We start from the raw sequence: 130,114 nt of genomic DNA on the forward strand, positions 1-130,114 counted from the left end.
TTTAATGTCACCTGCCTGGCTTGACCCATTTCAAACTGTAAATTATTTTCATATAGTCCACTTCCCACCCTTGAAATGTTCACTGCACACATAGTACTACTTGTCTTGTATGTTAATAAAATGTTAAAATGTATATCAGTTAGGGATGTAATGATAACAGCAATATTGTGATATTAAATCTACCACAATATATCGTCGTGTCCATGTCACGATATTAAAAACGGCACATCTGTTAAAAAAAAAAAAAAAAAGTCAGGCTGATTTCAATTTGTGCAGTTGTATCACCCTCTGGTGGCTAGTTTTTCAGTGCAGTTTTTCAGTCAATTTTTACAAGGCATGTTTTGGCCCTTCTATGTTTAAAATCCGCGGTAATGGTCAGATGAAGGGGCACGTAGTGTGCTCGTGAACCGAGTTAATATGAAGAGGAACTCAATGAGTACGTGCATTAGCAAGTAAGTGCCTCAATATTAAGTGTTATTAGAGATTGTAGATATTGTCTTTTTTTTTTTTTTTAGTACGAGCCCCCCACTTTTTTTTTTTTTTTTTTACAATATTGTGACCTTTTTTATATCGACAACCTCCCACAATATCGGGATAATTATCGGATCGTGACCTTCATATCGTGATAATATTGCATCGTGATGTTTGGATATCGTTACACCCCTAATATCAATATAGAGGTGTATTTTTCAATTCTTACACATTTTTCCAAGCTAAATTAATTAATTACTACAAATCAAGCCATACATGTAAAATCAAGGAAGCCTGCCTTCAAAGGGATACTTCACTTATTTAGCCCATTATAGCAATAAAAAGTTAATATTTTGTCTATAATTAATTTGATACGTTCATTAATCACAGCTCACCTGTTTTCCGCCTGTTTTCTAGGTTTGGTCATGTGACACTCACAAGCTGAGCTGTGATTGGATACCTGAGCCCTTGTGCTGTCATTTTCAGTCGACAGCAAGTTGCAAAATGTGTTTTTAAAGGTACTAATTGTATATGAAAAATAATGAAAATACCAAATTTATTAACGTTTGACTGCCAAAAATGGCTACATAAGTAAAGTATCCCTTTAACAATTGATATTGCAAAATGTCAAATAAGTAAAGCATTGCAGTTAGCCAATTAGGTATTAATTTTACCATCGGGTGTATATTCTTGTTTGTCTCTTCTCAGTTATAGCTTAACATGCCATACTTTTATACATTCAAGAAAATATCACTATCATATCAATCATTAGGGAAGTTCTTCTCAAACAGGGTGTGACATTTTTTTTTTTTTAATATAATGGCACATCCACTACAGTAGGTGGCAGTGTTGCTCTCATTGTCAGAGGGTGTGCAAGCAGTATTTGCTCCTCTGCAAAGGTGTAATTACAACAATTTTATTACACAAATGGTGCTATTTATATTCATGGCGAAGAGTTGAGGGGGCGCACAATATTTTGTTCCTCCTAGTGTAACAAAACATAATTGAGAAGTTCTGCAGTAGGAGAAGACGGAGAGACACTGGGATTGACAGAATTTGAATACTTTTTGTTTTCCCGCCTCTTTGGTGTAAATGTAAATGTCAATAACCTATGATTAGATGCCATTTCTGTCTAGGCAACATTCAACAACAACATTCACACAAGAAGAATGTCATTATTTAAAGATTAGACCAGAATCATTGAAACAATTAATTCTGCTGACATGAGCTCATTTTGGGACAGAAGAAGAAGAAGATGTAATATAAACAAGTCTGTAGAAATGTAATGACTATGAGTCACAAACTGCGCATATTTTGTAATATATGTGTGTTAGTGCAAAGGCAAGGCTTACCAAGCCGCTCATCTCAATATGTTGTCTTTCGCACCAGTTTGACTTTGGCACAGTACAAGAGGAGGCAAACCGACGTGTCCTTTTTTCATATTAACATACCAGCAGAGTGGCACGGATAATCAAACTGTGTTTACTTGTAAGATGAACTTGTGTAATTACTTCTCAAGTCAAGAGTCAGTTGATTCGTGAGGTAATTGATGATATTTGATCTTCTACAACATTGAGTAAATAACATTAAGCAAATGTAAAACTAAATATGAATAGGGGTGGGACTCACAAAATAATGTCATATCATCATCATCATAATGTGATATCACATTGCGGTATTTTACAGATAAAAATTATTGCATGAGCAATGATTGAAAGTGTCAGTTTTCTTTCATGTGCGAGTAAAACACTCAAGGAGTCGACATGAATTCAAACCAATATGTGAATTTATGATGAATAGAAATGAGGTGTCATATATGAGAACGGGGGTGCTAGCAGTATGCTTCATGGATTGGCTGCTTCTGACATCTAATGGTCACTTTAGAAATTGCAATGACTGTTGTTTTGTACAGAACACTATGAAAATATTTTTAGAAAAAAAAATCTTTTAGAAGATTATTAGAAAGGAAAAATATAAGTTACCATTTGCTAGGCCATGCAACAATTAACCAACATGTTTTCACTGATTTATGTTACCAAAATATTAGAAAACACCTCCCTCAGAATAAAAAAAACAAAACAGTAGAACAATAATTAATCATACTGTTAACTGAATATTATGTGAACAACAAATATAATCATTCCATTTTTAAATGACAAATCGATCTCTTGTATTGATCGCAGAAGATTGACATGGTGTTCACATCCGTTGTGATCAGTGCGCTAATAATTAGGGACAAAATGTCATTGCCATAACGCTTTCATATAAATGGATTCTGTTTTGCATATCCTGTTATGCTTGTGAGCTCTGCCCATTAAATCACATCATTGTCACGCCTGCTAAGGCAGCAGCACAATTAAAGATCAATGGTCCAAATCATAAAATTGTCAGTGAACTTTATGTCTGCATCTCCACTGAATAGCTTCACTGATAATGAACTCTCCATATGACTAAATAACAAGCAGCAACAATAAAATAGCCTGGTGGGCGCTATTATTTTTTTTATGTGGCTCATAAATGCAATGAATTCAGAAACTCTTCTGACCAGATGAGGGCGCTAGTTGCACATGTTTCCACTGGACAGTTTCACAGTTTAAGCAACATTATGACAGTTGATTTCATTTTTTTTTAACGTTCCATTAAACAATACGTCACGTTACTCAGAACTTGTAGTGGAACAATATTTTTATCATCCATCTTGTAAACTTTCCAGGCCTTAAGAGCCCACTTGACAGAAGTAACATGTCTTTTCATCCATGTTTATATCGCTCTTCCTCATTATATCCAATCCAGTCGATCTTCTAAAATTTCCAGGTCTTTTTCCATCATTTATTTCAGTCATTTATAAAAGAAAAAAAAAGACAATGTTCTTCATTACTGAATGAAAACGAGCAGAAAGAAAATTTAAAAGACCCTTCAGTAAAAGTAACATAAATCTTGAAAAATAAAGAGTCTTATAGTGCACAAGAAAATTAATAGAAATAAATGTGAGTATTTTTAGCACCAAATAAGTAACTAAAATGTAAGCTGATAGGACACTTTATTAGCTATGGCTAAAAAAAAAATAAAAAAAAAATAAAAAAAAGCATTACATTGCCATTAATCTCACTAGACCTCTCCAATTAGTGTAATCTAATTAGTATATCCTGGTTAAAGGAGGCCAGTGGCTCAACCTTTGATAAGTGATGTGGGCATTGACATTCAGTGGATCCCCTGTACAGTAGTTTTAAGTTTCATATCATGTTGATATTTCACATCACATTCTCACAGTTGCAGGGTTTGTGCAGGCCTCAAATCTTGCCACACAAGACCAAACATCAGCATTTCACTGTTGCATATTCACTCACTTAAATGTGCTGGTGGTGAATTCTATAGATTGTTTTGAGGTTTTCAAGCAAAATCACTTGAAATTAAGATTATTTTTAGTTTTCAAGTGTCTCAGCATGGCAGGTTCCATGAATTGAATATACATTTTGGGAATACTGTATCAGAACCATTTTGAGCAATATAGAGATTTTTGCATATCAATACTACACACTGCTAAAAATACTGTTGAGCCAACTGTGTAATGCTGTGTACTGTACTGTGTTTACTGTGGCGATAATAACAGCCCATTTTAATTTCAGAAGTTTGAGCTACAATGTATACAAAAAGTCGACACACCCCTATTTGGGATTTAGTCATAAATAAATAAAATAAATAAATAAATACATAAATAAAAATAAGAATAATAATTATTATGATTATTATTATGAGCCGCTGAACTAGTATTTTAAAAAATGTTTTTTTTTTAAATAGTTTTTTTTTTTTTTTAAATGTATTTTATTTGAAAATGCTAAAAGACTGTGTTGATGTAGATGAGAAAGTTAAATGTGAATTTTGCATTGAGCGTGCCAACTTTGCATGTGACGTTGCGTAGTTAGCAAGCTAACGCTAATATTCCTCGCTGTGGTGGTTGATCGTCATCCCTCTCAGTGTGGACAAACTCCTCCTGGGTGCCTTTCCTTACTGGGTTCTTCTGTGCCCCGCCATGTTGTGGTTTGAGTGTGTTTGTGGGTACGATCATGGGGATGTGGGGGGGAGAGGTGTTGTTTTCTTTTTATTTTATTATGGAGATTCAGCACTTTGAGTTGCATTTGAATGTATGAAAGGTGCTATAAAAATAACGTTTGATTGAGTGATTGATTGAATATTTACGCAACAATAAAGCCTCAAAAGCAACATTACAACCCAAGTTTTTCAGTTCTGCAACAATGTTGGACCATAATTTGTAATACTGGTCTGAATTCAACTTTATTTGCTTTGTAGTCAGAATCTGTTGTACTAAAATTGTAACTATGCTGTGGCCAGTATGTGTTTTAATAATATATTACAAATGTGTATTTGAATGTCCCACAATGTGTTGCAAATCAAACATTACCGTTCACCTCTTTGTGTACTGGACGAGTGGGATATTAGACCAGGTGACTCTTGAGGATACATGGAATGGAAGATATACTATATATTATTTTAATAACTGCCTTTTAATATACATTGGATATAATGTGTCCACATTACTTCCTTTATCTTTCAATTCTGTGGGGGTCCGTTGGCGGATAATTATGCCTTAGGTGATGGACAATGTGATTGGGCATAGGGAGTGCAAAGTGGATGAAAGAAATGGAATTGGAAAGAGGCAGAATTCAGCCCTTTGGGTATGAGGATATTAATAATGACAGCGGCCACTGTGCGCTAGATACAACACTTACTATGTTAAAGTCTACCTGGACACGAATGCACTAATCAGACCTCAGCTACATCTGTACTCTTGATAGAGTTGACCCAGAAATGAATAAAATACATCTAGCCTGGTATGAATAGATGACGGACAGTTTTCTTGAGCAAAAGTCAAGTTTAACGTTCACATTTATGGTGGATTAAGTCTGCTAAGTCCACACTCAAGGCCGAGTTACCAAATTCCACGAGACAAAAGGGTAAACCAGTTTCTAGTGTTTTCAACTGTGTATCTTCATGCTGATTTATGGTGGCATCATTATTTAAACACTTGAAAACACGCTCAATAATCGAACATATTAAGCAATTTGCAAACACAAACAGCTTTATTGACAACTGTCTTATTGACAAAGAACAAGCAACGCTCCACAAATCTTTCTCCTTGAATAAGCATCTGCTAGAGTGAACAGAACCGTTTAATGAACACGGATCGGTGTCCAGAAGCAATTAACATTTTCCCACAGAGACACAGAAGGCCTTCAAAAGGAAAGGAAAGGGAAAGCTCAAAGGCAATCGGCAAGCCCCACATGAGGACGACTCACCTGGGACCGAACACAATGTGCTGTGGAGGAAATTCACAGTTTGCGCTCGCCTCAGATGGCTGGAAATGTGGGAACAAGGCTGGAAGAGAGGAGAGGAGATGAAATAAAAAGCGGGTGGTGAAAAGGGGGAACACGAGAATGAAACAAAGGGAAGAGAAAACGTGCACAGATGGCGGGGCATACGGTGAAATGTGTCGCCGGCGATGATACCAAATTTGGATGGGGGGCGACTAAAGGGGCAATGTATTTGTGTGTATGTGCATGCTTTTGTAATCCTCATGATTTGGGGACAAATTTGTTTCCTCCGACATTCTTGGGGCCCTCTTGCGAGCTGGGGACTGTAAATCAGATCCCATTAGGGAAACAATTTTAAACTAATCCAGCAATTATGGAACTGTCCATGTAATGTGGGGTGTGTGCACTGATCAGAAGAGAGAGAGAGAGAGAGAGAGAGAGAGAGAGAGAGAGAGAGAGAGAGAGAGAGAGAGAGAGAGAGAGAGAAACAAACAAACAAGGACTACGTTATCTCCACCTCCTTCATTGGCAGACAGGCAAGCCAGGTGTGCGAAGTGTGAACTATCAAGCTAAGCTAGCAAGGTTAGCTTGATAGTTTAGCTAACCGATATAAACTAAACTTCGTATCGGTTCTGAATTTACGTGAGAAGATAATTAGACATTGTGGAGACTGGAGACTGTTATGTCTTGAATCGCTACATTTAAAAAAAAAAAAAAATGTCGTTTATTAGAAATGTATACAAACTCCACTTTGTTTCACTTTTATACGTCCACGTCTCCGCCATATTTGATGTGGCAGGGCCCTATAAACTACGAAACTACTTTTGGCGCAACATGAGACTTGTTCTTGGTGTTTTGTGGTGTGTATGAGTTTGATGTTTAGTGTACTTATTTATGTATTTATTTATCTCTTTATTCACTACTTCTTATTTTTTCACTGATGTATAATGTATATACATAAAAAAAAAAAAAAACCTGTATTTACACTTCAAAATGTTTGCTTTGTTCTTGTTTACTGCAAAACTGATGTTTATGTACAGCACTTTGTATACAGCAACGCCTGTTCTTAAAGCGCTTTATAAATAAAGTTGAGTATAATGCACATGAACTGGACTAAACTTCAACCTACAAAGTGCATTAAGTTAATGCCTCTCATTCACCTATTTACACACACAAAATAGGGAAACAGATTGACACTAAACACAATAAAATAATGTGGCTTACTACCCAACTTCAATTTGTTACAAAAAATACAGCCTTTGCCTTTTGGAATAGCTCTCGGTATGATGTAGTGCAATTCCACACCGCTGGAAGCTACAATCACAATAAAAGATCTGTACTGTATTTGTGGACAACTGTATCTTGCTCTTTTTTGTGCAATTTAGTCTGCAAGGAAAGAGGTGAATTACCTCTTAAATTGTGTTGCAAACAGTGTCTTGGCAGCCAAGCATCAACCATCTGAGACAAACAATACTGTACGAACAAAACCTCAAATTGATTTCACCATGGGCCGAGCTTCAGTTTTATCAATAATAGATCATGTTATTTCAGTTTTTCTGTTCTTAGCTACTCTTCTTTGTGCACTCAAAAACAATTCAGTCTGAGTTAAGAATGGCATGCACTTACATCACCCGATCGATATGCACTTTAGTGTCTCATAGGATGACTTGTTCCCTTTGTAGCACAGTCTTGAAGTAACGTGAACTTTATTTAACGAAAAATTACTCTTTTATTAATTACCGTATTTTCCGCACTATAAGGCGCACCAGCCTTCAATTTTTTCAAAAGCTGACCATGAGCCTTATAATCCAGTGCGCCTTATATATGGATCAATACTGAGCCGCAACAGATCCCTGCAAGATCGGTGACGCGCATGCGCAGAAGATCCCGCCATCTTGGATCGCTAGCTAATACTAATACTTTACCTCAGAGAAAATAACAAAACAGCTGTTTATTCATTTTGGGAGTGAACGGAGTTGTCAGAAAGCTGGTTTGTAATCTATTAATAAAGTTTGACTGACCTATCTGACTGTTTTGTTGACATTCCCTTTAGCGCAGCACCATCTAATGGATGCATAACGTAACCCCAGCCTCTACTGTAACGACTTTATATGGAAAAAGTTTTAAAATATGCCATTCATTGAAGGTGTGCCTTATAGTGCAGAACATATGGTATGCTTAGTCTTACCACTCTATTGGTAGTACTCAAATAGTGGGACGGGCAACAATGTTCATAAATTTATTCTTTGTAGTGATCTATATTATTATTATTTTTTCATTTTCTTATGTATAAATGGATGTGTATTGTACATTTTTATTGTTGCGGCTACTTCAATGATGTTTTGAGTTCTTTTTTTCTTCTTTTTTTTTTAAATACTGTTCCTTTCAACTCTTAAATGCCTGCCTTATCTTGCGCTCAAACAAACTCGTCTTGTCTCACATGTCATGTCGCCCTTTTAAAGTCTGTCTCGGTTGTCACGCTGGCTAATAAAGCCGTGACAAGCTGTGCTCCAATCTATTGCGTGCGTTGGGTTATCCTTGATTTTGTCGCCGTCGTATTGACTTGCGAGAGTCTGCTCATTAAGTTGACAAGGACACGTGCAACCCACGCAGGCGTACTCTCAAACCACATGTGCACTTTATATCATGCAAAGTCATTCCCTGGCATGTTGTGTCTTGCTGATTATAGCTTTGAGTGCATTCATGCGGGCAAGGGAGATGAAGATGACTATGTCGGCAAACATTAAGGCGATGATGGACCTTTCGAATCTGAAGTCAGAAAGAGAATGGTATAATAATTTTAAAAAGAAGAAGTAAATATTTAATAAAGATAAAGGGCTGGTCGAAGGTGGTGAAGGAATATGGATGAGGGTTATGAAAAATAATGCATGCGGGATAATTTATTCATCCAGTATGCAAATAGTGCGACATATAATGCTATTATCTGTAATTATATTAGGCAGCTATTTCAGGAGGAGAATCTGCCCCCAGCTGCTATCACAGATGTTGAAGCAGAGATTGGAGAGGGAGGTGGGGGTGAAACTTGTTTATTTTGTTCATGCTCAGGCAAAAGAGTACATGTTTGCATGCTTGTTTGACCTCCCCGTTGGGTAAGAGCATGTTTGTTTGATTGGGATATGTTTATATGCAAAAGTACATCAACCTATAAGAGTGTGGATGCATTATGCAAGCACGTGCGTACTCTCACCCAAACACTCCCCACCACCATCTTCTCTTCCTGTGTCGAGGTATCCTTGTTCCAGTATTGTGATGTTTTCATCTATGTGTGATTGCTACAGTTCCCCTCAGCCAAAACACACAGCTCTGAAGGCGCACGGCCGTGCCAGCTTTAGCCACCCGCCGAGGAGTGTGCGTCAATAAAATATGAGCGCATGCATACACCCAACCAAACAGACACCGGCTGTGAGTCGCACATCAATACACGCACCGAGGCCTGCCCCGGCCTGCGCGTTTACACTGCTGTGAACACCGACACTAAGTGGAAGTTTGCACGCAAACATGGCGGCCACGAGAGTTACCTCAGGCCAGCTGTCATCCAGAAAGTCAAGTATCACCTTTTCTTTCACGCCCATCATTATTGGGGATTTAATTAATGAATCTTTTATAGTCTGTCTTGAACTTTAAGACCTCTTTATCTCTCCTATATCCCCAGAAAAGAATGAATGCGAGAGTGAACGTGTGAGTTCCCATGTGAGGATATGTACAGTAAGTGTTGAGTGGGTGTCAGGGTTACCTGTTTGACATCTATTAAACACGACACAAAGGAGAGAAGACACTCAGTTCAGGGCTCGCAAGGAGAGAGGGGAGGAACTGACTGATACAATTCACTCCTGCACTCTCTGAAGATTCCTCTCCTCACCCTCTCTATTTATTTGGTTTTCAACGCCCCGAGTTACATGGGTGTTCCAACCTTAAAAATACAAATGCAAGGCATAGTTGGAACACAGTGTACTTGTTTGTCTATGTGTTGTGCATGTGAGTGGAAGATTGGTGAGTCCATGTGTGGTCAAGTTTGCAATCATTTCTTAACAGAAAACAGGCAACCTCAGCAGACTGGCTCGAACCATTCTGCTGCGCTAGATGTTGTCGTCCTTCACCTTTTTGAGTCATCTTCAAATTAGCCAGGCTATGTGAATGTGAGTGGGAACAGAGCAAAGCATTCTTCATTGCAAGCAGATGGTCGTTCATGGCAGCAAATGTATGATAAGGTAACATATATGGCTAGGCTATGTGAATGTGAGTGCAAAGTAAAGCATTCTTCATTGCAAGCAGAATAAATAAGCTTGAGTTGAGTTGAGTTCTTTATTGCCGCAAATGTATGCTAACTTATTATTTACAATTATTCCTACTGTTGGTCCAGTAAGCTTATTTGTCGGTGCGTCACACGACAGTGACGGACCTCAACCTCAACGCTGCAGTTATAAATTCTGAATTTGAATTTAATACCTCTATATAGTAATTTATAATATATATCTATATATTTTTTTACAAATAATAACTCAAAGTAGGATGTATGAAAATATTCACCCCCTTTTCTCTCAGTGCAGTCAATGGCTCACACTATTTATTTTTTACAGTACAGTACATCTTTTTAACTTCAAATGACTTTATGAATTACGATGAAATTACTGTATCAATGGGCTAAAAGTTATTTGAACCTAAAAACAATATTAAGAGTATGAAAAACTTTATTTTATCGTACATTTAGACGAGATATATAATGTGGACTGACACCCATTATATATATATATATATATATATATATATATATATATATATATATATATATATATATACAAAATATTTTTAATTCAAGTTTGAAGCTCTTTAGAAGCTCTGCTCCCTGTAACAGTAGTGTCGAACTTTGCTAATTAGTAGTGACAATGAGAATTGGACTTCTATTAATGCATGTGTTATCGCTTCAGATCCAGACTACTGAGGTATTTCATGGTCTGGCTGAGGGGACATCAAGCGTGGATTGACGTTTGCAGTCTTTTATGTAAGCCCCGTGCTCAGACAAAAATGGAGCCAGAGCTGATGAACTTAGCAACAGTTTCATAACTTAATCATATAATATAGTTTGACACTGACAATTGCACCTAGTTTAAATGTTTTGTTGTCACAAATACGTTACAAGTAAAATAATAATGATTCATGGCATGAATACATCATGTTTACGTTTCTGAACCCACACAACCAAGGTTGTGTGTTGCCAATCCCACTGAGTTTTGGGGAGCGAAAACAGATTGCTTGCCAAACCACTGGGCTCCCATTAGATGGTAAAAATACAATTCAAATTCGCCTACAGGGCACTTGTGTGGGAGGAAGCCAGAATACTTGGGAAAAACCCTCCAGGTTTGAACCCAGATTCACCTTTGCTGTGAGCAACATTGCCAAAAAAGGCATCTCTGTGCTATACCTGTTCTCTTGTGAATTGAATTGGAAATTCTAAGCACTACATTACACATCTAGATGTCTTCAGTAACTGGGCCTGAGTGAGCTCAGTGTGAATTTCAAGAACCCCTACAGATCAATTTGCACTATACCATTGCGCAAAAATGCTCCACGATCAATTCATCGTTCAATCATGCCCGTGGCAAGTCCTGCCAATCGCCCAGTCCCAATCAAACGTTACTCTGTGTTACCACAAAATGATATACTTGGCCAAAAATCAAAGCGGTTTCGCTCACGGGTCAAAGAAGGGTTTACGGATGTTATTTTTACAGTTTTGTTCGACTAGAAACATGTTTTAAACCACCAACATTTACCAATGTCACGATACGATATTATCACGATATGAAGCTCACGATACGATAATTATCACAATATTGTTGGGAGGTTGGCGATATTTAAGCTCATATTTAAAAAAAAAAAAAAAAGCACTATTGTACTTTTGTACTTATCAGCAATGTTATGATATTATTATTATTATTATTATTATTATTATTATGTTATGTTGTTAATGGACGCACACATTGAGTTTCTCCACATACTGACTTTATCCCTTCATCTGACAATTAGTGTAGATTTTCAGCATTGAAGGGCCAAAACATCCCTAATTAAAATTAAATTGCACTAAAAAATTAGCCACCAGAGGTTGCTAGAACTGCACAAAAGGAAATCAACCTGACTTTTTTTTTTAACAGATGCGTTGCATTTAAATATTGTGAACATGACGAGGACGATATTGTGGCAGTTTTAATATCACAATATCACGATATCACACTTATCGTTACATCCCTAATATATATGTATGGCACAGTCTGAACTAGGCTATTATCTTGAAAATATGCAAAAACAACATGCCCTATGCCATTCAATCTGACTTTGTAAAAAAAAAAAAAAAAAAAAAAACAGCAGCAGCGCTGAGGTTTCCCATTGTTGTTTTTATTAGTTAAATCATCTCAAAGACAACCATTTACATAATTTACATGAAAAGAGTGTTGCTCTGAAAAGGGTCAAAGCGCTTAATTCCTAAATCCTATCACGACCTATTTTGCAACTTGTCTTTCTTTCTTTTTTCGACTGCAGTATGTCAAAAGTTATGGCAGCGCTCATTAAAGCCTTTCTTTATCATTTAATGAAGTCATTGGATTAGAGGTGATGCTTTGACCAGTCAAACACGGAGAAGTGTTGGTACGGAGGGGTTTCATAGCCCAAGCGAGAACTTTGGTTTTGTGCAAGAGCTATTATTCATTTATTTTCATTAGTGAGACTAAAGTTACAAACAACAACAACAGTAATTATGTGTTTATTGTCATCTCCAAACAAAAGTGTCAGAGACATTCCTATTCCTAAAAGATGTTAGGTCATGTTCAGGTACTGTTTTAATCTTGTGCACGGATTTGAGTCATTGTTGAACTTGGACATTATTATCATTATCATGAAAGAAACTAACTGCATTATACGTGTGCATATGCATAACATTTGACAGCAAGACCAAATGCATTAAACAAACGGCAGGGGTCACAAGTTAGTTAAGGGAAATGAGTCTAATGCAGAGCATGAAGTCATGCTCAACGAAGTGAGACGTGTCAACAATCTGTCTTGCTCAGCCAAGCGTTCCTCTTTGAGTAGACGCAGAGCACCTGCTTGTGGACAAACTGCACAAAGGTTCCAAGCACCATAACAATGTTTACTTAATTATATGCTGGTGAGGGATGGTCCTGGATGAAATCTATTTATAACCTGTTGCAACAGAAGAAGTCCAGACTGATCACACCTCAAAACAAAGTTAGGCGAGAGAGAATAATAATGCTCAGAATGTGTGCAAAGAAAATTTTGTAGAGTAAATTTTACTCTGAAAAACACTATAGGCCTATTCGGTCCCAGTCTAAAGAGAGTAAACTTTACTGTTGGAGAGAGTAAAATACTAAAAAAAAAAAATAAAAAAAAAAATAAGAAAAACCTTTAGCATGGGAGAATCTACCACGTGAGCTATGCCAGTCTTACATAGCTGAAGGTTCTGTGATTGTTCCTCAACTTAAAAAAAAAAAAAAGAAAAAGAAAAAAATGAATATTTGAATATTTTGTTTTTTTTTCCGATTATGACGTTTACTCTGTTGAGACTAGGACCGAATATATATATATATATATATATATATATATATATATATATATATATATATATATATATATATATATATATATATATATATATATATATATTAGGGGTGTTAAAAAAAATCGATTCGGCGATATATCGCGATACTACATCGCGCGATTCTCGAATCGATTCAATAATCGGCAGAATCGATTTTTTTTTTTTTTTTTTTTTTTTTTTTTTTTTTTAGGATTCACACCTTGAGCATGGAAGAATGTTATATGAACGGCACATTAAGCCTTAATATTTTTATTTTAATGCTGTTCAAACATGAAACAGATTACAACCTCTATAAGACTGAAATTTCAGATAAATAAATAATACATTTTCATATAAATCTTACACTCTACAAGCTTACTGATTAGTATTTTCTAAATATGAATGGAAAAAAATCGCAACAATCGACTTATAAATTCGTATCGGGATTAATCGGTATCGAATCGTGACCATTCGTATCAGGATTAATCGGTATCGAATCGAATCGTGACCTGTGAATCGTGATACGAATCGAATCGTCAGGTACTAGGCAATTCACACCCCTAATATATATATATATATATATATATATATATATATATATATATATATATATATATATATATATATATATATATATATATATATATTTATTTATTTTATTTTTTTTTAAGTAGGCGACATCTTCCATTGGCAATGTAAAATAAGTCATACAACAAGAAGATGGTGCAAATTATATTATAAACTGTAATTTTAATGGTGTGTAAGTCAGAATTTTTGCTCCAGCTCTATGGTTCATATTTTTAAATGAGAAGTGGGTTTTTTCCAGAGGTCAGTGCTAACAATTTGCAATATGATTGCTATAAAGAGCTTCTAATAATAATATTGTAAACATTTAATTATTGAACTACAGTATTACTGTAGGGGATTGTTGTTTACTTCTTGTAAAAAAAATAAAATAAAATAAAAAAAATCAGAATTCTCTTCAGATTGGAATGATGGTTGACATTTAATTCATAAGTCACAAATATCAAAGTAACAACATAAACGCCAAAAGTACAAGACAACACCCGTTGAAAACTGTCTTTGCTTCCCCAATCAGTAACACCTGTTGGCTAGTGGAACCCCAATTAAGTACTACCTGCCTATGGCTCAGGTAAGCAAACAAAAACACATTGCCCCCTAGTGTTTGGAGGTTAAAAAAAAAAAAAAATACAAACGTGGGGCTCCTACAATTACTTTGATGTTGAAAATGCCATAACCACGAAAGGACTGACAACTAAATTCTGTCATGTTGATGTTGCAAGAGTCCTCAGTGTTGCTGTAAAATAGTCGAGTTTATAAATACACTCAACTTTTTTTTGTATTACAGAATTTGTGAGAGCATAATTGGATTAAAACAATATATTATCAAGTGACCAATATTTACATCCCAACTCTTTTTTTTTGCATTTCCATTTTTCTTCTTTCTCTTTTATTCCAGACCCCCTTGTGCTTTCTTTTCTCCTTTCAGACACTTTTCAAACTTACATCCTTTCCCCTCCCACTGTCTCACTTCACACTACCCTTGAGTCCTTCCATCCTCTCTCTGTCCTCCCCTCCTCTATTCACTCATCCTGTAGGGATAGAGGCGCAGTAGAATTACCGTCCTCTTGATCTATAATTACCACACAATTCGCTACCGCTGGCTCTTTCTCCTTCCTTGCTTGCCAAGACAATGTGGACGCGGCTGTGCATGACATTTTTTTTCCCCCCTCTCCTTTCCATGTCGCTGTTACGGCTTGACTACTTTGTTGAATAATTTGGTAACGTATTCACAACTATTACAAGCTCTTACAAGCCGAGTTGTTCAATATTGCTGTCACCAAGTGAAAAATGTGTAGTAGGCCTACTCTTCACACAGAATACTAAAATAAACACCTAATTTCATCTTGTATCCACAGCTACTATTTTTTGATAATACTGAATGATCCACTTGCATTAGTACTGCATATTAATTTTGCTGTTTTACATAAGATACATTGCCAACTGCAGTCAGACTTGCCAGTACATGTGTATCTCAACTAGGGGTGTTAAATAAAATCGATTCGGCAATATATCGCGATATTACAGCATGCAATTATCGAATCGATTCAGTACATGGCCGAATCGATTTTTGAACATTTTTGATGGAAAAATATTCAACAAAACGTCTTATTTATGGTTAGCGTTCATACATTAAGCAAGGAAAAATGTTATATTAATGGAACATTAAGCCTTAATATTTTATTTCAATGCTGTTCAAACATGAAACAGATTACAACCTGTCTGTTAAACACAGTGGCTCACAGTTATAAGGCTGAAGTTTCAGATCAATAATACATTTTCATACAAATTTTACAGTGTGCAAGTTTACTGCTTAGTATTTTCTAAATTTGCGTAGAAAAAAATCGCAACAATCGACTTATAAATTCATATCGGGATTAATCGGTATCGAATCGAATCGTGACCTATGAATCGTGATACAAATCGAATCGTCAGGTACGAGGCAATTCACACCCCTAATCTCAACCATTAAGATTGACTTTATTAAACAATCTCATCATTTAGCTGCTGTGCTGTTAAATTATAACCAGATAGGATATCTATGTTGAAATAAAAGATTGAAATGAATGAGATTCAAATTCATATGAATGTGAGTATAAACGCAGTATTGTTGCACAATCAGTGTAGGAAGATGCCATGACGACAGGGAGCCAAAATTTGTTTGTTTGTTTGAAATTTTTATTTCGAATATCAACTAGTGTTGTTCCGATACCGTTTTTTTGGATCCCGATACCGATACCGATACACAGCTTTGCAGTATCGGCCGATACCATACCGATACTTTAATTTTTTTTTTTTCCTCAACATGAAAAAGCTGTCCTGCCACTGGTTCAGAGCAGTCAAGGGCCAATAGGATATCTTAGATCAGCATGCAGTGATCATGTCACATATCAGTGAATGTCGTGCACGAGCAAGACATAAGATGCTGCATCCAAAATCCTATATTGGCTTTGGAATTAATGGTATCGGCATGTTACTCGTGAGTAGTCACCGATACCGATACCACTGTTTTTATGCAGTATCGGCACCTCTGCCGATACCAGTATCGGTATCGGAACAACACTAATATCAACATTATCTTAATACATAAGTAAAATGACAATAATCAAGAAAAATAGAAAGTCAAAGAAACAATGACATACAATAGAAAAGAAAATTTAGCACTTATCTTGATTGTGTTTCTATGTGTTAAAAGGGGAAAAAAATATATGAGCAGAAAGAGGAAAATGTGATCATGTTCATCACCTGAGAAAAAGGCCCAACTTAAGATGTAAGGTCACAGTGCACACAGAAAATGTTCACATTATATTGTATATTATTTATTTTGTTATGTTAAAGTCTTACTTTTTTTTTTTTTATCCTTCACACAATGGGCTCTTTGCACAGCTCGACTACTTCCTGAACTGAATACCACATTTTTGTTTCCTGTCTTTCATGAGTGGACAAACTGATTAATCCAGGTGTGTCTGGCCAATGTTGTTGTAGTTACTGAGATCAGGCACACCTGGATTAATCAGATTATCCACTCATGAAAGACAGGAAACAAAAACGTGGTATTCAGTTCAGGAAGTAGTGGTTTTGTGCAACGAGCCCATTCCGCACGCAACATGTTCTGAATAAATTGAGACATCATTGGGTACATAAGTATTCACAGCCTTCACTTAATATTTTGCTGATGCACCTTCAGTCGCAATTCTTTTTGAATATGTTCAATCAGATTCAAGTCTGCGCTCTGGCTGGGCCACTCAAGGACATTCACAGAGCTTTCCTGAAGTCGCTCTTTTAATATTTCGGCTGTGTGTTTGGGATTGTTGTCCTGCTGAAAAGATTAATTGTCAGCCCATACAAGCGCGCTCCGTGGTTCCAAGAAGTTTGTGTAGTTTTTTCCCTCAATTGTGACACATATGTCAGTTCCTGTTGGTGACAATATTGTTAATTAATATTACCGTATTTGAATTATTGTGTAAAAGTTTGGGGTAATTCATACAAAACCACATTACAATCATTATGGACACTGCAAAATAAAGTCATAAGAATAATAAATTATGTCGGATACTTGAACACACCAATAAACTCTTATTAAAATTATGCACATTCAAGTTTAGGCATCTGGTAGATTTTAACACTGTACAAATAATGTAAGGGGCAAATAATAAAATGCTTCCAGGCAACTTACAAAAAATAATTACAGAGAAAGAAGGGGGTTATTATTTGAGAGGGGAATTAAAATTTTAACATTATGCTCGCGTGAAACTTAAAAGTATGTGCATTTCGATCTGTGGAGTGGTTTTGTGCAAAATATTAAAAGAAGTAGATGTATTTATCAATTTAAGAAATTGTAGGAAAACAAAAATTAAAAAAAGAGCAATGATAATATGTTGAATCGGTAAGACTGCTGAATGATCAATTCAGAGCTATCTTAAAAAATAAAAATAAATAAAATTTCATTTTTGCTGAATACACGAAGGAGGAATAATAACAAAAAAAATAGTGGTTGAAAGTACAATGTTTGTTAAGGCATTCACAAACAATGAGTTAGAGTAATAAGTGAGGTAAAATCGAGATAGGACGAGATACGCAGTATTCAATTTCGAACAGTAATTCTTTTATTTTGTAAATCGATTTCTTTGGTAGTCATTATTATTATTGATGGAGAACAAAAAGTTATATCACATACTTGTTTTGTGGAACAACTTGCTTCAAATGTCTGTTATTTGTTTTTTGACACAATTGTCAAATTATGCTCTTTTGTTTTATTGTCATTTTAAATGTTTGAAATAAAAGTAACAACAACAACAACAACAACAAAAACATGGTGCCTGGTTTCCTCCAAACAACTTCTGGCATTTACACCAACAATCTTTGTCTCGTCAGACCACAATTCGTGTCTCCCAAACTGAAAGTGCAACAAATGCTTTTAGGCAAACTTTTTTTTTTTTTTTTTTTTTTTTTTTAAATACCAAGGAATGGCTTCCAAAAGTCCACATTCCCATACACCTGATTAATGCATAACTGCAAATTGCAGCAATCCATTAATCAGGTCAATCACGTCAATTGCAGGCTGCAATGATGGTCGAAAGTTCTCCACTTTCTACAGAGGAACATTAGAGGTCTGACATGGGTTCTTCACCACCACCTCCCCTGATTACTCAATTTAGACCATCAACCAGTTCTGCGAAGAGTCCTTCTGGTTCTCAACTCCCATTCACGGTCAGCATTTTGTGCAATCAGGTCAATGAACGACGGAGCAATTGCGCATAAACATTCTCCCTATTGCTGATTCAGTCGTGCTTTTGACAAAATGACTCAGTCAGATGTTTTCCGTAAAATTGATAAGACAGTCGATAAGGCAGTGAGGGTAAACACAGTTTGTAACCTACACTTCTATTCACCTCAGCATCTATTATTCATCGGCCGAGATGATTCTTTCATGAAGCAAGCTAGTTGCACATAATTCATAACGCGGGCTGTGGAAAGTAGGACAGAGTAAAAACGCAGGCGGGCGGGGGTGGGGGTAGGATGGGGAGGAAAGATGAGAGGGCTGAGGGAGAACGAGGGTGACGAAAAGGATGTAGACTGAGAGAGAGCGAGAGAGGTGATGGAATTACAGTTGCAACGAGGGAAGCGAGTCTGTTTACCGCAGAGAAAAAAAAAATAGGGGAAAATTAGGAGATTAAAGGCATGAGAAAGACAGATTGACAAGAGGGGATGGATAAGCGCAGAAGACCCGGAGTCGCTCCTAACAAGGGGGAACGGGAGATGGAAGGATGAGGAGGGGGGCGTCTAGCCCAGACATCTCTATCAAGCGGTGGGGGGGGGTGGAGTCTGCGGCAACATGAGCACTTTCTGATTGGTTATTTGTTTTACCAGCGCAATTTGCTCAAGCTTAACCGCACCGCAGGATGTGGAGACAAATGCCATCTCGAAACGGAGGATCTTCAACTCGAAGCGAGGAGGCTTCACCTTGCAAACATGATAGAAAATCACCTCTTAGCTTCTTGTCACATTTCAGTCGTCTCGCTTTTATGCTGTTCAGGGCCACTGATGTGTTGGAATGTAGCCCAGCAGATTTTTTTTTGAGGAGAGGCAGAGTGCACGCAGTCAGTCCGTTCGCAATTTGTGACTGATGCTACCACTACTACCACTACAAAGTATGTTTAACCTCAAACTACTAAACACTGCTTAGACTCCCGATAGGCTGCATTTCTGCTATTTTTCTTCATTTTGTGACACACATCAAGATACATTTCCAGCTAGTGCTAAAGGTCAGTTTAGCTGATAAAAAAAAAATACAAAAAAATAAATAAAATAAATTAAAAAAAATAATTATATAATAATATATAATAATAATACTATATATATATGATAAAAATAATAATGAAAAAAAAATATATATAACAAATAATTAAATAAATAAATAAATAAAAATAGTCTCATTGGATCCAATGCAAGACCAGATCAAAAATTGTAACATAAAAAATATGATAATGCATTACTCTATTAGATTAGATTAGCCTTTATTGTCATTATACAAGTACAATGAAATGAAAGCTCTGCCATATGTGCACACAAAATAGACAGATAAAAATATATGCAATGAAATAAATAGGGTAAAAAAATAAAATAAAACCAATTGTTAAGTTTATAAGTCTGACATTGTGAACCAAGAAGGACATTATAAATGAAGTTCACATATTGTATCCCTTGTAAGTGACCGTTTCTTAGCAACACAGGTGTACAGAGGATCCATTTCCGTAATCGTGAACTGTGGGCTAAATGCCACTTTGTGTTAGTTAATTTAACTTTATGGTGTTAAAAGGCTAATTGATCATTAGTAAGCCTCTGAGCAACCTTGCCAATACTGGTGACAGTTGTTAAATCTACACCTGAGACCCTCCAATGGCGCTCTTCTTTTACTCAACTGCGTATTGGGCATTATTGGATTTAAATCGACAACATTCTTGATTCAAGGCTGCGTTCATGTTTTTGACACTTAAATTTGTATTAAAAGTTGCTTTTCTAGACCACACATTTGTCGTAAGAGTCAAAATTAAGTAACAAGGGGCGAAGTGTGGCCTCACGGCAAGTAGAATTGTAACACAAAATCTGTCATGATAGCTCAGATATTTACAGCCAATGAAAATGCTGCGTTATGACTTATCTTTCCAGATATCATGGCAAATCTCTCTCTACCACGCACTTCTTGATTAGCAATTAATTTAGCCTAATTGCAAAATGTAAATTGGACCCAAATGTTTGTCATGTCAATGCATTATCACTGATACAAAAGTTTAAAAGATCTCTTATCTTGCAGCGTTAACCACAGTAACCTTTATTCGAAACTACACCATTTACTGTTTATGTAAAAGATAATAAAATAAGTCAAATGCTAGCAAAAATGCTCAAACTGTTTGAGAAAACATACGAGTTCCGTAACATCCTCATCATCCCATTTAATGTCTGCGATAATCTCATCACTCCCACTTTCTGCCCGCAGCTATTTCGTGACATCTGAAAGGATAGATTTTTTTTTATTTTTTATTTTTTTTATAACTCTCGTCGCTATCGTCTCTGTTTCTCTTTCTTTATCTACCCTCGCACCCCCGTCCCCTTTCCTCTTGATCCTTGTGCAGAAGTCTGCTGACACCCCGTCAGTGGAACCTTCATGTCGCATTTCAAGTCATCACAAACACTTGCGTCTGCTGCGTTGACACAAATAGCGTTATGCATATATATACTGTATAGAAAGCTTGCATTTGGGTTCACGTCTGTCCTAGTCAGTTGTATCAAACTGTAATGTGAAAATAGGAGCTTTGCCAAGTTGCCTCAGGGTGTGTGTGTGTGTCTGGTTGCTCTTTGTTTATATTTGGGTCAACCGACATCACACATCCGGTGCACCATTAGTTCCTGTTTGATGTGTGTGTTTGCATTGCCTTCCCATTTTCACAACTTGGCGATTGCACAGGCAAAACCCTCATAAAGCTGTTGATAATATTGTTTGTCCATAACTCCTCTTCCATATTTCTCAAAGAATTCTCCAATTCTGCTCATTTTTTTTTTATTGTCTGCTTGACTGTCATGGTCTGGTTCATTTCCTCTTTTTTTCCACCCCTCCACCTTTTTTAATCTCTTTGACCCCCGCAGCTATTTTCCCGTGTCCCAATCCCACTTCTGTCATTTCCCCCCCACAATTATTTCCCTGAATGGGCATTTTCCTGGTCAGTCAACTTTATTTTGTTGAAACCAGCAACATCACCTTCTTGGTTTTCACAGGCATTGGATTGACCCAATCGCTTACTGTAAGCTCCAACTCCAGACTCGGTTCAAACAGAACGTCTCAAAATTGGGGGGGCAAAGCTACTTCAAAATACTCCATCCAAAATCATCTGGGGTCAAGAAGCGGAAAAGAAAAAGTAGTGAGTCAACCACAGATTCTATACAATAAAAACTGAAATATACTGATACTGTACCTCCGTTATCTTAATTCAACCTTTGCAGAGTATGAAACGCAGTAAAGAAATGGATGGATGGAAGAAATAATGAAAAAAGAAAAGGTCTCTCACAACGGGAGTTCAAATGCCAGATTTTTGTGTGACTTTACTTTCATGAGACTCCAAAATAACTGCTTTACAGTAGAGGTTCCACTGAAGTGTGAGTGCGAATCCCGTACACCCACGGATTGTGAATTCATGTAACGAGAGTCGCCCATTCACAAATATGAAGATGCGCCCGTTTTTAAGTGCTGTCGACATTCCGTGAGCAAAACATCAAGTGCATTAGGTGCAACACGGACACCAGTCTACAAAAATAGGGTCCCTTGTCATAAGCCAAATTATGATGAGAGTATATTGGCCAATCCAGTGAGTAACTTTATGGTACCAGATCAATGAATTATAGAATGTCTCAACTTTATTACAGTGTTTGAATGATCTTCATCACTGATTCTGGCAGAAAAGCAAATCACAGTGGCCTTTACATGTACTTCACCAGGTGTTTAGTATGTTTTAACTCATTCACTGCCAGCCCAGTAAAAATGGATATGACGGCTATAGCCGTCAATGGCAGCGAATGAGTTTTAAAGGTTGTGCCAGTTTGGATATTGAAAGTATGGTGTGCCAAATGGACTGCATCAGCCAAAAAATGTCCATAAAACCAAGTCCAAGGCTCCTTCCCTTTGTCCCACTTTGTTTCTTTTCACTTCCTAATTTCCCTCGCACACTTTGTCTCATCCATCTCATGCTTCCTGCTCCTGTGCTGCACTCAACTCTGCAGTTCCTTTTTCGCCGCAGCCTCCAATCCTCTTTAGCTCTCTTCCTTCTCTCGCTCTCTCCTTTTGGCGTTTTCACTTCCTCTCCTCTCCTTTGGAATGGCGGGATTATGAAGATGTGGCTGCCATTGTTAAGGACAGGAAGTGATTTGGTGACGTTTCTCAATACCCCTGGCATGAGACAGTGGCATCACCGGGATAAAAACGAGCATACCTCAGAATAAGCTACCATAAATCGAGATACATAAACATAAACACGATCAGACTTGGGAATGCAAAATATATGAACACACATTTGAAAACGCCAACGCAGTTTTAATTTAACAAAGCTGTCAAAGTGGTGGAACGAACTCGATCTGGCAACCGCCGGGGGTATCACAATGCAGAAGGGGGTTTTCTTCTTTGTTTACGTAGCTCTTCCTGAATTTACCCTTTTGAAGTTTTCATTTCCCGCTGATCGTGCTTGCTGGTATTAGGGAGTCGGACGGGGGGGGGGGACTTTGGAGGAAATTTGATCCATTTGTTACAGTTACAGTCAGGCACTCAAATAATTTCATCAAATACAGGTTGTGTCCGGCTATATATTATATCTGCTTGGATTATTATTAGTGTTGTACTGAGCATGAGTTCATTTCCTTTGTAATTAGCTGATGCTGTAGGCAATGAAACGTGGTGTGATTATGTAGTTGATTTTATATATTGCAACGTACGGGATAAATGATGGTAGCAAGTAGGGGTGTGAATTGCCTAGTACCAGACGATTCGATTCGTATCACGATTCACAGGTCACGATTCGATTCGATACCGATTAATCCCGATACGAATTTATAAGTCGATTGTTGCGATTTTTTTTCATTCAAATTTAGAAAATACTAATCAGTAAGCTTGTAGAGTGTAAGATTTATATGAAAATGTATTATTTATTTATCTGAAATTTCAGTCTTATAGAGGTTGTAATCTGTTTCATGTTTGAACAGCATTAAAATAAAATATTAAGGCTTAATGTTCCGTTCATATAACATTCTTCCATGCTCAAGGTGTGAATCCTAACCCGAAGTCAGACGTTTTGTTGAATATTTTTCCATTAAAAATGGACGTTTAAAAATCGATTCATACACAAAAAAAAAAAAAAAAAAAGCAATGATGATAAGACGTCAAATCGGTAAGACTACCGAATGAACAATTCTGAGCTCTTAAAAAAAAAAAACAAAAAAAAAAAAAAAAGTTTTTTTTTAATTGAATCGATTCGAGAATCGCGCGATGTAGTATCGCGATATATCGCCGAATCGATTTTTTTTTTAACACCCCTAGTAGCAAGTAGATGCAAATAAACGATCTGTCACAGTCTGGATTTTTGATTTACTTTGGCTCTATTCTATCTGGCTTTCTTGATTTGTTTCCTGTCTCACACTTGGAATTAGTTCCATTAACCGATTTCAGTTGATACTATTCAATTTTGTAAAATAGTCATTCATCCAAGTCTTTCAAGTCTATAAAAAAAATGGAGCAGCAGTCTCTTGTTCCATTTCTGTATTAACTCAAGATTCTGTGAAAGCACATGAGGTATGGCAATCGCCAGTCGTCTGTCCAACTTCCTCTTCCCAGTTTCTGTGCAAGCCCCTGATCACTCTGTCCAGTTTCCAGTCCAGTATTCTCTTTTCTCCAAATTCATTCTGCCTTTTCTCATCGTCAGTCCAACCTCGTCTTTTTCAGGTTTCCTATTATGTCTGTTCAGTCTAACCATTTTCTTGTCTAGTTTTGCTAAATAGTCTTACAATGGTGATACAATCCGGGCTGGACTGGCCATCTGGCATTCAGGGCAGATGCCCGGTGGGCCGGCCTCTTTCAGAGCCGATGCAATGATTGTTATGGTTTGGGGTTTGGTTTTTGCTACTTTTGTTGGGTTTTTGAGTTTGTCATGTTTTTTTCGGCTTTCTGGTCTGTTTCCCCTAGTCTCGTTATTGTTGAACTTGTCCACCTGCGTGTGTCTTCCATTCCGAGTGTATCCACCAATCAGCTTCCCTTGCCACTTGTGTCTTGCCCAGGTGTGTCTAGTCATTGTCAATTAGTCTGTGTGTATTTAGTCACCTGTTTTCCGTTCAGTTCGCGTTGGTTCATTGTTGCTGTTGTTTTCGTCACACCTTGCTGCCACTTTGTTTGCCATGTTTCCCTCATGTTTTGGTTATGCTTTGGAGTTAGTTTTGGTTTAATTAAATGACTTCTTTTTTGAGCACCTCTGCTTCGTTGGCCTCCTGCACCTGGGTCCACCACCACACCTAACCTGACAGTGATTTTTAATTATTATTTTCTTACATTTTACCCAAACAGACTGGTCCACAATTTAGAGGGACAATTTCATTAACCCAGTTAGACTATAGATAGCAAACTGAAACATCATCAATAATAAAAGTCTAGAAATGGATACAATAAGTTGAGCTACCTAAATTTCCCATCTGTCCTTTCCAGTACAATGAGTCCAGCCTGTGTGTTTCCTTTCTAGTCCGCTGAACAGTTTCCGGTCCAGTCTCTACTCCAACTCCATTTCCATCTGTGCAGATTTCCTCTTGTGGATTTCAGTCCAATGGTCCAGTCACCTGTCCAGCTAAGTCTATTTTCCACCCCTGTTTACAGTAGGTTAAGACATTAGAACCATATTTATTTTGATGAACTCACACCTAATCAATTGGAAACGGTCAAGCATTTGGGGAGCAGTTTAGGGATGAATTTGTTTTGAATAATGACAATCAGGGAGGATCAAACCCGCCGATTAAAAACCACACACATTCTTAAAACCACTCAACTGTGGTCCTGTTTATTAACTCAACCCAGTTGTAGCTTTGTCAAACCACCAGAAACCAAAATATTTGGATGCATTGTGTGTCACATTCTGAATTTCATGGTGGACTGGACTACTGTCTTAAAAAAAATGGAAGATTGTTTTTTGCGTGTTTTTTTTCCCAGTGCAAAACAGAAGCTGCGATGTGAATTGTCGGTGAGGTATTTAATCCCTTTTCGCTTCCAGTGACATTGTGACAAGTTAATACCAAATTATTTTCCACATTGTTTTACAAATAAGGCTTGATAATGGAATGCAGCACTGCCTTTGTCATCTGCAACAATATATGCGGGGATGCACTCCCCAAACCGCCATAAAGCAAGATTAAAATAAGCTGGTCCATTTTCTCTTTACACACACGCAAATACACGCACACACACACAACAGTAAATACGCAAACATAAATCACCTTGTTAAAGCCCCGCTTGTATCTGTGAACGTGTTTAGTTTTTATTTATAAAGGGAAAGCTCAATGTTAAATTGGAATGTAACCTCTTTTACACAATAATTATTCAGATCTGACAACAAATCCCTGCAGCGGGTCGATTTGAATTCTCGTTTGACTTTTCTTCGTCATGTTACTTTTTCGCCACTTGCATATGCTCCGTTTTAAAACCTGAGAGATTAAATAAAGGTCTAAATCCGAGACGTAAATCAGTAGTTTGAGCATGTTGGGCCACACCGTCTCCCTGCAGATGAGAGAAACCTCGAGCCAGAAGGTCTTTTATGTCTCTTTTCATTGCTGTCCTGTATGTCTGACTGCAAGCTGTTCTTGCAGCACAACTGCAGCGTCACCAGCTGTGCCGCCGCTCCCCTGGAAGGAAAATGATGAGAACTGATGAGACGAGCCAGCGTTGTAGCACATCGACTTTTTAAGTCAAAAAATGGCTCAGCATCTCAAGTGGCTGCATTTAACCTTAAGTAGGGAAAGATCATGAATGTCAACAGATAGAAAGAAATGATTACCAAGTTGACCTTCAGGCAACCTACCATAAATGATTTGATGATTTCTGAGGTGGAAAACACCAATTCCAGGTAAAATACATGTAAACAAATGTAACACAAGTAAAGCCTACTTCCTGGTTAATGGACGATGAAGCACAGAGAGGAGGTGCCCATATGATTCTGGAGATTGGGCTTTTCTTATGGTGCAATATTGAAGCATATGGTGGACAAAAATGCACCCTGAATCCAGATTTTCACCAAAATGGATCAAAATTTAATTGGTCATTGGTTTGTTTCTCTCTACACAGTTTTGTGGGCCTGCTGTGTCCTATTTTGTAATGTTTTATAAGTCATAGACTGCTGTGAAAAAGCGTCATTATAAAAACAAACTACTGGTGAACTAAAACTTAGGCACAGTAGTGTGGATGTTAATGTTTGTCCACCAGTATGGTTACTTTCATTATTACAAACAAATGAACAAAACTCTTCCAACATTTGTTGTCTTGGGCAGGTGGAATGGTTTCATTCTGCTTGTAAAGATAAAATAGAGAAAATTTTTATGAATGTTGGTTGGGCAGTTTTTCCAAAACCAAGAAACACTCCTTAACTCACTTTTACTTTCCAACTTTTAAACAGAGAGTGAACATATTTGCAAAGGAAAAACTAACAATGTGAGAGTCAAAGAAAAAAAAATTAAAAAATAATGTATTTTAATTTGACATAACCATTTTCCACAGAAATTAGTACACTGGAAATATAATGTAATGTGCTATTATATATAGTGTTGTTCCGATACCGTTTTTTGGCTACCGATACCGATACCCAGCTTTGCAGTATCGGCCGATACCGATACCATACCGATACTTAAGGTTTTTTTTTCCTCAACATGAAAAAGCTGTGCTGCTATTGGTTCAGAGCATTCAAGGGCCAATAGGATATCTTAGATCGGCATGCAGTGAGCATGTCACATACCAGTGAATGTCGTTCACCAGCAAGACACAAGATGCTGCATCCAAAATCCTATATTAGCGTTGGAATTAATGGTATCGGCATGTTACTTGTGAGTAGTCACCGATACCGATACCACTCTTTTAATGCAGTATCGGTATCGGAACAACACTAATTATATTATTATGAACTGGACAATTTGCATTGTGGGCTGACAAACTTCCATTATTCCAAATAAACTCTGCTAACTCTATTTTAATTCAAATTCATTGTCAAATTTAAGTTTTTCTCGCTTGGCACAAAAAAACACTCTTTCATAAAGTGTCAGTAAAATTAGTTGTGAGGTTTTTGCGTCATCCTGCTGGCAAACGTAACGACAAAAACTGCAATCAAAAAAAGTGTGGGAAAACAACAAATTAAACAAAAAAACAAAATTGAAAAGTCAAAATTCTGCATTGCGTTAGCGCACAAACTTCTGCCAAGGCTAAACTATTAGCATTCCCTCTTCTTTAAATGCATTGGTATTTTTTTTTTTAAATAAATATATCCCAACCAATAAATCAGTGCAAATCCATGAATGTTTACATATTGGGCAAGTTTTGTTTAAAGGCTTTATATAAAGATCTTGATAGTATTTGAATCTTGTATACTAACAGGAGCATCATTTACCAACAAAATAGTAGCATGACTAATGATTTACTGAGCACAAGAGATTTATTTATGTATGTATGTATGTATGTATGTATTTATTTATTGATTTATTTATTGATTTATTTATTGATTTATTTGTGATTCAACTGGGAGCATCGGGTGGTTCCATATTGAAGGTGTTATTAGAGGTCCTCTGCAGCGTCCAGCAGCTGTGCCAGCTCTCTCCTGGCAGCCACACAACAGTCATGAAACCATCTGTGTGTGCAGGCAAGCACAAGTATATATAAATGTCCTCCTTAGAACTGGAAGCCTACCTCAGTACCACCTACACAGCTATGAGCAAATGCTACAGCATTAAGTCCAATTCAGGCTTGCGTGCATCTACGTTTACCTTTTGCTATTTTAGCTCAAGACCAGATTAAATGCCTTCAAGCTTCTTTGCTAAGGTGTTTGAGCCGAGTCGCGGTTATTCTACATGACAGCAATTTAAGATGCTGAAATAGTACAACTGCAAGGTCAACTATTATGCCACATATAAAAGATTAAAGGGAGCAACTCAAAAGCAAATGAAGAGAGGTGGCAAGGATGAAAGTTATATGATGGCAAAATTACTGTATGATTATATTGCTATAGTGGCTATAGTAGCTATGCAATGGCATGCGGAATCAATTTTGCTCGCTATGGGATAATGCAGGTCCCATGTCAAAAAGCCAGACTGAAAAAGATCACAGTAAATCTCCGACTGTGGCAAATTGGAGTGTTTGGGACTCAGGGGGCTCTTGACATGACCTTAGCCAACATATTTGCCTTTAAAGAGTTGATATTATGTGCTTCAGTAGGTCTGTGCATGATAATGCCTATTGCTCTCTTTCCTGTCCAGACATTTTCCTTGCCAACCAAGTCCAATTTATCCAACCCCATTATCACACCTTCCATGCCTACGCAGATTGAAAATGTTCCACCAGCTTTCTTTGTCTTCCCCTAGTTCAAATTATACTGAAATCATTATGAAAATTGGCTGCCATATGCACTCGGCATTAAAAAAAAAAGAAAAAGAAGAAGAAGAAGAAGAAGAAAAGTCAGCAATACAAGTGAATGCAAGTGGTAGATTTTCCCATGTGAGGACAAATTTATTTTTATGACTTGGGTTCTTAACACCACATTATAGTTTAGATTACATAAATTTGCATTTAAGGTTACAAAAAAAATTGTGATTAGAATATCAAAAGTTAAAACCATCATCACGCCTGACGTCAGGCCAGAAGATGTCAGGAAATCATGTCAGACTTTAGCGCAGTTAGCTTCTGAATGATTATCTCCATGTGTATTTTCTCATCTTATTGAGGTTCTTTTTTTTCAGCGAAATATCACAAATATGATTAAAGTCACCGCAAACAAAGTGGGGGGAAAAAGTTGCTTTAAAAAGAAGAAGAAGCCAAATTTGAATGACTTTTTTAAAAAAAGTGCTAATGCTCAGTTTATACGCCTAGCATCTTTGTTATGCCTACACATCCCTATCCGGTTAGCAGTGAAAATGTAACCAATTAAAACCTCCAGTTGCTGTAAAATATGCTATAGGCTACATACAATTTATTAGCTGTAGTAGTATTATATACCACCAAATCATTAGCTAGGTTTTTCAGCGTTGTGATGAATAGCGTAGCCCCCAGCTAGCTCGCAGGCTAACAGGCTTACTGATGCCACAGAATGGACACGATAGCCCGAATAACTCAGAAAACACTTGATTTTTTTGGATTGGGGGTGGTAGGTAGTTAGCTACCTGCAATCTGTGGTGGAAAGTAGCTACATTTATAACTGACCCGCAGTTGCGTCAGATAGCCACTGATACGAACAAAGGCACTCAGTCACGATATAGTGGAAACACCGTTTAATGTTATACAGTCAAACCTCGGTTTTCGAACATAATCCGTTCCAGAAGGCTGTTCTAAAAGCGATTTGTTCGAAATCCGAAACAATTTTTCCCATTATAATTAATGTAAATAATTTTAATCTGTTTCAAGTCTAAAAAAAAAAAAACTTTTCCAAGTTTTTTTTTATTTTTTTACTATTTTACACCATAAACTGCACTGTATACTGTTTACCATAAATAGAAAAGGGTAGAAATAGACGCTGTTTTATTTAGATATCCTATCTAAAATGAAAAAACAAAAAAACAAAAAAATGGAAACATTTCTTTTTTAAATTGAATAGTTCTGCGCACTACTTTCTTCTTTTCTTCACCAGCTTTACCACTTGCACTTGCTTTCTTTGGACCCATGATTAGGGGCTAATACACGATGCAAAACATAAAAAAAAGATTTGCGTAAATAACAATGAACAGATCTGCTCCAAACGAACTTTGAACACGAATGTGCTACGGAGGAAGCATCCTGGGCATTCGAGTGAGCTCGGCTCCCGAGTGAGTCGCGTTCAGGTACGCTCGGCTTTTTTTCAGTTTTGTTGAGAGCCGAATTTTTGGACGAGTTCTGAGACATAAAATTCTCGAATTTTCTGGTTGAAAACCGATTTGGTTGAGAACAGAAGCGTTCGAAAACCGAGGTTTGACTGTACTCCGCAATTGGATACGACACAGATCTCATCTCAGTCTTTATTAATGTTTTCAGTAATTATGTTCAAACATGTACCAAAATTCACTTAGCATGGTCTTTGAATATCAGTTACATCTTTAAAAACATAATATTTAACGTAAATAGCATATATCAGAGTGCATAATGGCTAGCAATGACACCATTTATAGTTAATAAGGCATTTTTTTTCTCCATCTTACAACCAACCATTCCATTGGATACCTTTACAAGATATAATGTCTTTTTTCTGTTGCATACTTCTTGTTGAGGCTACATGCTAATTATAATTTTCATGTAAGCATTAGCATAACCACATATTACATATATACAAGCAGTATGCAAATGGACTGCATTCAATGGATACATTGTGAAAAAATGTAATTAAAGTTGTACATTCAGTCTGTGTGTTCAGAAACTCCCCTCACCTCAAAACATTTTATTTTTCTCACACATAAAAGCACATGTGTACTTTTGTGCATGATTACTTCCCTTGGGTGGGATTCAAAGGCAAATATGGTCTGTGCTACCTCCCCAGGGAACTTCTAATGGTCCTTTTCCTTGCATGCATCAACACACACCTTCCAGTTCTTTATGGGCTCTTCTCATCTTCACACACAACATTCAAATCAACCCTGAGGGGCAGGAAATGCAGCTCATATAGAGATTAAATAAGAGTGCCGTGATGATGCGAATCCCCATCACGGTTGAGTTCTTTAATAAAATTGAAAAAAGTACTGTACACTAACATTAGATACCCTTGCACACGCTACGGATATTCAATACAAATCTTTGTTTACAAAGATAATAATGACAAATTTTGATTGGCATTATCTGATTGTTGACTTAATGCGATATTGGCTGTAAATAGCAGGAACAAAACAAAGTAAAAAAGCTGTTTTAAAAATGTGAAGAATAAAAAAGATGAAATCTGAACCGTCAACCTCAGAACTATGAGGAAGGTGTCCCAATTTAAATATGTGGATTCAATTGACTCCCACTCCCGCAACCCTGCTGGTAAATCTTGTAAGCAAACAACGTAAACACAATGTATTTATTTAGTGTCTTTTTTTTTCTTTTTTTTTATTGGAACTGACTTTTTTTTCTTGCTAAGTGCAAATCAAATGGGATGATGTTTATGACAGAGAAATGCCAGCTTTTCATTAGCATCTCCCAGCTGGACAAACAATTGATTGGATTGCTCTGGACCCACTCTGTACGCATGTGTGTGATGAGAACAATGTGGGAATTTTAGGTTAATGTAGGAGAAAATCTATGGGTTGTGTGTATGCAGTTTATGTGTTAGTTACAGTATGCTCTGAAAGCAGCAAGTAAAATAATACAAGGTTACCCACGTTGTGATAAATGGCTAAACACTTTTACTAAGCCATTAACAGATTGACTTACATAACGCACATTTATTTGCTCAGCTAAAAGAGTGCTGGGTGTACGTTGTTCATTACTTTAATTGTACTAATGCATTTCCAATTTAACCACTGATTAAAATATACAGTACACAGTATTGTGCAAATGTCTTAGAACACTATAAGAGTTGCTGTCTTAATAAGGATATAATCACTTTTTACAACAAAAATGTCTCTGTAAAGAGCACACTGTATTGCATTCTATGAATTGATTTTGACGATGATTCAGAGGGTTTGATGTCTGCTAATATCATACTTATGAATGAAATGTGTCTGACATTTCAATATGTCTGCCTGTGCCCCAATTAAATTCACCAAAATCATGTTAGACTACCTGCGCCAGTATTTAGATGTGGTCCAAGCAAGCATATATGCATATATTTAGTGTAGATCTCTGCCAGCAAATTGTCATTCTGCAGAGTGGTCTGACAAATTGGCAAATAGACAAAGCAAGCCTTACGTCGGCACCAAAATCAATTTTCTGCATGTGCATTCTACGACAACAAAGTCCATAATGTTGTTTTTGTCTTTTTCCATCAGTTCGATATTTTGTGGCTATGCTACTTTCTGGTTCATAGAAGGGAAAATTAGGCAGGTCGTGCCAATTTATCTAGGTTCCACTGATGTCATAGTGGGAAAAAATGTCAACAAATGTATCTAGAGTTTCACCAATGTTCATGATAAAAGTTTCTGTGCTCTGATTTATTAGGCTACAATATGAAAGGGATGCTGTGAGAATGGTATATAGTAAAACACAAATTAATCATAAACCACGGGTGGCTTACAGGGTAGATCTTGTCACTTTCTTTCAACTTTCTGGACATATTATATGTTATTGTGTTTGTCCTGCGAGGAATAAACACAACTCCTGACTTTCTCTCCTGCAGCAAGGGATAAGCTCTTCTTCTTCTTAGCGGACATCACATTGTTCTTTTGTTTCTTCCAATCCCGAATTCTTTTCAGGTCAATGTTAAAATGTTGAGGTTAGTTCTAAACTTCAGTTTTCCAGATGTTGTCTCTGCTGTGCAAGTAGTAACACATTTACCGCTACACCTAGTTCAAGTATATATATTTTATTATTTTTATCGTTTTAGTATTTTTCGGAACTTAGTAACTTACTTTCTGAATTAGATTATGCTTTCACCTTTTTACCGCTTTCAGTTTTTTTCCACTTAGTTTCAACATTATTGCAAATCAAACTGAAATTGGACTCTGTAGAGCGCAATCTAATTTTGATCCTCACCAAATTGTCCACCTTCAAATAGCCCTTACTTCTGCATATGCCTGATTATTTTATTTTTCTCTTGTCTGAGAGAAGAAAAAAGGTGAACAATCTAATTTAGCAAAAATGGAAATGTTATGGATGTGGACCTCTAACCGAATCTATCATACAAAAAATGTAATTGGTTCTTCCTTGGTCCCTTCCAAAGTTTAGTGGAATCTGAGTTTAGTAGTTTTCACGCGGTTGTGCTAACTTTTGTTTTAAACAAACTCAAAACCACACTTCAGTACAAGATCAAACCACAAAAAAATAAAAAAATAAAAAATAAATAAAAAGAGAGCGCAATGATGATAAGACATTGAATCGGTAAGACCAACGGATGAACAATTCTGAGCTCACGGAGAAAAAATAATAATAATAAAAAAAATAAAAAAATAAACTCAAAACCACACTTCAGTACAAGATCACACCACAACCAATTAATAATAATTTTCTAAGTGCTTAGAAGTTTGTCGAGAGCATACCAGACTTATGTATTTTTACTTTGGGGGGCTTCAAAGTAGTTGGAGAGAGAAAATAAGTGACAAAAACTTGCAGTAAATGGATGAGGATGGAACTGATAAGTGACGAGCAGAGAGGGCCTACTGGCAAAGACAAAAAAAAAAAAACTAAACTAGATAAAAAGGATGGCGGAGAAGTTAATGCCTTTAGGAAATGGATGTGATCAATAAAAAAAAAAACAAAAAAAAAAACAAAAAAAAAAAAAACAAGCTGGCGGGGAGAGATGAGATTGTGGGTTATATAACTGCAACATGGCTGCCCTGACGTTTGGATTCGTCAGAAAAGTGTCGCTGTCCTCTGCTGACTGTTTAATCGCACCTCAAACGCTGCCTTCTGCAAATAGCGGTGGCACGAACACGAGGCGGCGTGCCAGTTTTGGCATTCCATAATATTCCAAGAGCGTAAGGCATCAATGAGACTGCACTGTAGATATCAAGCGGCGAGAGGGGCAGAAGCATCTCGAATAGGATCGACTTGAGCCTAGTTGACTATTAGCTATGTAGCTGGATTTATTTTAATTTTATTTTTTTATTGTTTGAATGCTTTTAGTTCAGTTGAGATTTACCTCACTAGAACCTTGTTTGCTCTGTAAATCTTTTATTTTTGTTGAACAAAACATAAACTGTGAAATGCTTAATAGTCAAACAATGCATTAATTGTAAATTTGTACAATAATCTCTTAATATAATTATCATTTAATTGATTGAAGTTATGTTTCTGTTTCAATTGAACTTTTTTTTTAAATCCCTGACTTCATTATAGAACCAAAATCATGTAAATGTTAGCATTGCAGAGCAAAATTATAGTATGGGTAAGTGCCCCACTAGATGTTAATGTGGAAGTCAACCTTAAAAATTTCTTGTCAATAATATGTTATATGTGACATCACGAGTCTATACATAACGTTCTGATTAATATTACATTTGTGAAATATGAGTTATGAAGCAAAATCCATCCGTTTTTATCCATTTTAGGGGGCGGCCATTTTGCTACTTGCTGTCAACTGAAGATAACTCAGCTCACATTTCTGAAGCTGCGCTGTGATTGGTTTCTACCTGAGACCTGAGCAACATTGATGTCATCTTCAGTCAACAGCAAGTGGCAAAATGGCCACCCCCTGAGATGAATAAAAATGGCTGGATTTTCCTGTTTAAGTGATATTCCACTAGCGCAATATTAATCAGAATGCCTTATTTGGACTAGTGGGGCTGCATAGAACGTGTTGTCAAAAACATTGACTTCCCTTTTAAAGACATCACTGTTTCCAATATGTATTTTACTAATACAGGAATCTGATATGGTGCAGGGTTCGCTTCTGAAATTGACAAGCAGAAACCTTTTTTGTCATTGTCATTACATTGACTTCATCGGGCGGAAACTTCTTATCTCCAAATATGGTCAATTTCATATTTTTCCTCACAAATCGATACAAATGGTCAGTTCCCATGTGGGCCATATTCTTATGCCCAGTGCAAGTCTTTCTGTTCTTCCTTTTGGTATATTGTTTGACTAGAGCAAATAAAAGAGGGTGTTTTTTTTGTTTTTGTTTTTTTTGTGCGCCGTTGTGGGAGGTACCACAGCAGACTCCCGGCCAATCGAAGCAACCTTCCTCATTCACCTTTTCGATTCAGTGCAGAGAGCTGTTAATTTAGCATTTTAAAACGTTTAATACATTACTTTGCAATGAGAAATTGGATTGAAAAGAAAACCTCGTTAACAGAAGCCATACGTCATTTTGTGTTGGACTACATTTCAAATAGAACAGCGCATTTCACTGACTAATAAAATTATCATAAGCTCCACTTCGAGCCTAAATGAGAGCACTTTGTCTTTGAGGGTTTCTGCAGAAGCTTGTCATGCGTTCCCAGGCTTCTTTCATTCTCTCTTGCTGAGGATTGCATTTAGAATAAGTTATCCCTGTGGCCCTATACATGCAGCCCTTCTCACATGAAGTATATATTCTGTAAGTCCTGAGTTGGGAGATAAAATGTGTGAAAGAAGAGCAGCAGGATTTGGAGCAGCATGCAGAGGGGGAGCAGCCAAAATAGAGCGAGAATATCAGCAGCGCTGCCTGCCAGACTCACTGAGCTGCTAAGCAGGGCTTAACGATGCCCAAGGGTGTGTGTGCGTGCGCAGGGGTGTGTATGTGCGTGTGTATTTTGGGGCGCTTTCCTTCTTTATAAGCCCAAAACAGGAGTTCCGTGTTTCGGGTTCAACTGGAGGCCAAAGAGTCTGAATAGCAGAACTTTGTTTGAAGGTTGATAACGTGCCAATTAGTTAGTTAGTTAAGTGTGAGTATGACGAGATGTTCCCCTAATTACACGGGTGGAGGGCAGTGAGGTGGTGATTCGTCATCTTTTTGTACATGCTAAAATGTTAAACAATGCAGTAGTTGTGGCAGTGTAATTCAAAGTAACACATTCTTGCCGTTCATCGTAGTTAAAGCACCTGCTGCTTCACTTGACTACAGCACAGTCATATTTCAAGCCTATTTATTTATGATTATTTATTATTATTTATTTATTTATTGTAATTTTTCTTTCTTTGTTTTTCATACATTCTTGGCATTTTTTTGGACATATGTTAATTTTCTGCTTCTCTTCTTCCCTTTTTGGACATTTTATGGCTATTTTTGGACATTTCTTTCTGCCTTTTTGCTATCAATTTTCTGAGATTTTTTACCTTTTTTTTTTTTTTTTTTTTTTTTTTTTTTTACAATGTACATGGTAACTAAAATTATGTAAAAAAAAAAAAAAAAAAAAAAAGGAAATGGGAATTTGTCATGTAAAAAAATCACATAGCCTAAATGTTAAAGGGATACTCTAATTATTTAGCCATTTTTGGCAGTCAAACATTAATATTTTGTCTATAATAAACTTGATATCTTCATTTTTTTCCCTGTACAATTAGTACCTTTAAAAACACATTTTGCAACTTGCTTTCGACTGGCAATGACATCACAAGGGCTCAGGTAACCAATCCAAGCTCACCTGTTTTCTAGGTTTGGTCATGTGACATTCACAAGCTGAGTCGACAGCAAGTTGCAAAATGTGTTTTGAAAGGTACTAATTGTACATGAAAAATAATGAACATATCAAATTTATTATCGGCAAAATATTAATGTTTGACTGCCAAAAATGGCTAAATAAGTAAAGTACCCCTTTAACATTTAGGCTATGTGATTTTTTTTACATGACAAATTCCCATTTACTTTTTTTTTTTTTTTTTTTTTTAATAATTTTAATTACCATATACATTGTAAAAAAAATTGTCAAAAATCTCAGAAAATTGATAGCAAACAAAGGCAGAACAAATAGCCATAAAATGTCCAAAAAGGGAAGAAGAGAAGCAGAAAATTACCATATGTCCAAAAAATTGCCAAAAATGTATGAAAAGCAAAGTAAGAAAAATTACAAAATAAATAAAATCCAAAAAGAGAAGAGAATAGGTAGAAAAAAAAGAATGTATTGGATTCATTTGATACATTAAACTAATATAATTTCCTTCATCACAATCTTCAAATGTTGTGCGGCTCCAGACACGTCTTTGATTATTTATTTGGCCTAAAACGGTTCTTTTGACAGAAAAGGTTGCCGATCCCTGATTTAGTCAAAGTAGGCCATGCCCTTCAACATGTGAACCATTTTTCACAGTTTTTGAAAGGTGTGTAGCAACTGGCTCGACTCCAGGATGCAGCAGCGTTTTACTTCCAAGCGCACTGATTGGGTGCAATGAGAAGTGATGGTACCTTGTGGGCTCAACGGTCAACTGTTGTTTTGTGCCAGCTCGCTCATGTGCGACGCCGAGGGGAGCGAATGAGGAAGGAAGGTCAACTGTCACACGATCTAAACTGACAAGTGGCCACAACATTATGGCTACTTGTAAAATATAACGAGACCCAATGGAAAAGGAGTATCAAACTGTCTGCTTTTACAATGATAACAATCTTTAATTTTCATGAACTTTTCATGTGAGACATTTAATTTGACAATATGGGACTTGCTGTACAGTTGGCAATGGTGCAAAACAGCACTGAATTATAATCGGAGATGTTCGTCATATTTTTTCATGTGTGAGTCAAAATGTCAGTGATACATAGTTTGGGGCATTTGACTGAAAATGAATCACACTACATTTTTTGAATCATGCTATATTTTTCATGTTTTACACCAGAGGTAGCCAAATTATGACCCGTGAGCCATTTGTCATTTCCTGTGTTTAAGTCAATGCTCAAAACTCATTTATACTCACTCATTTATTATTCCGGCTTGAGAGTTGACTTTGTTACTCTGACAGTTCTTAATGTTTAACATTTTATGCCTTTTACCGTTTTACTATTTTGTTTTTACTAACTTTAGCTTTTAGTCGATATGATCTTGGTTGTATTGAGAAAGAAGCAATAAACAGATACTATACCTCCAACAAGGCCTCCCACATGTTCTGTGAAATGTGCACGCAAACACACTATAGTTTTTATAATCAGCTTTAAGGGCTTGACCCCCTGGCCTCTCGTGCAGAAAAAGTGATTACATAATGCTCCTAAAAAAATAAAAATAATTGTGCAAAAAAAAAAATTTTAAAAAACAACAACATTAATTTCTACTAATTTTCCAGGGCTTTTTCAGGGCAGTCGGGGCTTTCTTTTGCAGCAACAAAAGACGCATCTTGTCAAGATAGGGGCTACACAGCGACAAAATCTCGATTTTTACTTCCTGGTAGGCTGCTCCGTCAACATTTCCAACTATTGGCACACTGACAAACAATAATTTCACGTTGCGGAGTAACTTTCACACTAAGTGCAGTGTGAAAAAGGCTTTAATCTGACTGTTCACTGACATCTTTGAAGTCAGGCTTCTGTGCGGTCGAGTTGAGCTTCCCCCTCAGTGCACTGCATGGGAGGTTCATCTCTGCTCTAGACAGTTTCCGTCTCCAGAGTTCCCAACACCTCTCAACCGAGCTGAACAATCCGTCCTCCAACAGTGAGCCCACCTCTTGGGCCTCAGTGAGCACCAGTTGCTCTGCAGCTACTAGTCTTTTTAAAAGGGTGGTTTTTGAGCTGCACAGCTCCCCCATCAGTCCTGGAATAGAGTTGCAGCTCACGTGAAGTCTGCTGAACTACTGAACGAGTGAGGAGAGTTCCGTGCTGTTTCCAGCACCGCCACCTGGCGGTCGGGAGGGACGAAATAGAACTAAAGGCTCCATTTGCAACCAGTGTCATTAGATCAGAGCAAAGGACTTAACTCATTCACTGCCTTTTGACGGAAAAAGACGTCAAATGATGCAATGCATTTTTGCTGGGCTGGCAGTGAATGTGTTAACAACCTTGATAACCCACTTTAAACATTTTAAATCAATTAATGAATTGAACAAAAAAAAAACTTCTATGACACACTCTAAAAAGAGTTGGGTCAAAAATATCACAATTATGAGTCATTTTGTCCCAATTTTTATTTTAATTTTTGTGCACAAAACAATCCACATTTATTTATTTATTTTATATGTTGTCTTAAAAATATATATATAATTAAGACACACAATTGGGTTATTGGGGTTGTTTTGTACTGTTTTATTATTATTTTTTTTAACAGCAGTCAGCTCCTTTTTGACACTTTTTTTTGCATGAAACAATCTATTTTTGGTGTTAATTAAAAACAAAACTAAACTAAACAAAGCAAAATATAACAAAGTTGAATGAAATTGACCCAAAGCAGTTGGACCTTTTTTTGACACAAAATTGGCTTACTCTTCTGTGTGTACATGTGTGCGTGGTTGCGTGTGCGTGTGTGCGTGCATGCGTGCAAAACTGTCCAAATTTTTTTTTAGATTTTTTTTAGAAAAAAAAGAGAGAAAGTAACAAATGGCTTTTTTAGAGCCATAATTGGGTTATTTCTGTCCCAACTGTTTTTTGAGTGTACAGAATTGATCAACCGTGCAAGAACACAATCAAATCGTGATCATCTAAGAATGTGTTTCTGAGTCTTGAAGTTGTTTTTTGTTCTTTCTTCTGGCATTATTCTCCACAAAGATTGCGGAGAATTAAGCAGCAACACCTTCAGAAAAGCACACTTTTCTGGCATCCCACAACCACCTCCACACCCGCTGTCACATGCAATACACACACAAACACGAAGTGAACACCCTGGTAATACACCTACGATGCTCATCTTTCACATGAAGAAGATGCAAGCGATGTTGAAAGATTCTATTTCTGCCTTAGAGGTGAGAATGTTTAGAATGCACATAGGAGGTGATGGCGGGTGGAATTTAGCATCCCACATTCTTCTCAGGAGGTTTACACAAAGTGCATGGGGGGTGTACAGTACGATTGTTGATAATAACAGGAATAAAATGTCGAAAAATAACAGTTGGATGACTTAAATCGTGATTAAAAAAAAGTTTCAAAGAATCAGGAGATTATGTCTCAACAAAGAATATTTATTTTGATTTTGTTGTATGGTGCAAGATTATCTCCAGTGAAAGCTATAATGTGAAGGTCAAACTAGGGAATCAGTATAGAAAATAAACATCCTATTTACTTTTTTGTCTCAATTGTCATGACCATTGATGGGCGAGTACCGATACCAGGTATCGGTATCGGAACGATACCAGCCTTTTTTCAAGTACTCGAGTACTCGTGACACAGACGAGTACAAGCGACCGATGGCAGAAAGGGAAGACGTTAACTCTTTGATTGCCAAAAACGTTTAATGACGTATTCTAAAATCCGAACGAATGCCGCCAAAAACGTTAATTTACGTTAATATTACGTTTTTGTTTTTTTTCTCTCAATGGGCAGCACAACGTCTTGTACAGCGCTGCCATCTCACTAAACAAAAAAATATTAGTGTCAAAGTCACTGTTGTGCAAAAAATGTATCTTTTCACAAAAAAAGCTTGTTTTTCTCTTAATATTTTTGTATTTTCGCTTATGTCACTCCAATGACCTAATTTCAAATGGTGATTACTAAAGAACTGAATAAGGTAGAAACATACTTTTTTTTTTCTCATGAAAGAATGGAATCCAATCTTTCATATGGGATCCACCATATTTATGTCGTCATACTGCACAATATTCTGTTTGCTTTGAAATATGAGTGAAAATGCTCCAAATCGGCTGGCACCGTTGTTTTATTTTTTTTGGAAAACGTTGGCAGTCAAAGAGTTAAGTGAGTCCTCCTTGCCTGTAACTGGCGCTAGCTTGCAGCAGTTTTTCACCAAAACTTCACCGGTTTGGAAATACTTCAAAATTGTGAATCTTAAACTAAAAGAGCATTTTTGTGTTTTATTTTGAGCGTTAAGACTATTGACGAGTGACTGTGCTGTTTTTTTTTTGGGTTTTTTTTGTCAAAATTAAAGGAAATATACTTGTTTAAAAATATCTTTTAGTGATTTTTTTTTTATTTGTCAAAATGTACTACTGGTATCGGCAGTTGGTATCGGTATCGGTGAGTACTGAGGGTCTGAGTATCGGTATCGGTCTGAAAAAAAAAAGTGGTATCGAACATCCCTAGTCATGATTCATGATGAATATTGTGCCTTTGCTAATGCAACGTACTAATTATTTGGCTCAACAACCAATAACAAACATTATGCTCGATCTTATCGTATAATAGTGGAATCAGCTGTTTAAATCACCTGTATGCGACAATATGAATGAAAAACAAAACATATCAAGAAAACAAATAGGCCTACTGTGTGGTTAACAACAGACATCAGAGGAGGAGTGAAGTAACACTTATGGGTGAGTCACGATTCCGAAAGTTTACACCACAGATTCACACCTCGATTAGCTGTCGCCTGAGGGTGTCTGAAAAACCCACAACGATACAATGGAGAAGGCAACACAATGCAGTAAAAGTGATTAAAGAAAGGAGAAAGTCTATCTATCTAGCTAGCTAGCTAGCTAGCTAGCTAGCTAGCTCGCTATGGGATCGTTGATAGCTTGGCTTACAGCTGTTGGCGTGGTGGCAATCAGCTGTCATTTCAGTTGGCTGTAATCAAATCATCATTCATCAATCATTCAGTCAATGTATATTAATGAGCTCTCTGTCTCACTCTCATTTAGTGTTTGAAGAATGTTTTATTGTTTTGGCGTACTAATATGAATATTTCCCGGACATGATCATGAAGCAAAACAGATAATTAGCCTATTATTTTTGTAGAGGCAGATACTGTGTGTATACGTCACATCCTAATAAATGGCCACACTTGCGCAAGTAAAACCATAATGAGGAGGAATTTCGTGCCTTTTGCACGACGAGGGTCTTGCAGTGGGGTTTACCTGTGCGCGCTCGGCGATTGGAGAAGTTCTGATCTTAACCCCGCCCCCCTCCGGCGAGCCGATCGTCTCCAGCCGGTGAGCGCACAGTTTGCTTCCAGCTCCCCACCGCAGAACATGAGCTCGAACCCCACTGAGCGGACACTCTACGTCACTCATGCTTGCACCACGCGACTGCTGAGGGGACCTGGCGATCTTTAGGCACCAAGTCACATTTCAATCGCCTGCGGTTGTTTCCTTTTCCTTCACCTTTTTTTTTTTTTTTTTTTTTTTTTTTTGGATGCGCCATGAAAGCGCGTTGGAGGAGTTGTTGTGGCGCCGGGCTGGTGGCGTGGACGTGGGTTTGGAGTGTGGCATGGTGCATACCGGCAAATGAAGGTAAGCTTGTGTCCCTACTGTCCGATCGTCTCAGCTTGACTTAATTGCCGCTGAAAAGTGTTTCATCGGTTAGTCCACCATCGCGCGCGTGGCTCCATCTCCGCCTCCTTCTGACATGTTGTCAAACGTGTGACTTTAAACGTGCATCTTAACAGATTGTGTGGAGCCAAATATGTCCTAAACGTTGACATTTAACACCTTTAAGTGTTAATTGGAATGTGTTTCCGCTTGTTTACGTTTTATGTGAATTAAGTCATCGGCGTTATCTTGTACCATAAAAATAATAAAAGACAATAAATTGTTACTATCATTTCATCAGCTCACGCAAAACAAGATGACATAAGTCACCTGAACTGAATTGACACATTCACCTGTCAGTGTGACACTCGACATCGAAAGGGGTGATGTCAATACAGCATGGAACGGAGTGTCAGGTTGTGTTCCCACGCTATTGTCTGCACACTGTGCAGAATTCTAATAGTGTGAGATGAAGGCTATTGTTGAGGGCTATTAGTTGGCATTATCCTGGGAAAGAGAGAACATTCTTCAGACTGCTTATTCTTCACATGATAGATTTATTTGGACAAAGTTTCGGGTGCACTGAAGTGCTTGTCCATTGTGTTGCTTGCTCCTGGTGTTCCCCCCCTTCATTTATAAAGTTGGAATTCACCTAATATATCATAAGGAGGCACAAGAGTCTGGGTTTATATCCTGGGTCATACGCACAACAGACATGTCTTCACTTTTACATTATGCACATTTTTATTCCATGAGCTCAGTCTTGGAATTTGTTAAAAGTACTGATGAGAAAAGTGATGATAAGTCTAAGATAGAAATAGACCGGGCTGATATCCATCCATCCATCCATTTTCTTGACCGCTTATTCCTCACAAGGGTCGCGGGGGCTGCTGGCGCCTATCTCAGCTGGCTCTGGGCAGTAGGCGGGGGACACCCTGGACTGGTTGCCAACCAATCGCAGGGCACACAGAGACGAACAACCATCCACACTCACACGCACACCTAGGGACAATTCGGAGCACTCAATCAACCTGCCATGCATGTCTTTGGAATGTGGGAGGAGACCGGAGTACCCGGAGAAGACCCACGCAGGCACGGGGAGAACATGCAAACTCCACCCAGGAAGGTCCGAGCCTGGACTCGAACCGGAGACCTCAGAACTGGGAAGCGGACGTGCTAACCACTCGACTACCGTGCTGCCCCGGGCTGATATCGATATAAATTATTAGTTGTCAATGAGGCCGATAACCGATATTTTGGGCCGATATTTACTTTCACTAAAAGGTCATATATTGGTGTAAAATAAACAAACACCAGCTCTTAAATGTGTCAAAAATGTTTTAAAACATGTTTATTGAACAACTTTTCATATTTGCAAAAATGTTGATTACAAAAATAATAATAATAATAATCCTGTTTTAAAATTCCACAGTTCAGGGAGCTCTCAGCATCATTAGCATATTCAAAGTTATTTGAAAATTTAAATAAGTAAATAGCTCCCTATTTTGTTTTCTGTAGATAATCAAGATTTACAAATTTTTGTTAAATTCTTTCACTGACCTTAGTTTTAATTAAAAAAAAAAAAAAAAAAAAAAGGTGTTGAGATTTCCCAGTGAAGTGAAAATATAAATAAATAGTTCCCTGATGTTAACACAGTTTTAAATTTATTTATTTTCATCTGTTAGATTTATATGTATTTTTTTATTTTTTTTTAAAGGCTGATAGGTATATTTTGTCAAAATGGTGAGTATTGGTGCTGATAATCAGCCCAGCTGATAATCGATCTATACCTAGTCTGATGGACTATGACTGACAGTGGCAGAGGCCATATGAAACAGTATATCAATTTTAAAAGTCATTTTTTCTACATGTTGCCAAAAGACGGCGTGTTTACAGAATAGTTACTTCCTGTTTTGATTACATTTGCAGCCTGTTTAGGCAACAAACTAGTTAACTTACATGCTACTATGAGTGCTGCCATCTAGTGAAATATGTCAACTGTTTCTTAATTTGATGTCATCTACATAATACCTATCTTATATTGTTATTAATGAACATTTCCTGATTAACCAAAAGTATAATGATTAATAATCAACAGAATTATGAGCAGGCTTTACACGATTAGGATTTGTCGGCCGGCCACTGATCAGCAATCAAAGTTTGGGAAAAAATTAAAAATAACTGGTCACCGATTTGATCAGAGGATGAGCAAAATATATATTTGAAAAAAATAACTTCTAAATTTACTTTACAGTTGATTGTCACCATTCGCGTGACTGGCCCTGCCCACAAATAGCGAAAACCCCCAAAATGCTGCTAAACATTAAATATTAAGTGTAATGCCTTATTTCACAGAGCCGATCAATAACGTCATTGATTAATTGGTCATATTAAAACATCACAGATGAACTGATCACCAATTTTGCATAAAATGTAAAATATCGTCCGATCAGGTCAGTGTAAAGTTCAATTGTGAGTAATCAATTGTTTGCATTATTTTCATAAACATTTGCAGATTTTTTTTAAACATCCAATCATGCTTTGCAGTATAATTTGTTATTTCCATCAATCTAATAGCTAGAGACAAATGCAATTTTCTTTCTCTTGTTTGCGAGGCTCGTGATTAATTGGAGGAACAAACTGTGAATACCAACGACCCTAATGGCTTCTTTAATATTTAAATACGGGCTCCAGGAGTGAGGAAACTTCTCGTCGAGTTTAGTACCATCACTGATGAGCCGCTTTGGAGGGAAAACAGTTACAAGCTGATGAATTCCCGCTTTTGGAGCGAGTCCATGCTCATTTTAATTGATGGCTTTCTCCAAACATGTCAATTTACTGCAAAATGCTCACACATCTGTTTTAGAGACAATCATCGGGTTCTATTAATAATAATAACATCTGACTAATGAGGATGGAATCGGGTATGCGAGGGTGCGCATTAGTGGGTGCCAAAGCCATCACACTTAATGGTGTTGATTTGCCACATTTGGCTAAATTACATGGAATGAGTTGAATAAAGTGGAGAAGGTAAGCCATTAAGCTCATACCGGAGCGATCCAAGCTAACGGGGGATGCATGAAGGCAGATTTGGAGAGAAAAGAGACACAGAGACCGTTTTGATAGGAGTGAGGTCATATAAGTGCTACACATGTGAATTTTAAATAGGATTCCCCAAGCTACAAATCTATGCACTCATCAGAATATGTCAAATATCCTTCAAAATGTGTCAGCGTGACATTTGAAGGCCCCTCCGTCAACTGAGAAGTGACGAGTCTTCTAAATGCCTCGAGTAGATCATTGTCACGAGTTAGATGGTTGAAGGTAGCGTGAAAGCAGACACGTATCCCATATGATCTAGTTCAGCATCACTTATCTCTTCTTTATGGCCTAATTAGTTGACTAATCGCCGCCAAAGGACATCTTTTATTATTCTCAGCAGAGCAGTAGAGACTTTAAGACTAGCGGAGTGTGTAGGGGAAAGGCAGATCGAGTCTCAGGCACAGAACAAGGTTTGCCTCAGACCAACTCTTCCGCCATACAAAAGCCTTTTCGGTGGATTTTGATTTAACTTATCTTGTTTCATTTTTTCTTTTTTTTTTTTTTTGGGGGGGGGGGGGGGGTAAAAATGAATTGTGTCATTTGAGGCAGCAAGGTCAGCTAGTGTGGCCTTCCTGTGTGGCGACTGCATGTTCTCCCGTCTGTGTGTCCTTGAATTTTGATGAAAATAAAATGTTATATGCTGAGGTTGGATCCCAGAGTGCAGACACAAATAAGATTTTAACTATTTATTCACATTGAGAGACGTGGAACAAACTTGACTAGACGAGAAACAAGGAGAGTTGCACAGAGGAACAGAGGTAATAATCCGACAAAGACACACACTTCTCAGACAGGCTTATATAGACAGCGAATCGATCTGATTGGCTGGGTCTAGACTTGTGAGTAACAGGACTGACATGGTATTATCTGATTGGCTGTTGACCAGATAAAGAGATTAAAGACTCCTGACATCACATAGCTTCTGACATCACATGGTGTCTTACCAGTTGAAACTAGATGCTGGTTACATCAGTTCAAAACAAACAACCTCACCCTAGTCATAACCTTTGCATGACCCTACTCATAACCCTTACATGACCCTAGTCACGACATTAAGCATAACACTTGCATGAGCCTAGTCATGACAGTATAAGCATAACCCTTGCATGACCCTTGTCATAACAGTAAGCATAATAACCCTTGCATGACCCTAGTCATGACAAAATACATTGAGTCAACTCAACTTTAAATATAAATTGAAACGACAGAGAGAAATAAAAATATTATGAAATAATATTATTGTCCTCTTGGGGGCAGTGTTGTGCCCAACATCCATAGTGTACACACAAGGAGAGAAGAAGAAAGTTGCGATTCAGCGCTATTAATATAACGACTTTTTCACAGATTGGGAAGAAATTGTGCCTTGAGTATTGTTGTTACTCATGTACATGTATTTTCACATAATTTGTGTGTGACCATTCGTTATTTTGAAGGAATAACACTCCTGAATTTCCTGTTAGCATGTCAATGGGATTTAACATTGACTTAACTAATAGCGCTAGCGTTGTTTTAAAAATGAAGCATGTCTTGAATGTAAATACACAATGTGTGTAATTATTTTTGTGGGGTGTTTAGTTTTACAGTAAACTCTAACTGTGCTGTCATTGCATGTCATGTGCAGTCAACAGCTTAAAAGACACTCTGTGTCATGGTTTGGGTGAGGTTTGGGTTTGTTTTGTTACTTTTTTCATGGCTCGGGTTTGATTTTGGTTTGGTTTGATTTTGTCCTCCTGTTTCTTTGAGTTCTTGTCGTGATCTGTGTTTTGTGATGTTGTCCTTGTGGGCTTCCCCCGTCTCGTCAAACCTGAGTATGTCCACCTGTGTGCCTACCCCTCCTAATGTGTCAATCAATCAGCACCCTCTGCCACTTGTGTCTTGCCCAGCTGTGTCTCGTGTCAATCAGTGTGTGTATTTAGTCTCTTGTCTCCCCTGTGTCTGCGTCGATTCATTGTCATTTTCCTCATGTCCTGCTTCCGGTTTTGTTCCACGTCTTGTCTCATTTTACCCTTTTGGACTTTGTTGTTTTTGTTTCTTAGTTTGTAGCTCATTTTCTGCCTCCTCATTTTTGTTTATTTAACTTCTTTTTGACCTCATTCTTTGCCTCCTCGACCTGCTTCCCTGCATTTGGGTCCACCACCACACCTCGTTTGTGACACTCTGATGGCAGAATTGCATTCAAGTCACACATTCGTTACACAAATATGGTCCATTCAAGGCAAAAAAAATAAAAAATACACAGAACAGGTTGCTTTTCTACTGTGAATATTTTGTGTATGCAAAAGGAGCAAAACCACAACACATTTAAGTGATTAGGAAAAGGAGATTGTTTCTCCATGTAAACTAACTGCAACCATGAACCGAAAAACAAAAGATCCTTCATGTTGGACTTTAACTTTTATTGTTTGAGTGCACACTATGTAACACGGAACAAATTCAACATTATCAGTGATGAGATAAACACACGTGAACCCTGCCCACAAGACTCCATCTGTTTTTTATAGTGCATGATTTGTCAGTTCAACCTCTTTTCAATCATGTTAATCAGTGTTATGACTGTAGTATTTATTGTGAAAATTACCGTTGTGCACTTAACTAGTTTCTCACTTGCCAACACATTCCACCTGTTCAAAGGCAAACTATTTCACAAGAATTCAATAAGAAATGATAATAACAAAACGTTAAACATTACATTTTAGTCAAACGAGTATTTTTCAGTAATGTGATTGCAGCTGACAGTTACAGTGCCGGGTCTAAAATTTATGAGCAAGAAGTAAAGACTTTTTCTTGCACCACACTGCAGTAAAAGTGACACATATTGGCACAAAGAAAAAAAAAATGGTTTTCTATCATTTTGAAAGTGACTACAGTATGATAATGATTTTCTTTTTCATCTTATAAGTAATGAAAAAAGAACTAGGAAATAATAGAAATGTAATCAAACCGTTCCAGGGTCAAATTATGATTGCCACCGTAAAACGGGCAATGAAGCTGAAGCAGTTTTGGGTATGAAAATGTGAATGCAGTTTGGAACGTAACGAAATGTCTCACCGGTTTTATGACAGGTGGTCATAAACGTGTGAAGCACTGCACGCATTTCATGTTCACATCTTGTGTGACGTCATGTATATCAGCACTGTGACGTGTCGAGTTTGTGTGCAACCCTATTCAACTCGCTGCTATTGTCATTTTACAGTTAATCTGCTGGATTCCCGCTCTGTGATGGGAGACCTTGGCTGGGTGGCATACCCGAAAAATGGGGTGAGTGTGCATGAAATTCATTCATTCACCAGGAATAAGCGCATGGAGGAAAGCTATTGTGAAGACTGATGGTTGCACCTTCTACCAAAATAGCCAAATTTGTTTAATAAGAAAAATTAAAGGTCATTGAAGTTTTCAAGAACTCCGAGTTAATCATAAGAGTGGATCGAATTCATGAATAAACTATTTGGAATTCGTCACTTAACTCTTTTTTTTTTTTTTTTTTTAATGTTCTAAGTGTCCCAAAGACGTATTTATATGTTTTTTTTTTTTTTTTTTTTTTGTTATGCTAGAGCATACAGAAGGCTTTGATGCAGCCTCTCAACTGCAAAGAACAGTTGCAGAAATGGTAGTTATTACAGAAACGGCCAGCAGGTGGCAGCAGGGCAAAGGAGATCAACCAGGGCCATCTAGAAAAAAAGATAAATTACTTACAATTTTAAATAGATTTGTGAAAACTGATGAAACTTAGCTCTCTTCTAATGCTAATTGCTGCATAACGGAAACGGATAGAAACATACTTTTTTTTCTTGATGAAAGAAGAGACTTTAATCTTTCTTTTGATAGGTTCCATGTTTTTATAGCTATTGAACACAATATTCTGTGGGCCTTGCAAAATCAGTCAAAATCCAGTAAAACAGCCGGGAGCGAATGGGATTGCTTCTGTGAAAATGGCTGGGAGTGAATGAGTTAATTGTCAGGCCAATAATTGGATTTCCATGTCGCCAGCATTCCTAGTAGAAGGGCTAAATAAGAATGACTCGTTAGCTTGAACTTAGTTACTTTACTCACTACTTGATTTCAAAAGTAACTGAATTACTTCACTGATTATTTGATTTTAAAAGTAATTTAGATTACAAGTTACTTAATTAGATGCCGACAACTACGCTAAACAAAAATGACAGCTGCTTTTGCCCCAATACTTTATAAGTGCATTGTTAACAGTAATGTTTCAGGATACAGCCTTTTTGATTTTAGTCTGTTTTGACCTCACATATTCAACTGTTAGTACTCTAATGGCAAAAGTTCGGGTGGTCCAATATCAGTACGAGTACTCAACTCTTGAGTGATCACCGATATCAATACCAAGTACTAATGCCACAAGTACTTTTGATGCAAAACATTTCACCCTCCAAAAAATTAACATAATTTTTAAGAAAGACCTAAATATCCCAATATAGAATTTTTTTTCCTTCAAATTGCATGAAATTAATGTCAATTTTCGATTCTTCTATTCTAATCTGTAGATCCTGATCAAAACAAGGCCACAAATAGGCTGACGCGAGTACTGACTGAGATCTTGAAATAAGGCTGGGGATCCGATACCGATCCGTGGTATAGATACAAACATCAATGATAGTCATATTGTTGAATACTTATCTTGCAGTCAAATGTGTTATGCTTGCTGGGATAAATAGTATCATGGTAAAGGCTTGTAAATATTCAGGTGTACCTGTTTTGCTGACTATAGCGATTTTTCACCTCTTTTTTTTTTTTTTTTTTTATTCTAATCGTGATTCCTCTAAGGCTGTTTCTTGGTAGATGGAGGAGATGTGCTGAAAATGCTGACATATATACAGTAATATTAATCCAGTGTGATTATGTCTCATGGTTTTATCCAAGTGCGTATATAACCACATTCATGAGAGATGGCGGTAAATAAAAGATCCACTAACAACATTCTGACATATTAACTGTTTTTTGTTTTTTTTCCACTTAGTGCAAGCTGGTGTTTGTTTTCTATTTAACATATTGTGTCGTGATAAAATGATTTGCGGGAGGAACAGGAATTACTGTTGTTCGCTATTAGAATTCTTATTGTGGGAGCTGTTTACAATGGAGCCCAATCTGGAGCGCCCTCTATTAGTTTGCACTCACACACACACGCACGCATGCCCACAGCTACACGCACACACCGACTTGGCAGCAGCAGTCTACTCCGGCTAAATAAGATGTTAAGGAGGGGGCTTTTTTGGGCTCATATTCCAGATGGTTTGTTTCATTCTCCTCCTCCTCCATCCACACTCGTATCTTTTACATTGGCTTCTTCTATCTATCCTGTTTGCCTCCCGTTTCTCCTCATGTCCTTGTTGCCATCTGCTTGTCGTTTTATCTCACCATCCTTCCTATTCTCTTGTCTGTGCTCCCCACCAAATGCTTCAGTTTGCTTTGAGCACAAAGTGCATGGGAGGTGTATTTAAGGACATGCCCACTCAGTCCCAATTTTCAATATTTATTTCTATAATATTTTTAATGCATATTTGCTGTCCAAAGTCAGTTGTGTACGACACTGTGTTTAAGCAGCAGTGAAAAAGAATGCTTTCCAGCAACATTTAATAAATACAGTTATAAATGTTTGACATCAAGGACATAAATTTACCTAGTCGATTAATTTGATAATCGATTACTTGTCGATTAATCGATTAATTTTGACAGCTATAATAAGATAATATTTGAGTCTGTGTAGACGATATGGTATATGAGGGATTATTTCCCATGAGTTTCTGTTCCCAACCAAAATTAAATAGGAATTAAACCCGACAGCAAATGCAAGAGTAAAGTTAAGTCAAATTATTTGATTTGTAAAGCCCTTATTCACAAAAGAGTCTCAAAGGGCTTCACAGGCCCCCAGTTGACTATGATTTGCTGGCATCCCGTGATGCAATCCTCCAACTGGGCAAGGAAAAATTCAAAATCCCATTTTGGGGGAAAAGAAGAAGAAACCACAGATTGAGGTTTAAACATGTGGCAAAACTCATGAAAGTTTGCAAAAGGCTTAGGCCTGGCAAAAATAAAATCCATTTGAGGTTTATTGTGCCATTTTAAACAAAACTATAATTCCAACGTGCCAGTACGTCAAAGTGGCCTGGATGGCGTGGGTCCTTCAAAGCTGATTGCAGCTCTAGTTAGGGCCTGCTGCAAGATCCCTATTAATTTTTGTAGAAATTATTCTTATTTATGTAATGTATTTAGTGATTATCAAAGCATGTGGGAGGGCTAAAAGTATGTATTGTAAATTGAAAGAAAACCTCTCCTATGGTCTCTGTATATCGCAGAATTACACAGCTTGTTGATGGGTCTGGAATGTATCCCACGCAATAAACAGCGACTTATGTACTCCCAGTGCACCATATGCTTTCAAAAATTGTTGGAATCTGTAATTTTATTTAACGTAAAACGTTTCATGTTCATGGTTACCAACATATTGATATCCCAGTATTTCACCTACCATTGTAAAGGGAAGACAAAATGAACACAAAGTGGATATTTTGGGTTTTTGGATGGAAGTCAACCCTGAAGTATTTGCAAGTTACGGCCAGACCGCAAAGCAAGTCCTGGCAAGAACACTTAACTTTGTTCTTTCTTCCATCGGGACCATCCCTCCTCCATTCCGTCTCCCATATTGTGTTGGAGAGTGATGGCAGATTAGCTGAGCTGCTGCTCGCATGCCATTTCGTAAAGGCTTTTATCTACTGCATCTCCAAGCAAAAAAAAAAAAAAATATATATATATATAAAAGAGAGGGCACTATAAAAGGGATGGTTGTCACAATAAGGATTATTTTTCCATCAACTCTTTCCATGTCACCTGTCTCCATTATATGCTGTTATTCTAGCCAATTCCAGGCCCATTTTAATCTGTTATCTGCACCATATCTACTGGACTCATCAAGCGTGTTGACAAAGGCCGACTGGTGAAAATATTTGGGCTTTAAAAATTGAAGCTGAAAACTCACGTGACAACTGATTGCCAGCTGGCGTGAGATTGGAGGGAACCAAACAACCCTCAAAACAGGCAGCCTACAGTAGCTACTCACTTTTTTTTTTTTTTTTTCACACTTCAGAATCTGATGGGGCTTGGTGCATGCTTGGAATATAAACTGCCTTTCTGTGGATGCCTCATGGTTGAATGATTTGAAAATCAAATTCTTGCAAAAAATATCAGTAAATGTTGTACAACGATTTATTGCATGCGATATGTTCAAAACCCACCTGAGCTAGGTGAAAATCTATATAAGTAATTGGTATTATATACTATTAACTATTTTACTGCCAAATGTTATAAAAAAAATAAAAAAATAAAACAACAACCCCACAGTGTTAGTCAATTTCGAGCATTTTAACCCTTTTCTATTCTGTTTTCAAGGAAAACAGAATATTGTGTGCTTTTACTACATATACAATGTGGGTACCAAATGAAAGATCGCATTTAATTATTTCATGAGAAAAAAAAAGTATGTTTCTACTTTATTCCCTTCTTTAGTAATCACCAGTTGAAAATAGGTCATTTGAGTGACATAAGCGGAAATTGAAAAGTGAAAACAAGCTTGCTGGGAAAAAGTACATTTTGTGCACAACAGTGATTTTGACACAAATATTATTTTTTTTTGTTTAGTGACGCTCTGTGCATTGGATTGAATGTGACAAAGGCTTTGATTAATCACATCATCTTTGAAAATGCTATATTTCATCAGATTCTGTCATGTTTCATTGTAATTCCTTAACACCAGATACAATGCTGCCATCTGCTGGCTATAATTAGTGGGTGTTTTTGGTTTCACAACCCATTGACCAGGCAGCACTGCACTTAGGCATTGCACTTCCCATTGATTAACAAACAAACAACTTAGCTGATGTCATTTAACGTTTATGGCGGCATACATCGTGATTTTACTAAACGTTATTAAATGTTTTTGGCGGCCAAAGAGTTAAAGGGATGCTCATTAAGCCATTTTCAGCCATTAAAACGATTTTTTTTTACACTTGCTGTCGATTTGAATATGAAAATTCCGCATATAATCGCATTTAGATTTCCAGTTTAGAGGGGTAAAAAAAAAGAAAAAAAAGAAGTAAACTTACACGTATTCACTCTTCAGCTCAAGTTGAAGATTGGATCACTGTTCACCTGCTGCCTGTCCTCCACACTCAAAAGCTCGTCTGCTCGTCTATGAAAACACATTGGAGCAACGACTGATTCACTCGCCTGAACAAAAATTCAAGCACGCATCGACTGTCTTGCTGATTCAGCATGAGAAGCCCAAGATAAGGGCGGACGAGTGACAAAAGTGCTGAACACACACATGCACATTCACAAAAATGGCTGATGGTTAAGCATCAATGCTCAACGGCAGACTACCAGCTGGAATCGAAAGCTGAAAACGAGGACAATGGAGGAGAAAGTTGAATGATGTTAAATATTAATGACCTTCACTTACTATTCGTCATTGTAGATTTTTCTTTATAATGAGTCGATTTTGATGAGGACAAAATTTTTAGTGCCCTTTCGTTAATTGTACGGGCTTTCACTCGTCTACCGACAGTATTCTGATTTGTGGAATATGAATTAAGCAATAAAATCCACCTGTCTGGGGGCGGACATTTTGTCACGTGCTGTCAAGCTGAAAATGACCAATCACCGTTTTCCAAGTTTGGTCACGTGACATTTGTAAGCTGAGCCCCGATTGGTCGTTTCATGAGTCCAAAGCAACTGTGATGTCATTTTCACTCGACGGAAAGTGACAAAATGGCCGCCCCCTGAGATGGATCAAAACAGGTGGATTTTGCGACTTAATTCATTATTGAATTTTTTTTTTTTTTACTTCTCTTTTAACACAGTCACTGCCAGCCCAGCAAAAAATGCATCATTTGACGTCTTTTTTTTTTTTTTTTCCGTCCATGGCAGTGAATGAGTTAAAAGCCAATTTTCTTTTACAGGCAGTATGAAAAGAAAGAAAAGAAAGCTTTCGGAACTTGGAAATAAGAAAGCTATACCTGTGATCCAACATCTTGTCTGTGTATTTTAAACCGTGTGATTAAAGCAATAATATATGGCACGTAGCAGCAACATGATTATAGTGATGGACAGCAGAGTCAGCTGGGTGCAGAAGTCGGGGAAAAAAAATGAGGGTGTTGCCGTCGGTGGTCTCGGTGGTGTTTCTTTCATGGATAAAGAGTGGGGAGGGCCGTTCTATTACAGTGTCATGGCGGTCAGCTGTAATAGGCGGTAATAATAAGTTGGAGACAGCTTCGCAGTGCCGGGAGGGCACTCGGCACAGCCGCGGGGGGTCCGCTGACTGATGTGACAAACACAGACACAAACACGCATGCACATAATAGTCAGCAAAACAAACACACACACTAATGAGGAGCTGGAGGGAAGCCTACAGGGACTGTCGAGTGTTTGCATGCGAGTGATAAGGACGGCAAGTGGAGCAGGATGCCGAGGTGAAATAGAGGCTGAACGGAAGAACCTCCAGTGATCAAACCTCGTCGTTATTTTCCCACCACTTCACAGCAGCGCTGTGATTTATGTGGAATATTTTGTTGCATTTCTGTCAAAGAGAAGATAAATCTCTTGTCTTGATGTCTTGAGGGGGTTAATTGAACTGCATCAAAGGGGAAGTTGGCATAGTGAGATTACATTTTTATATATATATTTTTGTTTGTACTTAAATTACTTATTATCCCTCAAGGGGAACATACTTTCTGCTGTATATATTTTTTTATTTATCACACAGAGCTCCAGATCCTCGACATGCAGGCATGCGAAATGAAAGTGAAATGGGCACACAATCCGGGGTTTTAGGGGATTGAAGGGTGCCTTGCTCAAGGGCACCTCAACAGAAGTACTGTACTGAGAATAGCATCTTGGAAAACGACTATATTTTTTTCACTGCAGTGGGACTAGAACTGTGACTCTGCAATGACAAGTCATTTATTTTAATGTCTTTTGTTTAGAAGTGTAGTACTTTATTACAACTAATGTGAAATTTTGTGTATCGTGCTAATATCTGGCCTTATTTCAAGGTATCGGTACATGCGACGGTGACCAATACCAGCCTTTTTCTGACCGTTTTATGATCAGGAATGAATAATTAGGAGAATAGAAAATTGCCATTCATTTCATGCAATTTTTAGGAAAAATACTATATTGGGATATATATGAAAATATATACCTGTATATTTAAAAATGAACTGTTTTTTTTTTAATTGTACATATTAAAAATACTAGTGGTATCAGTATTTGTGACTACTCAAAAGTTGAGTACTCGTACCGGTGTCGGTATGAAAAAAAAGTGGTATCAAACATTCCTAATTTGGAGATAGAATGATCATAAAATATTATGCAAACTTAAAGATATCCTGATCACATTTTTCTGCACCCAAGTCCAAATTATTTGTTTTAAATTATTGAGTCTTGAGCCAATACCTCGGATTAAAAAACAAAAAACAAACGTACGTTTTTGAATAACGGTATCCCAACATGATAACTTTTTACATGGCTGTGAGTCAGCAGTGGTTTAAAATAAATCAAGAAAATAAATAAAATGTGTTATTCTTTGAGTTTTCAAATTAAGAAAATTCAAAAATCTGATCTTTTTCAACCTCCACAACTCTCTAACATTCGCAATGAAATCGATGGTGTCAGGCCAAAACTTTGTACCTCTTTTCAAAACAGCCCAAAAATGGCATGTTTGTTCAACCACTTACATTTTATTATTGTTGTATTAACACTTGATTGGTCATTAATTAGTAAAAATGGCACCCACCCGTGTGGACTGACCAAAACTATAGATTTTTGAGAAAAATATTAAATTTGCCAAATTGCGCCTTACGAGGTTTTGGCCCGAAATATAAATCGCACAGAATTATAGTAAAAGTTAACCAACATGGTTATTGTCTGATGTATTTCACAGCAACTTACAACCATAATATTGAAAATATTGATAAATTGCCTCTTAAATCATTTGCTCCCAATAACGTGCAAATACGTTTTTTTAATGTAAGTGTCCCAAAGACGTATTTATACGTTTTTTTTTTTTTTTTTTTTATGCTCGAGCATACAGAAGGCTTTGATGCAGCCTCTCAGCTGCAAAGAACGGTTGCAGAAATGGTAGTTATTACACAAACGGCCAGCAGGTGGCAGCAGAGCAAAGGAGATCAACCAGGGCCATCTAGAAAAAAAAGCTAAATTATTTACAATTTTAAATAGATTTGTGAAAACTGATGAAATTTAGCTCCTTCTAATGCTAATTGCTGCAAAACGGAAACAGATAGAAACATACTTTTTTTTCCTGATGAAGGAAGAGACTTTAATCTTTCTTTTGGTAGGTTCCATACTTTTATAGCAATTGAACACAATATTCTGTGGGCCTTGCAAAATCAGTCAAAATCCAGTAAAACAGCCGGGAGCGAACGGGATTGCTTCTGTGAAAATGGCTGGGAGTGAATGAGTTAATCAAAACAAAACGTCTAGGCCTGTGTCACATTAGTCAAGTGTACTTAAATACGTATGTTGAGGATTTATTTCAATGTAAACCAATATTTCATATTGTTTCATTTTATCACCAATTAGACAATGCCTTATTTATTTGAGACTCCTGTGTCCATGGTCACCTCATGCCTCAATGCCTAACACTAATTCACTAATTATACTCTTAATTAAAGCTTTAATGGCATGAGCCTTGTCTCTATTCTTTGTTTCTCGTCAAATAAATTGGTCTGTGATGACTTATTAACTTGGGTCATGGAAATGTATTCAGCGCCTATTCACATTCGTAATACAATAATTTTTGTTGCAGGGGTTACAGCATGTCAATGTCTGTGTATGTGTGTTTGTATGTCTGCTAAGCTGTGTGATGCTCACTGAAGGCTGCAGGATCTGTGTGATCTAACCAGTAAGAAGCTTAATGTCTGCGCAGGGGCCGAGCGCGCTCCGGTCTGGGACGCATCACTGTCGCGATAAGTTAAACCCGCATGCAGTCAATGCATACGCATGCACGTATGTTCATTTCTTATGAGCAACAACCCAAAAAAAAGTAATCATCAATACTGTCTACAATGCTGAATTGGCCCAACAAAGTGTATGAGTACGACCTAAACAAAAGGCAGAAAGATGGTGAGAAATGAAAAGTAATCAGGTGGAAGAAGAGTGACGCAGAAAGACGGGGGGGGGTTGGCGGAGAAGAAGACAAAGGCACAAGGTTGTGTACAGCAGCCGCAGAAAGGATGATTAATATGGGCTATTAAGCTATAACACCAGATCATAGTCTGCTCCCTCTGGCCATATTACGCTGACATGATAAAGCGCCTGTATTAGCCATGGGAGAGTGCTAGCGATGCAGATAATAGCCACATCCCAGGAGAGTTGCAGAAGGAATTAATGCCACTGTCTGACACATACGCACACTGGCAATCGTTCGTATTCAAACTCTCTAAATACACTCAGGGATGGCAAGACTGTAACTTTTCGGCAGGTTTGACTGTACAAGACTCACAGATGAGCTCATCTGCAAATATGCTAATTCTAAATTTTTCCTGACAAGAACGCCGCCCCTCGTTTATGGTAAATATATAAACTCCTAACTCCCTCTACTCTTTTGGACTGAGGGGAAATGAGGTGGAAGGGATGAGGATTAGTTTGCTATCCATATTGAGCCACTCACAGCTTTTTATATACTTTCCTCTTGCCATGTTAAGCCTCGCAGAGGGCTTCGCTGTGCCTCATTTTGACTAGATTTTCATGGTTCTTACTCTCTTCACCTGTGTATAATGTTAAATCATTTAACTGCCTCAAAACGCAGATGAATGCTTGAATGGTTTCCAAACCAGCCTGTAATGGTCTAGAGCCTTTGTGAAGGTATCTGTGATGAAGTGTAATCTGAGAAACCTTGTTGTCTCAGACCTCTTAAATTGGATATGATTTAAAAGTAGACTTAGTGCAATTTCTGGAGAAATTGCGTGGGAATGCTGAATGCTAAGAGCTGAATGCTAAGCTTTAAATGCATGTGTAAGGCTTATGAAATAAATTGAGATAAATTATGAAATTATGACCTCCTGGTTACTGGACAATTCACTTTACCAACTGTGCCACCAAGCAGTATCAGACACCTGGTAAGGATATTAAGTTATATGTGGGGAAGTGGATGTGGAAATTGACACTGAGAAAATTTCAATGTCTGTCCCATTGAAAATGAATGGGGAAAAGTTAATATTAATGTTAAATTGTGCGAATACTGTAAGTAATGTGGAATCAGACGATATATACCGTGCGTAAATTTTTGAAGCAAGTTGAAATTTGTTAATTGAAAGTATTATGGGGGAGTTGTTACGCAATGCTGAAGCATTCCCACAATCATTAAAGTTCTCGAGTGTGAAACTGTGTCCATGGAGTCTCACTTTAGTTTTTTTCTTCTATTTCTTCACCAGTGGGAAGAAATCGGGGAAGTAGACGAAGACTACGCCCCCATCCACACGTACCAAGTGTGTCGGGTCATGGAGCAGAACCAGAACAACTGGCTTCACACCAACTGGATACTGACCGAGGGAGCCCAGCGGGTTTACATCGAGCTCAAGTTCACCCTGAGAGACTGTAACAGCCTCCCTGGCGGCGTCGGAACTTGCAAGGAGACATTTAATATGTATTACTATGAAACGGACGGTGGTGAATTGGAGGATGGAGAAATGGGGGACGGCGATGGGATAACGCAGGAGGAAGACAGGGCGTTGAAGGAGAGCCAGTACATCAAAATCGACACTATCGCGGCTGACGAGAGCTTCACTGAGCTTGACCTCGGGGATCGGGTTATGAAGCTCAACACCGAAGTCCGCGATTTAGGCCCTTTGACTCGGAAAGGCTTCTTCTTGGCCTTTCAGGATTTGGGAGCCTGCATCGCTCTGGTTTCCGTGCGTGTTTTCTACAAACGTTGCCCGTTTCTTGTGAAGAGCCTGGCCGAGTTCTCTGATACCATTCCGGGATCGGAGGCCTCGCAGCTGGTGGAGGTCGTGGGTCGCTGCATCAACAATTCTCTGCCGTTGTACGAGCCTCCCAGGATGCATTGCAGCACTGAGGGCGAATGGCTGGTTCCCATCGGGAAGTGCGTCTGCCAGCCAGGATTTGAAGAAATCCTTGGATCCTGTCAAGGTGAGCACAAAAACTTTTCTTAACTTGTGATCGCGTTGCCTGCTTTTGTTCATCTGGTGTCTTTATTTATGAGTGAGTGCTTTTTTTTTTTTTTTTTTTTTTAAACTGAGTGCATGCATTTTTTTCTTGGCTTAGTGGAGGGTTTGTTTCCCCTGAGCCTTGAAGCACTTTGCTGCTCTCATACAGTCGCCTTACTAAGCCTAGAGCCAAACATTCCCACCTCCTACGTCAACTGACATTCCCATGTGCACGCTGTCCTCTCTTGTTTTCTCTGATGCTCTTTTTAACAAGACCGTCTCCGTGCTGTCGCAGCATGTATGCGATTATCGTTGTTATTCTGTACATCTTTAGCAAACGTTCTGATCATTTAAGCACAAAAAATGCCTCAAATCTCTAATGACAAGCAGCACCTCAGACACCGTGTAGACCCCCTGCAAATGATTATTATTTAATTAAACAGCATATCATATTTTAATTTCCCAGGGAGAACATTGTTTTTGTTTACAAAATAAAAACCCACCTGCTTTTTTTTTTTTTTTAGATTTAATTATTCGTCAGCAAAATGGGCGTCCGTCAGTCATGACAGAATGCCCTCCTCTAAAATTAGTTTCTTGTTTTGTCCCATTTTATGTATTGTTTGAGACATTACTCAACATTGGTTAAAATATTTGGATATGCCAAGTAACCATAACTTACTAAGGCACGATCGTTTGCATTGCTAGCGAATGTTGATTTCACGTCAGGGTTCTTTCAAGTTTGTAGCGTTCTCTAAGGGATTAGAGATGGGCAAGTAACAGTGCCGATACTAGCCTTATTTTACGGTATCAGTACTCACGACAGTGGCCAATGCCAGTATCAGCTGCCCACTTTTGTTCTTTTTTACGATCAAGAACTAGAAATTAGAAGAATAGAATACTCTGAGTTATGTCTTTCTTTAAAATGATCTCTAATTGGTTTTGAGTGAGTTTTAATGTAGTAGAATGTTAGTTTTTTTATGTGTATAATACACCATTTCCACCAAATCTTTCAATTTGTATCAGCCTTCATTAGGTTGTCAGTCGCAATGAATTGCAGCTAGCTAGCTAAACGCTCAACAGGGAATTGTTCGCCTTTTTACAAATTAGGCTACAATAAAATAAATTGAATATTTCTTTACAAACTTAAAGTGCAGTTTTGTCTTTAGTTTATTTTTTTTTGTATAATCGAATAATTTATTTAGGCACTGTCTCATGCTGCAGTGTGGCTATTTACATACTGTTAGCTAGCTAGTGCTGAACTGATATGTATCACTTGGTGGAAACAATCCTTCAAGTGAAATATAAGGTCAAATTTGTAAATGATGTCAACCCATAATTAAACAGAGGATAGTCATCTTACTTACAAAAGAGAAAAAGATGGCACGAAAGACTTTTGAGTCAGTTTGTTGGCTCGGGCTAAGTACTTCATCTCTACCTGATTATTTGTTTGATCTTGAATCGAAGTACCAAGAATAATTTTCACTCAATCACTTTAATGCGCCTGTTCTTTTCCAAACAGGTACTGAAACCTTTTGGCTGTATCACAATCCTAGACTACAATATTTCACACATGTACCTGCTCCATCGTGCACTTGAGTAGTTAGTCATTTGGGGTTCGGTGTTGCTCAAGGACACACAATACGAGCTGTGGAGCTCAGCTAGTTTAGTGACCTTCTGATTACACGACAGCCAATCTACCCCACTGTGCCCCGCCAGTCCACTTTGTTGTTTCATTGTCCCCAAGCTATGTGGGGTTAGCACTGCACAAGGCGGCTTTATCAAGAACCATTTAGCACGTCTCGTTTTCCATCGCGAAATGCTCCCAGAAAGTCGCGATAAATATACATTACTTTGCCAGCTTCACTTCAGCTTGTGATTAATTGCGACAAGCTAATATGTAGTGTAACTATCTGAGGAATTGTCGTAGGATGAAAATTAGTTACTTGAGGAGACTTGTAAATTAATTTTCTCATAAACTTGCTGCGGTGTGAATATCAGTGTTTTATAACTGACAGCAAGTGCAGACCACGTTTTGTCTGAGCCTCAAGGAGAATTTCTCCTTCCGGCATGAAAACCACAAAACGAATTTGGCTGTCAAAGTAAAATACAATGTGAGCATGTCTTTAAAAATCTATTCCTGTGTCTTTGCTGCCTTTTGAGGGCGCGGACATTTGAAGGTTACTGAACATTAGGTGCTGTTCATTTGAACGCGTATTAGTGTTTTCCGCTTCAGGAAGAAAAAGTTGTGTTAAATGCTAATTATTACTGCTTGTTCAACATTCATTTCGGCATAAAAGATGTCTCACCAGTAAACATGGCTGGCATCGGCAATGGAGCAAAACAAATAAATGTGACTCCTCTAGCAATTAATGAAGCTACAGTAGTTTTTACACTTCTGCATGCAAATGAGGCTGTCACTCTGCCAGCCTTTGAACGGTTCTAATTAGACAGAAAATATTTTCTCTATTTCAGCTTGATATTAGTGTAGTGTTTTTTGTAAACAATCTTGTGAGGACTTCCAGATAGTTTATTTGACAGCTGAAAAAAAATTGGGGGCGGGGACAGAATTTAGATCAAATATATTTAAATTACATACCATTTTGTTGTGTTTAGAATCTATTGGGCCATTCTCTGAAATTCACACAATTATGTTGTTCTTCTGGGCTTAAAGTGTATGTAATAATTCATAACTTATAAATTGTATGGTATTTATTTTCTTAAATTAGCTCTATCAGCAAAAGTCTATCAGTTAAAAATATTATAAAAAAGAAGATATTATATTATTTATGAACAAATTATGTTAAAGTTAGACAAACTACAATTAATAAACAATTTTCACGCAGTCTGGCTCCAATGCAAAGTAGTAAGCCAAACATTTTTGACCACAAACTTGTCAAAAATAATATATAATATGTGGTTGCCATGGTAATGGCTATATAGTTCTGTATCACTTCACTTAGTCCTTTTTTGCTGTTTAAAAAACGAGGCGCTGCTGTGAAAATAATACAATTGCACATTATTGCCACGTTCAGCCTATTCAGCACCTGTTTTAAGCATGCATGCCTCGCTGAGTGGGAATTGTTGCAGGTCAGAGGGCAACACAATCTGAGAAAATGTTGCACACTGCCTAGCCGAGCATGATTTAACGCAGTCTTTGTAAACGTGGGACAGAACCGGTCGTGGGCAGCTCGTTCGCACCTCCTTTTGTCTTGCTCTCGTTTTATTACCATCCCTCATTCGCGCGCCGCTATTTCACTGCCTCGTTTTTATCTTTACTTGACTTCCTCCAATCTCCCTCGTGCTCGCATGTCTTTTCTTTTCCATTCGCCTTTCTCAGTTTATCTCCATGTCACTGTCAATCATTTATTGTCTCCCAATTCCTCCCGCTTGTCTTTTTAATGCAACCACCTACATTAGCACTCCCACAGCATACGCAGCAGGACGCTCTTTATATCACTACATTATGTCTCTGTTTGTGGAAAACAATCACTTGAATTACAGTATACCCGCTCAGCGTTAAGTGGTTTTCACAGAGAACATAGTGAAGCTTGCAACACAGGCTATTGTCACTTCGCTACACAGTACACACACATTTGTATGGAAATGCAAAATTGGAAAGATATGAATTTGCTGTGTTTGCCCCCCCCTAAATTGAGATGATTTCAGTTTACGCAGCATGTTTACAGGATAGACTAGTCACTTCAATATGGCCAAATAATATAATTCCAGTTGCCACTGTATGATATCCATATGTACATTTTAATGTTTTGAATTTAGGATCTGTAATGACTGAAGAAGGCGTTAGATTAATTATGGTTATGTTTTGACGAGGTAAAAACGGTCAACTATAAAATGTCCTCATTTGGTGCATGTGACCAATTTGATCTGAATCCAATAATATTTCCACTTTAGTGAATCATTAATACAACAAGTTAAATAATCCAAATATGTTGGTCTGATTTATAGAAGATATTTTAAATTGTGTCCACACAGCAGAGGCACTTCAGGTAAAGTTAACCATTTACATTAGGGGTGTCAACTTCAAAAGTTAACTCACAATTAATCACACATTTTATATCTGTTCTAATTGTACAATAAAATGTACAATAAAATATTTTTTCTCAGTTTTCATATTCTTTTTAACATCCATCCATCCATGTTCTTGACCGCCTATTCCTCACAAGGGTTGTGGGCGGTGCTGGAGCCTATCTCAGCTGGCTTTGGGCAGTAGGCGGGGGACACCCTGGACTGGTTGCCAGCCAATCGCAGGGCACACAGAGACGAACACACCATACACACACCCAAGCACACCAAGGGACAATTCGGAGCGCCCAATTAACCTGCCATGCATGTCTTTGGAATGTGGGAGGAGGCCGGAGTACCCGGAAAAGACCCACGCAGGCACGGGGAGAGCATGCAAACTCAGGAAGTCCGGAGCCTGGACTCGAACCCGAGTCCTCAGTACTGGGAGGCGGACGTGCTAACCAGTCACCACCGTGCCGCACTCTTTTTAACATTAAAGTGGAAAAAAACATGTTTAACTAATAGAAATATGGCTGCATTTTTTAGTCATGGATATAGTCATTTCATAAAATTGAGTTAAAAATAATTAAAAAAAAAGATTGACTGTTCTGTAAAAAAAACGAATATGATATTGATCTGTGTTGAAGTAATTTTTCTGCCACTAGATGGCATAATTGCATTTGTAAGAGATTGATGACAGCCCAGTGCATTTTTCTTTTCATATTAAGAACCATCTAATCTTTAACATGAAGTAAATTGTGAAATTTTGCACATTTTCAAAATTGTAAAATACAATTTGACACCAGTCTCTACAAATATACGCATTATTATTAAATATTGCTGCTCAATTTTGACGTGGACGCGTTGCGACTGGAATTCCCCAGTACAGGCTTTACAAGTAAGAGGCAGTCATTAATCGCGCAAACTTTAAATTAACTCAAAATTAACACTATATAAATCAAGATGACTTGACTTGTCTTGACTCATTTTGACACCCCTAATTTACCTCATTCATTGTGTGGTTCACACCACATGGCAGACATTTGAGCACATACTTCCTGCTAATTAGCATTCCCACGTTTCGACATATTACAATAGCCTGAATAACACAAAATATGTAACATTTGGCCGTTCTGTAAATTGTGGCCTCCTGGAAACATGTATTTTTGGGGTGAAGGGAGGTCGTGCTACTGCTGTAGAAATGGGCCAAGTAATTGTAACTAAATAACTCACAACTGCGTCAGATAAGTTCTCATGGCGGATTCGGAACTACATCACTGGGTGCCATTTTAGCCATGTCCACAAAAAAAAAGAAAGGAAAAAAAACAACAACAAGAAAACTGAAATGATGGTGAGAAGCGATACAAGAACTGGTGGGGGTTGGGGGTGTTATACTGCAAACAAGGGGGTGTGTATAGATGGACGGACAGATAAAAAGCACGAGTGAAGTGATGGGAAAACAAGTGGATAGAAGAAATGGAAGATTTCTCACCACCGGGTGTGAGGCCAAATTGACAAAGAGATGGATGAGTGTTGTTTCTGGGGCGACGGCCACTGAGGACGGATAACTGAGGACACAAGTGGGCAGATGGATGAAGAGAGAGATGAAGTATGGGAGGCGTGGGTAGAACTCGGAGATTGAGTTCTCTCTCCCAAACTCAGGCAATGAATTTTGGATGTAATATGAGAGTAAAAACATGATTAAATTGAATTTGGGGAGCTGGCAGAGAAAGGGCAGAAACTTCAGTATAGAACTTCAATAGCATGTTTTTGAGAGAAATTTATTGTACTTGTTGCAGAGAAACTCATTCTCATCTCGCCTTTTTACACTTTATACTCACTATTGAGACTTTCCATCGGGAAAATCAGGTATTACTAGGTGCAATTTTAGTACCTACAATAAAAACAGTTGCGTCAGAAATAAACAAATTATGGGTCAAAACGGACCAACCGCTCCCTGGCTCAATTTGACCCAACTTTTTCTCTTTTTTTTCTTGTTTGTGAAAAAAAAAAATCGAAAAAATTGGACAGTTTTGTACAAAAAAAAAAAAGATGTGGGTCAAAAATAAACCAATTATGTGTGAAAGAAAAGGGCAAACTGCTTTGGGTCAGTTTAATCCAACATTGTTTTTTGTTTTTGTTTTTGTTTTTTTAAACACATAATATGAACTAACCCCAACATGGATTGTTTCATACAAAAAACAAAAAAACAAAAAAATAATAATAATAATAACAATAATAATAACAATAATAACCCTTTTTTTTCAGACAAAACATAAAAACAAAACAAACAAAAAAACAATGCAAAAATGTTATTTTTTGTATGCAAAAATGTAAATAAAATTTGGGACAAATTGACTCAAGTGGCGGTCGGTCTCATTTTGACCCATTACTGGGTCATTTTTGACCCAAGTGTTTTTATAGTGTAGTTTGTCTGGGTTCGAAGCATACAAAGCTGATACTAAATGGGTAATATGATAATACGTATTATGAAGGGTAATACTGTGATTGACTGGCCACCAGTCCAAGGTGTGCACTGCCTCTGACCAAAAACCATCTGGATTAGGCTTCGGTTCAGCTGTGACTGAGGTCCAGCAATAATTGATTAGTAATCACATTGTTGGAGGCTACACATCGTCATCTACCCCAAACGTTATACTTAAATAATAGCAACTTAAATTCCCATGGATCCAATAACGGCTTCCGTAGCTGAACATTGTTAAAATCTGTTTTACAACGGAGGCAAGAATGTTGAAATGGTGGCTAATTGGCAGAGAAAACCATTTGACTCAAGGGTTTTAGAGATAAAACAATGACAGCTTATGTACTAATGGTTGAATTTCATCACCAGTAGAAAGAAACGCTCAATTTGCATAGTAATGTTGCAAAGATTGCTCTTAAAGGAGAGCTTTGGTTAAGAAATCGGGACACTAGAATATACTTCAATGAGTAATCTAAATGTGGAAATCAAGGTATGAGAGTTAGATGTCATGTTGCAAATAAAAGTGGAATCAGATCAGCTCAGATTCAGGCCAGGCTGACGAAAGACAAAACGCTTGAAGTTGTGAAGGTGGCCAGTGAAACTGAGCGCAAAGAAGTTGGGGGAAGGTGTGAGTAAGCAGGAAAGATGAAACGGGATGCCAGTGGATAAAGAATACAAATGGAAACGAGGACGCCGCTTGGTATCATCAATGAAACGAAATTCCTGGAATGCAAAAAGTGCCGCAGAGAATTTTGCTTCTATTTATGTCGCCCAAGTGTGTCATGGGTAAGGCTGGATGTCCCTTTGCGATACTTTGCTCAAGAGGCGGGTCTCCCTTTATGCTCTTCTGTGTTTGCATGCCTGTCAAATGTCACTGCAGCATATGTCAAACTTCATCTTGTCAAACCAAACTGTCCGCGGCATAACAACTCGAGCAAGCGTTCTTCAGTCTCCCTCTTGAGAATCCTTGCCAACATGGAATGGACGTCGTGGTGACAAGGGTGTTATACCGACACTTGCATAACACACAGATATATACATATGCATCTGATAAACCATATGCACTAGAAATTCCCGATAGAAATGTGGATTGATTATTGGACCACCCTTTTTTCTTCAGTTTCTTGCTCAATTTAAATGTCTGGTCCACCTGAAGGTAGTTTGTAAAGATTTGAACGGTTATTCTGTTATTCTTTTTCATACCACCAGAGGCAGCAACATACTACTAGTGATACTATACCACACATTAACAATCACTGCATTAGATTATAAAGGAAAAGGAGCAAAATGTCCAATTTCTATTAACTCATTTACTCCCAGCCATTTTCCCTGAAGCAACCCGCTTCGCTCTTGGCTGTTTTACTGGATTTTGACTGATTTTGCAAGGCCCACAGAATAATGTGTTCTATTGCTATAAAAACATGGAAACTACCAAAAGGAAGATTATAATCTCTTTTTTCATCAAGAAAAAAAGTACGTGAATTTTCTATCTGTTTCCGTTTTACAGCAATTAGCATTAGAATTAGCTAAGTTTAATAATTTTTCACAAATATGTTTAAAACAGCGGGGAAAAGAGCTCGTAGCAACATGGGCCTGGTTGATCTCTTATACTCTGCCGCCACCTTCTGGCCGTTTTTTTAATAACTACCATTGCTTCAAGCATTCGCTTCAGTTCAGAGGCTGCATCAAAGCTAGCATTAAAAAACAAAACAAAACAAAACAAAAAACAAAAAAAACGTATAAATACGTCTTTGGTAGCATGGTTATATTTTAAATAGAACCTATTTATACGTGTTTGGGAGCAAACGAGTTAACCATGTAAAATGGTGTAAATTCTGAAATTACAAAAATATATAAATTCTGTAACTGTAATTGGTTAGTCTACTATCACTTTGTACTGACATACTAAACATATGTTGGTAAAAAATATATATAAATATATTTGGTAAAAGAACATGAATACATTGCCCTTTTACTGTCATTCATTATATTCTCAGTTTTGAGTAGCCTTTTTGGTAACGATAAATATGAATGCACTCAGAGAGAAGCGACCTCACCCAAGGCCTATAATCTCCCAATTTTATGCAAATCCGACTTAAAATGTCAACCATCAGTGTGTCTTATTTGTATGAATGGCAACTCATGTTTCTGCATGTTTGGACTAGATTCATGTATGAACATCCACTCATAAGTTGTTCACATTTAACATGTTTTAATAATTTTCTTGATTTTTTTTTTTCCCCTCCAAAAAAATTCCAACCACCTTTTGGTTTAACAAATAAAACTGAGCTCAGTTATTTCCCGTCATTATCTTTTTTCACCTATTGCACATGCCCTGTAATATCAAACTATTAATTTGTATTCTCTTTCCTATCTCAGATTAATATGCTGTATTATGATGAAAATGCTTGGATCCCCCACCATGTTGTTCGAAGCTTTGGTTTCCTTTTCCTAATGTCCTTTTTGAGTAAAACACTTAGAAGTGAGCTGGAACAAAAATGGACGACCCATCAGGCGGCACTAACAGAGGCGCCCATTGAATGATAGCATAGAAATCTGCAAGGGGCGGATGGAAGCCTTTTCCATCATCTCCTCAAGTATGAATTGAGTCAATTTGCTGCAAAAAGAGCTGCCATTCATCATTTTAGATTCTGCTCCATTGGAAGCCGACGGGCTGCTTTCACTGCGTGCTCCCGTTTTGAGTCTCTCCCTCACTCGCCTCCTCTATCTTCCCTCCCCCCCTTATCACCCCATCATCTAAACATGGTGATGCTGTCATGACAACTAAAGTGCTTCCTGAGTGCTTGTTGGGTAAACCAACTTCCCCACCAGGGCATCCTCTAGTTTACCCTCCCCACTGCTAGCATCCACACACGCGCGCACGTTTTACTGCACATGCGTGACCATGCAGTCATCATCCTACATGACGGGTAGGTTTGAGCCCACCTGATTTAAATATGAGCTGGTCTTTAAACGCCTTCCAACAATGGCCACAAGGTGCACATCTCAAACTGGTTCTCAGCGTAATACAAATGCATTTCTTTAGTTGGTGAAATATTGATAAAATGCCTCATTCAGCAACGCTAGTTTCTCTCCATGAAAGCCGTTTGTCTCCTGCGGCCCAGCAAGTGGTGGCTCGAACGCGTCTTTTTGTGTCTCATTTTTTTTCCATTGAATTTAGGTCAGCCTCGAAAATTAAATCGTTTACAAAACCATTCTCAAGATTGGTTGTGTGGATCTCAACAGCACGAATGAAAATGATGAATTTTTGTAGTACAACAAACAAGAATCTTGACATACTTGAAGTACAAATACAAACATTATTAATTAATAATAATAATTTCGAGTGATAGACTGATGTTTTTTCGAGGCCGATTCCGATTATTAGTAGTCAAGGAGACCGATAACCGATATTTCTAGTCGATATTCATTTGCAGTAAAAGAGAAAATATTAGCATCAAAATCAAAAAAAAATAATCTTTTAATTTTAAACATAAAGAATTGACCGCTTCGTGTAAAAATTCTAACAAAAATTAAAGGGAGCTTCCAGGGTCATCAGTGTTAAGCTAAATTAAAAACTAAACATGAAAATAGTTCCCTAAAGTTTTCCAAAACTTCAACATAATTTCTTAATTTTATTTATTTATTTGTATTTATTTATTTATTTATTTATTTATTTATTTATTTATTTATTTATTTTAAATTAAAAGTGTAGGGAGTTCCCATGTGTCAGCATCATTTTTTTTAATGAAGTGGAAATTGAAATAAATCCATAAATGAAAAGTTCCCTGTATCTCACTGAGCTTGCTAATTTAGGGTTTTCGTCAGGGTTTGTAAAAGGTTTGGAAAAGATCTTTGCAGATAGCAAAAATTGTCTGAATATGTGTGAAATGTGTTTGCGACAAGTAAAAATGGTCTGTGAACATCTTACAAATCCTGATGAAAACCCTAAATTTTGCTACGTTCGCTTGGTGAGATACCAGCTTTATCAGCCTTCAGATTCGTGAAAAGGCCGATGTCAATATTTGTCAAAATGCCAAATATCAGCACAGATAATCAGCCTGGCCGATAATACTAATTTCACACTTGATTACAACTATTTGTTATTTTTTTTCCATATGCGTCTCTGTAAAGTATAATTTGCCAAATTTCTGTTAAAGAAGGTGCAGGGGTGTCCAAATGTTTTCCTCCGAGGCCCATATACAGAAAAACTGAAGATTCATGGGCTCCTTTGTATTTTTATTTACTTTAATGTATGAAGCACACCAAAATTAGAACTTGAGAAATTCCATATTGTTTATATATTATATATATATATATATATATATATATATATATATATATATATATATATATATATATATATATATATATATATATATATATATATATATATATATTACCACTAGCAGATTCTATCATGAAAATAGTTTAAGATTTTACAAGATTGCTGCACTGAACAGTAGCTGAATCCCTTCTCTATATTTGGAATCAAAACAGAAGCAATGTTGGAATCATTCATGTGATATTTTCACTATTTGGATCTTGACACAGAGCAGAAAGTGGAGTAAAGTATTTTTGCCTGTAAAAATAAATCATCTTTATTCACCACTGTGTTATAAAGAGACATTGTGTTACTAGTTTCATTGAAAAAAAAATATTATAGTGTCTTTACATATTTAGAAAAGCTATATATCAATATAAAACTAATTTCTTAGCAGCAAAAGTCATTTTTAGTTTATGATGCGGGCCGCTTAATAATGGACAGCGGGCCACAAATGACCCCCAGGCCATAGTTTGGACACCACTGAACTTCGGTGAACTCAGGCTAACCTATTCAATTTAAGCGTGGCTTGAAATAAAATGGTAGATCCAATATTTTTGTTTTTTTCAATTTTCTTAACATTACAGGAGGGAATTGTTTGCTTAATTTCTCTGCGACTCATGCATGAATTTTAATAACATCATTTAGGCGGCAGGTGTGTATCTATGAAAGTTTTCAATTTGGTACTCATCCAAATTGTGATTGTTCAGCCTTGGCCAACGTCGGTGCTCTGCTGAGTTTGCTAATGCATTCATAATGCACTTAAACATTCATCAAATTGTTCCACAAGCTAGACTAACATTATAGCCTGATGATGATCTTCATCATTTTAATATGTTGACAGCTGTTTTGGTGTAAAACGTCACCTCACGTGCGCCTTTTCACATGCACTTAGTTGTTTTGCTTTACAATACTCTCCTAATATCACATTTGTTTATAACAAATTCCTCATTATCTCTTTGTGTCCTGAGTTGGCGTGTGTGATATATCAGCGACAGCGTGCATGTAGATAATGAGTTCCAGCTGTAGGTGCAGCTGCACACATGGAGTACACGCAGACACACGCATGCTTTGTATGCAGATTGCTTATTGTGGAATAGTCCACATGTGAGGTGCTGAGGTGACAGTGTTAGCATGTTTTGTTCTCTGGGATATAATTTCTCTAGAGTACTGTGATACCAACGGGGTCCTTACCCAAGTTCACCTCATTTCTGCCTTGCAGTTGGTGGTCCTTTGTGAGCCGTTATGGACCCCCAAACCCCCCCCCCCCAAAACTAGATATATAGCTAGCTAGAACCCCCTCCCCCAAAACTAGATATATAGCTAGCTAGCTAGCTAGCTAGTTAGCCGACTGCTCCCAAGTCGTGTGCGGGGAGTTCTTCTTCTTATTATTATTATTTAATTTATTTTTTTTTTTTAACAAAAAGTATGTCAGCTTTTTAAGTACATCACTTCCTGAGCGTTCAAATAAGGCCGCAAGCTGTCGGCAGCTCAGAATTTGAGCTCACTGGTAATGCGCCTGCGCTCACAAACAATAGTCATGGTCGCGGTGCAGGTTTAAATCAAACCCCTCCCCCAAACCCTCAGTAAAAAAAAAAAAAAAAAAAAAAAAAGATCACTGGAGCAAAAAAAGTTGGATTTAGAATACTATGTCATTATTTATTCATTTGTTAAGACTTCAAAAAAAGATTGTTTTTGTTTTATTTTCTACCCAGAAGAGGCATAAGTTAAAAATAATTATGATGTCATGTATGGCATCTTTGAGAAAACTTCTGACTATCATTTATGTATCTCGATGCTGAATCCACCCCCAAAAAAATTAAAAATAAATCAATTAAAAAAAATCACCCGAAGCTAGCTGCTACCTTCCTACCTAGCTGGCTCGCTACATACATAACTAGCTAACTAGCTAGCTTGTTTGCATTATATAAATATTTAATCGAATGTTATCCATATTTGTTATACATATTTTGTCTTTTTACTTGGCCAGCCAGTAGTTAGACTTATTTATGTGGTGGTGATGTATTGCTAATATCCAATCTTCCCCCGCAGAGGTTCATTGGGCCACTAAATTGGTTTAGGTTCATAAGCTATTGTGACCTTTTTGCTTGGCCTTTTTAGTTTTGTGCTTGGGGACTGATTGTTTTATGACAGAGAGGACTATTGTCCAGCATGACAGGAAAGCCCCATTGACTCGATTGTATATTACTGCATTATCATCTGCCATTGTTTGCGTTCACACAATCTTATTCACAAATACGAACGCACACTGGCACATAGACACGGAATGTACACAAACAGTGGATGAACAATAATACACAAAGCTATGGAATCCTGATACATGTCCATATGCACACACACAAACATTCAAATATGTTCATGTAGTCTTTGTTTGTGTTGCTTAGGCCAGTTTCTCGCTATGGGACAAATACAGGAAGAGGATATTTACTTTGTTTCCTAATGTTGTTTATTGGTCCACAATCCTATCTGGAAACACACCAATGTTGCATTAGGGTTCAGCCTAACCAATTTTGTGACCAAGTTTACTTTGGCGTCCACAATCCAAATGCAACATTGAGGGTACCCACAGAAAATTAACGAGTTCAAATACAGCCATAAGAAGAAAAAAATGTAGGAGTTTTGCCTTTCATATGTTGTCAAATAATCTCACCAAATTATTAGAAACACCCCAATGTATTTTAAGTGACGTCTTCAAGTGAAGAGGATGCTCATTAAGAGCCATCATAGGACACCACCGGATGCTTAATTGCCTGGGATTTTGGTTTGTGGGATGCATATTAATTGCGTATTAGGCACACACATATACACACAAATGGCGCATTAGCGTGTATTGCATATTAATTACCTATTAGCCTTTGTTCTGTGCATTAAAAGCTGTGTGGCATCAAAAAGACAGCTTGGCCAAGGGCACACGAACGCACGCACGCACTCGCACACGCGCGGGATGCATTTCAGTCAACCAGCCATGACCATAAATAGTATCACACGTCAGTATGCGTGTGTGTTTGAATTTATGACAAGGAGCAATTACATTCTAATGATCTGAACACTGATTGGATTAAGTATGTGAAATCATGAAATCATAATAAATGATTATGTCACAGTAGTCCAAAACCAAGCATGACGTCGTCAGCGTACGTCCTGCCACGTTTGACAAATCCTGCTTGTAGTTAATTTCCACTCGTGATCGGTGTTCACTTTTCATGTAGCGCATGTGTGATGAATTTGACATAAATGGAAATGAGCAACACGTAATTAATACCTCAACATCAATAATGTTGGTTCCTATGAGATTTGGCCTGCTGACTTTCATTAAAGCAGCATGCAGGTGTTTTATTTTTTATTTTTTTAACCACTTTTATGTCTCTCCTCCTCTCCCATCATTCGCAACATTGCTGGATATACATTTCCAATGGAGTACTTTTGTACTTAGTTTAACTGACATCACTACCCTAAACTACTTGAGGGATGTACGGACAAATTTCCGATTATGTATTGTCCAACAACATACTTTTATTGTTGGATTGTTTTTGGAGCCGAAGATCCAGATCTTTGTTGGGTTTGTACTACAAATGAACAGTTACTCCATTCTTTGTAATCTGTCTGTGGGGGAGTTCGAGTTTGAAGTCAAGGGGAGCTACCGCAGATGATGGTGGTGATAAATCTGGTGTGTGTACATGGAGGAGTGGGAGTCTGGTTGGGTGTGTAGGTGTGTGTAAAGAACAGATCAGGTGTCCAATTGTCTCTCCCACATACTGGGTTATGCACACAGAATGAAATAGAACTTTATTGTGGCATTAAAAAGTCTAAGAAAGCAGTTTAGCAGCTCAATGGTTTGGACCGAAACTCCCGGTCCTCGGGTGAGTGTAGAAGGTTGTTAACCGTTAACAAAAGAGTTTTGTTAGAATGCTGCTTCCTCCTTCACTGAGGATGCAGTGACAGATTACACAAGTGAAATAATGTTGATCACCATTAGGGATAGACCGATAATCGGCTGGGCCGATTATCGGTGCCGATATTTGACTTGTTGACAAATATCGGCATCGGCCTTTTTACAAATCTGAAGGCCAATAAAGTTATGCCATTAAATAATAAAAATAAATAAATTTATAAATTATGTTGAAAGTTTGGAAAACTTTATTTACAGTAGAAAACTTTAGAAAACTTATTTATCATTTATTTATTTATTCACTGCAAACACTGGGATGTCCCAACACTTTTTAATTTATTCAAAATAATACTTAAAAAAAAAACTAGAAATTATGTTGACATTTTGGAAAACTTTATTTACAGTAGAAAACTTTAGAAAAAATAGTTATTTATTGATTGATTTATTCACTCCAAACACTGGGAGGTCCCAACACTTTTTAATTTATATTATAAAAAAAATAATAATAATAAAATGAATACATTTAGAAATTTTTTTCACACTATTATTTTCTCTTTTACTGCAAATGATATTGGCTTGAAATATCGGTTATCGGCCTCCTTGACGACTAATAATCGGTATCGGCATCGGCCCTGAAAAAAATGTATCGGTCCATCACTAATCACCATATACTGTCTTTCTCAATTTTCTAGTTTGCAGGCTACTCTTTGGTTTCACTTCTGGCTCAAAACGAATGGCATGATGAATACGCAATCAATTCCACACAAGTCTCTGAATTTGCCACGATAAATTGCCCATCTGTTTTCCATACAGCTCGTCCCCGGTTGGGTCTTGGGTTAACTGCAGCTCTTCCCAGCTGACTTTGGGCAAGAGGTGAGGTATACACTGGGCTGTGAGCCAGTCACAGCGCACTTAAATAAACAAACAACCATTCACACCTATTAAGAATTTAGCCTTCAATTAAACTATCAAACAACCTAACCTCAGAACGGTGAGGCAGGTGTGCTCGTGCTTTTACCGCTACAACACCGTGCTATCATATAAACAAGCAAAATCTGAATTTATTTGTGGTTGACTATTGCATCTTCAGCTCATTGTTGCTCAAATTACAGAGTGTTATGTAGTTTATATATATTAAGCTATTGTAATACAGTATGTTGAAACGTACCATATATGGCTATATAATTAGCAGGAAGTATGTTCACAATTGTCTGTTATTGAGGGAGCCACAGGCTAAATAATGTGTGCGGCAATGTTTAATTAGTACCGTTTAACATATTATTTCAACCCGCAACAGACACAATACTAAAACTGCATTCGAGGATGGTTGGAAGTCGGATTTATCAGAATTGTTTTTTCCGAGTTCCGACCTGAAAGCATTCGTAAACAACCAAAATGGCGGATAATGATGAATTGTTTTTTATTTTGGTCCTCAAAACTAATTTTGACCTCCAGCAAACTTGCCTTCTCACAATTTTGCTTCATTGATTGATTTTATCTTATTTCATAAGCATTCCATGCAGTTCAGTAGTTCAACGCATAATTTGATGTAGGAAGATAGCGGCATACTGTCACGTACGTCGTGTTACGTGCAGTTATGTCAAATATTTATGAATGGAAAAAAAACAACAAAACATCTATCTAGTTTTATACTCGAGAAAATTGTGTTTTACGATTCACCATGTGTGGTCTGAATGACGTCACATTCTCTCCATCAGTCAAGTCGGGGTACTTTTTTTTTCCCCCAACTTCGCAAATGGGATTTCCAAGTTCAAGGGGGCGTTCCCGTACACATTTCCTGGTTTGAAGTCGGAAAGGTCCGACTTCCGACCATCCTCGAATGCAGCATAACCATGAAGGTGGCACCGCAGCTCACCTCGCAGCCCATCTGCAAGCTAGCTGGTGGCTAGCACCTGTCGTTGTGTTGTAGATTAGTGTTGCAATGACCCAGTGGGCTTATTCCAGTTACATATATACATACATCTATATCCACTTAAAGTGGATATAGATATATTTTGTCAGTTCAAATACAGAGATGTGTAGACATAAAAAAAAAAAAAAGATGTGTGGAATTTGATTCATAGTTGAGCAATGTGTGTTTGCCCAGTCCACAGAGTTTGAGCGTGAAGAGAAGTAGCCTAATTTCTTGACTTTCTTGAAGGCTCATTTTATGTCTTTGCAATTTTTTTTTCAACCATTCAAATGTAGCAACACTTAACATGTTTATTTTCACTTTACAATAAATTTGAACTCACATTCATCGGCAGACTATGTGTGGCATCTTACACGCCAAATGGGTGTGTGCTTATCCGTCTGTGTGTGGGGGTTTGCCTGTCAGACGGCAAGGTCAGAAAGAGAATTTTTCAGGCCTAACGTTCCATGACAACTGGCCAAGGTCCCATCAAGGTGACTCACTGCTGCCTGAGACACACACAAATCTTCCACATCTCCTTTGTCCCGCTTTTCCCTCTTTTCTATCTTACCCTAATTTCCTTCCTTCCTTACCTCTTTGGTTTTATCTATGCTTAATGTAGTTATTAATCACAGTTGCGGCCTGAATGGTCCACAAAAGAGAAACAAAGGAGCGATCAAGCACATAGCCTTAAGAGGACGAAGCTCCCCTGTGGAAGCTCCATTATCACACGTGTCTATTTGTATCTGTCTAGGAGCAACAGCAACACAAGGGAGAGGATGTTGCAGCGATAAGTCAGTGACTGGATAGCTGCGGGGACAGAAGTTGTTGATGCATTCTTGCGTGTTAACATTCTGTGTGTGTCAAGCCTCCCTTGCACCCGAATGCGTGTTTGTGTTGGGGAGATTACATCTGTTTCTTGCATTCTGTTGTGCGATGTGTCGCCCATCTGAGACGTTGTTGTGTATCGCAGATGTAAGAGCAAAATTCTTAATCAGCTGCTTGCTGCCTGCTGGTGACAAATCAGTGAGCCGGAGACTGACAGGCTGAGCGGCAGCAGCGGCGGTCGTTTGAATCGTCCATCAGTGTCTGTACATAATGTATTCAACTTGTTTGACAGACGCGTTTTGACAGCTCACAGTCCAAAGCACAATCAATATAAGTGTGCAAAACCACACAAGGCAACTGACTTGCTAAAAGTATGGCTGAAAAGAAGAAAACGGAAGTCCCAAACTTATACCTTTAGATCAGGGGTGTCAAAACTTTTTCATTTGAGGGCCACATACAGAAAATCAGAAGGACGCAAGGGCCACATAATGTTATGAAGAGAATTCTGTTTAGTCCTAAAAATTTTACAAATAATTTATTTGTGCTTTGCATAGTTCGAAAAATGCTACAGTATATACACCATTTTATTTGTAATATGGCAGTACAGTTATTATAGTTTTGGAATTTTTTATTTTAGTTCTCTAATAAATGCTTAGTTTTAGTTTAGTTAGTTTCAGTATTAGTATTAGTTTTTGTTAAATGTGTATTACTTGTGCGCAATATTTAAAAAACACCATGAGAGCAACGTCATCTGAAGGTGCTTTTCTATTGGCTGCTGCTGGATGATGTCACTTCTGTATGACATACTTTCAAACGTCATTATTCCGGTTTATATCCAAATAAATCTATTAAAAATCACACCAAAGACAAAAATGAAGTACATTTTTACTATAATTATAGTTAGTTTTGTATACATAAAATGTCATTTCAGTTAGTTTTCGTTTTTTAAAGCATTTTAGTTTTTATTTTATTTTGTTAACGAAATTATTTTTGGAATTTTAGTTTTGGTTAGTTCGTTAGTTTTAGTTAATTAAAATAACCTTTAATAGCACCTATGTTTTGCAACACCCTCCCTTCTTACTTTGACTATCTCCAAACATTTTTGTTCTTATTTTATTTGAACTGAGTCAAATGCCATTTTTAGCATATGTCGTGGGCCACTAAAAAAAATGGATGGTGGGCCGCAAATGGCCCCCAGGCCGTAGTTTGGACACCTCTGCTTGAGATCAATGGTTCTTAACCTGGGTTCAGTTGAAAATATGGTGAACGTATGGTGTTCCACAGGGTTCAATTCAAGGGCCTCTGCTGTTTTCATTGTATCTGCTACCCATAGGTCGCATCATAAGAAAACAGCAGCGGTTGTTTTAAGTAGCAAAACTAATGGAACACTTCATTAAGATGCATGAGGCGATCACAGTAATCCCTTGGGGGATACTGACAAAACCATAGAACAAAAACAAGGTAACAAATGTTTTTATTTCTCTTTTATTGCTCTACTGGTATCTCTGATAACATCAAAACTCTCTGGGAAAGTCTGATTGGCACTTTGACCTCCTTTCCTGTCAAAGCAACTAACTGCACTGTCCTTCTTTCTCTTCTTCTCGCACTTCATTTAACCTCTATGACTCCCTTTTCTATCTGTACATCTGCTGCTATCATCTCATCTTTTTAGCCCGCTTTTAAACGCCCCCCGCGGCATCCGCTCACGCTCCTTTCCTGTCTTTCAGCTTGCAAAGTGGGGTTTTACCGCTCGCTGCTGGAGTCTTTGCTCTGCAGTAAATGTCCACCCCACAGCGTGGCCCGGCACACTGGAGCAACTATATGCAGCTGTGAAGAAGGATATTACAAGATTGACTCTGATCCTCCCAATATGGCCTGCACACGTGAGATTCAACTTCTGTATTTGCACATATTTGCTTTGAGAAAAAAATATATATATATCAGATACCTGTATTTACAGTAGTAGAAATGCAATATATTTTTTTTTTTTGTACAGCCAATTTTTACATACCTCATCACATTGTCTGTGCAATTAATTGAAATTCAATTAAAATTTCAATTATGGCAACTCCTCAATTGCAAAATCAGCATAATCGTAAAAACAAAAATATTATAAACACTAATTTTTTAGTTTAAATTTATACATTTGCACCTTTTAACATTTTAATGAATTTTGTTTCATCCAAAAGGAACTTCCATAATTAGTGTTTTTTTGTCTTAATATATTTTATTTGTTTTTTACATTTTCTTGTTTTGTACTAAAAAATAAATGTTCATCCTACTGCACAGTGTACATGCTGCACTCCAACTTCAAATATTTGTCAACATAAATAAATAAATATATATTATTATAAATAGATTTATTATAAATTCTTTTTGGTCCAAAAGAAACTTACATAATTATAGTGTTTCTATTTAGTTTAATTAATATTATTAAATGTGTAAACATTTCTTGTTTTGTACCAAAAAATATATTATTGTCCTACTGCACACTCCACATGCTGCACTCCTACTTCAAATGTTTGCCAACATAAATAACTAAGTAAATAAATATATGAATTTTATAAATTCAATTTGGACCAAAAGGAGCTTACATAATTATAGTGTTTCTATTTTTTTAATACTTAAACATTTTCTGTTTTTTGTTTGTTAGTTTTTTTTACCAAAAATACATAATCGTGATTTAAATTATAGCCCTATATGTTCCTAATGAAGTGACCTTGCTGTTTCTTGTACTCTCAGGGCCACCGTCTGCGCCACGCAACGCCATCTCCAACGTCAATGAGACCAGCGTTTTCCTGGAGTGGTCTGTCCCCATGGAGTCCGGTGGCAGGAAGGACATCCGTTACAACGTCCTTTGCAGACAAGTCTTGCCCGACGGAAGGGGCTTGGAAGAGTGCGGTCCCAACGTTCGCTTTCTGCCACGTCAGGTGGGCCTGTCCAACACCTCGGTGATGGTGGCCGACCTGCAGTCGCACACCAACTACAGTTTCCTGCTGGAGGCCGTCAATGGCGTGTCAGAGCTGGCCAAAGACCACACCAAGCAGTATGTGTCACTCAATGTGACCACCAATCAGGCTGGTATGTACGCCTTTTAATTCCATCGTTCACAAAGTGCTTTTGAATACGTGTGTATCCACTGGGACTGTTTCGATCTCCTGCTATGAGTATGTTGTAAACACCAGATGATCATGATATCACTGTATAACTCAAGTCTGTTACCGTATTTACTTTTACTCATGCCTTGAGTCTCAGTGGAGAATTCTTCATTTTTATATTTGAAAGAAAACTAACACAATTCCTGTAAACACAGCTCCATATTTATGACTGTTTCTGTATAAATAACCGTATATGGGAGTAGGATGGTCATTGAGGCCAATTATGCTGAGGCCAATTATGCTGACAACATGCTAGTTTACATGCTGACATTTTTGCTACAATTTGCATCTAATTTTTGACAATATCGTATTGTTTGCAACAACAATGCCATAGTAGACCATAACAGATAATAAATTGAGACAATGGACCTCACCATAATTTTCAATTTGTAGAGCTTTCTTGGCTTCTCTTCAAATAGAATTTAGCATCTGCTTGGGAAGCCAATTTTTTTTGTGTTAACAAGCAAATTGTGCTCGCGTAGTTTAGTTTTATTTGTTGGTAATGAAATGGCAAGCTCACGGGATGATGGAATGAGCGGAATAAAACGTCTGCGTTCTCTGAAATGCTTCCATTTAAGGGGATAAATTGAAAAAGAAGACTTTTAAAGAAGCTTCATGTTCCAGTTTATTGACAGATGGTTTGCATGCTATCGTGGAATAAGAGGAAGTTGTAATAGCAGCGGACGAGTGTGGATGACAGAGACGGTCACTCGGTCAGGGAAGGAAGAGACAGATGGTTGTCTGACAGTCAAAGGAAGCGACAGACCTCTAACCCCGCTGTCACTGTGACTGTCAGCAGTCTTGAGTGGATTACACCAGACCGCAGAGCTCGCTTTGAGTTCATCGGAGTTGTAGCGGGATTAGAGTTAGCCAATTGGAGATTTGGGATTATGTTAGATTACATATGACAGGCAAGGTTTCTGCTTCTGGGCAATGGGTGCAATTAACACTGGTTAAATTGCACTTGTTCATTTATTTCAAGTGTTGAAGGCAAGCACCAGTGAGAGCTGTTGAGTATCGTGGCTAGTGGTGCCGCAGATCAAAAAATTCACGGTTCGGATAGATCACAAATTTGAGTCATGGATCGTTTTTCTGATTAGGAAAAATAAGTACATAAAAAAGTTGTTTTAAATTTTATTTTACAAGCACAAGTGTTGCCCATTAAAAAAAATCAACTCAAAATGTAAAAAATGGCCATTTTAGGAACACAAATTCAAGTGCAATATAAGGCAAGATAACTCAAACCTCAAAGTGCAATTTAAGGCACATCCTCTTCCTTTAAACATGGAGAGTCAATTACAAAGTACAATATGTCCAAGTCACTGAAAAAAAAGTAAAAATAAGGCAAAGCCACAGCCGTCAGACTACTTTAAAAGTAGCCTGTCAGGCACTTGCTGTTAGCAACTAGCTGCTAGCCGCTAGTGCCGCAGATTTTTGCTGTATGACGGCATAATTAACTAGCGGCTTGTTAGGGTCCTTAATTAGCGACTGAATATGATTTCGGGATGGCGTGTAGACAGCAACCATGTGACGGCGATCAAATCCACAAGCCGAAATGTTGAGAACAGAATTAAGTCAAGCTAGCTGCGTTTGTTCTGCTACTAATGTTGAAGCTTCCTTGACTTGTCTTTCTGGCGCCGTAGGAAAAAAAAAATCCATACTCAAGTCTCATTTCACCCCGAATTGCCAAAATGCTCCCATACATGTGATTTAGATAGATATCATAACTTGTTAATACATTTGGGTTCAGTAACCCTGAGTTTCACTGTGAAGTTATATGCTACATTTTACCAAGCCATTTTGTAGACTTTGGCATCCATCATGTTAAGTAATTAAAAGTTACTAAATCACACACGCAAAACACAGCAATAAATAATTCCATTACTGCATACAGCAGAAGGACAAGATTATTCAAAAGGTATACTGTTATTTAGTGACAGCAGGTTGCGGACAGTCAACGAGAAAAGGTATTAGTATGCCCCCAAAGGACACAAAAATGTACTCACAGCAGTTCAGTACAGTGTTAATTTCGTGATAGTTGTGTTCAGTCGCTTGATTAAGGCTGACAGCTTTGTTATTTACCAGAGCTGAAAACAGCTGCCACCTTCACCAGATGTTGCCTCAAACAGCCATCAATCCACTTGGGCTTTCTCCACTGGAACGAATGTTTCCTCCGTCGATCCGAGCGGCATCCTATTTCCTGATGCACCTTAAACAATCCTGAGTCCATTTTGTTCATAGCAGCATCTACAAGAAACCCTTGTATGTAATCACTCAGTGATGACTGTGATCAACTCTGCGAGGATCTGTGTCACACGTATGTGTGTTACGAGCCACCACGAAATGGCAGAGAGAAGGCCAACCGGAGAGCTGACAGGCAGAGGAAGAGTAGACCTGCAGCGGGAAGTGTGGGAAGTGTCATACTTGATAAGGGGTCAGATAAATAGGTGGTTTCACAGTGTCCCTCTAAAGCCCTGCTGAATAATAAAGTGCCGGTACTTGTGCAGAAGAGGCTACCGGTGGTGAAGGGCAGGTAGGACTAAGGAGAGGTGATCACGGAAGTTGATCTGGCAAACTCGAACAAGCACACTTAAAGTCTTGCTGTACTTTGCGCTCCTTTCATGTCATCCGGAGGCATTTACTCCATTACTTCCCCATAATTGATCAAGAAAATTTGATAAAATACCGATCCCTACTCAAACCTACAACTTTGAAATCCCCAGAAAAGTATTTTCTGATTGAGCTACCCAAACTCCAATTGCTGATTTAGATTTATTCAGATTTTATGTGAAACATTATCCAACAAAAACATTATACAGCAAAATATGGTGTTCTTGTTATACACAATGGCCTCAGAGAAAGGTCTTCCAAAGAACTTGAACAGAGAATGTTCTTCCTGAAAACGTACGCGAGAACCAGAGCTGGGCAAAACCGTTCTTACATCGGCTTGTTATTGACGGATGCCACCTTTCAGCAAGTGCTCCTGCATATTCGGCCAGTGCTTTATGGCGTGAAGCCTCGTAAAAATACACGGACTGAGACGGACCGTCTGTACTGACCTGGATCGACGGACATAACACCAGCTTTTGTCAGTGCTCAGTCCGTGTATTCTTACGAGACTTCGTGTCATAAAGCACTCACTGAAAATGCGGAAGCGCTCGCCAAAAGGTGGGCATCCGTCAATGATTGGCCGATGTTACGGGGGGTTTTCCCAGCTCTGGCGAGAATGTTCTTGCTAAGAGCGTACGCGAGAACGTACTTCTTACGAACGTACGCAAGAACCAGAGCTGGGGAAAATCGTCGTTTCTTCGGTCGCCACCTTTCAGCGCTTGCTTCCCCATATTCGGCCAGTGCTTTATGACGACAAGCCTCGTAAATTTACACAGACTGAGAAGGACCGCCTGTACTGACCCGGATCAACGGACATTACACCTGCTTTTGTCAGTTCGTGTATTCTTACGAGACTTCGTAATAAAGCACCCATCGAAAATGCGGAAGCGCTCGCCAAAAGGCGGGCATCCGTCAATGACGGGGCGATGTAACGAGGGTTTTGACCAGCTCTGGCGAGAACGTTCTTCCTAAGAGTGTTTGCGAGAACATTCATACTGGTACACGTGAGAACATTCTTCCTATGACCGTGAATCTCTAGCAACTTTAACGGCTGTGGACTTGTGAACTTTTTAGCAGGAGTTAGTTTTAGAGTTACTTATGGTATCAAGGCTTACTCGTCGGACTTTCATATAATATCATATATATAAAGATAACATTTATATATGAGCCATTATAAAGAACAGACACGGCATTGGGGTACTTCATGGGGTACTTCAAGTAAATGCAACTTGCCGTTCATTTCATTTGACATCTTGATGTAATTCTCGGATAAAAATGAACTTTTATGGAGTGTGTCACTGTGTACATTCCATTCTGGCCTTCCTCATTCTTAACACTTATCTTTTCATTGCTTTTATGAATACCAAAGCGAAGAGAGGTGTTCTGGTATCTTGTTTGCCTGGGAGAGTTGCATTGCAGATGTTATAAAACAAAAGATTGGTATGAAATAGAGCACGTCATTTCCAAGAAAACAAGATGAAATCAGCTTCTCTGGAAAATGTATCCCTTGTTCTCACACTTTCGTTGTACTGATGATGATGATATTTCTCTCAGTGTACTTATAAACCATAGTTAGATATTTGAGTGTCTGTATTGATTTTTTTTTTTTTTTTTAAAGCTGCAGAGGGAAAGTGGTTCTCTGTTTTATTTTCAGCACTGTGATAATACTGTAAGGCGGAGATACTTCAACTTAATAAGTTGGCAGCTATCACTGTCTTAAGATCTTAGTAAAGGTGGCTTACAAAATTAAGTTAAATTATAGATAGATAGATAGATAGATAGATAGATAGATAGTAGGGGTGTTGAAAAAAATCGATTCGGCAATATATCGCAATACTAAAGCACGCAATTCTCGAGTTGATTCAATAGGCAGCCGAATTGATTTTTTAAATATAAAATAAATATAAAATATTCAACAAAACTTATCTAGGTTTCACACCTTACGCATGGAAGAATGTTATATTAATGGAACATTAAGCCTTAATATTTTATTTCAATATATGAAGAAAGGTTACAACCTGTTTGTTAAATAAATGGCTCACAGTTATAAAACTGAAGTTTGAGATCAATAAATAAAAAATTTTCATACAAATCTTACAGTGTACATGTACAAGTTTACTGAATGGTATTTTCTAAAGTTGAGAAAAAAAAATCGCAACAATCGACTTGTAAATTCATATCGGGATTAATCGGTATTGAATCGAATCGTGAACCTATGAATCGTGATACGGGTCATATCGTCAGGTACCAGGCAATTCACACCCCTAATAGATTGATAGATAGATTGATAGATATTTTTGCGGAACTCATCGACATTTATGTTATGTTGTTCTGCTGTTAAAAGTGTTGTTGGGGGGCGTATCGACACACTTTCAAATGTCTCCCACACTTTTGTCTAAACAATCACACGTCCCCTTGCCGCTTCAACCGTCACACTTGTCTCTCTAATATGTGATGTTCCTTGAATGTAGCTTTGAAATCAGAATCTTATTGTCTAAGACTGAATAAGCTATTGGAATGTCTGCTGGTTTTTGTGTGCATAGTTTGATAGCGCCTATGAAGGAGCAGGACGAGGTGGTGACCAGGAGAAAGCATTCGAATTCCCAATTCCCATGTCAACTGTATGTACAGTTTGTACTTCTAAATGTTGTTTTTGTAACAGAAGGCTTTGCCCCAGTATACATCATGACTGCCCCCGTCATAATGTATACATGATATGTGTATGTAATTGATATAATGTGTCATTTTTTGGAGGATTTAAACGTACTTTTGGTGCATTATTATCAGTTAAAGTGCAGGACAAAATATAGCCACTCTGTCATCATGACAGCCAAGCCTTTACAGTATTTAAAAACAAAGCGTGTGCATGTGTGTCGGTTTTTGGTTTCAGGCTTTTAAGATGTTGCAGATAGGACTTTTGTGAAACCATCTACTCAGGATACAGTTACTGTGTTTGTAGCGATGATTTATTCCCTGTAGAGTTCTGCTGAGGCTATTGAAACCTAAACGTTGTTTGGTGTCGCACACACACACAGTGTAGACGTTGCCAGAGGGAGCATTTTGCCTGGTTAAAAGCCTCTTGTGTTGTAGATTCTCCAACTGTCCCTTTGAGAGATGGGCCAACAGTTCAGGTTACAACAGGATGGCTCAATGACGGATGCAGACTCACGCAAGCTAGCTCACTTGACTCGAGAATAAATTACCTCAAAAACCTGTGTTAAAATGGAAATTATTGCAAATCCACACACAACGTGAGGCTATTTAAAGCATGCATAGGTAGGTACGTACGCATGCTTTTAAATTTGTAATATGGATGTTTCTCGCAGAGGATGCATTGTTCATGACAGCGGTACAATTTCCAACTTTACAGGCATACATTCCCGCTAAACGCAAATGTTACTTCAACTTTATTTTTATATCCACTATTTTATTCCTCACACTTTTTTGAGGTGCTACTCCTTCCGCATTTGTCGACCAATTCGCACCATTCCATATTCAGCACGTTTCAAAAATTCACATCAAAAGTGCTTCCATTCTTCTCATTCCGAAAAATTGCGGCTTTTCAAAAATTCTAAATTGTTTAACCAAAAATGTCCAATTCATTCCCAATGGCACATCCAACAATACAAATTTACATTGTTTCCATTTGAAATTTTTGACATTCAGCTCATTGAATTCACCTTGGGAACGATTTTCAATGAATCCAAAAATTTTTACATAACCAAAAGTTCAAATTTTTTCAAAGTATATATATATTTTTTTTTTTCAAAAAATTCACAAATTCATATACTGTATTCTACGTCATGCATCTCTATTTCTATTTATTCACCGATTCATACATTTCCAATTGCAACATACTTCAAAAATTCACGCTATTCAGCGCTACTATTTGGTTTATACCTACTGCATTTTTTTTTCCCAAAATGTTTCAAATTAAAGTAAAAAAAAATACATTTTTGTTTGTTTTTCTCCTCTAATTTCTGCATTTTTTTTGCCCAGTTCAAACCGTTCCAACTTCAACATGTTCAGCTGATTCCAAACCGTTTTATATAATTTCACATCATTATATCATTCAATATAGTAATACCACATATTGTTCGATACCGTTTCACAATTTTTTATTTAGCCTTCCAGCCTTCACACGCAATTTTCCCTATAAATTGCATTCTCTATTTAATTAGGTCAGATTCTCAACTATTCCACTATTTCTTTTTTTTTTACATCACCGTACATGAACCAGGAAGTAGCCTGCTAATATTGCTCATAATATTTTGCAGTGTTGCGGCTCCCTCAGCACTGCGACAGATTGACAGAGTCGCGGTTCAACTCGCCTTCTCCTCTGCCAGCATTGATTGAATTGCCGAAGATTTAACTGGATAGTTTAATTAGGCACTCACGCATCTCAATGCCAAAATTGTAGCTGAGCTGCCTTGGCCCAGAAATCCACTCATTGGTTGGAACAGCTCAGCGGGATGAAAACAATCAAGCATCCCCGAAGGAGCTTGAATACGAAAAGTGTTGGGGACGCATGATGGATGAAATGAGTCAAATGGACACATACTCATAGTAATGGAGCACAATCGGTTGGAATGATCCTAACATACACAGTAGCAATTTTCGGCTTTTGTGACATTTTCTGTACTTACAATTAACTAAGGATGAGGTGCCATGAAACAATGTCAGCTGTGTTGTTGCCAGGTTTTAATTGTGCGTGTATGTGTGCAGCACCTTCCCCAGTGAGTGTGGTGAGAAAAGGTCACGCTGGCAAGAGCAGCATCGCACTTTCCTGGGCAGAACCAGACCGACCGAATGGCATCATCCTGGAATATGAGATCAAGTATTTTGAGAAGGTGATGCTATCAAGCGAATATTCTCATTAAAACGATCAACTGTGTTTGCATTTATGTTCTTCATGCAAAATGCACACTGGCCACTTCATTAGGTACACTGTTGTCTTTATTTGCTTTGCCTGAGTTGCTTTCTTTACAGTGTGTGTAACGCCATCATTTTGCTGATGTTTTCACACTTAAATGGCACCTTGTGAAAATAACGTGCACTTTCCCAAAGCTGTTTTTAAGGTGGACTTTGTTAAAGAGAGCAATTTAATGCTTCAGCTCAGTTCAGTGATCCTGTGCCCTTCCTCGTCTCTTCCTTTCATGCTTGTAAGCATTCTTTTCTGGGAAGGTCATAATAAAGGTATACCGGAGAGGGAGAGAGGGGAAAAAAAAGAAAGGTTTGTGGTCAGTGGTTAGCTAATGGTTTCTGGCTAATGGAGTGGGCATTTAGCCTTGTTTAAACCCGATGAGGTTACAGTTGGAAAACTGATCCTTACGCACGGGCGTAATACACTCTCAAACAAAGCTCATGGACTGCAATAAAAAAAATAAATAAAAAAAAGTGCAAGTCTTACAGGATAGATGTCTGAAATGTGCACTTTACTCTTTCTCTTCCAACAGGAGCAGGACTCAAGCTACACCATCATAAAATCCAGGGAGACAGAGATGGTGGTGGAAAGCCTAAAACCCTCTTCAGTCTACATCTTCCAGGTCGGACACAGGCTGAGAAAATCCATATAGATATTGATTAATGATAATGAGATGACACGGAAAAGAAACATCGGGGAATGTACAGGAGACGAACAAGCACTTGCAAAGCTTTTTTATGCAAAGTGACGTATAACTCAAATAAAAAGTCCCTCAGATAGAATATTGTGATGGACCAATAAGTCAGCCAAAGATTTTTGGAAATGGTTCTAGTCAGCGCATTCTCAGTAGAATTCAATATAGGAAGCTGACAGTGGACAATCTGTTCCAGGAGGCTGATCAATTATTTCACACTTCATATTAATTTTCCCCATGAGAAATAATCAAAATGAAAATAATCTCTTCTCAAGGTTCAACTTTCTTTGTCATTTCACTTTGAAATAATGTTTAGTTAATACTTTCATTATACCATAAATAATTTGTCATGCATGTGGAAAAAGTGGGAAAAAAGTAATTAAAAAAAAATATATATATATATATATATATATATATATATATATATATATATATATATATATATATATATATATATATATATATATATATATATATATATAAATAAATTCCAGTGTCAAGGTTTAATTAATTAGCAACTCCTGTCATTTCTATACATATACAGTATAAGAGTATATATTGTTTGAGAAAATTCAAGGTTTTTAGGACCTCTACCTTGTGTATTACAGGTGCGAGCCAGGACATCTGCAGGCTATGGCGCGTTTAGCCGCCGTTTTGAATTCCAGACGAGCCCTTACTGTGAGTTCACAGGGAAATATTGGACGAGGGAGTGAGAGAAGCAGTGCGAGTGGGCAAGCGTGGCAATGCAAACCGCTCACACCTGCACTTGACTGCATTCTGTTTTTGAAAGCTGTATCAGTATCACAGTCCAAGTAGATGTGTTTGTAAATCTAGTCCTGTTTTTATCTCGCTCCATTGGCAGTAACTGCTACCAGCGAACGTGCCCAAGCTTCTATAGTAGCAGTGGCCATCACTTTGGCACTTGTCCTCCTGGCAGTGGTGGCCGGATTTCTACTAAGCGGACGGTAAGGCCATTAAAGTAAAGTTGTAGTCTGAATAGACATGTTTGGGATTATAGTGGGACAAGCAGTCTGATGTTGTTTTTGTACAGTAACCCGTTCAAAATGAAAGACTACTTGGGCAAAGTACAAAATCAATAGATATCTTATCACATAGCGGGGCTTTGACTTGCATAGCACTATCCTGAAAGCTACTCTCAGCACTGTATCGATAAGCATCATATTTTTTTGTAAAAATGCACAGCTCAAATTAGAGCTGTCAAAATTAATCGATTAATCGAAAAGTAATCGATTATCAAATTAATACACAACTGTTTTAATAATAATTTGGAGCCATTTATTTTATTTTTTTTGAAATTTTCCAAATCATCTGATTTCATCATCAACAGTAATTGTTCACTGATTTCTGTGGTCCTTCATGAAAGAAGACTGATTATCTTCTATATTTAATCAAAATAAGACATTTGGAAACATCTGTTTTTACTTTGAAAAACAATGGTCAAACCAGTAACATATTACAAAAGCAATCCCCCTTTTTTAATCACTATACAAATACAGTGCGAAATAAACACCAATCACTGGTTAACTCATTCACTCTCAGCCATTTTCACTGAAGCAACTCCCTTCGCTCCATTTTTACTGGATTTTGACTGATTTTGCAAGGGCCACAGAATATTGTGTTCTATTGCTATAAAAACATTGAACCTTACAAAAGAAAGATTTTTCATCAGGAAAAAAAAAAGTATATTTCCATCTGTTTCCGTGTTGCAGCAATTAGCATTAGCAACATGGCCCTAGTTGATCTCATACTCTGCTGCCACTGGTTGGCCGTTTTTGTAATAACTACTATTACTTCAAGCGTTCTCTTCAGTTCAGAGGCTGCATCAAAGCCTTCTGTATGCTCTACCATTAAAAAAAAAAAAAAAAAAAAAAAAGTGTAAATACGTCTTTGGGAGCATGGTAATATTTAAAATCAAATGTAATTATACGTTTTTGGGAGCAAATGAGCTAATAAACAGTAATCAGGGGGGAAATGCTTTTGTAATACACTTTAATGCAAAAGTAAAACAAACCTGATTAATCGATCGAATAATCGATAGATTAATCGAGTCTCAAAATATTCGATAGTAACAGCACCAGCTCAAATATTTGAGTATATTTGATTAATTTCATGTTTGTTGTTTCAATGCTTAGAAATATTGCAGAAAATATGAAGCATAGCCATAACGACTACCTCTGTCTTCCTCTCATCTGTAGAGGGTGTATTTTGATAACAAAATGTGTGAAATGCTAAATCAGGCCTTCAAAAAAGTTATTGTCTGCCAAGCAGTTGAGCTATAAAGGCCCTCAAAACTGATCTTTTGGGTCGATCGAATAGTTAAAGCAACGTAATGCTTCCCAAGGGATTTGCCCTGCCATGGTCTACATTGATGTAGCTCAGCTTCACAGATCTGTGTTATGATTACCTTCAGGTCAATGTAGCAGCTCCCATGTGTGGCTTGGCGTTGTTATGACAGCCTGTTTGTCACATTGTGGCAAGTATGACAGCAGTCATAGGTTGCATACGCACAGTGCACAGACACAGCGACCACTTCATGAGGAATTCCTCATCTCATTCCATATGAGTCAGGGATTCACATCAGGAGTGTTCAACTTATGTTGTTTATCGAAAGGGTCAGTAAAGAGCGTACGCAGCGCAGCCGACGCATCCATCAGTATCACAGATACAACCCGCGGCCCTCAGCCGCATCCTTTGTGGAGGTCAAGTCGAGCAGCTGCTGTGGTCACAATGCTTTACTGTCAGAGCTTGGACTCATGAATATCATTGATCCTTGTTCGAGAAAAAATGCTGATCCTCGCTGTTTTCTGCCACTGTGTTGTGTCTGTCTGGGAGAGTGTCCAATGTGCAGTACCTACAAAGGGATGGACATTGTTTAAAAAAAAAAAAAAAAAAAAAAAAAAGTTTCTGCTATTGTTCAAGTCTTGAAACAATACAGCATAACCAAAGTGTGTCAATCATTAAACTAATTGGTTGAGGAAAGTGTTCAAGGATGGCGCATATGTAGCAAAGAGGAAAAAATGGAGACCAGGAAAAAAATAAATAAATCACTGTTGAATTTGGGCCAGCCCCCATCTACTGTACGCCCCAGGCCACCCCTCCCCATCTTAACTGTCCAGACTGCTAGCACACATCCGTTGACATAGAAACCGGGCACGCATGTGTAGACACACTTATACGCAGTGATGCATGTCCACACGAGTTAACATGCGCACACATACGCCGACATCCCCATACAGGAAGTCTGAAGGCCGAGTGGCCACTGGGCAGTGGGCACGCTCAAATCCCTTGACTCAACAGATCCGGGAAAGCGAGACACCCCCAGGCAGACACAAAGTACACACGTGTACAGTGAATATCCAGCTGCCAATGTAAAGCCGCTTGTCTTCTCTGCTCTACAGAGAGAGAGCTGCATATGTGAATATTATTTTGGAATTGATAAAAAAATGAATAAATAAAAATAAATGATATATATATATATATATATATATATATATATATATATATATATATATATATATATATATATATATATATATATATATATATATATATATTTATTTATTTATTATTGCTGTCAAAATTAGACTTACACTTAGACTTGACTTTATTGATCCCTTTGTCAAATTTACATATCCAGCAGCAATAAGAACAGATAATAAAATACAAAATAATTCAATCAATCAATAAATAAGGTTATTACACCAGAGATTGAATTAATAATAATAACAATAATAATAATAATAATAATAATAAAATAAAAATTCAATCAATCAATAAATAAGGTTATTACACCAGAGATTGAATTAATAATAATAACAATAATAATAATAATAATAATAATAAAATAAAAATTCAATCAATCAATAAATAAGGTTATTACACCAGAGATTGTATTAATAATAATAATAACAATAATAATAATAATAATAATAATAAAATAAAAATTCAATCAATCAATAAATAAGGTTATTACACCAGAGATTGAATTAATAATAATAACAATAATAATAATAATAATAATAATAAAATAAAAATTCAATCAATCAATAAATAAGGTTATTACACCAGAGATTGTATTAATAATAATAATAACAATAATAATAATAATAATAATAATAAAATAAAAATTCAATCAATCAATAAATAAGGTTATTACACCAGAGATTGTATTAATAGTAATAATAATAATAATAATAATAACAATAATAATAATAATAATAATAATAATAATAATAAAATAAAAACTAATATTTCAATCAATCAATAAATAAAGTTATTACACCGGAGATTGAATTAAATAAATTAAATTACAGTACAGTACAGTAAAGTGCCATATTTTTTAAAACATTAACTAATTAATTAATCATGAAAAATTATCGCACTAATCATGTATTAACGCAGATGAATCACCCTAATAATTTTGGCCACAGATTATCCCTTATCTTGATAACATATGGTTATGATAACTACATGCATTAAAGTAAAACATTTAATAAATGCTTGTGTATGACATTCAGAATATTTGTTCATGTCAAACTATTGTTTTGTTTTTTTCCCAGTTTTAATTATGTAAGTTAATTGTTTTGAAAATGAGGAGGATGAGAGTATGCAATGGATCAAAAAAATGTTGAAGACATCCTCACAACATTAACTGTTAAAAGAAATAACACATAGCAGGTGCGCTTTAAATTTGGCAGGCATAAAAATGTTGATAAAGAGCCTTCTTAATTAAGGGATTAATCGTGATTAATCAAAATTCTAAGGTGATTAATCACACACATTATCAATAAACATGTTATTACAATATCAGGCATGATTTCTTTTTATATTATTGGTGAAATTATTACTTTATTGAGTTTTATTACATTTTTAGTAAGTTAAGTAAAAATGTTATGGCATTATTACATTTTCAGGAAATTGTTACATTGCTCCAAAGCTCCTGTTCTTGGTCTGTATAGAGCATTTTTGGCAGACATAATAAATTTCCTGATTGTATCCAATTACAGCTAGTTAGATGGAATTATAATAATTTGAGTTTCTGCTCGCTCTGTGCCGTACCGTATGCATCTGTGTGCTTATGAAGTACAAAATCAATCTTCTTGGAGGTTATCTGATTGTATCTGGTGGCTCGGATGTATAAATATTGACATAGAGGAATTATTTGGACTGGCACAAACCCGGACGTGTGGGAGGATTTTTGGATACAAAGAAAAAAATAATGATGGAAAACATTTAGCCATAGTACCCTAAAATCAATAACAACTACCGTATTTTCCACACTATAAGGCGCACCGAAAAGCCTTCAATTTTTTCAAAAGCTGACCATGCGCCTTATAATCAATCCAGTGCGCCTTATATATGGATCAATATTGAGCCGCAACAGGTCTCGCTGTCAAGACGCTATCGGTGACCCTGCACGATCGTTGACGCGCATGCGCAGAAGATCCCGCCATCTTGGATCGCTAGCTAATACTAATACTTTACCTCAGAGAAAATAATAAAACAGCTGTTTATTCATTTTGGGAGTGAATGGAGTTGTTAGAAAGCTGGTTTCTAATTTATTAATAAAGTTTGACTGACCTATCTGACCGTTTTGTTGACATTCCCTTTAGCGCAGCACCATCTAATGGATGCATAACGTAACCCCAGCCTCTACTGTAGCGCCTTATAAATGAAAAAAAGTTTAAAAATATCTCATTCATTGAAGGTGTGCCTTATAATGAGGTGCGCCTTATAGTGCGGAAAATACGGTTATTGCATGTTAGACCATATAATGCACACCTTTCTGTCCATTTTTATGTTTAATACTCAGAAAAAAAAAATATTGAATGAGACTTTCTGACCTATAAGAATAACTAATGCATTACTACAATAATAATGTCTTATCGTTGCTAGGCGGTGTGGCTACAGTAAAGCAAAACAAGATCCCGAAGAGGAAAAAATGCACTTCCATAATGGTCACAGTAAGTCCACATTGACTTATCATTGTCAAAGAAAAATGTTTATCTCCACAATTTGATTTTTTTGGGCAAAAAAGATGAATATGTTTCATTGAACACCACTTATTTTTGTACGTGTAATCGGCGGTGAAAGGATTTGTCATGAGCAGTTTACAGTGGAGGGTTCAAACAATGGCCATGTCGGTACGGGTTAGTTTACCCCTGAAGGCCCGACCATGTGTGTCTGCGTGACAGTACAGTCAAAGATCCCGAGGGCTTTTCATTGTTGGCATACTGGTCCAGTCCAAACATGGCGATGATCGTTTATCCATCTTGACAGCTTCATATATTCGGCAACATTTTGGCATTGTGCTCTGCAGCCCATCTGTTGCAATTAGAGATGACCGAGACTGCCATGCCGGCTCGTAAGAAGCACCGTGGTGCCAGTTTGTGTTGCTGTCGCACTGAAACACAATCGTTACATTATACACTGACAGCTTGTGAATGAACCCTCACTGTTCATAAGGGTTAGGGATCAACACTTGCCAGAAATCATTTTTTACAAAACAGAATAGACAGAATAGACTCCCTACTTTTTGCCTCGTCCCGTTCTTTTACAATTGACAGTAGAAAAATGTAGGTTTGCCAAAATACAGCCATTTCTCCAATGGACTCTGAAACTGTGTTTATTTCCTATAAAATGAGGCAATGATGTCATCTACCGGTGGTTGGGCATCAGTAAAGTTTTTTCCAAGTTTGACATTTACAGTGGAGCATAGTCAGATTCTCCCCCATCTATCCCCGCTCTAAAAAATACAATTGACTAGTATACTTGTCAAAGGCAGTGAATGAGTTAACTCCTGAAATGTAATATTAACCTTTTAAATGGTTTTCAGTGTTAAACTCTATATTTACCACTTTCAAAAGTGTTTTAACTGTATTTAGTATGGACCATTATATACACGTTTGACGTGTGAAAGGGATACTTTACACATTTTCCAATTTTCAGCAGTAAAAAGTTAATATTTTGTTTGTAATAGATTTGATAACTTCATTATTTTTCATGTACAATTAACAGCTTTAAAAGGGCATTTTGGCACTTGCTCTCGACTGAAAATGACATCACTGCTGAAAATTCTGTAGGTGAACTCTGTAGGTGTTAAATTAACACTGCCGATTTTGCTGTTTTCCTACTACATTTCCGACTCAGTCATACATATTGTAGTCATTTAAAAAAAAAAAAAAAAAAAAAAAAAAATCACATACGACCGTTTATTTAGGATCAGTTAAGCAACTTGCTATTACCAGCTGATCAGCTATTAAGTCCCACTGCCATTAGCGAAATGTTTGCCTTTCCTGGTGAATTTTTCTTTATGCTGGTGGCTAACGCTAGCTATTCATCGGTTAAAATGGCGCTACAGAAGAAGCAGGGCATTTTACTAAATAGTTTTAGTTACTTTCTATTGAAAAAAAACTACTAGCGAGTTACTGCTAGCAAATTGCTGACTTTGCTGATTTACAAATCTCTGAGGGTTTATATTAGTATTGTTTTTTTGTGCGTCTACATTCTGATGTTACTCATGTATTTGCAGTAAAGTTCCCCGGAGTGCGTACCTACATTGACCCCCTCACCTACGAAGACCCTAACCAGGCTGTGCATGAATTTGCCCAAGAGATTGACGTGTCATTCATCTCCATTGAAAGGATCATTGGGGCTGGTGAGTTGTATGCACTTAATACATGTTGCCATTATGACTAGACACTATTTTCATATGTGCAATACGGCTTTAGTTCAGGTATTCCATGAGTAATCAAAATCAAATGAGGGACATAAGCATGACTACAGCCATTAATCCAAAGAATCTGCAATTAACTCATTAGCTCCCAAAAACGTATAAATACGTCATATTTTAAATGTTTTAAGTGTCCCAAAGACGTATTTATACATTTTTTTTGTTTTGTTTTATGCCAAAGCATAGGGAAGGCTTTGATGCAGTCTCTCTACTGCAGAAAATGGTTGAGTGGCAGCAGAGTATAAGAGATCAACCAGGCCATGTTAAACCGAGCTGATTTCCCCACAGTTCTAAGCAGATTTGTGACTAATGATGAAACTTAACTATGTTGTATTGCTAATTGCTGCACAGCAGAAACAGATAGGAATATACTTTTTTTCCTGATAAAATAAGAGACTAATCTCTCTTTTGGTAGGTTCCATATTTTTATAGCAATAGAACATAATATTCTGCATGCCTTGCAAAATCAGTCAAAAACCAGGAAAATACTACAGTGAAAATGGGTGGGAGTGAATGAGTTAAACTATGATGATTTTTTTTTCCTAATTGTATGAAGGCTGGAGGCCTCTATGTTTTTCTACACCATTCCAGTTATTTTTCTGCTTTTTATTCCATTTTATTCCTCGCACTTTTTTGACGTGCTACTACTTCCACATATTTCAACCGATTCTTGCCGTTTGAAGTTCGACATATTTAAAAAATTCACGCAACGACTGCTTCCATTTTTCTCAGTTCAAAAATTCACGCCTTACCCACAATTCCAGATTTCATACCCGATTTTTTACCATGTATTTTTAATGGCAGATTCTACATTTCACATTTATTTCCAAATTTTTCATCCGATCGACTGCATTCCAGCTTCAATATATTCCAACCAATTCACGCCATGAGCTCTTCCAGCTTTTCAGTTCCAAATTCACCTTACCCACAATTCCCGATTTTGTAGCCGATTATTCCCACATTCTACATTTTCCATTTACTTCCACATTATTCATCTGATTGACTTCAATATCCATCCGTCCATTTTCTTGACCGCTTATTCCTCACAAGGGTCGCGGGGGGTGCTGGCGCCTATCTCAGCTGGCTCTGGGCAGTAGGCGGGGACACCCTGGACTGGTTGCCAGCCAATCGCAGTGACTTCAATATATTCCAGTAATTCACGGCATGAGCTATTCCAAATTATTCCACAGTTTTTCTTTCAGCTTTTTCCAGCCTTCACACGCCATTTCCCCAGAAATTGCATTTTCTAGTTCAACTTATGTATTTGGAGTTGAGGGTTGAATCATTCCAGTACAGACAATGAGATGATCTAAAAATGTAAGAAAATCATAAACAAACATTTTTTTTTAGCTTGCTGTGCCATTGAATAAGATGTTTGCAGATCAAGGTGGGCTACCGTGTAAAGAAGCTCTATCTGTTTGCCTCAGGGGAGTTTGGTGAGGTGTGCAGCGGCCCACTGAGGTTGCCAGGGAAAAGGGAGATGCAGGTTGCCATCAAGACGTTGAAAGCAGGATACACGGAGCATCAGAGACGTGACTTCCTGTGGGAGGCCTCCATCATGGGGCAGTTTAACCATCCTAACATCATTCGCTTGGAGGGCGTCGTCACCAAGAGTGAGTGTCTTCGTATAACTTATTCGAATAGTTGTCATAATTTGTCAATTCAAAATTTGACAACTGGTTGTTTGTTTGATTGTTTTGTCCTTTTCAGGCAAACCAGTGATGATCATCACTGAATACATGGAGAATGGTTCATTGGACACATTCCTCAAGGTAGGAAAAAGAAGTTTGCAAAATAAACAAAGAGAATATGTAGAATAAGTAGATCATAATAAACAAATTTGGCTGTGGTAAATATGGCACTAAATATAGGCAATGGGGGTGGATGAATAATAAGAAGCAAACTAGTAAAATTGCAACAACTGACTGAAAGTGTGAAGCAATCAGTGAATGGATAATTGTTGCCAAAGTGGGAAAGTGTTTACTCCTCTGGCTGTTTAAAGAAAAAAAAAAGATAATTTTGGGGAGATTTTGTTGAATGCTGCACCACAGTTGTTGGCAAAGCGGATCAACACGGAATGACAATACACCCAATTAGCTTATATTATTCCAGCTAAATGCCTCATTAACTTCAGACATTCAAACCGAAATGTACCTACTTGGTGCAAACATACTTCACATGATTGGCACGACTGTGAACTGGAATCACGTTCAATCGGTCTCCACATTCAGACGTGAATGTTCTCGCCGCGCACTACTTCAAGCTTTTCATAGGTTCCAACGGCACCTCATTCAATCAAGGCAGTTCAGGTGTGATCCTTAAAAAATATATCAAATTTCATATATATATATATATATATATATATATATATTAGGGGTGTTAAAAAAAATCGAATCAGCGATATATCGCGATACTACATCGCGCGATTCTCGAATCGATTCAATAAAAAAAATCGATTATTATTATTTATTTATTTATTTATTTTTTTAAGAGCTCAGAATTGTTCATTCGGTAGTCTTACCGATTCAACGTCTTATCATCATTGCCTTTTTTTTTTTTTTTTTTTTTGTGTGTGAATCGATTTTTAAACTTCCATTTTTAATGGAAAAATATTCAACAAAACGTCTGACTTCGGGTTAGGATTCACACCTTGAGCATGGAAGAATGTTATATGAACGGAACATTAAGCCTTAATATTTTATTTTAATGCTGTTCAAACATGAAACAGATTACAACCTCTATAAGACTGAAATTTCAGATAAATAAATAATACATTTTCATATAAATCTTACACTCTACAAGCTTACTGATTAGTATTTTCTAAATTTGAATGAAAAAAAATCGCAACAATCGACTTATAAATTCGTATCGGGATTAATCGGTATCGAATCGAATCGTGACCTGTGAATCGTGATACGAATCGAATCGTCAGGTACTAGGCAATTCACACCCCTAATATATATATATATATATATATATATATATATATATATATATATATATATATATATATATATATATATTACGTTCCTGACGTTCAACGCAGCAATTTCAAAATAGCATTATAAATTCTTCCGGATGTTGTGAGATGCAAGACAGTGCGGTCAGTGGAAAGTGCTTGCAGGACGGTCCTGAGTGCCAAAGGGAGGCGGAGCAGCAGGCAGAGCAGCTCGGTAAAGCCTGTCAAGTAATTACATGGATGGCTGCTGTACTGAAGACAATATAAATGAAACTGCCAGGGTCTGGATGGGCTTCTGGATTAGTTGTTGCACCATTTTGACAAATGCAGTAAGCGATGCTCAAACAGGTTAACATCTAATTTAATTTGTACGTGGAATGTTATACTGTAGATGTTGTAGCCATAAAAGTGATGGAAACAAAGTAACATTTTCATAGTACCGTATTTTCCGCACTATAAGGCGCACCTAAAAGCCTTCAATTTTTTTCAAAAGCTGACCATGCTCCTTATAATCCAGTGCGCCTTATATATGGATCAATATTGAGCCGCAACAGGTCTCGCTGTCAAGACGCTATCGGTGACCCTGCACGATCGGTGACACGCATGCGCAGAAGATCCCGCCATCTTGGATCGCTAGCTAATACTAATATTTTACCTCAGAGAAAATAATAAAACAGCTGTTTATTCATTTTGGAGTTGTCAGAAAGCTGGTTTGTAATCTATTAATAAAGTTTGACTGATCTATCTGACTGTTTTGTTGACATTCCCTTTAGCGCAGCACCATCTAATGGATGCATAACGTAACCCCAGCCTCTACTGTAGCGCCTTATATATGAAAAAAGTTAATATGTCATTCATTGTAGGTGCTCCTTATAATGAGGTGTGCCTTATAGTGCGGAAAATTACGGTATTTGATGGATTCTATTTTTCTGCTCTTTTTGGAAGGAGTGTCTAGTAGGAAGGGAATAGTAGCATTAATGTTTCACCTTTGTTCACTTCCAGAAAAATGACGGTCAATTCACTGTTATCCAGCTGGTTGGTATGCTGCGTGGCATTGCATCAGGCATGAGGTACAAACACACGGCCACCAGACACACAATCGTACACCCATAAGAATTCCCCATCACGTTCAGGTTCTAAAACCCAGTCCTCTCCTTCCCACTAATGAATGCAGGTACTTGTCTGACATGGGCTACGTCCACCGCGATCTGGCAGCTCGCAACATCCTGGTCAACAGCAACCTTGTGTGCAAAGTGTCTGATTTTGGCCTGTCGCGCGTTCTGGAGGACGACCCTGAGGCTGCTTACACCACACGGGTAAGGCTGTGCATTTTGATTTGGGAAGCAGGCTTGCGTCTGGCAGTTTGTTTTCATTTTCACATAAAAGAAATTGCTTGTCCTGGAGCCCAAGGTGACATTTAAAAGTTGACCAAGTACTCCGTTTACAATAAATAATAAAACACATATAAATCAGAGCAATGAAATGCTGAAAGATGGACGTTGTCTGCAGGTGAATGAGGAAATGAAAACTAGGGACGACCAGATGATAAAGTGGAAACTCTAAAATTGTTACACAGTTGTTGTTAATCAGTACTACTGCACTTCTGTACAACTTGCTTAAAGACTCTAAACTTTCAACATTCTAGTACTAGAAAACATCCCTATTTTCATAGTACTTGTACTTGACACCAGTGTGACATTGTGCGGAATATTAAAAATATGATGCAAAATGGCACATCTCATTTGTGTTCATACTTGAAATGTTAAATCAACCTGCCAAGGGACTACTGATGGAAATTAGCTTATGGTTATAATACGGCAGATTTACGTTCAAATAGACATTAATCTAAACTGTCCATATCTACATAAATGCATACAAATCGGCAACACAAATCACTTTCACATTACGTTTAGCTTCCTCTACATTACTGTAAAAATTGCAAAAAATAATAATAATAATAATAATAATAATAATAATAATTGAAGGGGTATTATAATAAACAGCTTTTTTTTCACATTGTTTAAATATTTACCAGGACCTAGATGATAAATAGTGGTTGTAAAAAAAATAAATATATAATATCCATCCATCCATTTTCTTGACCGCTTATTCCTCACAAGGGTCGCGGGGGCTGCTGGCGCCTATCTCAGCTGGCTCTGGGCAGTAGGCGGGGGACACCCTGGACTGGTTGCCAACCAATCGCAGGGCACACAGAGACGAACAACCATCCACACTCACACGCACACCTAGGGACAATTCGGAGCGCCCAATTAACCTGCCATGCATGTCTTTGGAATGTGGGAGGAGACCGGAGTACCCGGAGAAGACCCACGCGGGCACGGGGAGAACATGCAAACTCCTCCCAGGAAGGTCCGAGCCTGGACTCGAACCGGAGACCTCAGAACTGGGAAGCGGACGTGCTAACCACTCGACTACCGTGCCGCCAATATATAATAATAATAATAATAATAATAATAATAATAATAATAATAACAAAAATAGAATCATTGATTTATGATTCCACACAACGTAACACAATATACTTCACATAGTGTATTTAAAAATGTAAGTTTAAAAGTTTATGAGTGTAATGAGAATTGTATACATGTGTATGTTGATGTATTATTATTGTGTTTTTCTATTAATTTTATTTGCATACGCTATATGAGTAGGATTATATATTTTCTTTTATTAAAACGTAATGTATCAAATATGAAATAAGTGATAGGATATGAAGAATAAGGGGTAGGACTGGATAAGTTTTCAACTTCTTCCTACTCCTTGAACATATAAATTGACATTTATTGGATGTTTCTTTTCTTTTTCTTTTAACCTTCTTTGTTATTTGTTTATGTGTTTATATTTTTATATATATATATATGTTCAATAAACTTCAAACTTCAAAAAGTGCAGCATTTAAAAAAAGTTACAGACTTCAAGAGACTAACAATGTTGGGGGGTTATCTCATGTTTTTATTTGTTGTAAAACTTACCAAGCTTATATATAACACTTTTAACATGAATGTTATGCAAATCAACTTGCGATTGTGATTGCTTAGCTAGGATCCAATCATGAACCAAAAGTGTTGACATCATGCAAATTATGCGTTCTTATTGATTTAGACACACAAATATGGCATGTCCACTGCAATCATCTATGGGGTTAAAGGGGTTAAATCAAAGTAAAGAAAAAAAAATCTTACTAAAATTACTTAAAGGAGTGTACAGTGATTTTCAAAACATGATTTTAAAAATACTGTCAAATAACTTCATTACAGGTTATGGGGAATGAGCATAGTTTTAAAAGTATTTACACTTAATTGGCATGCTATGAATCTTTATTTATTCATATTACTGTATTCACTCTGATAATAAAAGATACCAGCAAATCTGGAACCATATTATACACAGAGAGAAAAAAACTGATTTTTGGGGACCGTATTATACATGAGTGTGTGTTAATAACCGGACTTTATAAGTAAATCTGTTGTGTTCTTTTTGCATTTTTGCTATTAACTGTGGTTAATTTATTACATTTACGACAGTTACAAATGCTAAAGTGTTGTTTAATTAAAAGAGACATTTTCTGACTTTTTTTTTTTAATACAAAAACTAAAACCGTTCCCCAGGTGTTTTAACTCATTCATTGCCATTGACGGAAAAAGACGTCAAATGATGCATTTTTGCTGGGCTGGCAGTGAATGTGCATTCACACACACATATGTGTGTCATGTTTTGTCTAAAAATAAAATACCCCAAAGATAAAAAAATATATGGACACTTTTAACCCAATGTCATGCTGCAATCCCCCCATTTCTTGTGACGTTTTGTCACTCGGTTGGCAGGCACTCCAGAGAGAGAACTTGCCTGTTCAGTTTTTATAATGGCAACAATTTGACTCTGAAAAGTAGCAGAGAGATGCACCAGCGGAACAGATTGCGTTTCACCTTCGAGGTAGTGCGTTAGCGGTATAACGACTGTGTGATGTCAGGCAGCCAAATACACACCGTGAATGACCACACAGCAGTGAAGGTCTTTTTTTGCCAGCTCTGTGTCACAGACTGAGTGACATCCTTTCAAAGGAATCTCCAACTTCCTGCAGACAGCGGGCCAATTAGTACTCGCGTCGGCCTCTCCAACACTCAATTAGCACTGAGCCTTGCTGCCGTAGCGCCATATATCCCGTCACTCACCTCTCCCCCGGCAGGCTGCACATCTTCCTCTCGACTCGTTCGCACTCTCTCGCACTTCCTCGCCTCTGACGGAACAGCAAGAGTAACATCATCCCCACCCTTCAGATAATCAGAGCCGGAGATATCCTGCTGCTGTGTTCATCAACGCCGCATCAAGCTAATTTCACTTCTCATTGACTGAAAGCACATTTGCCTCGGCAGTCATCTCGGGAAATGTTCCATCTTAGCAATGAAAGCTCGATAATGAAGTCACGCGCGTGCTCACACACACACACAGCATCTGACTATTTGTAAAAGAATATCAAACTTGTTATACGTGTTGCTGGATTAGTATTCATTAGTATAACAATGGGTTTTCAAGTCAGTTCTGGATTGCCGTCTTTGGTTTACGGCAGTCCTGACATACGACGTTTCGAGGTTATGAACAGCTCGCGATGAAAAACAGTAGAAAAAATGAAATCAAATGAATATCAAATTTGACTTTTGGTGGCTTTATTAGAGCCACGAGAATCCAGTTAATATTTTGTATGTCCCACTTATTATTCTGGCTTCACAGGGCGGGAAGATTCCGATTCGCTGGACAGCTCCCGAGGCGATCGCATACAGGAAGTTCACCTCAGCCAGCGACGTGTGGAGTTACGGCATCGTCATGTGGGAAGTGATGTCGTACGGGGAGCGGCCCTACTGGGAGATGTCCAATCAAGATGTAAGTGGCATCATATTTGGGGGTTCTGCTTGGATTGGATGAATTCCAATCAGCAGCTTTTATTCCCCACTCACACATGATGTTGAGATGCAAAGTCAGGTCGCTCCAGAAGCAGTTTTAGGCTGTCCAATTTTTTATTTTATTTTTTTATTTTTGGATCCTTTTATTTTCAACAGAAGCATGGAAGTGCGAATGTGAAGTAAAATTTTTGGCTGGCAAATATGTTTGTACGTATTTGAAATACGTTATGAATACGGTTGAACATATTTGCAAGTATGTTCAAATGTACTTTTAAGCTAAATGCTAAAACGTAGCATCTTTTCCCCATAATGCTACAGGGTGCATCCCCAGTGACATTATGGGTAAAAAATGCCAAATGGAAATCATGCATTGCAGACATAATAATAATTATAAAAGTTACAAATAAACAATGTTCAGATAAACAGTTTTAACTTACTTAATTTTTGAACGTATTGGTATAATACTGTATATGACAAATGCTAAAAAAAATGCCATGGAAAAAATGCAAAGTTTTTACCATTTAGCCCACAAGTACATTTAAATGTATTTAAGTATGATTAAATGTATTGGCAACGTATTTACCAATCAAAAATGTTTACTCCACATTATTGGCAATTCCATGCTTCTGTAATTTTAAACATTTCTGTGTGATGAATAGAATTACAAAGGTTGTTTTAAAAAAAGGTTTGTATGTACTTCCAGATTTTTTTTCCCTCAAATTTCTCCAGAACTGTGACCCAAGAAGCAGACATGACAATGCCACTTTTTTTTTTTTTTTTTTTTTTTTGGTAACATTCAAGTAGGGTTGTTCAAGAAGGGATTAAAAAAAAAAAAAAAAAAAAAAAAAAAAAAGGCATTCATGTTATGTCACATATTTTTATTTTAGATTGATTTTCTCCTCAACAAATATTTTACGTTAACATACTTTAAGAACAGTATTATGGGTATTTTGTTTTTTATTTTATTTTGATTTTTTTTTAATGAATTTTGTAAAAAGCTAACTAATATATTTTTTTTTTTTTATTCTCCACTGCAGGTTTTTTTTTTTTTTTTTTTTTTTTTTTTTTTTTTTTTTTTTTTTTTTACAGAAATGCTGTAGCCAAAATCGTAATCTGATTTTAGGAACCCATCTTAAAGTCGAGCTTTTTCAAGTAACATTAAAAAGTTTCAACTTTCATGAAAACCTGTATTGTGAGTAGGATTCTGCATTGGGAGCTTTTTCCATCCTTTTTAGATCGAGTATGAGATATTACCTACACCACACACAGATTTGTCCTCCTCAGTATTTTCATGCGATATTTGCTGACAATTCAGGTAGACAAAAGAACGCTGTTGAATGCATTCTTCCCATGTGCAAATTCTGCACAACAAAAGGGTAAGGGAAAACGAGACGTGTAGGTGAAATTCATGAATTTCCTTTCCAGAGGATGAATGGGGGTTCCTTTGTGGGAGGGAAGTGTCAGGAGCAATTTTTGTCAATCTATTACTGCAAAGTGTTGACAATGAGAATGAATAGCTTTAATGGAAACACAAGACGTGATATTGTCGCATGCGTGGAAAAAGGAGTGAAGCGCGTGAACGAACACAGAGTTGCAGAGCTAAGCAGAACCTCATGGGAGGGAATATCACACCCTTTTTTTTTTTTTTTTTTTTTTTTTTTTTTTTTACAGAAATGCTGTAGCCAAAATCGTAATCTGATTTTAGGAACCCATCTTAAAGTCGAGCTTTTTCAAGTAACATTAAAAAGTTTCAACTTTCATGAAAACCTGTATTGTGAGTAGGATTCTGCATTGGGAGCTTTTTCCATCCTTTTTAGATCGAGTATGAGATATTACCTACACCACACACAGATTTGTCCTCCTCAGTATTTTCATGCGATATTTGCTGACAATTCAGGTAGACAAAAGAACGCTGTTGAATGCATTCTTCCCATGTGCAAATTCTGCACAACAAAAGGGTAAGGGAAAACGAGACGTGTAGGTGAAATTCATGAATTTCCTTTCCAGAGGATGAATGGGGGTTCCTTTGTGGGAGGGAAGTGTCAGGAGCAATTTTTGTCAATCTATTACTGCAAAGTGTTGACAATGAGAATGAATAGCTTTAATGGAAACACAAGACGTGATATTGTCGCATGCGTGGAAAAAGGAGTGAAGCGCGTGAACGAACACAGAGTTGCAGAGCTAAGCAGAACCTCATGGGAGGGAATATCGCACACTTTTTTTTTTCTTTTTTTTTTTTTCTTTTTTTTACACTTACTTGCTCCGTAAAGCTTCTATTTTATTTTCATGCTGGAGCAAATGACATGACATTTTTAAGTGGCTGTGGAACGGTGGCGACTTAAATCAATTGCGAGTGAGGAGAAGAGCTACAGCGAACGACCCAGAAGTCATCCTAATGGGAAAATCTTCAATGGCGTGGCGTGGCGATGAGTTTGTAGACACCCCAGACGTGCACTCCCACCGCACGCAGTCAGCCACGTGCACGTGCACACGCAGCCCTGCAGTGACCTCCTCATCCCCTGCTTCAGGCCCCTCCCACCTCTTTTTGCTTATGATGCTGTCTGTCTCCGAGAAGTGGAGAGGGGAGGAGAGGGAACTAAAGGAGAAGACGTTTGATGTTTAATTGAAAGCGTTATGCTGGATTTTCTCAGATCTGCACAAGAAATTGCCGCTTCTTTCCACCCTCTTTCTGTAAGCCCTCTCCTTCTGTTTCCTATTTCTCACCCTCTCTCTCTCTCACTCTTTCTCTCATCCTGTCTTTTGTCTATCAAAACTGCCGTCTCCTTTCTTGCTTTTTTCTCTTTCTTTTTCTTCTTCTCTGATCTCCCCCTCCCTGCCACTCAGCTTTGTGTAGTTCTTCTGCCTCTTGGCATGCTGGCCTTCTCACCGCACACTCCCACGCATGTGTGTTTGAGTGCAATCGTGTGGGGGGGTTTTTCTCCCCCCTTTTTTTTGGGGAATTTGACACAAGTAGAAGCTGTCATGAACTCAACAGCCCAATTCCCCCCAGTGTCTTTGGACTAGCAGAAGTAGGCTGAGACCTCCTGCGCGCGCCACTGCGGAGTCAAACTCGGCGAGCCAATATTTATTCCTTTGATTCACAGCCGCATCTTGCACAAATGATTAACTGGGCTATGTAGTGTGGCCAATAGATGATGCGTTTATGAGGTGTTACTCTGTTGAAGCACGCAAGGCTTACTTTTATTCCAACTTCACGAGTCTGTTCTCACAGGGATTACGTTTTGTTTTATACAGACAGGATTGTAATGAGTGGTTGAAAACTGACATTTTGCATTGCTTGTTGTTCATTTACCGTTTAACCACTAAATCTTGAATCAATTCAAATGATTTACTACAAAGTACATTTTGTAGAGCACATTGTACTCAAGAAAGAGAGTAAAATATTCAGTACCGGTAAATTATACTCAAAGTATTTTTACTGTGTTCGAGAACTGGCCTATCCCATGATAAAAACCTAATAATTTTTTTTGTTTTGTTTTGTTTTTTCACTCAAAATTTTTTACCAAATTGTAGAAGGAAATTTTGTGAGTACATTTTATTAGTTTTATTAAAAAGAAATAAATAAGTTACACAAGGGTTGAGGGACAAACTACGACCTTCAGCTTTGGAGACAACTACTCTACCACCTTAGCTATGCCACTCCTACTCTTTACTAAGGAGACCAAAAAAATTGCCTCGTGCACACAAAATACTTTGGGTAAAATTTACTCAGAATATTTTACTCTCTTTCAAGTGTAAATTTTACTCTGTTTAGAGTGGGACTCTGTGGGAATAGACTTTTTTTTTTTTAAGAGTAAAATGTATTCTAACTGTTAACTGTATTCTTGTACTTTTTTCTTGTGTAAATCTTTTTATTCAGAGTTTTTATGATTCAAAAAACACTGATGCCGTCGAAGTTCCAGACATACAGGGCCTTTTGATTTACAACAGGTAAAAACAAGTAGGTCAAAACTTCAAAGGATTATCCAGAATGACAATACTTTTGCCAAAAAACATCCAGAAAATGAAAAAAAAAAAAAAAAAAGAAGAAGTTTGATTTCCAGGCCTCATATTCACATCTTGGAAAACACATCAGAGTGTACTAAGACCAGTCGTTTCAACCTACAGAAAGGTTTTCCTTTTAAAATGGGTGGGTTTTTTCGGTTTTGGTAAAGTTTGAAATCCATTCGCGTTCTGTTGTACAAGCTAGCTAGCTCTAAGATAAGAGCTAGCTAGCTTCACAGGTTAGCTAGCTAACCTTCACAGGTTAGCTAGCTAACCTGTGAGGTTTTATCTCTCCGTTCCAGGGTCCAATTTGCAAACTCACGTATGCTAATACGACGTCAGAGGCTAACAGCGAAGTAACAACAAAGGTTTACTAACTGACAATTTAATATAATGCTCTTTTTTTTTTTTTCTGTCCAAGTAGTACCAAGTAACTGGGCCGCGGACCAGTGCTTGTAGGCCACTGCGATAGAACATTAGATTCAGACACCCAATCATTTGGGCTGTCCCCTTTCAATTCATCACACAACTGTTCTCTATTTTAAGATTTAAAAAAAAAATGTCCTCACTCAGGTGTCAGCCATCCTATACTCGGCAACAACTAACATCCCCCCACTCAACTGCCGTTCTGCAGGTCATAAAAGCAGTCGAAGAGAGCTATAGGTTACCAGGTCCAATGGATTGCCCCGAGGCTCTCTACCACCTCATGATGGACTGCTGGCAGCGAGAACGCAGCAACCGACCCAAGTTTGATGAGATCGTATGTCTACTAGACAAACTCATTCGCAACCCCTGCTCACTGAAAAATCTGGTCAACTCTTCGCACAGGTGAGAACTTCCCACATCTAGCACTTTTTCTTTTTTTTTACTCTGTTCTGGGGGAGGGGCTATTATATTAATTTGCTGCAATGGTTATGGCAAAATGCCTCGCTCACAGACTAATTTTCATAAATATGTTGATAACCAAAAGGTTTACTTGGTTGTTTAATTTAACACAAAATGAATGGGCAGGCACTTTGGACATACAACTGTTTGTGTATAAACAAGTAAGAAGCAAATTTTCCCTAATATGTTTCATTTGAATCCGGTAATGGGTCTTCAAATGAATTGTGCTGATCAAGGAAGTAATAATCGCCAGTGAGAACGACACATTTAAGACATTCTAACTGAAATGGTATTCACTCTTAAAATTGCCTTTCCTTTTTCTTCGGCTTCAAGAAAAGGCACCTACGTCTTGTGAAACTGTTAAATTACACTTTCTTCACCTCCCTCGCATTGCTTTACATATTCCTTCTCTAGTGAATTAAACTCTGAGCTAAACTCATCATCATTCAGATTAAATGTAAATAGCGTCTCTTGGATTCTTGTGTGGCTGCATAATTAAATCACTTTGGACAAAGACTGCAATCGCTTCATGTTGGTGAGGGAGGAAAAAAAGACCAAAGGAATAAATGAAATTGATTTTCTTAATAATAAGCAATAGTTTCAATTGGGTTTTTTTTGTGGGATGTCTTGGTTTTCAAAGCATTCTACCATCCAATTAGTTAGTTTTACATTAGTGTGTAATGACATTAAAGTGTTGTAATGGAGACATTTAGTCCTTATTTCTTCGTAGAAGCAATGAAATAATTGTTGATCATTACTCGGCCCTTTCTACTAAGAGAAACACTGATAATAAGTAAATTCCTAGTGTAACAACCAAATGCAATAGTGGTTGACAGTTCAAAGGAGCTCAAACAAGGCCAGACCGTCTGCATAATGATGCTCATATTAGCTAGCCGCAGCGTGGAGAATGCTGTTTGCAAGCTTCAACGTTTGTATTTCAAAGCTTGGCGCTCGCTCTTTGTTGGCATGGAGAATGACCTGAATAATGTATTCGTAGTAATGAGTAGGCCGTATTTTCAGCTTTGCATCACAGTGAATTCATAGCGTAATGATGGCAATATTATGTGCCACGTCAAAGTGCAGAAAATATGCTTATATGCTGTTTTTTTTATGTTTCTGTAATGGTTAAGACATCAGTTTGTTGAATCTCTTTAACTAAAATAATATTCCTTCTTAACTCATTTAGTCCCAATAACGTATAAATGCGTTTTTTTTACGTTCTAAGTGTCCCAAAGACGTATTTATACGTTTTTTTGTTTTTTGTTTTGTTTTTGTTTTTAATGCTAGAGCATACAGAAGGCTTTGATGCAGCCTCTCAACTGCAAAGAACGGTTGCAGAAATGGTAGTTATTACACAAACGGCCAGAAGGTGGCAGCAGAGCAAAGGAGATCAACCAGGGCCATGTAGAAAAAAAGCTCAATTGCTTACAATTTTAAATAGATTTGTGAAAACTTATTAAACTTAGCTCTCTTCTAATGCTAATTGCTGCAAAACGGAAACAGATAGAAACATACTTTTTTTTTCCTGATGAGAGAAGAGACTTTAATCTTTCTTTTGGTCCATGCTTTTATAGCAATTGAACACAATATTCTGTGGGCCTTGCAAAATCAGTCAAAATCCAGTAAAACAGCCGGGAGCGAACGGGACTGCTTCTGTGAAAATGGCTGGGAGTGAATGAGTTAATTCTAACTAATTATGGGTTGCACAAAATGTAGCCGTTTCTCCCAGTGGACTCACAAATTTTGCTGACCTCATATCTAAAATGGGGCATTGATGTCATTATTGGTGTTTATGCATCATTTAAGTTGTTTCCAAGTTTGCCATTTACAATGGAGCAGCATGAGACGATCATCCATCCTCGTTGAAAAATCATAGTTGACAACAATACCCGTCAATGGCAGTCAATGAGCTTTAAAAAGGCCAACAAGTCTAACTTTCTTCTGTCATCAGGGTATCCAACCTGTTAGTGGAGCATGCCAGTGTCGACGGGGACTGCAACGTCTGGAGTAGAACAGTTGGCGAGTGGTTGGACTCTATCAAGATGGGCCGTTATACGGAACTCTTCATGGAAGGAGGATACTCGTCACTGGACACGGTCGCTCAGATGACATCCGAGTAAGGGAACTTTGAACAGTATCATTTTTTTAATATTTTGACTCCTTATTGCTGCTAAACAAAAACAAAAAAACAAAACAAAACAAAAAAAACTTTTTTTTTTTTTTTTTTTTTTTTTTATTATATAGAATTTAGAGAGCATGTGAGGGATTAGATTTCATGAAAAATTTTGTAGCGGTCACGTGAGCCACAAAATGTTATCAAAATATGCCTTTCTAACAATACCTGTTTGGGAAAAATTGACCCAGTAGTTCCTGAGATATAAGGGTTCAAATGAAGGTGGCCACGCCCCCTCCCCCCTTTTTTTTTATTTTTATTTTTTTTTTAAACCAGAAATGTCCAAATTTGGTGGGCTGTAGCTTCCAAACCCATCCGCCGATTAACCTAAAATTTTAGATTTGATGTTGTGCCATCACTAACAACAAGTGCACCAAGTTTCATTCAAATAAAAAATCTGCTTGGTTAAACACATTTGGCATGGATCAACCTAGCGTTGCACAATTATTAACAATTGTCTGAAAAATCCAACTTTGGAACGTTTTATATCAAACACGTGTCTTCCTGTGCTGTTTTCAGAGACTTACGGAGAGTTGGGGTGAACCTAGCGGGGCATCAGAAGAAAATCATCACTAGCATTCAGGAAATGAGAGTCCTCATGAACAACTCCAATACCAGTGTCAACATCTGAGGCATTCCGCACACGTATGTGGACCTAGTATGAAGAAGACTGCAGTTGGACCTAGAGCGGCTTAGCACTTTCTAATGATGAGGAACAAACCTTCTACGGACCAGTGAGTGGATTGTTTTTTTGTTTGTGGTGTCACAGACCAAACTGAAAGGAACTGAGTGGTTTTATAACAAAGGGAACACGGTGGACTAATTCAACTGAAGACTTTCCATCCAGATGATTCCATCTGAGCGAGTCTCTGGGATCCCAGCACTGCTTGGACTCTCACAGTCAAACATGAACATCAGATTTCGAGAGCTACCAGCACTTTTTGGCGATATCACAAATAAGTCTGTTTCGTCTTTCAGCCTGTCTCAGGTTCTCTGAGTCCAGCGGACGTGTATACTTTGCTTATTGTCTTTTTGGAAACTGGCTCCAGTTTTTGTTTGCCGGCCGTAATCGGGCTGTCAAACTCATTTAAGTCACGTTCAACCACATTTCAATCATTACCTTAAAAGGAATAGCAAGCATGTATACTGACTGAAACCGGAAATGCAAAGTTATGGCCACACGTTTCTGGGTCTGATTGTCTCCAGAGGTATATGGACTTGTTTCTGTACTGGATGAATGTAAAGCTTTTCAGATGCTCAGCTGAATGGCTGTTATGTTCTGATAAGCAAATGGAGATTTAACATGGGAAGCACTTTTGCTCGCAGATTGCATGAACACGTCAGCTCGCTTTATGTTGTCTTTCTTGGGCCAAAAAAAATGGAACCTGATTGATCATCTGATGTACCATGTTGCAAAGGAAACAGTCAACACTCACCCAGCCATTCTTCACAAGGACCATGATGATTCTTCAAGTTCATCGAAGAGGTTTGGTGGATATTAAAACTGAGGGATTGCATTGAAAACGTCTAAATAGATGATTACAGAAGAAGAGATGTCAAGAATTTGGAAGTGTGATTAAAAGAAAAAAAAAATCTTTACAATGATGTGTTCTATGCAGCCCCACTAGTTCTAGACATGGTCTTCTGATTAACATGTTCTCCTCTAGTTACGAACGTCCGACTTACGAGTGTTTGCAGACGTGACCAAATGCAAACATCTATCTATCTATCTATCTATCTATCTATCTATCTATCTATCTATCTATCTATCTAGCCAGCTCGCTAGCTAGCTAGCTATCCAGCTAGCTATTTATCATAACCGATAAAGTTAAAGCTAATGATAGTGGTGGTGGCAAAAAATAAAAAAATAAAATTAAAAATAAAAAAAAAACAGCACAAGGCATGTGAAACCCTAGGCAATCTCCACCATCTTCACACGCATATTTATTTTCTTTTTATTACGGTATACTGGACTGTCTAATTTACTTTGTTTTATTTATTTATAGACAATATGTCTATACAGTATACTGAATATAATTTTATTTTATTTTATTTGTTTTTATAATTATTTTTTTATTTAATACAATGTAATTTTAAAACAAAATTCAATATGTCTTAACTTACAAACGATTTGACTCACAGCCTCTTGGAACTTTTTCTTTTTTTTTTTTTTTTTTAATACATCTGAAAATGACATCACAATTGCGCAGGGAGCTCATAACGATCAATCACGGCTCAGCTGCAGAAAACAGGTGAGCAACTGACGTCGTTTTTGTTCTACAGCAAGTGACAAAATGGCCACCCACGTGTGGATTTTGCTGCTTAACTCCTATTCCAAAAACGCAAATGTTAATCAGAATGCTGTTTTTAAGTAGTGGGGGGGGGCACATACAACATATTATTGTAAAGGAAATTTGGGGGGTGACTTCCCCTTTTAAGCTTGATTTAAGCAGTTGTTTGTGCATTAATGGAGATGCTAGTGGAAGGAATTGGGAATGGATCGTTCTCTCCAATGCAAACGGCGTCCACCAAGATTCCAATGAAGCCTTCACATCCACCTTCAGGTAGTGCAACTCTTCCGAAGCAAACTCTTTCTCCACTTCACGTCTGCCACACCACAGTGCACATCATTCAAACTGAACCACTGGCAAACGGAGGCAATATTAAAGAAATCGATAATCACTTATTATTTATTCGTATTTATAGAAAATGCAAAAAAAAAAAATGTTAGTGTTTGCGTTGTTTCTGTGAAGCTCTGCCTACATGTATTTCATGTATATAATGTATTATATATATTTAAAGCAGGGAGCATTGTTCTTCAGTCTACCATCATGTGGTCAAGTTGGTATTGATCAAGCATCTCAGAGTAGAATATAGTACTTAATAAAAACAACATTTCTAAATCAGCATTCTTAAAAGTTAGACCTGGACCACTGTAAATTAGGGACAGCGAGCACACCTGACCTTTGTATAGGTGAACCCAAACTGATTTGCAAATACAGTTTCATATTTTGCAGGTTGGATGTCATTTCACAGTTTTCAGAATCTAATAATATTTCCAGCACACTATATACAGAAGTGGCAAATATTTTTCCTACCATATTTCATGTCTACAGTATGAAAGAAATGTGCATATAACTTTCCATATGAACCTCTTGTGTATGCTAAGGTTTAAAGTTGATGATGATGTCAACGCTGACTTTTTTTTTTTTCGAGCTTGTGAATGAGTATTGGGGCAACACTGATAAAAATCAAATAGTCTCTGTATTTTTAAAATAAAATAAGCGTAATAAGACAATTGTCAAGACAATAGACCTCATCATAATATAGCATGTTTATGATCAGAATATTTGAACTTTATTTTTGTAAAATTCCAACTTTTTTGTGTTTGTAAATTGTGCATGTTGATTTCTCGTAGGGGTTCATTCAAGGTCACACATTCCTGAAACGTTCTCCAGCAACTTTGATGTTTTTTCTGATCTTGAACATGTTCAAATTTCCTTGCGACAAGAAAAAAAACATTACATTTGGCAGACGTTTGACGTGACGAATCCTGACGACAAATCAACATTATATATACACATACTGTACAGTATACTGTATTAACAAATTACATCTCTTTGACTTTATCACAGTTTAATTTCAAAATGACATTCCTTACTTTATATTTTTTCTCACTTATATCTCACTTCACTGTGGCCCTAACACTCCTTCATAACTTGTGTGAAATGAGATTGTAAAAATAGTTTTATACTGTAATAGATGGTTTAGTGGGGCATTCAATAGACTGCTTGAAAAGCACACAAGAAGAATGTAAGATTTTAAAAGGCTATTTTCACTTTTTTCCAGAATATGACTTTTGAATAAGACCCAGAGTCAAATGGAAGCCTCTTCTGTGTCTGTGGGGGGAGTTATGGTGTTAAAACTTGATTAACAATTGAACATCTGGTTTTATGTTTAATAACATGATGGTGAAATTGTCTTTTATGTCCATTTATTCACTGGGAAAAAAATGAAGGGGTGGAATGTGAAAGTCAGAATTACAGTAAATATTTGTATGGGGAAAGAAACATCTTGGTCATAAAGAGAACACAAATGCAACTCACTGTATTGTGACATTTTCAAGGGTTGACCATTTGGCTGTCATGGGGGAAATTATCAATAGACTACCAAATTGCTATTTTTTTGTTAATGAGATGGGAGACTCTCGCAAGTGTCCCAGAGGAGTTGCCATAGCGTGCGTGTGGCTCAGCTAACTGAAACTGACTGATGATAGCACCTTTAGGATGCAGCCCAAATAGTCTTCAAAACACAATGAATCAATAATCAACTCATTACTACTAACTGGATCGTTAACATCATTTATGCTTGACAATATACTGTATACAGACGGAAACGGCAATTCCATCATTTTTAAACAACGTAAGATTTTTGGGGGGGGATCACGCACAAATGTAATGGTTATTGGCTTTTGCAACCACCAACCTAATTTCAACAAAAAAAAAAACTTATGCCGAGAGCATGAACAGTTGGAAAATTGTACACCCTTCTAAGTGCCTCGTATCTTTTTAGCGCCATCATTTCCTCCCCTGCCAAAATGCTCCGCCCCAGTCGTGTTGTATTTACTTTTGCCAACGTCATCTGCAGGCAATAAGAAGAATGTCAGACAATGTGTATGTTGGAACTAATTTCATTTGCACTTTATGATGAATCTGTTGCCCTTCTTTTTACTGGAAAGTTACTTTATAAGTTTTAGTGGGTTCCCTGGTTTTGGTTATTGCCTGTTTATTTTCTGCTTCCTGTTGTGCGAATCATGACACAAATCATAATCATGGCTTGAAGAAATGTATGATGATGGCTGGATGTATGATCAATGACACGTTATGAATAGCGAAGACAGACGTTTTGGCATTCCAGCAATTCCACTTCAAACAGATATAAATTTGTTTGAACTTTTAAAATCAATAACAAACATAGTCATTGCTAGTCGTCCCATGAAATTATTTTCAATTTGCAATCACTTACTGATGTCTTGTTTCTCAGCCATGCCGGTGAACTGGACTGATTTTTAATAAGCAACATATAGGAATTAGAATACACGATGTCATTCCTTCCAAATGTTCCTTAACTCATTTGCTCCCAAAAACGTATAAATACGTTCTATTTTAAATGGTTTGAGTGTCCCAAAGACGTATTTATAAGTTGTTGGTTTTTTTTTTTTTTTTTTTTTTTATGCTAGAGCATACAGAAGGCTTTGATGCAGCCTCTTAACTGCAAAGAACGGTTGAAGAAATTGTAGTTATTACACAAACTACCAGAAGGTGGTAGCAGAGTATAAGAGATCAACCAGGGCCATGTTGAAAGAAAGCTCTATTACTCACAATTATAAATAGATTTGTGAATAATGATGAAACTTAGCTAGCTAATGCTAATTGCTGCAAAACGGAAACAGAAATATACTTTTTTTTTCCTGATGAAAGAAGAGATGCTACTCTTTCTTTTGGTAGGTTCCATGTTTTTTATAGCAATAGAACACAATATTCTGTTGGCCTTGCAAAATCAGTCAAAATCCAGTAAAACAGCGAGCGAAGGGGGGTTGTTTCTGTGAATATGGCTGGGAGGGAATGAGTTAAATGCTATACACATGTAAAGATACATGAACCGTTTTATAATCATGGTATATAAAACATTTAAGCGTAATTATCAACAATTATTAAAAAAAAAAAAAAAGCACATTCTATTTAAACTTGAGGATCAATTTGTCCACATGGTTAAACATGAACGTGCATAGGGTGATTACTACATTTACCTGGGAGGTCTCCGTCGCTTTAGCCATATTGTACTACAGCATCCAGGACACAAATATTTATACCGTAATAATTTCCATTGTTATGGTCATCATCGTAGTTTACTCTTTCTAACAGTGATGGCACCCTTTTGGTGCCATTAAAAACAGTAAAAAAGTTTTGCCTTTAAATGCCCACTGAGCGAAAGTCTTAAGAGATGACACCTGATGGTTCGACCTCCACATTTTTGTCTGACATTTGAGGCATATTCTGATTGGAAATAAAATAAAATGACTTCTACTGTGCCCATTTTGGGGGTTACTTATATTTGTCTCCCCGGCTTAGTTACTGGTTAAAAGTGAGTTTTAATTCAACTTTGCTGAGCTCTGGTATGACTGGCAAAAACAGGAAAATATATATATATATATGAACGAGAACAGGTTTTGTTGGCAGAAGATTATTTTTTCCCCGCTTTGGCTATTCAGGACTCAAAATATAAATAATGTGCTCCTGAACATTTTTAATAAATGTCGAGCTTTGTCAAGTTTATGATACTCTGGATTCTTCAAACCTTATCATCCATTTACCAATGCTCAAAATCATCCTGTTCAACTCAAACTGTTGGTGTTTCCCTAATAAAAAAATAATAATTCAATTTTCTTGATTCAGTCATGCAGGGTCCATGAATCAAAAGCTCTACCATCCGTTCTGTGGTTTTCCTACTTGCAAAGATGGAGTGTTAGCATGGAACTTGGCTTACGGGTCTATCTGAAATCTTTGTTGATGAATTGTCTTCTCCTATTCAGATCAGGTTTCCCCCGTGCTGAAAACAATAATTGTATTGGTGAAGCGCACATTTTTTTAACAAATGAATGACAGTTTTGAATTTATTGAAAGCACAGTGAAACATACTTAGTAACTGTCGTGCTATTAGTTTGTCTTTGAGACTGTCATGTATTATGTTTGTGTTGCTGTTTTTGTAGTGTGTTCTCAAATGTTCTATTTTTTCAATAAAATTGTACAAAAGTAAGCGACTTTGTTTCTTGATAGGATCGCACAAGTGGGGTAGTGGCAGCAGGTCCGCCTCTAAAATTATTGGAACAGCAAAGTCATTTCACCAGACTGTTGCATTTTTCATTTGAAATGCTTGGCCAGGCCTTTACTGCGGCCTTAATCAGGTTTTTTTTTTTTTTTGTTTGTTTTTTTTTTTCTCCTTCTTGGGGTGTCCCTTCAGTCTCCTCTTCAGGAGTAACAATGCATACTCTATTAGGTCCAGATTGACTTGATTAATCTAAGACTTTGGCAGTTTAAATAAATTTGTTTTCTAGAAGTCATATTGTTTTTTTTGTACATTATTAGTATGTGTAGCATAAATCATTACTGCATTCAAACATCAAGTGCAATGTGATTTTTCATCCAGAGCCGCTTTACTTCAAGTATCCAAACTATGGCCTGGGGGCCATTTGCGGCCCGCCATTCGTTTTTCAGCGCCCTGTGATGTTACAAAAAAAAAAGATTTATATGTTTCTAATAATCAAAGATACAAATAAAAGATTTACAACTAAAATGTTTTTTTTTTCTTCTAAACATTGATGAATAAAGATAATTATACATTTTGGAAGGAAAAATAGTCTCTTCCACTTTCTGCTCTGTGTCAAGATCTGTTTTCTGAAGATGTCACATTAATGACCCCTCAACTATTTTAAAAATGGTCACCTTATTACAGTTGGCGCTTGTTTTGGTTCTGATTCTGGAGGTCGGATTCGGCTACTGTTCAATGCAGGGGTGGATCTAGTCTAGAGGGATATAAGGGTGATGGCCACCCCGAAATCTTAAACATTCCTGAACTATTTGCCTTATCACCTTGAACAGAAAGCTGTTACGCATTTAGTAAATAATCTAGAAAATGAAATAATTGCTTCACTCATTTGCTCCCAATAACGTATAAATACGTTTTTTTATGTTCGAACTGTGCCAAAGATGTATTTATACGGTTTTTTTTTGTTTGTTTATTTTATGCTAGAGCATACAGAAGGCTTTGATGCAGCCTCTCAACTGCAAAGAGTGGTTGCAGAAATGCTAGTTATTACACAAATGGCAAGCAGGTAGCAGCAGAGAAAAGGAGATGAACCAGAGTCATCTAGAAAAAAAGCTCAATTACTTACTATTTTAAATAGATTTGTGCAAACTGATGAAACTTAGCTCTCTTCTAATGCTAATTGCTGCAAAACGGAAACGGATAGAAACATACTTTTTTTTGTCCTGATGAACTGAAGAGCTTTAATCTTTCTTTTGATAGGTTCCATGCTTTTATAGCAATAGAACATAATATTCTGTGGGCCTTGCAAAATCAGTCAAAATCCAGTAAAACAGCTGGGAGCGAACGGGATTGCTTCTGTGAAAATGGCTGGGAGTGAATGAGTTAATTGATTAATTTTAGTGTGCTTAAATTAAAGTTATAAATTTCGAAAGTGGCACTTTGCATTCTTTCATTTTTCTGTATGTGGCCCTTAAACTAAAAAGTTTGGACACCTCTGTCCTAGAGTGTTGTGGCCCTGAGGTCGAAAGAAAATGGTTGAATAGATGTTTCTTTCCAAATAACTTGCCTTCGGTGATTCAGGAATTATCATTACTTTTATCCACAGAGCAACAAGAAACAATTTCATTTCAAAAGCTGCTTCCATTTCTAGGTTTTGCAAAGAGTAATATCCTGAATAGTATAACACTTTCAGTAGCCGGACCTTGTCTTGCGGGGGAAGAGAATTTATGCAGAAAATAGCTGGCTCGCAGGCTGCATAATAAAGGTGATGACCAGGAAGAGCATCCACTGAAGCCTCTGGGCTTGTTGAGGCAATCAGAAAGAGAAATGGGGAGATGAAATATCACGCACAATAGATATTGTAGTTATATTGCATTTGATGAAGGATTTAGAGAAATGCAGTGCAGCCAATTGTGTAATAATTTTCACAGTCGTCTGTGGGGTCAAGGGTTGAATTCGTCAAAGGTGGACAGCAATTCAGTGAAAATTATGCTTCATGTGCAGTACTATTTTTTTTTTTTTTTTTTTTTTTTTTTTTTTTTTTTTTTATAACTATAACAGTAGTACATTTGAACCTTCAAAGTTGAATTTGGACAAGTACAAATATTTCATTACTGTATTTTTTGTTTGTTTTAATTTAATTTTTTTTTTTTTAACTGTACTTTACCTGATTTTTTTTTTTTTACTTTTTAATTTTACTCCCTGCATTTGTAAACATACATCTCTTCGTTTTACTCCTTACTTAGATTTTTTTTTTTTTTTTGAACAAGCGTTGTTTTCTGCCTATTCCATTGTGTATGCCTTAAGATAATTTCTGTTGTGAATTTCTGCTTTTTAAATAAAAATGACCTGACAATGGATTAGCAGTTAAGACTAATGCTATGTAATAAAATGGAAGCATTTTTTATGTTGTCGTTCCAAAGGCTATGATGCAAGCCCAAGTAACGAGAGTGACGTACGCTGTTGATGTCAGCAGCTCCCGTCTGCCTCTCAGTGTATGTGAAGAGGCTTGCAAAATGTAAACAGTAACATTTTTATCTGCACAGGATTTTTGATTGATATAAGCTGAGTTCTTTCCAGGGTTATTGTAGTTTCGGAATTTTCATTATAGTTTTTCTTTCTTTTATTTTTTAATTAGTTTTTATTAGTTTAAATTATTAAAAAAAAAATGCTGAAAAAGTGTATTATTTGAGTACATGATTTAACAAACACCATGGTAAAATGAAAGAAAATAACACACCTAGGACCGACATCATCTTTTCTATTGGCTGCTGCTAGATGACATCACTTCTCTGCGAGACACTTTCAAATATCCCTATTCCGGTTAATAACAAAATTAGTATACTTAAAAAAAAAAAAAATCACATTTAAAATCAAAGACTTGTGTATTAAATTACTTACCCAGTGGACGTTTTTGCTAAAATTATAGTAGTTTCAGTTACTTTCCAACCCCCCACTTTTTTTTTTATTATTATTATTATTATTATTTTTTTGAAGATTAAAGAGAGCACAGAAAAGATTATTGTGGGCCGTAACCATGCCAAGAAAACAAACCACGCTAACCAGTGCGTAGATTAGTCTTTCTTCTCTCCCGCTGCCTTCATGGCCCTCCCATACCATAGGAAACTACAGATGCTATTAATCATATAAGCATAGACCAAGCTTTGGTCGTCAGCGAACTGAGAGTCTGTCAGTCGGTACTGACCCAGTTATTGACAATTATGTTGATAGACGAAAAACACTTCCATTAATGCTTTGTCCATCAATTTTTCAACATTTCCTGTCATGTCATTTGTTTGTTTTTTCTGGTAGTAAACATTATTGTCACCTTTCTTTAGTTTCGCAATGCCACTTTTACCTAAATTTACTTTTACCTCAAACCATGTGTGAAGGTCAGACTGTTTTTCCAGTGCTTGTTTACATGTAGTATAATAGATGAAGACTGTGTGCGTGCGCATGTGTGTGGTATGATGTCAAATCCAACCTGGGTGAGCTGATCTCCAGGGGAATCTCCTGCTTTCATAGCTCAAGGTGATTATAACAGCCACACGCATAAAAAAAAAAAAGTGTCTGAAGGTGAAATTGGCCATCACACCATCAGTGCCGCTATGACTAAAACCTCTGTATCAGCGCCTTAAAGAAAATAGCTACTGAGTGTGGAGCTATGTGTGCGTGCTGGGATTACACTGGGGTATTCCCATTGGTGCTGAGTGAGATTGTTCTTGGATGAACCCCGTTCTGGCTTTGGGCTAGCGTGTGCCGGTCTCTATATGCACGCTGCCTGCTGACGTGCCTCCATGTATTGTGATCACCTTCTTCCTGACGGTTTCAAACCTCTTCATCTCCATGTTGGACTCAAGTCCCTCATATTGTTTGCAGTCCTTATTCCTACCTACAACATTGTCCCGCTGTCAATGTGACGAGCACCGTCGGTCTAAAATCAGGTGTCCCAGGGCATGAGGAAGTAATTTTCTCTTGAAGACATGTCACTGGTCGAGATATCCCTAGGGTCATTTGAAAATCATTGCAGAGTCCTCTTTAATCATGATGAATGACCTTCAGCAGAACCTTAGCTGTCACTTCAGATGCACTTGTGAGGAATTTATGATAGCACGTCTGTGTTGTGCCATATGCATTGTCATGTACACAACTGAATACTAAGAAAAACTATGATGTCATGATCCTTATTTGTTTCGTCTCTGATTTTAGTTTTGCTTCATTTTATGTCTTGTTTTCTTGTGGTTGATGTCTTTCTCGTTATAGTGTTGTGTCCACCTGTGTGTCAGCCCCTGTGTCCACCAATCAGCTCCCTCAGCCACTCGTGTTGTGTCCAGGTGTTTCTAATTGTCTCGTTGCTTTGCTTGTATTTAGTTCCTGGTTTTTGTTCAGTTCTTGTTGGATCATTTCGTTTGCTGTCACCATTTGTACTGTGGTAATCCTGTCTAGTCTAGTAAACATTGTCTAAGCAAACCTGTACGTTTTTCTGCATTTGGGTCCACAATCTCTACCACGATCCTGACAGATGAAGATTTAATAGTGGAATGGAACTCCATTTTCAAACATTAGCCGTTTCTCAATATACTGAACGCAAAGTTTAGAATGTTCTTCCTAAGAACGCTTTGTAAATTGAAATGACTGTGTCCTTGTTAACTTCACTCCTGACTCTGACGTGTTTCCGTGATAACAGCGCGAAATGCATCTTCGGATTTTGTTTGTCGAGACTTCACAAGTATCCAACCGATGCTCCCTTGGTTTAAGCTAGCTGACAAGAAAAACATCTTTGTATTCTGTGTGTTGTTGGTTCATTCATACTTTAAATTGGAACAGTGCTTGGGCTGTGACTGATGACCTTTCACGAGATCACAAGGACGTAAGAACGGATACGAATGCCAAATGAAAAACGCTCGCTTGTGCGAGCATTATCGTTAGCTGGCATGCTAAGGCTAACTATGCTTGTCAGAAACACACGACTGGCTTAAGAATGCACAAGAACACATTTTGAGAAGCTATTCTCATGAGACTTTAAGTTTGTTTGTTTGTTTTTTGTTTTTTTTCCCCAGGAAATAAATTACATAAATCTAAGATGAAAACACATTTTTGAAAGGACTTAGTTACTTAGGCTTAGTTTTTGTATTTCAGACTGTCCAGAAAATGATTGATCCTACCCATTACCCTCTCTAATGTATTTGGAAGTTGTTGTTGTTTTTATAAAAGTATTATCAGTCCTTCAATTTTATTGGGGTCACATGTGTGTTAAAGCCTATCGCCAGCTGACTTTAGGCGATTTAGTGGAGTATACATTAGACCAGGCTGTATTCGGTCCGCCACCACACTGAGAGACCGCCTCATTATCCAAATAACTAAATACTAATTACTAATTATTTTATTTGATATTTTATATAAAAATAAATAAACGGGCTGATATGAATACAATATATGTTTTCCAAATGGGGAAATAATCCTGGGGGGGGGGGGGGGGGAAACAATATTAAAAAAATATTGAAAAATATTTATTTATTTTTTTTAGTGTGAGTGCATCAAATTGAACCAAAGCAACCCCCAGGAAAAAAAAAAAAAAAAAAAAAAAGATTTTCCCTGTCAAACCTATTTTGATGATTAACATCTTTCAAAGTACATATTTTTAAAATTGTGATTTCAAAATTTTGGTTCTTGCACTGTATGCTCTTTCAGTAATTTTAGTGAGCTATTTTTTAAATTTCCTTTACTTATCTTTCAAATCTCTTTAACACTGTAACTGCATTTAAATGCGACAGTGGATGAAGCATATTGAGTTACATTATGTATGAAATGCACAATGAATCAATGATTCAATTTTTTGTTTTTGTGTACGGTACTGCCTGGATACTGGAAATCATCTAAACAAAGTGAAAAAATGTAAATTCCTTATTAAATGCCTTGTATAATACCCCACCTCGATTTGGGACTGTTAATGGTATTTTACTGTACATCTATTTTTGTTACTCTGCCCTCATGATTCTCCAAATGCAATTTGTGTAGATGTTACCTCAAGGTGGACATGAGCAGATAAAGATGATCTCGGTGTAGCGGCAATCCTTTGACATGAAACCCTTACAGAAGGTCTGACCCCCACCAAATAAGCCGCCGGTAAATAGCCTTATCCATTCTGCTAGTGATCCGACAAGCCTGCCATGAGAGGGCCGTGTGATGTCAAGTGGCTGGCTGGCAAGGACACACGCGCGCAAACGCACGCACAGGCGCGTCACTGGCAGGTCTTTGTGTAGCATGGGAGATAAGTCAACGCACACGCAGACACGCACCACCCCCACAGTTGTCTCTCGGCGCCTGTCGCCTACATACAAAGGTAGCCAGAGGGAGGTATTTGTCACTTGCCCAGATGTTTTTCCAAGGTCCTTTATCCTAAGCAGTCAATCATGCAAGCACTGAACTGCCCCTAATGTGATGTCCTTTCGAACCAATGGGCTCTGTCTGTGGGTGACCGTTTTTGAGATACGAGCAATTGAAGGTCGGTCAAGGTGAGAGGTGTACAATCAGGAGACACGGGGTGGATGTAAAAGTGTTTTAATAACCACAATATGATGCTCACGTGCACACGCAAGCGCAACTTTGCTCATGGGTAATGCGGTCTGATGTGCGCGAGTGCACACACGCACAGTTTGTCATTGGCTGGACGTTCTTTGTTCTTCTCCATGCCGCATCCTAATTAGGTTTATTGTGGAATCACAACCATTGTCACATCAGGTGATGAAATCTGGTGTAATGGCTTCACAATAATGTATGTGCTGGCATGCATGATGTGTAGCTGTTTCACACAATTGCTACTGAATAGTCTAGCAGACAGCACAATTAATTTACTCATGTTTTTGTCTAAAGGTGCATTGTGGAACTTGTCGCTTTATTACTTGTGACTGCCACCTCTGGCCTAAAGTGTAACTGTAGCCTCTGTGTCAAGCTTGTGAACAAGTGTCAATACTGATACCAAGTACTGATACCACTAGTACTTTTGATACATAAAATTTCCCCAAATAAACAATGGCAGATGATCTTAAAGAAAGACAGATATATCCCATGGCATTTTCTTTACAATTGCATGAAATCAATGGCAATTTTATATTGTTCTAATTTCTAGTTCCTGATCGTTTAACAGACACAAAATGGCAGCTGATTATGGGATTGGTTGCCGTCATTTGGTATCGGTACTTGCTCAAACCTACTTTCGTTACATAAAATTACCCATAAAAAAAGAATGAGCTATTTATCAAGAAGAAAACTATCTAATCCAGTATAACATATTTTCCTTGCAAGAAATTAACAGCAATTATCTATTCTTCTTCTTTTTTATTTTTTTTTTAAATTTCCAGTTCCTGTTCATAAAATAGCCACAAAAGAGCGGCCAATTATGGTATCAAGTGTCGTCACAATTACCAATATCTTGAAAAAATCAACCCAATACCGCTACCTGGTATCGGTACACACGCATCCCTATTTCGATGTTACAATAACTGGCACTAGGTCGCAGTCGCATATTGACATACTCAAATGACAAATTAGCCAAGAGACAAAGAACCATGACATTATTTGTAGTGTTGTTCCGATACCGTTTTTTGGCTCCCGATACCGATACCCAGCTTTGCAGTATCGGCCGATACCATACCAATACTTAAGGTTTTTTTTTCCTCAACATGAAAAAGCTGTCCTGCCATTGGTTCAGAGCATTCAAGGACCAATAAGATATCTTAGATCGGCATGCAGTGAGCATGTCACATATCAGTGAATGTCGTGCATGAGCAAGACACAAGATGCTGCATCCAAAATCCTATATTAGCGTTGGATTTAATGGTATCGGCATGTTACTTGTGAGTCGTCACCGATACCGATACCACTGTTTTAATGCAGTATCGGCACCTCTGCCGATACCAGTATCGGTATCGGAACAACACTAATTATTTGTGGTCATGAAAGGGTTTTATAGACTTGCATGACACTTCTTGATTGTCATTTCCGCATGGCACATTGGGAGGTTGGCAGACCTTTCAGAAGCGTATTTTAATAACGACTTGCTGCCTGTGCACGGATCTGCCTCTCTTCATAATTGATTTGGTATTCCCTACAGTGAGCTATAACCGCAATGTCTTCTAAGAGAATTACAAGATTTGTGAGTAAAGGTGTATGGACTTGTCGTGTTGAAGATAAAACCTTCATAATAAAGATAAATCATAAATATGCTCATAAAGATTTTACAAAGGGCAATACACTGTTGGGCTGGTACTCCGACTTATTGAGTGTTTTAATCTCTTGCTTAATTTGGGGGCTGTGCTCTTCCTCTGGCTCCAGATGCAATGTAATGGTGTGATGAACGGCATTTATTGTTGAATCTGATTTGATTTCAGTTCCGTTTTTACAGTGTGATTATCTGTTGTGAATGTGATTTAACATCCTGCAGCCATTGATGGTGATGTAGTTCACATCGATGATTGCATGTGACGTTGAATCAATAACCACTCAATTCAGCGTTCACAATCGCCCTGTAATTGACTCGTGAGCAGCCTAGGGTGTAGCCCACCTATTGCCTTAAGTCAACTGGGATAGGGTCCAGCTCCCCAGTGAACCTGAACAGGAGCAGCCAGGTAAGTGGTATATAAAATGGATGGATGGATTTTTACTACCTTCACTTATCTGGGTCAATCCATTGTGAAAGCGACAACCACCTCAACTGGCTTCTCAGGAAGTAGAGAGAAAGAAGCTCGACTTTGAGTCTCTCCTAGATGACCAAGCTGTTTACCTGTTTACCTGTTTGCGGTTGCCATTTTGCATAAACCATCTTTTGGACTTTTCTGCATTTCCCACAATGCATTGCCGGCATTGCCTGGCAGCCATTTTGGGAGGCTTTATGTACATGTTCATTCTATTCATCCAGTGATAATGCCGACTACGTGTGCGGAAAGATATCTTGAGAGTTCGAAAAATCATCACAAACGAGGAATTTGATGAGAGAGAGAGAGAGAGAGAGAGGAGAATTTTTGGTTAGCATGTCTGCTTTTATTGTATAATAGCGTTTAGCTAGCGAATGTTTGTTTAATAAATTGCTTTACATGCCAGTTATGCAATGAATAGCAGGTTGGAGTGAAAAATAAACAACTTTAAGTAAGAATGTTTTGTCTCATTATTCTGGAAGTAGTTATAAAGTTCCCTACCGTATCAGATACTCTTGAATGTACAGTAGGTGAAAACATGTTGCGTTCACGTGCCTCCTACGTCACAGTAACACTCAAACTCACTTCAGATGACTACTACCGTAAAATTACTGTGTACAGACATAAACATACTGTATGTAATAATTGACCAGCTCAATAAGCAGTTCAGTCTTCCTGTTTGAGTGTGTAAAGATCCAAATCTCCAATCGCATGCAATTAGCCTCACACTTAACTGCCTCTCTAAAGTGTTTGTGTACTTACCCATCGCTACAGATTGTCAAAGTCTCGTCGTGTAAACTAATCTAAATATTTATACTTACAGCCTACCAGCGATCACAATTAAAAGGCGAACTTGCCGACCACTGGGGTATGTTACTATTTTTAGCTGAGCTGGACTGGCTTGTCCCCGTCGCCCATCAGCCTCGTTACATGAGGGGTCGTTCACATTTTAACAAATAGCTAAAATTGGAAGATATGGCACTTAAGCCATCAGGGCTACATCATATGCAAATTGCTTAGATTAGATCCACACGACATTGAAGTGGACACTTCACGCCTTGTCTGCTTCATAGATTCCTGTCAATTACGAAGAAAAGCACATTGGACTTCCCCAATGTAAACACAGTGTGGACATGGCTCTGCTTCCCTCACACTGTAGCGTTGGGTGGTTTGTCAGATCCTCTTTGAGGCTGACCAAAATACGTGACCGCTCCTGGGAAAGACCAAACTCTGAGTTAGTTTTCGCTTCAGCCACCTTCAAAACAATGTTGTGTTTTGCTGTTGGTAATTGTCAGTTGCTTGAGAAGCATTTGGTGGGACTCCTCCAGCCTGACAACCCCGTTTACCTCTGGTGTCAACCTTGTTTTGGGAGTTTAACACTATGTCACTCGTTAATATCAGCACAAAACACAGTCTATTACAGACTCAATATTCCCAGAGTCCCTTGAGATACACAAGAAGTTATGCCGGTTAATAGATGTGAATCTAAATGAATTAGCATGAATAATAAATGACCGTGGATTTAGTGGTTATTATGCCTGCCTCACAGTTCTGAAGTTCGGGCTTCAAACCTCTTTACCAGCCTTCCTGCATGCTGTAGTGCTTGCGTGGGTTTTCTGCAGGTCCAAAACAGACATTGTCTATTATTATATGATCACTGCCACAATTCCAGTGTAGATAGTTATTTTTTTTTTCTTTTAACAATTTTCCACTGAGGACAGCAATTGCATAATATTAATACATATGGCGTTCCTCATAAATGTTGATATGTATAAATTGCATCATGAGAATGTCCTTTTGAGTGTGAAACATCCCATTTGTCTTAATATCGAATGCTTGCTACAAAGACACACTAATGACTGCCATGCATCACCTGGATTTGAAAGAGAACATCCATTTTAAAAAGGGACGCCTTTCTGTGCGCTTCCATTTTTTTTTAAACACATTTGCCATTCAAGTCTTCTTGATTATTATATATATATATATATATATATATATATATATATATATATATATATATATATATATATATATGCTGCCAGTCTAACTCATTCCACCAGTGCTCATGCTATTCTGTGCGTAATCACTCATTATTAAGTCATGTTTCGAAAATGACTATTGATTTTGTCCCACAGCAAGATCAAGCTGCTCAGGGACACAACTTAAATTTGTGCATGTGTTCCTCTAGGGACTCTCCCTGCAGACAACCAGTTATCATCCACACTTTTTGATGAATTACTTGGTTGTGCTCTGATCACTTTGCGCTTTCCCCGAGTGAACTCCCCGAGAGTTTTCTTTTTCGTGTATTTGTACATCTTCACAGTCGAAATATCATTGCCTCTCTGGAATGACTTGAATGGATTTGTCTGAATGGATGAGGAATGAGTGATGTGGAAGAGTATTACATGGAAGAACAGATGTTTCTCACGTCTGTGTGTGTTTTTCTCTGAAAGGGAGAAGAGGCTTTTGAGTGCTTGACCTCATTTGTGGGGTCACATTTTACAGCTATTCAACGACAACCCCATTTTTAAATACAAGCATGTGTATATTGCATCACACTACATATCACAATTCAATCCCAAACACTAATCTTAGTCCATTAATTCCATGGAGTGAAACACTAATATGCAAGCAACTACACATACACAGCAGTGTATGTGTCTGATAGTTTCTATTATCTAGGTCTCCCTCCTGGCTGCACATCCAACATGGATGAGCTCCTACCATAAAAGGCTCCATTTTCCTTTGATTTATACAAGGAATAAAAATCGGAAAGGTGAAAAGTCCAAATCATGCATATTTTATCAGCTTGCTGACACCAAAGGCAACACAGAACAAATTTTAACATGGTGAAAATCGGAAAAATCTGAATTGTGATTTGACCAAAGAGAAAGCAGAAAGTCTATTGTCCTTGCTGGGCAAAAAAAAAAAAAAACAAGTAACAATTTCACAATCAAGTTTGATCCTCCTATTGTTACCCAGACTGGTCTTTAGAGAAAAGTTGTAAACGATTTTACAAGCAATCCGTTTTTTTTTCTTACACACCGCAGGTTGAGAGAACAGATACCGCAGGATCAATAAAGTCACTCCTCAGAGGCCAGTTCATCTTATTCCTTGTTAAAAGACAGCAGTGATTACA

At 37.5% G+C, this 130,114-nt stretch overlaps 1 protein-coding gene across 1 annotated transcript; it reads left to right on the top strand.

The window, feature by feature from the left end:
• Positions 1–42,297: 42,297 nt before the first annotated feature.
• On the top strand, positions 42,298–112,793 carry epha5 (EPH receptor A5). The gene is made up of 19 exons (XM_077496857.1): positions 42,298–42,580; positions 48,894–48,958; positions 59,167–59,881; positions 79,105–79,260; positions 80,120–80,458; positions 87,871–87,995; positions 88,602–88,691; positions 89,372–89,441; positions 89,626–89,728; positions 94,680–94,747; positions 96,316–96,441; positions 97,944–98,129; positions 98,227–98,288; positions 100,478–100,545; positions 100,650–100,791; positions 104,225–104,374; positions 109,034–109,227; positions 111,236–111,400; positions 111,977–112,793. The coding sequence occupies exons 1-19, from the start codon at positions 42,490–42,492 to the stop codon at positions 112,086–112,088; spliced, it is 3,027 nt and encodes a 1,008-aa protein (XP_077352983.1). The 5' UTR covers positions 42,298–42,489; the 3' UTR covers positions 112,089–112,793.
• The last annotated feature ends 17,321 nt before the right edge of the window (positions 112,794–130,114 follow it).

Source organism: Festucalex cinctus, chromosome 15, assembly GCF_051991245.1.
Source record: "Festucalex cinctus isolate MCC-2025b chromosome 15, RoL_Fcin_1.0, whole genome shotgun sequence".
NCBI lineage: Eukaryota > Metazoa > Chordata > Actinopteri > Syngnathiformes > Syngnathidae > Festucalex > Festucalex cinctus.

Bases quoted from the DNA above. Each gene is read 5' to 3' on its own strand.
- epha5 (XM_077496857.1), top strand. From the start codon at position 42,490: ATGAAAGCGCGTTGGAGGAGTTGTTGTGGCGCCGGGCTGGTGGCGTGG. The intron at 80,459-87,870 runs GTATGTACGCCT...GTATGTGTGCAG, and splicing joins TGTGACCACCAATCAGGCTG to CACCTTCCCCAGTGAGTGTG. The intron at 104,375-109,033 runs GTAAGTGGCATC...GCCGTTCTGCAG, and splicing joins GGGAGATGTCCAATCAAGAT to GTCATAAAAGCAGTCGAAGA.